This window comes from Ictidomys tridecemlineatus, chromosome 12, assembly GCF_052094955.1.
Source record: "Ictidomys tridecemlineatus isolate mIctTri1 chromosome 12, mIctTri1.hap1, whole genome shotgun sequence".
NCBI lineage: Eukaryota > Metazoa > Chordata > Mammalia > Rodentia > Sciuridae > Ictidomys > Ictidomys tridecemlineatus.
Window position 1 is genome coordinate 88,201,167 of NC_135488.1, and position 143,783 is coordinate 88,344,949.

General features: G+C 45.5%; 3 long non-coding RNA genes across 14 annotated transcripts; 2 read left to right on the plus strand and 1 right to left on the minus strand.

Moving 5' to 3' along the window:
• Positions 1-16,557: 16,557 nt before the first annotated feature.
• Positions 16,558-75,059, plus strand: LOC120884972 (uncharacterized). 7 transcript variants are annotated; one of them, XR_013429028.1, is made up of 6 exons: positions 16,558-16,902; positions 38,421-38,490; positions 41,158-41,273; positions 60,775-61,047; positions 61,675-63,174; positions 66,753-75,059. It is a non-coding gene; the product is annotated as an uncharacterized LOC120884972 (long non-coding RNA). The 7 variants fall into 7 exon arrangements; XR_013429027.1 differs by lacking the exon at positions 38,421-38,490 and having other exon boundaries at positions 16,559-16,902; positions 66,753-66,792; positions 68,122-75,059; XR_013429026.1 differs by lacking the exon at positions 38,421-38,490 and having other exon boundaries at positions 16,569-16,902; positions 61,675-61,959; positions 66,753-66,792; positions 68,122-75,059.
• Positions 75,060-75,616: 557 nt separating this feature from the next.
• Positions 75,617-87,751, plus strand: LOC106144866 (uncharacterized). 6 transcript variants are annotated; one of them, XR_013429032.1, is made up of 4 exons: positions 75,617-76,474; positions 77,289-80,063; positions 80,717-86,114; positions 86,221-87,751. It is a non-coding gene; the product is annotated as an uncharacterized LOC106144866 (long non-coding RNA). The 6 variants fall into 6 exon arrangements; XR_013429035.1 differs by lacking the exon at positions 75,617-76,474 and having other exon boundaries at positions 78,163-80,063; positions 80,717-84,304; positions 86,045-86,114; XR_013429036.1 differs by lacking the exon at positions 75,617-76,474 and having other exon boundaries at positions 78,163-80,063; positions 80,717-84,116; positions 84,237-86,114.
• LOC144369397 (uncharacterized) lies at positions 76,765-80,890 on the minus strand. Its single transcript, XR_013429037.1, has 3 exons — positions 80,756-80,890; positions 79,579-79,685; positions 76,765-78,187 (listed from the first exon to the last, which is right to left on the minus strand). It is a non-coding gene; the product is annotated as an uncharacterized LOC144369397 (long non-coding RNA).
• Positions 87,752-143,783: the final 56,032 nt, after the last annotated feature.

Sequence of the window (143,783 nt, forward strand, 5' to 3'; positions counted from 1 at the left end):
GGACACTTGTCCTGCTTGCTTGCTTTCCTCCTCCCTGCTGACCCTGTGGTCTGAGCTCTCCTCCGCTTGCCCGAGGGGCCTACACATGTGATCCTGGCAGCCTGGGGCATGGCCGGCCTGCTGCGGCCTTGCTTGCTCCCCTGATTATTTCTCCTTAATTGAGCGTAAAGAATGTGAGGAATGTGGAGTAGACCGCAGGAAGAGGGCTGCTGCAGCCCCCTCTGGGATCCAGATTCTGGGAGAACTGCAGATGGCCGGTGGAACCCCACATGGTGTGCGCCCCGACCCCCTACCTCCTCCACACTATGGTGGGCCCACTTCTCTTGCCTTGATCTGCTCTGTTCTCTGCTCTGGGATTTCCTTCTTCCTTCTTTCTGCCCCAAAGAATTTCACGTCTTTGTAAAACTGTCTGTGATCTCCTTCTTCCTGGGAGTCTGCCTTGATTTAAATCTACTGGACATGAATAATCCCTCTAAATCTGTAATTCTAAAAACAATTAATTTTCCTTTGACGGAGGATGGGGAGCAATGTTTCTGGCTGCTCCTCAGCCTTGCTTGGCTGCTGGGACCCCTGGGCTTGGGCTGCGGGAAGGTGAGTCCAGCTCTGAGCTCAGGTGCTTACTTGTCAGGAAGGTGAGACTGTGAGGACCTGAGAGCAGTGATGCATGGGCTCCTCTGCCACCCAGTGACCCTCAAGGTCCAGCCCTCTTGCATACCTGTCCTGGGAGGAGAAGGCACAGGTTGCTGATTAGACCTGGGTTCAGTCATGGTGCTGTCATCTGGTAGCTGGGTGACCTCAGGTAAATTTTTTGCCCTCTCTGAGGCTGTTTCCTCATGTTGCATATACTGGTGGCATTTCTGCATTTGTAGGGCTGTCGAGGTGAAATTAGATGTAAGAGAGTACATGAAGCGTAGAGCAGGTGCTCCAGAAATGTTTGGCTTTTGGGAGAAAACTAGGGTGGGGGAAGGGTGTTAATTTTCCTAAAATAGGTTTTTGTTTCCTGTGGTAAATGCAGTAAGCTGTCCTTAGAAATCCCATAGAAGAGACAGGTTGACACGGAGAGTCCTGGTATTTCCACCCAAAGGCTGGTTGATCCCAGAGATTTCTGCATATGAACAAGTCTGTGGGGCAGGCAGAAGAGAATTGCAGGCTGGGGGCCTTGGCCATCTCATCGCTGTGGCTCCTCAGTGGATGACAGTGACAGCTGTCTTTCTCTAGTCTCCTCTCCTTAGGTCCTTCCAAAGGATGTAGCTGGTTCTGCAATGGGAGGGGTTCAGGCTATATTTAAAGAACTTCCTGCCCAGGGCAGACGTTCTATGTTGAGATAGCTAATCCTCCTGGAATAGCAAAGTGTGGGCTGGCTTCTGTGTTTTCACAAACAGGCTGGGGACAGGCCAAGCTCACCTACGGCTGGGGGCTGGGCAAGGTCATCCTGAATGACTTCTTCCCACTCTAGGCTCTGCCAACCTTCAGTCTCCTCTGCTCCCTGGCAAGACACTCCCTGGGAGAGCTCTGTCGGAAAGTGGCAAGACCAAGAAGGCACTGATTATCTTCCACAACTTCTGGAAAGTTCCTGCTGTTAGCAATTTGCAAACTTCTCCCGAGATGAAAATTGAAAACAAAGTGGGAAGTGAATGTGCCTGATGAGTGACAGTGTAGGCAGCTTTATCATTGGGGGTGTTTATGTGCAGGGGCTCCTGAGCAGGGCCGTGGGCCCCTTCATCTTTGTGGTGCCTGGAATGCTGGGTATTATTAGTGAGGCTTAGGACAGAGGCTGACCGGCCAGGCTGAAACTGACATGTCCCTCCCCATCCCAGAGACAGAGATAGCTGTTGCTGCTCTCCCTTCAGTGGCAGGAGGTGCCCAAGGAGAAAGGTCCTTGTGAAACTGAGGTTACAATCAGGAGTTGGAGGAGAAAATAGAATGAAGTGAGGAGGTTTGGGGTGCGTGATGGTGGAATATGCATTTGTAGGGATCTATTTTCCCAAGGAAAAAGCAGGCTGAGCATTTTTGGTGAAGTTAGACACTAGATCTCTTTCTTCCCCAGAGCTGTGCCCCTCTTGGAGACCAGAAGCAGCTCTGTCTCTTCCTATGGCTCCATCTGGGTGTGCATTCCTGTTCACAGCCATAGCAGCCCTAGCAGCGGCCGGGCCTGAGCCACATCTGGGGCTCTGATGGCCACATCTGCATCCGCCCCTCTCCAAGCTGATTATTTATATTCTTTTATCTGCATCTGTCGAAATCTGGAGGGGGTCTGTGGATGGTGGGTCTTCAGCTCCAGGAGCTGTCAGTTTCTAGGGGAGGGCTGGGAGAACCAGACCCCCAACTCTCTGCAGTCATGGGTTCTTGGCTTCCAAGTTCCAGACAGAGACATCTGGGGGCCCATCTCATCTGAGCCCTCACATCTTCCTCCCCAGGCTCTCTCCCCTTCCTGGTCCTACTCTGTGAATGCCATTTGCCCCTCCTCCTCCAGGAGATAATTATACTTATTGTCATTACTGACTCCAGGTGAGGGCTCCCATGTGACAAGTGGGGACAACGGTGGAAGAACACTGAGGTTAGATGTGAGAGGAAGATGAATGTGGGAGGTGGGAGGAGGAAGAATGAGATGGGACTGGACACAGGTGGCTTCAGGAAGTCACTCTTAGGCTATGTTGGGGGTCTCCAGATGGGTTTGGGAAAGGCTCAGAGTAATATCAATGTGCACCACTGAGGCTGAGGGGTGCAAGGCCAGGGTGTTCAGTGCTTCCAGTGCTAGGAGTTCCAGAGGGGACTTCTGCTGACTTTTAAGCCACAGCATCCTTAGGCCATAGGCTGGGTCTCCCACTTGGCCTCTGACCAGGCTTTTTTGTGGACAGGGATACCTGGCTAGGTCAATTTTTAAAGATTGATGGAGAGTCGTAGGAGTGGGGTGTGCTGAGCATTTCTTAATGTGGTCCTTTTGTTGGACAGATCCCTGGCCATGAAGTCCCTAACACAAAGCCTGACCTAGGAAGAAATAGAGGACTTCAGGGAGTAGGTGACTTTCCTCTTGTCGGGCCCAGACGTGCTAATGTCTATGCATCTTTGCAGGCCAGTGTCCCCCTAGGTGAGATCCTCTAGGATGAAGGATGTAGACCTCCTACTGGCTTCCCTTTACATCCTGGAGAATCATCATGTTTGGGGTAGAGAGAAGAAATAGGAGAAATCCTGACTGGAACACTGTGTGAGTGTATGAACAAGCCCCTCTGTAGATGTTTGTGGGTTAAACCACTGTGTTAAGATTCCTGTTGTGATGGAGGTAGCCCCTCACCATGTTCTAGAAGGTTCTGGGACCTTATCACTTAGAATGCCTTTTTGCATAATCCCTGGGATGGATCAGAATAATATCTGGGCGCAGTTTGGGTTGGCTGATCAGAAAAAATACCCCCAAAGTGGTGGGGTCAGGGCTGAAGTTGTGGGCTTCTCAGTAATTTTGTGGACCTGAGGGTTAATCAGGCTTGGAGTCATTTTCCTGGATCCGATCCTTCCCACCTACACTGTAATTGTGTCCCTCTGCTATATATTTCCAGGCTCCAAGGCCTCAGGGCCAACTCTCACTTGATCATTGAGCAGAGGCCCCATCTGGATCTCATCTGACAGGGCTTGGTTTGGCTTCTAGAGCAGCACAATGTTCCCCATGTAGATAGAAGATGTCCAGCTTAGACCTGACCCTCACTCTGCAGATACTGCAGGTGGGAATGCATGCTTCCATTAGTCCTATCCGAGGCTGGGGACGCCTTACCAGAGTATCCGACCTTCTTTTTGAAAACTTGGTTTACTCATCTCTGAAATGGTGATTATAGTCATGCCTAATTCATGGGTTGGCATGATATAACTCTGACAGAATACCAGAAAAGCCTATTTGGGTGCCTAAAGCCTCATAACTACTCAATACATGTTAACTCTTCTCCTTGTTCTTCTTCCCTCTTCTTCTTCATCTTCTTTGTTATTGTCTCCTTTTCTTCCTCCTCTTCCTCCTTCTGTTGCTGTTAAGGATTGAGCCCAGGGTCTCCCATATATTAGGCACATGCTTTACCACTGAGCTACATCTCCAGCACCCCACCTTTTTCAAAAATTTTTTTTAGTTGTTCATAGACATAATATCTTTATTTTGTTTATTTATTTTTATGTGGTGCTGAGGATCAAATTTGGTGCCTCACACGTGCTCGGTGAGCGCTCTACCACTGAGCTACAACCCCAGTCTCTCTCCAGCCCTTTTTATTGTTTATTTTGAAACTGGGTCTGGCTACATTGCTGAGGCTGGCCTTGAACTTGAAATCCTCCTGCTTTAACCTCCCAAGGCTCTAGGATTACAGGAATGCAATATTGCACCCAGCTAACTCTTCATTTTTGTGAAATTTCTTTCCTCAACGACACCTGTATGTAGATCAGTTTTCCACCTTAGGTTGGTGTAAGAATCTGGAGTTGGTGCAGTAGTAAAGTTCAGCATTTGATGCAGATAAAGGCATGGGGTTGAATTCAGCAATTTTGAAGAGTTAGGGTTGAGACTGGTTTGGGATTCCTGTGAGAGATGAGTGATGGGATTGAGTTCAGGGTTAGAATGACATTTGGGATGGAAGTCACTGGGAGAGAATTTGGCTTAGGAAGAGAGTTGCCCTTCAGAAAGTCCCTTCTCTTAGGAATAGAACAACTACATCTTGGTAAATTCAAGCCTAAACTCAGGAGACACGTTGGGTTGCTCAAGGTCCAACTTCCTGAAGGGAAACCCTTGTCTGTCTGCCTAAGCCTGGAGCTTTTCCCAGGGTAATGCCCTCCATCCCAGCCCCCAACCATCAGGTCTTATTCTGGTGGAGAAAATGGTGTACCCTCGAGCAGGAGAGCAAGGCTTCAGGGAAGGTAGGGACCTCACTGGAGTTGCCTAGAGTGTTTGAATTCTGCTTTTCAGCTAATTCCACTCCTTCCATGACTAACACATCATCCCTCCCACCATTTACACTCCACGTTCTCACTAGACTGGCCTCTGATTCCAGGACTTTTTGTCCCCAGCTCCCTTTGGGAGCAGCAGGAAGAAACCTTGGCCTGGCCAGGGTGTCCCCTTCAGGCCCCCTATCCTCCTTAAGTCTCTATCTCCTGGCAGAGGGTAGGACACAAAAGCCGGATCTCTCCTCCCTCCAGCCTCTCTCCCTCTCTCCCAGTTCCCTCCAGGGCTGGAGGAGGCCAAAGAAAACAAAGTGCTTCCCCAGCTAGCTCACTCTTTCTCCCTTACTTCCTGCTCTGGGAAGATGGTTTACTCCCTCCCCCCCATCCTGGCCTGGACCTGGCCTTGGTGTCGAGTTTCTTTAGAGCTCTCAGACTCAGAGGCCCTGCCTGCAGCTCAAACTAGACCCCTTTTTCATGTCTTTTCTCCCTGAACCTAAGAACCTGTACCTCATCCTCTCTCCCTGCAGTTAACATTTTCTTCTTCAGGTGGTGAAAAACCCAACGAAAGGAAGGTTTTTCTTGGGAATGTGGGAAATGTAGGAGGTAGGATGAAGGAAAGGGTCTCTGTGCAATGCATAAGAAATCCTGTGGACATACGGACCTTTCAGGTCTGGTGACCCAGTAAAAGAAATCTCCTGCTTGCAACAAAGGAGGACTGGCACCCTTGGAGATATGCAACATGGTGGCCCTGGATGATAAGTGGACCTGAAAAACCCTACTATAGCAGCACCAGGGGGCTGAGCATCCCCAAGTCTGTTGGTGGCCAACTCAAAAGACATGTCTGTCTTAGAAACCTTTTAATTTTACATCTCTCTTGGATCCAATTCCGAGTCCAGCTACCTTCCCCAAACTCCCTAAGAAGATTCTCTTGTTTCTGTCCTTGTTTCCTTTGCTCTGAGTAGGGTTTTGTTGAAGATTCTCTGAGCTCCTGAAGAGATTATGGAGGCTCTGAAGGCCTGGATCTCTCCCTATCCCTGCTAAGAAAAGCAAGAGACCAGTCAGTAAAAACAGGAGAGGGAAGGACAATGTGGCTGGGCCCAAGAGAGACCTGCTCATGGAGATTACGGTTATCACTACCTTATCTTATGATCCCTCTCCTGCACCTGCAGGCCATTCCACAGGGACTGTAGAAAGATTGTTGAAGACTGAGGGTGTCACTTCCTTCAGGACTGGCCAGCAGGAGGCCTGGTTTACAGATTTACTACTCTGTGCTAGCTACCTTTGCATTAATGCTAAATTAGATCTCCCTTCTCCACCCCCCCCCCACTTCCATTCTTCTTTCTTTCTTTCCCCATTCTTTTCTGCATTTAACACTTAAGAATCTACTCTGGCCCAATACTTTGCTGTGTACTAAGGATATTATAAGGGATAAGGTAAAGAAACAACCTGAAGTCTGGTCTTGGTGATGGAGGAGACAACCAGAAAATCTAATGCTGTATCCTAGATACCCATAGTAGAAGTTCATCCAGACATGGTGGAGCATAGGAGAGGTGAGTTAGCAAAGCTTCCAAGCTGAAGGGTCCAGAGCAGGTTTTCAGAAAAAGGGAAGACTTGAGCAATGACAACAAGGTGAGAAATATCACATTTTATTGGGAACATCTTGTCCAGTTTTGAATTGAGGATTAACATGAGAACTGCAGAATAGATATTTTCTTTTGGAGAATGCCAGAAGGGCAAAGTGTGTTTCCTTCTATTAGAGCTCATGGAGGTAAGCCTTTTTTTTTCCCTTTGCATGGCTCACTTTCCTCTTTCTCTCTGCACCTTCCCCTCCTTCTCTCTTCCTGGTACTGGGGATCAAACCCAGGCCCACTCTACCACTGAGCCACATCCTCAGCTCTTTTTATTGTATTTTGAGACAGGGTCTTGCTAAGTTGCTGAGGCTGGCCTGGAACTTGCAATCCTCCTGCTCAGCCTCTAGAGTAGCTGGGATGATGTGTGTGCGTCCCTACAGCTGGCTTTGCTTCTTCTTTTTTGAATCTTTACTCTGTTGCCCCCTTCCCAGTGATGTCTTCCCTGGCCACCCAATTTTAAACTGCAACCTATCTCTCCCTCCACAGCTCTACCCTTCATCCTTCAACTTACCTTATTTTTCTCCATAGCACTTATTGCATTTCATATATTTTATTTATTTTTGTTTTTTTACCTTGAGAATGTAATCTCCATGAAGAAAAGTGTATATACATATTTTTGTCCATTTTACGCATTAGTGTATCACTAGTTCCCTAAAAGTTCTTGAAGAGCCTGGCACATAGTGGGGGCACAGTTTATCAGATTATTACTTTGGCCACCTCTAAAATGGGCCAGGAATGGTCCTGAGGAGCTGTAGCCAGTGACACTCCTATGCTACTTTACAGATTAGTGGCATTAGAATCACTTTAGGAATCTTCTTCCTCCCTCTTGTCCTCCTCCTCCTGTCTTCCTCTTTTAATTTTGAGACAGGTTCTCATTATGTTGCCCAGGCTGACCTAGAATGTGATTCTCCTGCTTCATTTTCCCAAGTCGTTAGGGTGCTTATTAAATAGATTCTGGAATCTCTCTCAAAACCCAGTGAATAAAATCCCCACAAGGTGGATGCTGTGTACTAGCAAGGGCACCTGGCGATTCCATGTGCAACAAACTCAGAAGCCACACCTCCACAATCTGGGAAACAGAACCTTCTGTATACAACCAGAAGCTTGGTCCTTGTCTCTAATGCCCATTTAATAAGGAGGACAAGGTTTTCAGAAAAAGGAAACAGAAGGTTCATTGCTTTGCTAGTAAAGGAGAAGCACAGGGGACTCCAGTCCCAGAGGCTGTGGTTCTGCCCATCAGGGAAAACAGAGGGTTTTTAAAGAAGCTCTTCAAAGGCTGCATTCCAGGTGTGCCCTGATGGAGGGTCCTAGGTGTGCTCTGATGGTGTGTTGAAATTTACTTGTTAGTTTGGGAGATGGTTGCTTCCTAGATCTTCTGGTGACATCTCCTTCCTGTGGTATGTTTCTGTTCAAGGACAGATAACTGGGCCTAGGATGGGAAAAGATAATCTTATTTCCCAACCCCTGGGGAGAGGGAGAGGGAGAAGAGGAAAAGAAAAACATGTGCCTTTTAAAATAAGCTGTGAGGGCTGTTTTCAAAAGGTGAAGGGGGCCACGGTTACACTTCCTGGTGAGAGATTGGAGAATGACAGGAAGGAGGGCCAGGAGACTAGTCAGGAAGGTATTGTTATCATCTGGCTCAGAACCAGGCTGGTTTGAACTAGCCTGAGGCATTGATGTGGATGGATTCAGAGGATGTTCAGGAACTCAAAGTTTGGAAAAGGGTTGTATACAGAAGGCAAAAGAGAGAAGGTATTAAGAATGACCACTAGCTCTCTATGCACGGATAGAGGTGCCATTATTCAGATGAGGATATCCTGGAGGAAGATCTAGTTTGGAGCATAGAGTTTTATCTTGGACATTTTTGAATGTAAGGAGCTTTTGGAAATCAAAGTGGAAATGTCAAGTCAATAGTTTTATGCTCAGGCCAGATTTCCAAATCCAGTTATCCAAAAGCACGATGGCCAGAAAAGAAGTAGTTGGCTTTCAGCTAAACAATAAAACTGAGATAAAAGAAGTCTGCAAGGAGCTATCAGCGTGGTTACCTGTTATGTAAAACACTATGCAAACATATATGGTTTCCATTGTGAGAGTAATGGAAGTAATGGAAACTAAAAGAAAGAAAGAAAGAAAGAAAGCTGGAACTATACCACTATAAATTGCGTGTGCTGCTTTTATTGAAAAATCTTGCTGACACAAATATGAAATGATGGGTTGTGACTCACAGGGAAGGTAATGTGATTTGTGCACATGGGCTCTGACCTTGGGTGCCTCGGCCAGAGCTCGAGAGTGGTTCTAATTGAATCAACACCAAACTGGATCAGGATGGGGCGGAGATATAATATCTACGAGGACTGTGGGAAGACACTGCACTTTAAATGGGGGGAAAAACAAACAAACAAACCCATAACAGGCCAACAGAGAAGAGGCGGTTCACACGGAAAAAGAGGTTTATAAAAGCAAAATGGATGGGCCAAACTTCTCCAGCTTGATGCTGAGGAGGGGAATATAGGCTGTGGAATGCAAGAACAGCCTGGTGACCAGACAGTGTTTATTGGTGTGAGGGATAAGGGATATTTCAATGATATTCCTGAGCTAAGCTCACAAACAGCCTTCTGGTGAATTCAACTGATTAATACTAGGGAATACTTTCTAAGCACTTAGAGACCAATGGTAGAGAATATTGTGCTGAGTCCTCTACCACGTATTATCTCATTTATTTGTCACAATAATCAATGATATAGGTTACTATTATTGCCTGGATTTTGCAGATGATAGAACTGGCACAGAGAGGTTAATGAATTTATCCAAGGTCACATAGATAATAAATGAGAGAGCTGGGAATCAAACCCAGGCAGCTGGGCTCTTGGGTTCCCTCTTTTAGACACTTCCTTGTACTTGCATATTCAGTTGGATATTTGGGCTGGGAACTTAAGTACTTTGATCCCTGGTAAGGGAGTGAGGGGTCAATCCCATGTTAATTGTACACGTTAGAATACTCGTTTCCATAACTGTGTCTGTGAATTTTGGTAGTCTGATCTGTTGCTGTTAGACTATTAGAAGATCCAACCCTGTCCTGAAAGACATTGGCTGGACATGGGGATGTGGTCTCCTGGCCTAGTTGCCGCTCCCAGTGGCTAGTTCAGTGCCTAGTACATGAATAGTGCTCAGAATCTTTTTTGTGGGGGAAGCTAATGAAGTGGAGGCATCATTGAGGGACTCTAAAAGCCTCTTGGGAAGAACCCATTAGTAGCCCCAACCAAAAAGATGACATTATTTTTCAATAATTTTTTAGCAAAATTTCAAAGTTAAGAGATTGCTTTTCCCCTCTGTTGATTGCAAACCCAGACTGCCTAAATACATGTTTGTTAACACAACTCCACACTTGTGTTTTTAAACATAGTTATGAAAGAAAAAAAAAATACTGACTCCCAGATGCAAACGGAACCAAAAATGTGTACAAAGTGTAGGTCAAGGTTAGGCCTTTCAATGCAATTTTTTTGTGGGGAAAAGTTTCCAAAAGACTACCCCCACTACGTAAGTTTTCAAATGGAAGAAAAATAGATGTTTTGCAAATTCTAAGTCTTGAATAGCTTGCAAATAGCCTGTAATTTGGAAGCAGTCTTTGGAGGCTATGTTTCTATATTGCCCTCTGGAATGATAACAAACTTATGGGAAGGAGCAGCTTTTCAGCTTCAGAGTCTTTAAAATACCATCTGGTGGCTCAGATGATGTTGAAAGACAGGATAGAATGAATTAAACTCAAATTGGCAGGGCTATCTACTATTTCAATGTTATTGTTTTTTAAACTTTTAAATTTTAAAATAATGATAGAGTCACAAGAAGTTTCAGAAAAATATCCAGGGGCTCATGTGCTGTTCACCCAGTCTTTCCCAATGGTATGATCTTGGATATTATTATCAATAATTAGAGAAAATGAAACAGCAGCCCAGGCCCTTCTGTGGGTGGTAAGCTTGCAAGAAGACTTTTTAATTTACATCAAAAGATCACGTTAGTTTGAACAATGAAGGAACGATGTACTTTTGCCTAATATTCTAATTTGAAGATATTAACACTTGGGAATTATATTTCTTTTCTTTAGAAAATGTAGACACTGGTCCCTAGTCACAGGTAAGGGAACACCACTCCTCTCACCATGGCTTACAAAGACTGTGGAATGGGAACCCTGGCCGGGGGTTCAGCCTCCTCTCACTCCTCATTGTCCTCTCCCTCTCCTCCTTCTCCTCTTTCTGCTCCATCTGCATGTTCCAGACTCACTGGTTTCCTTGAATTCTTTCTCAAATCCTATTCCATCTATTTGGGATACTTTCCTCCATTCTTAGCTTGGCTGGCTCTGGTTAGCCTCCTTATTTCATCTTTCATTTATTTGTTTATTTTTGTATCAGGGATTGAACCCAGGGCGGGCTCAACCACTGAGCCCCAGCCCCAGCCCTTTTTCATATTTTATTTTCATTAAGTTGCTTTAGGGCCTCTCTAAGTTGACGAGGCTGGCTTGAACTCATGATCCTCCTGCCTCAGCCTCTTGAGCCTCTGGGATCACAGGCTTGGGCCACCATGCTGGGCTGCTAGTTTCATCTTAAATGTCATCTGCCAGGACCCTCCTAGCAATGTTCTCTAAAAATTCTTTGCATCATCATCTCTTGTTGTACCTTCGTTGTTTTCTTCATAGAACCTATTGCAATTTGTCAAACTTGTGATCATCCTTGTTGCTTATTTTCTTGTTTGTTGTCTTTCAGCACAACTGGATTGTTGATTCAACGTATCACAAATATTTATCGTGTGGATGGTTGGATAGTGAGATAGTTCAGTGATAAACGAATTGACATAGTCATTTTCTATAACTGATTTGTTTTTTAATCTTCTTGTGGAAGGATTTGAAGTACTTACTGGGATTAAGTGCCTGTATTGAGATCTCATCAACATTATCTTTCACTTAAATATTAATTTGTAAATGCAATCTTCCTCCTCCTTCTGTTATTCTTGTTCATACTTATTATAGACTGAACATGTATGATAGGCTGGGCTCTGGGCTCAGGGGCTTCTCACATATTTCAACTTATTTAATCCACGCAAAACCCTGGGAGGTAGTCATCGTCATCCCCATTTTGTGGATAAGAAAACGGAGCACAGAGAAGTGCAGTGACCTGAACATAGATAATCCAGCTAGTCATGTCCACCATCTTTTCTGCTTCCTTCCATACAGAAAGTTTTTCATAGAAGTATCTCTAGTAAAATTTATGACCATTGTTTTCAGTGCATCTCTCTGGCAATTAAAAATTGTCAGCCTTAGTAGTGAAAAGTAAAAAAAAAAAAAAAAATAGCGGTGACTATTAAAGCTTTAGTGATATTTTGGGGTCAAATGAGACCTCAGGCATTTTCAGTACTTTAATATTAAGGTCTATTCTAATGGCAACAGAGAAATTCATGGAAGGAAACTTACTAATTTACCTAGGTTATGTATGTTGCTTATCCTTGCTTCCTCCTCTACTGACTTCAATATAACACAGGACAATGGTTTTAGCCATTTAAGTCACATTTGGGTCTCCCCCCCACCAAAAAAAAAAGACAGGCATTTACCAGGTGAAAGGGTCTTCCTCCCTGTTCTGTGTGAGGGACATTTTATGCAACCCTCTTTTTGTTCTGCTTTTTCATAAAGGAATTTGCAAATATGAAAGTTCCAACATTTACTTGAAAGTGTAACTGATTTTAAGAGAAGATTCAGTGGGATACTGCTGCAGTCAGAATCTTGGTGTCCGCCACTCAATTCATATGCTGAAGTCCTAACCCCCAAGTGAGAATGGTGGGAGGTGGGCCTTTGGGAGATGATTAGGCCATAGAGGCAGAGCTCCCAGGAATGGGATTCGTCCCCTTGTAAAAGGGACCCCTTTTACCCCATAAGAACACAATGAAGAGGCACATTCTATGAACCAGAAGCCAGATCTGCCAGTGTCTTCATCTAGAACTGTGAGGATTAAATTTCGGTTGTTTATAAACTACCCAGTTTGTGGTATTTTGTTACAGCGGCCCAAGCAGACCAAGACCAATGCCTTAAAACCCAAGTATTTGTTCAAAGTGCTTTTTTTTTTTTTTTTTTTTTCTGGTACTAGGGATGAACCCAGGGGCACTTTACCACTGAGCTAAGTCCCCAGTCCTTTTTTAAAAATTTGAGACAGGGTCTTCCTAAGGCTGGGCTTGAGTTTGTGATCCTCCTGCCTCAGCCTTCCAAGTTGCTGGGATTGCAGGTGTGTGTCACTGGACTGGACTGGACTGGACTTGCAAGTGACTTTCCTCCTGCCTTTTTATTTGTTCTTTTTAGTTATACACAACATTAGGATTCATTTTGACATAATTATAAAAGCATGGAAATATAATTTTCTCTAATTCCATCCCCAGTACTTCCGCTTTCCTCCCTTTCTCCCTCTCCCTGTTCTCTTCCCTCTACTGATCTTTCTGCAGTTGACTTTATTTTATTTTTTTAGTTATCAATGGACCTTTACTATCTATATATCTATATGTGGCACTGAGAATCAAACCCAGTGCCTCACACATGCGAGGCAAGTGTTCTACCACTGAGCTACATACCCAGCTCCTGCTATTGACTTTTTAAGGTCATATTTCTCTAGGTCTTCCAACTAGAGGTAAAAATATCACACTGATTGATTATGATGCCTCAACTTCAGAGAGAAGAAAATCTTCACCTTCCTGGTTTAAAAGTCCAGTCCATCAGTAACAGAGCACAATATTGCTTTTAAAGGGTTTTTAGAGTCTGCCCTTTACCTACTCAAAATTTTTAACACATTAAGAACCTGTAAGTATTGGGAGGCTACAGCAGGAGCCTAGCAAGTTCCAGACCAGCCTCTGTCACATAGTGAAATAAAAAGTTAGCCAGATGATTAGCCAGATGCAGTGGCGAATGCCTGTAATCCCAGCGGCTAGGCAGGTGGAGGCAGGAGGATTTCAAGGTCAAAGCCAGCCTCAGCAATTTAGTGAGGTGCTAAGCAACTCAATGACCCTGTCTCTAATAAAATACAAAATAGGACTGGAGATGTGGCTTAGTGGTTGAGTGCACCCAAGTTCAATATCTGCCCTCCCAACCCGCCCCCCCAAAACTGGAGTTGTAGCTCAGTGGTATAGGGTTTCTGGGTTCAATCCCCATTATCAGAAAATCAACCAGCACCACCACCCTGTGATCAGAAATTACTCAAACACTCAGAATAGGTAATTTACAGCATATTCATACAAAGCAATGTGAACAACATGGAAAAACCTAGATGATGCTCTATCTGTAACATAATGTGAAATAAAAGGCCAGATACAAAAGAGTCCATATCTTTTGATTCGATTTATACAAAGATCTAAAACAGATGAAACTATCAATGGTGTTGATTCACCTTTTGTGGTGAAGTGGGATAGTTATTGGAAGGGAGTAGGCAGAGGGCTTCAGGAACTCTGGGAATGTTCTGTTTTTTAAATTTTTAAAAAAATTGTCGATGAACCTTTATTTTATTCATTTATTTATATGTAGTGCTGAGACTCGAATCCAGTGCCTCACACATGTGAGGCAAGTAAGTGCTCTACCACTGAGCCACAACCCAGCCCACGTTCTGTTTTTTTTTTTTTTAATATTTATTTTCTAGTTTTCAGTGGATACAGCATCTTTATTTTATTTTAACGTGGTGCTGAGGATTGAACCCAGTGCCCGGCGCATGCCAGGCGAGCCGCTACCTCTTGAGTCACAACCCCAGCTCACATTCTGTTTTTTTTTTGATGTTAATTTACATGGGTATGTTTAGTTGTGAAAATTCATCAAGCTGCATATTTAATTTGGACACTTTCAGTATATAAGTTATATTCCCCCCAAAATATTAGAAAGTAAGCCAATAAGTGCGGTGGGTTTATGGGAGAGACGAGGTTGCTGGCAGGCATCCCAGCATCCTTCACTCCAGACATGATGGCAACTTCTGCTCAGTCCTGTCTCAAACTGGGTGGCAGATGGTGGGGAGGAGGGGCAGGTTCCAGGGAGACACTGGATGGTCTCTAATTATACTTATCCCTTTAGAAAAAGGATTTTTCCCCCCAAAAGAGGGACTTTAAATGATAGTCCATGAAAGAACCTCCTTGATGTAATTTACTCTTGGAATCATGCTCACTGACAGATCCCTGCAGCCTGTGTGGATGGATGACCCCCACCCCAGCTCCACACCACACCACCCGCCGGGGCGGGGCAGTGGTGCCCAGAAGGCTTGGCAGATCACAGCTCTGATCCTCACCTGTCCTGAGACCTTGGAAGGGTCCTCTCTGAGCCTCAATCTCTGCCTCACAGGGCAACACTGGGAATAAAATGAGGCCTCCCCAGGGATTCCTGTCCACACCTAGGGCAGGCGTTGGAGGAGTTGTGCGCCACTTGTCTCTAATTTTCATCCTGCAGCGAGATTGATATTTTTATTTTACAAATGAGGAAACCAAATTGTTTGGAGCATGATGACACTGCCTCCGCCTGCCGTGGCCACACTGCTGTGGTTCCAGGAACCTTGGGGGACAGCTGAGTGAGGTCTCTCCTGGATCCCTGATTGTTTCACTTCCCCCAGATCCTCTGGCTGCAGCTTCTGGAAGACAAACTTCTCTTCCACCCTCTTCCTGAAACTACAGTCTCCTTCCTTCCCTCCCTTTGTCGCCTGAGTGCCAGTTGCCAGAGATCTGTCAAACTGTGCCCTTCCCTGGACCAGCCTTGACTTGCCCTCTGGACCAGCAAGGTTCAGCACAGGTGTGTGTGTGTCGGGGGGGAGGTAGGGAAAGGTGGGGTGCTCTGCCCACACCAGGCCTTCAGATCTGTCACTGGCCCAGGGGGACCCAAAAAGACAGTACGGCAATGCTTTGGGGCAGGACTGACTAGGCAATTTGCAGGCTTCAGTGCAAAATAAAAATGCAGGGCTTTTTGTAAAGAACATTAAGAATTTTACGACCATGACAACAGAGTATTAAACCAAGCATGGGTTCTTTTGAGCTTAGGACCTTGGGCTTGCCCTGTTGAATCCCACTTTGTGATTCTGCTAAATGGGCCTGGACCCTGGTCCACACCCCAGGATTCAACTTATTCCATGCTCTGGTCTGTTGAAGGAATATGATTGTCAGTGAAGTTAGGGGCCTGTGTGTGCTCGGGAATTGATCGGAAAGACTGCGGTGGCCTGAGGACTTGTAGCCCTGCTGATCTAAGGCCCTGAGGTCAGGCTAACCTCAGAGGTGAGGCCTCTGTCATGTGGCCTCAGGGTCCAGGGCTAGGGCCCAGCTACTGTGTCAGTTTGTGGCAGGGGGCCTGAGGGCTGGGGTGTTGCGGTGATAACAGGGAGATGAAGTGCCTAGGGAGCAGCTTGAAAGGTTAATGCAGGGCCAAGGGAGTCCTTGGAATCTGTTTTTTGGAGGAAAAGAGGGAGATAATGATCTCCAGGTTAGAATGCTACAGGTCAGAAATTCAGGCAGCTGGGGACAGTGTGTAAGACCTTTAGCCTGAATGGTCAGTGGCTTCCAGGGCTCTGGTAGGCATGTTCTGGTGTTTGCAGAAGGGATTTGGGGCCATGCCATCCCAGGAGTTACCCCAGCTAGTGAAGAGGTATCTACTCTCTCCTCTTCAATAGGGACATCAGCATGCTGCTTGTTCAGGCAAAGCTCGGCTCCAGGCAGGAAAAACACAGGCTTTGGCATTAAGAGGGACCTGGGTCCTAATTCTGTCTCAGACACTTAGTAGCTATGTGACCTCAGACAATGTACTTAGCTTCTCAATCTTGGTTTCCCATTTCTAAAAGGGAACAATCAGGGTACCTACCTCCTAAACTGGATGCAAGGATTAATAAAGCATAGAGCCAGAGTCCCTGCCTTATAGTAACATTCAATAAAATAGCTGATGTGAAGAGGTGGCATGGTTCGCGGGGATGACCATCCTGTTCCAACATGTGGGCGTGAGAGAGAGAATCAGAGTCTGTGATGTAGAAGCTCCTGGCACAGACCCTGGTGCCCAGAGGGCACACAGGTACCCTGTGGTTCCCCCTCCCTCTGGCTGTCCTCTCCATTCTGCACAGCACCTGGGCCTCCCTGGAGCCCCACAGTCTTTCACATTCCCCTGGACTGACAGCTCGGATCGCCTGGCTCTCAGCCCAGCACACAGCCCCAAGCAGAAGGTCTTGAGCTCGAGTGGAGGCTGAGCCGTGCCCTGAGAGAGGCGCTGCGACCTGGGGACTCCGAGCAGACCCAGTGCGAGGGACAGTGGAGCTGGCTTATGCCCACTGACCCTGCCTTTGGGAAGACACCCAGCGTCTCTACCTGCTGCTCGTCCCAGGCCAGTGTAAACAACCAGGTAACTTAGATCCCAAAAGGGGCTCCCAGATTTCCACTCCTTGGCCAACCCTTCAGATCCAAGTGGTCACCCTGTGGCTATACTCTTCCCTCCTTCCTTGACTTCAATCCTAACTTTCCTTTCTTTACTCCTTTTAGTGTTTATTCCCCCCTTCCCACTCTTTAAAAATTTTTTTCTTTTAGTTGTAGACGGACACAATACCTTTATTTTATTTGTTCATTTTTGATGTGGTGCTGAGGATTTACTGAGCCCCCTACCATGCCACCAGATCACAAAACCCCGACTACCCTGCCCCCTCTTTGCCTTCCCCCTTCCTGGCCTGATGTGCCCTGTACCTCCACTCTCCCCACTGCCCCTCCCAGGGCTCCCTCTTTGAGATCTCTAGAGGACAATGCCTTTCTGACTGTCATTCCATTCTGCAGCAGAAGCCCAGCCCAGAGGGAGCCCCGAGCTCTTGCCTCCGACTCTGGGATGCCCCCGCAGCCCTCCTGTTTGCTCTCCTCCGTGGCTGCGGAGGCAGCGGGCTCCTGGGTCCCCCCGTTGTTTATGTAATCCTTCCCTGCAGTAACAAGGTGTTTACTGTTGCACAAACACATTTTGGTTTAACGGCTGACAGTAAAACTGTCTGATAAAGTTTGATTTAGCGAAAGAAAGCAAAATAAATCTGGGGGCACAGAGAGACTCCTAGGGCTTTATAGAAGGGGCAAGAGAGCCAGGGCCAGGAGAGCCTTTCTTTCTGCCCCTCTTCCAAGGACACCCCCAAGAGCGCCTCTTCAGGAAGGACGCTGATGAGTTGGTGGGCTCCTGGGCCTGGCATTTCCTCGCCGTATCCGGCAATCTGGCTGCCTCTTTTGCCCTGGGCCTCCCTCTCCTACAACATCCGGTGCAGTTTGTTCCTCCCTTAAGGAGCCTCCACCGATTGCTTCAGACCCAGATAAAAGGAGCAGTGTGGCATGAAAGATCCCTGAACTAGGAGACCTGTGAGCGAGGTCTGGCTCTGGCATTTACCAGCAGCGTGGACCTAGGTGTGTGGTGTGGCCTTTAGGGTCACCAGTTCCCTGAGCTGGAAGAGGGCGTGAGTGGAGTAAAAGATACAAAACACCTGGTTGTTGTTATTTTTCTTCTTTTTAATATCTTTTTTAAAAAAAAGTTGTGTTTTTTTTTTTTTTTTTAGACATATATGACAGCAGAGTGTATTTTGACCCAGCATACATACATGGAGTATAACTTTCTGATCTGGTGGTTGTACATGATGTGGAGTTATTCCTATTTGTGTATTCATATGTGAATCTAGGAATGTTCATTCTACTGTCTGTCCCATCCCTGGCCACCCCTGGCCCTTCCTCTCTCCAATCTGGAGAACCTTCACTATTCCATCCCTCTGGCCTATTGTGAGTCAACATCCACATATCAGAGAGAACATTTGGCCTTTGGTTTTTTGGGGGATTGGCTTATTTCACTTAGCATGATAGCCTCCAGTTCCATCCAAATGACATAATTTCACTCTTCTTTATGGCTGAGTAATAGTCCATTGTTTATATGTATCACATCTTCTTTGTCCATTTATCTGTTGATTCCATAACTTAGCTATTGTGAATTTAGCTGCTATGAGCGTTGATGTGGCCGCATCACTATAGCATGCTGATTTTAAGTCTTTTGGGTATATACTGAAGAGTCAGATAACTGGGTTAAATGGTGGTTCCTTTTCAAGTTTTCTGAGGAATCTCCATACTGCTTTTCCATATTGGCTGCAGCAATTTGCACTGCCACCAGCAATGTATGAGTGTACCTTTCCCCCCACAGCCTCACCAACATTTATTGTTACTTGTATTCTTGATAATTGCCATTCTGACTGGAGATGAAATCTCATTGTAGTTTTAATTTGCATTTCTCTAAATGCATTTTTCAAAAATATTGAACATTTTCATATATTTGTTGAGCATTTGTATTTATTCTTCTGTGAGGTGTCTGTTCAGTTCCTTTGCTCATTTATTGATTGGGTTATTTGCTTTTTTTTTTATAAACACCTGGTTCTTAATAAAATCCCATGCACACATAAGATAGTCCTTCCTTGCCTCCCCTGAAGCCTCAGTAGGCAGGAAGAGCTTGTGTTCTCTAGTGTAGTCCACTTGCAAAGCAGGGCAGGGTGACTGTGTATTCTCACAGGTAAGTGGTGACTCAAGTCAGTTAAGTAGGTTGATCTTTCCTTTTCTATTCATTCCAGAGAACCGAAAAGCCCCCTCTTCAAAAAATATGAACTCCTAAATCATCAGAGGAAGGCAAATGAAAGAAATAATGAGACATCACTTTACAATGATTGGATGAGATGGTAGGAATTAGAAAGCTGGATCACACCTGTTAACACCAGGTGCTGACAGGGATGTGATAGTATAAAATGCTCATGAACGAGCAAGGTGGCACTTTCCTGTAATCCCAGCAACTTGGGAGGCTGAGGCAGGAGGATTTCAAGTTCAAGGCCAGCCTCAACAACTGAGTGAGACCCTGACTTGAAATAAAAAAATAAAAAGGACTGGGGACTTAGCTCAGTGGTAAAGAGCTCCTGGGTTCAATCCCTAGTACCCAAAACAAAACAAAACAAAACAGAAGTACTGTGTCTTCCCTGTTCCCTAGTTGTGTCAACCAGACAAATGCCCTCACCTGTCTGAGCTTTGATTCCAATCTCTGTCCAAATAGAGATGATGCTGACAGTTCCTCTTTCCCAGATCCATTGTGAAGGCGAGAAGACACCATTGTCTCGAAGACACTCCATTAACTGCGAAGAGCCACATAATGCAACGGAGAAAGTGTAGGGAAAAGGATGTTGTAGGCTCAAACTGCAGTTTTCCCTTGGGCTAGCTGTGGGACTTCAAATATCATGGTGTTTACTAATCTCAGCTTTTAAATTCTGTAAAACGAGGAACAATAATGACAACCTCAGAGTTGTCATGAGTATCAATGACAATGCAGGTTGACTGTAGGTGTTTAAAAGTTGGGAGGTTTGTATCTCCTCTCATTAATTTACCCAGTGAATACTCGTTGATTGCTGCCGTGGTCTGAGTACTCGTGTAGCCCCCAAAATTCATACACTGAAACCCTAACTCTCTAAGGTGACAGTGTTAGGAGGTAGGGCAGTTGGGGAGGTCATAGAGTGGATTCCTCATACCTGGAATTAGTGCCCTTATAAGAGAGTCAGTCCCCCGACAAGCCCTGTCTATCAGCTAGAAAGCGACATTTATGAATAAAAAAGTGGGCCCTCATCAGATACTGACTTTATTGACACCTTGATCTTGGACTTCCCAGCCTTCAGAAGGGTGAGGAATAAATTTCTGTGGTTTATAAACCACCCAGTGTATGAAACTTTGTGATAGCAGCCTGCAAGTCCTAAGATAAATGCTTACATTGTGTCAGACAGGGGAGGAGAAAAGATTGAGGGAACTGTGAATTTCAGGTGGCAAAGAGAAGCCAAATTGGTGTATTAGTTATCTTTGGCTGAATAACAAATGACTCCCACATTTAGCAGTTAAAACAACAAAGGTTTACGGTCTCACCTGTTCCTGTGGGTTTGGGTTGGGAATTCAGGAACAGCATGGGTCTCTCAGAAGGCTGCCATCTAGGTGTTGCTTGGAGCTAGGGACTTGACTTGGGGGCGGGTGAGGGTCCTGCCTCTACGTTTACTCTAGTGGCTATTGGCAGGATTCCATTCCCCTGCAGGCTACTGGCTGCCATGTGGACCTGTCGCAGTTCAGCTCGGCTTGTAGGCTTGTACGGAGGAAGCTCACTTCCTCCAGAGCAAGACATCATGCTCAGGAGGCAGCCAGTCTTGGTAACATAATCTTGGAAGTGATATCTCAACTTCTCTGCCTCATTCTGTTCATTAGAAACAAGTCACTAAATCCAATTCTGGCTCAAGGGGGAGATCACACAGTGGACACCACCGGACGGGGAGCCACCAGGTGATCAGTTGATCGTAATTTTCCATTGTGTCTATTTGCCAAAGACTAGAGATGAGTGAGAAATTACTGGTTGAAGCCCAGAAGAGACCTTTGAACTTTATTTTCTAAGTGCAATCCAACTGCACTTTCTAGAAGGACTAGTGAAGGACTAGGAACTAATTATTTATGAATTTGTCTACGTGGGGCTAGATAACCTGGCTAATGAGGCCCTCTGGCTGTTCATTTTGGGGCTGTTTCAACTTTCAGAAAAAAAATGGCATTTGTTTCCATGTGTGCTAGACCATGTAAAGCAGTGTGCATATGTGCCTGTGTGTGATTGTGTCTGTTTTTATTTTCTAGGGTCTCTGCCTCATGGGTTCTGCTCTTCCCTGGGCCTACAGACCCCTGGGTTCACCTTTCCTCTGCTCCCCCCATGCACTTTGTCAGGAGGTCACGTGTGAGGAAACAAGCCCCACGTGGTTTTAATCATTTTGCTATAAAAGCCGAGCTGCTCGCGGCTTTGATCCACGCTGAGCTGCAGGAGGAAGGGCTGGGGGCCGGGCTGGCCTGTCCATGGAGCTCTCTGCACACAGCTCCCACATCAGACGGCAGCCGTAAAATGGAGCACAGCTCATTAATTCTCCCTCTTAACCAGGGCACCTGACAAGAAGTGACTTTGAAAACCCGGGGAGGACGGATGGGCGGGCGGATGGGCGGCTCTTGGTCTAGGCCAGGAACATCTGTTTCCAGGTCCCTGGCTGTTAAATTGACATCTTTTTATTTGAAAAAATTTCTTTTATTTCTCAACTTCCTGCAATTGGCAAGGTCTCTGGTGCCAGGGAATAGACTCTCGTGGCTTTGTGGGCGATATGATCCGAGTGGTCTCACTGTCCTGCCTGAATTACAAGTGCCACCGTGGGCAGCGTAACCCTCTGTCAATTATTAAACCTGTGTTTGTGCAGAGAACATCAAACCCCATAAAAAAAGCAAAATGACCTTGAAATTAAAACCACTGTGGATGTCCGTGAGCCTCCATGTGAGAAATATTAGTGTTTCAGAGCTAGAAAATTCACTAGAAACCTAGCAATCGAGTTTCCTAACAAGAATGACCCAGACCTCTGCTGCCCGAAGCCTTCATCCTGGATGCTGAAGTATGTATCGATGACCAGAGACCCAGGTTTGATCTTTAACCTTGAACTGGCAAAGGTCACTAGCCAAAGGCTGATTTTGGCCCTTTTCAAGTTGAGAGCCCAGGTTCTTAGGGTAGGAGACTGGAAGTGGTTTGTGGAGGTTTCTATTTATCTCACTTTGTCTTGGGAGCCTCTGGATTATCTTATGTTCCTGGCCATCGGATTCACATGCCTTATCCCTCATCTTTTAGGGTTTGCCATTATCGAGTGGCTCATTGTCAGCAGGACAGAGAGCAGTCAGTCAATCTTTGAGAAACAAGGACATATCTGAGCAAGATATGCAAGATCAGCAAGAAATAACTGAGTCCGGCAATCCTCTGGTGTGCTCAAGCATGTGTGCATTTGCGTGGGACAAGAAGGCGTGAGTCCGAATGTTGGTGTAGGTAGGTGAGTGTGTTGGTGATGTGGTGTGGGCATCTGTTTCTCAAGCATGTGCCTAGGAAGTGAGTGAATGAGTGTAAGAAATATCTTTATCAGAGCCTTCATTCCTTATTGGTAAGTAAAAAGAATAAAATAGTACTACATTGGAGATTGTGTGAGATAGTTCATGTAGAGCAACCTCAAACGACCTTGCACAGGAACACCCCTTGTCACTTCTATCACTCCCACCTCTTCTCTCTCTCCACCCCTCCCCCCTTCTCTTCTTGGTACTGGAGATTGAATCCAGGGGCACTTAACAACTGAGCCACATCCCCAGCCATTTTTTATATTCTATTTAGAGACAGAGTCTCTCTGAGTTGCTTAGGGCCTCGCCAACTTGCTGAGTCTGGCTTCGAACCCACCATCCTCCTACCTCGCCTCCCAAACCGCTGGGACCACCCCTTCTCTTAAATCCTGTCCTTCCATTATACCTTGATGGTTTTCCATTCTCCCCAGCTCTTTTGATCACATGATCCACTTCTAGAAGTCAGTTACCCCAGCCTCTTTGCCAGTGCTGCTCTGTAGCATCTTTCCAGACCAGACAATTCAACCAGAGAGTCCCCAGATGGCTGAAATCAGTGGCATGTGACCCTGCCAATAAGGTTCACTTGATGGCAGAATCAGAGTATAGATATACATTCCTTGATTTTTCAGCCACTTAGGTGGAGAACTAGAGCAGGCGATTGACAGTAGGAAGGGAGCACTTAGATTGACCTCTCCCCTCTTTGGACTTGACTTGGAGTGAGGAAGGATGTCCAGGGGCAGGTTGTCAGCTTACTACCAGCTTGGGGGCATCTAAGAAAGAAAGTCCATGTCCTGGTCACTTTGACTTTCCCATTTCAATTTGAATATATTAAAACGTAACATTCCAGCTGTGCAAATCCCCAGGCCATTGAAATAAAAGGTTTTTAACTTTAACCATTAAAGATTTAACTAGCCAATAAATCTAAGTATGTGGGGAGGTTGTTACCAAACGTTTATTACATTGGTCTTGCTTTTAACTTAACAGCAAACGCCAAATATGGACTTCCATGAGAAAGACATTCCCTTATGGGCAAAACTGATGCCCGACCAAAAGCAAGGAAGAGATTTTGTCTCATTTCTTCTCAAATCTCTTTAGGAGTTGAAATGGCTGTATCAATTTTACAGACCAATTTGCTTGCTGCACAGAAGGCCTGTAACAGTCTCTAGTTGCCATGGTCAGAACAGGACTGATTAAATTCATCCAAAAGCCTACTTTTGGTTCGAACATCTTGGCACCAACTTTTCCAGAACCAGATTTTATAAAACAGCAAAAGAAGGTATGGCTCTGGGTGAAGAAAATCGCAAGATCTTTCTTTTTAATATCTTCTGAATGAGTTGAGAAATCAGTGTTCTGGAACATACAGGTTAATTTGCAATTTTTTTTTTTAACCTTGAAGGCAAGACATCTGCTCAGTAGTGAAATATGGCTTTTAATTTACACAAATGTAAAAGTATCATATTAACAATCATATTCACCATGGACTTAAAAAAATGAATAGAAGCCAGATAAATCTTGGCCATTAAAAAAAAAAAATCACCAAAAAAACTTACATGTTGAGTTATACCAGCCAACATAGGGGCAGAGTCACATTCCAGATGCGCTCTTTTCCTGCCCATTGACAGCTCTCCAACCCACTCCAGCAGTAAAAAAAAGTCCTGAATTGGATTTTTTTTTTTTTTTTCATCTGGCTTAGACCCTTTTTGGCCTGCATGGCCTGCTGGGTGAGTCCTCTGGGTTTCTTTCTTACAGAGCAAACCAGTGAGCCCTATTTGTGGGAATTACACAATAAATCCTGGCTTTTGCTCAGGAAAGCTCCCTCTAGAGCATTTTTTCACATCTAAATAGGAGGTGAATAAAGTTGATAAGCAGTTGTATTTTTTAAGTGAGTTTTTTTAAGCTCAAAGATTTTTAGCTCTCTTACACCTTATCCTCTGCTCCCTAAATTATAAGCCAGAGTAGCATGGAATTGGTGAAGAAGTCACACAGCCAGTTCAAATTGCAAGGGACACTTGCATTTGTCTTTGTAATGACGACTGACCCTCGCCTCTCTGGCTTTGTTCCAGGAAAGGCTGGTTCCCAACTTCTCTCTTTCTGCTCACGATCCTCATCTCCTTCCATTTCCTCCATTCCACCGCAGCTGCCTGGAAGGAAGTACGGATCTCAGGGACAGCAAGTCTTCCCCTGGAGGTCTTTAGCTGTCCAGGCTTGGCAGGGAAGAGCTAAACTTGTTTTTTTAAAAAAAGCTTCTTCAATGGATGGGGAGGTGGAAGTGCTGTAGAAACTGTTTTCAAACCAGAAAGAAATAGAGGGGAAGTTCTGGTTGATTTGTTTGGGATCTCTTTGGGAGGTAAATCCAGAAACTCCAAAGTGTGCTTTAAGCCTCTAAATAGCAGAGATCATCGACACATGTGGGAGGCACCAGGCATCTCCTACCACCCTTTCTCTCGGGGTACTTCCAATTGGAGTTTGCTGTCCCTTCTGCTTTCTCTAATTGTCAAATTCTAGCCAACTAAGCTCAGGAGAGAGAGAGAGAGAGAGAGAGAGAGAAAGCAAGAGAGGGACTTCTCAACTGTTAGTAGAACGTTTGCTTCTGGAATGACATGTCACTTTGGAAGCAAATTTTTTTAAAATTTTTTTATTTTTAAATTTGTTTTACTTAGTTATAAATGACAGAATGCATTTTGACACATTGAATACATGTGGAGCATAGCTTCTCCTTCCTCTGGCTGGACATGATGTAGAGTCATATAGGTAGTATAATCATACATGTTTATAAAGTAATAATGTCCATTTTATTCCAATGTCCTTCCCATCCCCACACCACTCTCCTCCCTTCACTCTCCTCTGCACAACTCAGAGTTCCTTCATTCTTCCCTACCGCCCATCCCATTATGGATTAGTATCCACTTATCAGAGAAATAATTCGGCCTTTGGTTTTTGGGTTTGGCTATTTTGCTTTGCATGATATTCTCCAGCTCCATCCATTTACCTGCAAATGCCATAATTTTGTTCTCCTTTAAGGCTGAGTAATATTCATTGTATATGTGTACCACATTTTCTTTATCCATTCATCTGTCGAAGAGCATCTAGGTTGGTTCCCTAGTTTAGCTATTTTGAATTGAGCTGCTATAACATTGATTGGCTGTGTCACTGCAGTATGCTGATTTTAAGTCCTTTGGGTATAAACCAAGGAGTGGGAGAACTGGGTCAAATGTTGGCTTCATTCCAAGTTTTCTGAAGAATGTTCATACTGCTTTCCAGAGTGCTTGCACCAATTTGCAGTGCCACCAGCAATGTACCTTTTCCCCCACATCCTCGCCAACACTTATTGTTGCTTATAGTCTGGATAATTGTGACATTCTAACTAGAATGAGATGAAATCATAGTAGTTTTGATTTGGATTTTTCTAATTGCTAGAGATGATGAATATTTTTTCATATGTTTGTTGATCGATTGTATTTCTCCTGTTAAATGTCTGTTCAGTTCCTTAGTCCATTTATTGATTGGGTTATTATTATTATTATTATTATTATTATTATTATTATTGGTGTGCATGTTAAGTTTTTTGAGTTCTTTATGTATCCTGGAGATTAGTGCTCTATTTGAGGTGCATGTAGTAAAGATTTTTCTCCCAGTCTGTAGGCTGGCAGATGATGTTGGCTCTGCCTCCCAGGTAGATTCCTCACTCTCTGCTCCTACCAGTACTGCCCCTGCTCACAACCCCAGCGGTGGTGTGGAAACCGGGCCTTCCCATGGCCCTCTCGATTCCTCTGCTGTCACCTTCTCCAGAACCCGACTATACCGTGAAATCCCTCCCTCCTGCACCTGCACAATCTCTCCTCCCTACTAGGCTTTCTGAGGCTGGTCCCCAGCCCAGGGGCTTTCTCCTTCCAGGCTCAACATGGCTCAGCTGCGCCCTTGGACCCCACGGAGGTGACAGACTATCTGCATCACTGGGAGCGTCCCCCTCCTGCCATGACCCAGCCTCAAACACTTTTCCTCCATTCTCCTTTTTCCTTTTCCCTTCTGAAAATAACCATTGAGAAATGTTGAAATGGACTTCGTGAGATTTAAGGGGTTTATTAGCTGTAGAAGCCTTGTTCCCTGTTTGGAGGGAGGGGAAACAGCCGCCTTCTTTTCACATTACGTCAATCCACAGGCGTCTGTAATTTACATTTTTTTTTTTTCAACTCAAATGTTCAGAAATAATGGAAAGGCTGCTTGAAAAAAACAGATGAAATAAAAACTAGGGGAAATGTGTATTATACAAAAACCAGACCTGTGAGCCTGAGCGAGACACACCGATGACCTGGGGAGCTGATGAATGAGGCAACCGAAGGGAGCCCGGGTGAGCCTGGATGGCCGCTTCCTTCACAGGCACCCATGCCCAGGTGCGGCATCTCATTTCCCACTCACGGCCTCACGGATGGTTTTCATTCAGAAAGTTTAGGACCCATTGATGTTTCTGTCCTAAGAGAAAAGACTTCTGAGCCACGAAAGTTGAGCAGATGGGGGAATGTGGAGACCGTGGGTTCCAGCCTTGGTTTCCCTAGGACCTCCCTAGGTCCTATCTTTTCAAGTCCAGACTTGCCTGATTTAGCCCTTTAATTTTTCCTCCTGTCTTTCTCTTTCTTTGCAAAAAAAAATTTAAAAAAATTAAAAATAAAGAATAAATTTAAAAAAGGAAATGAAGGTCAGGTGGTAAGACTATGGTTAGATGTATTAGTTTTGTTTTCTGACAGTCTTCTAATAGAATCACTTCATTGAAATCAATGAATTGGACCTGGTGATGCACACCTGTAATCCCAGATACTTGGGAGGCTGAGGCGGGAGGATCGAAAGTTCAAGGGCAAGTCTCGGCAACACAGTGAGGCCCCATCTCAAAACAAAAACAAAGACAAGTCCATAATGACCTGACTCCTAGTTACAAAATAAATAGCTGTTTACAAAATAACCTTTATTCTATTTCTGCATAAGATTTTTTTCTATGTATTATGTCGCTATGTGCTGTGTTATTTAGCATTCCTTTGGCAAATATTTTTAAGAGCATATCATAAGCTAAGGTTGGCATTGCACTTGTGGATCAAGAAGACCAAAACAGATGTGGTCTATGCTGCCTACTTTGACAGGGACAGTAGATCAGAAAAAGCAGTCAGGGTAAGATGACATGGTCTCTGGTAGCAGAAATGCCAGGTGTTACAGGCACCTGTGGGAGTGGAGGAGCAGCGATGAGGACTAGGAAAGACTCCTGGGGCCAAGGGACTTTTGGTGCCTGGAAGAAGTAGGAAGAGGATCTAGAGGGGATTCCAGGCACCCCGTAGACTGTGCGCTTGGGCCGAGATGTTGAAGGCTATGTGAATGCAAGGTGTGTTACTGTGACTGGCAGAAGCTGGACCTGGAGGGGTGGTTAGGGCCCCAACCATACAGGCTCTTTCTTAGGAGCTTAGACTTAATTCTGCAGGCAGTGGGAGGCCTCTGAAGGGTTTAAGCAGGGGGTTTGCATGCCTGAGTCACTTCCGTACAGTGATGGAGTTGGCTTTAGAAATCGTTTAATCCTGCTCTATCTTTTTTTAGATGATGAAGTTGAGAGCTAGAGAGGTAAATATAACTACTCCTCTTACTACCATTGTTACTAGTTGTATTGGTCTGTGTTGTTAATATAGAGAAATAATCAAAGCTGGATAACTTTATAAAGAAAAGAGGTTTAATTAGCTCAGGGGTCTGGTGACTCAAGAGCCTACATCTGGGGATGCCCTTCTTGCCGGCAAAGCCCTGAGGTGTATCACATGGCAAGAGACAAGGAACAGGTGTGTGTGTCCCTTCTGGTGTCTCTCTTCTTAGAAAGCTGCTAGTATTCAATCATGGGGGATTTATCCTGATGACCTCATCAAATTTCATCCACCTCCCGAAAGGCCCCACCTCCAAACCCCCAGTTGGATTAAGCTTCACTAATTTCCATTTGTAACAGCAGGGTTTAAACCCAGGCTTCCTACGACTGACCTGAGCCAGACAACCAGCTGCTGGATTGCATATACTGTTGCCCAGCCTTTCTTGAAAGGTGTCCACATATCACCTCTTTTTCTGTTGACCCTGTCTCTGCTAATTCTGGGTACTCGATCGCCGTAGCAGACACCTCCATCTATGTCACTTTTATATCCTATTCTTCATCTACATCCTTGGATGTATTTTAGGAAGATGGAAACACCCATGCATTGTCCATATTTTGAAGAGCACAAGAACTCTTACCCCAGAGAGCTGGAGGTGGGGAGGAGTTCTGAGCAGTGGGTTAAACAGTTGGTCCTGTACCTGTTGAGGCCAAGGACACTGGCTCAGGTGGCAAGGCTAGCTGCTTCCAGCCCGTTTGTGACCTGGCCTGTCTCTCTTGAGGTCAGCAGTGCTCAGGGCCACAACCTCCCATGTTGGGCCACTGTAGGGCCAGCTGTCCATCCTGAGACTTGTCACCTTCGTGTTCTGCGGGTGCCTAGCCACTTGTCATTCCTTCCCGGCCCATGACCTCCTGGCCTGGCCACATCTCAGCTAATTTCTGCAATTAGGGAGGGACTTGTTTTTAGAAGCCAAAACAGGAACTTTTCTGAATTAGCTTTTATGGTTCAGAGCCTTTAATTTGAGATTTAAAAAACATCATAGAGCACCAAAACCAAATAAACTGCAGCTAATGAAATTCACAGAAGTTCTCCGAGAGTGCTTCACTGCTGCTCCTGGATGATTTATTGACAGCTGGTTGTAAAAACAATCTTATTAAAGGTCATAATGTTGGGTAGAAAAAAAAAAGCCCTTTAATTTATAGCATAATTAGGCTTCCTCCAATAGCTCTGCTGCCAGGGCTGTCACTTCGGGCTCCGAGGAAGCACTTGGTGTTTTTCATTATATCACTGAGAAGGCGCTCCATGCTCCTACAGGGCCCGCTCACTTGCTCTTTATGGCCCTTTTATTGCCGCTAAAATAGTCAAAACAGGGGGTTGATTAGGGTCCACTGATGCCTACTGATTATGGGAACACCTCTTGGAGGGGGAGGGAGAAAGTGTGAGGGGGGCTCTCGACTTCAGGACGTGCCTCCGACGGGAAGGGACAGGCTGTGAAACGTGCCAGGGAAGTGTGACTAGCTTCCAGTCTCTTCCCCAGACACTTGTGGATTGAAGGCTGACCCCCAGGCCAGCGGGGCTGGGGTGATAAAAGGCGTGTGGAAGGTGCTAATGCCTCAAGGAAGAGGACGATCCCAGGGCAGGATGTGTTTGCCAATCAGAACCTTAAAAATGCTAATGAGTCCCGAGGTGGAGAGCAAGCTCAAAGCCTGGGGGTGGGGGAAACCGCCCAAAAACTAGCAAGTCTGTCCTGAAGCCTTGCTGGAGGGAAGAGGGGACCAAGGATTGGTGGACTGTGGGATGTGTGTGTGTGTGTGTGGGGGGGGGACAGGGGCAGATCCTGCCTTTCCTGGCTGAGTTGGTGTTGGAATGTGGTGTGGGCAGCACGGAAACTCCCATTCCCACAGGCATCTAGTGCTTCTGCTGTGAAGGCACCTGGGAGGGTGGGGGTAGGGTCCTGCAGCGCCAGCAGGGCATCTGGGATGACTGATGATGGCCCCACCTGACCAGATATCGTGGCAGGGAAAGTGGTGGGAGGCTCTGAAGTTATGCTGGTCTTGGGTCTGACCCTGGGCATGGCCTGGAATTTTCTCAGCACAGAAAAACTGTGGCGACTGGGGCGCCCTGGATCTGACCCCACCTCTCCATGGTCACCCTCTGCAGAGTGGCAGCCATTCTGTCACCCTCTCCCTCTCTTCCTCTTTTCTCTCCCTCCCCTCCCCTCCTCCTTTTGGAAGTAAGTGTGCAAAAGGTTTATTGAGGACTAATATTGTGAAAAGAGGAGAAAGGGAAAGATTGGTGGGGACAAGGGGGGCGGGTCAAGACTGCCACGTAGATCTGACATTCTCCTGCCTCTCCTCACAAGGTCACAGGCTTCCTGTACTCACACTTGGGACAACCAGCAAAGATCCATGGGTGCTGTCGGGCTATGTGTCCCTAGGGGATGGATCTAGAGCCGAGCCAAGAACCTTGTCACAGAACCAGGCATTTTTCTGAGGGGTTCCCTTAGGTGTTCCCCACTCCAACTCCAGGGAGAGAGAGAGAGAGAGAGAGAGAGAGAGAGAGAGAGAGAGAGAGAGAGAGAGAGAGAGAGAGAGAAGAACGCTTGCTTCTGGGGCAAAGTCCTAATCATGATATTTAAAATTCATGCAGTCACTGAGCACCTGCTATGTGCCAGGCACAGTACGGGAAGATGGGCTTACAGAAATGAAGTTCTGGGGCTGAGGCAGAGGAAGGGACATTATATAATGAATCATATTGCATCATAATAAATGCCACAGCTAGCTTTCCATAAAGGCTCAAGGAAAGTAACTGCCTAAGTGTGTGTTGTGACCTACATCTGCGTGTGTGACACTGAGGTGTCAGAGGATGCATGAGAGTGTGAGTGCTGTGTGTGTGTGTGGGGGGGGTGAATTCACTCAAGTGTGCAGCCTGTGACTGTCTACATCAGTGTGGTGGGTGCATATGAGTGTGTGGGTGAGAGAATCCCTGTGCGGGACTGTGCAGGTTGTATGTGATGTCATGGTTTGTGTGAGCACATGAGTGTGTGTGCAGTGGGACTGGCCTTTGGGACATTTGCCAAAGGTGTGAGCACCCTGAAGAAAGGATGCATCTGCTGAAGCCCAGGGCCCAACACAGACCTAGTACAAGAGCCCTTCTGCCACCTCCCTCCCTCAGCATGCAGGAAGTAGAATCAGTATCAGACAAAGAAAGGGAGCAGAGTTTCTCCTCCTCCTTCTCCTCCTCCTCTTCCTCCTCCTTCTCCTCCTCCTCCTTCTCCTCCTCCTCCTCCCCTTCTCCTCCTCCTCCTCCTCCTCCTCCTCTTCCTCCTCCTCCTCCTCCTTTTAAAGGGTTCTTCTGCATTTAGAGGGTAGAGAGGGATACATTCTTGAAATTATTAAATGCTGGTAATATCCTGCCCCTTTAAGTGACCCTGACTTAAGTCAAAGGTTGTAGTTTATTTTAATTTGCTTCCCCAAACTTTCAATACTTCCTAAATTTTCTTTCATTTTTTTTTTCCAATCTGAAAAATGAAAGATTATTCAAAAAGGAATATGATAGGGTCACTGGGAGGTGCATAAGATCACAATATGTTATATGTATGTATGAAAATGTCACAAAGAAACCCATTATTTTGCACAACTAATATGTGCTAATGATTATAATAAAAACACCAGATGATATCTTTTAAATATGTACAAATCTTATGACTTAATTTAAAAAAAAAAAGGAATCTGAATTTTTCATACAAACTCAGCCTGTGAGAATGTAAACTCCAGGGATGGGGGGCATCTGGACCCAGACTCTTGCCCCCCCTCCTGCCTGCTGGCCCTCAGTACTCCCCCTTCCCCACCGCCCTTGGGCTTTGTGTCTGGGTCTCTGTTATTTGTCTGTTTTCTTTGATTGACTGCCCCGTTGTGGAGTCACATTTCCAGACTGACCTCCGCCTTCTCCAAGGAACACATCGCTGAGACTCACCTCAGGGCCTCATGCTCTGAGCTAGGCTTGGGAGACCCCCATTTAACCTTCTCACATTCAGTCCGGTGTGTACCCGGTGGGCCCTAAGCAGGGAATTGGAATCAGGCTTTCAGGCTTGGGAGGAGTAGAAGTCCAAGTTACACATGTTGGTCTCTTTAAAAACCTAGCTTCTCCCTTTGGATTCTCTAATCTGTGACACAGCACCCCCTTCATAGAAGCTGGCAATTATTCATCAATTGCAAACTGCAGATAATCCCATTTCCTGATGACTTCCTGCAGACCAGGGAGTGGGGGAGAAGAGCTTCTGAAGAACTTCCATCCCAGCCTGCTATTCATAGAAGAAATTACTGAAATAGTTCTCAGCTCTGGACTTCCAAGGTCTGCTTTCTTCCAAAGAGATTTCTGTGTATTAAGCCTTTTAATAACGGCAGTAGTCTTCTATGAGATTTTAAACCCAAAGGACAATTGTTCAAAGCACATTTCAAACTACTAATTGCAGACAGCTGTGGGTCCAGTCCACCAGATTGTGAGGCAGTTGTGACTCTCTCCCCAAAGATCTTTCCTTTCCATGTTTCCTCTGCCCTAGGGCAAGGCTGGCGTTGGAGTTAAAGTCAGGGTCGAGAGCACAATAGGATTTACTGGAGTTGGGGTTGGGGTTTGGGTTATGTCATTTATTTTATTTAGCATTAGTGTTGGGTAGTGAGGCCTGGGCTTGGATTCAGATTGTTGTGGGTGAGGGTGAGGTAAGATTTGGGTTTAGGTTGGATTAAGGTTCCTTACAGGGTTGGGGGTGGTACACGGTTGTTGCTGGTATTAGCATTAGGCCTGGGTCAGGGGCTTTGCTGGACTCTTGGGAGCTTGTTGCTGGGTAACCTCCACCTGAGGAGGCTATGCCACACCTCGATGCGCTCCCACTGGGCATGAGCCGTGGTCCTGCCACACAGTCTGGAGCTGAATGAGATGAGGGTGACCTGGTTTCCTCTCAAGGATGTTGGAATTCAGATGTCACAAGTGAACTCCATAGCAATCTCCTGGGAAGCCTGGCAATAGGTGGCAGGTGAAGGCAACTGTGGGTCCAGATGTTGATCTGTCCTCCTGCATGGCAGGAAGTTGGGCCAGGACTATGGAACTCCGGTCCTAGGCTAGGAGACAGGGAGTAGAGTCCCCAAACAACAGTGGCCAGAAGCAAACCCTGCCTTCCTTGGTCAGACAGACTATTTGCTCCCATTTCAAGCACTTTGAAGAAAGCCCCCGGTGTAGCAAAACACGGATTCCAGTCCTCGTCCCCACAAGGAGACAGCGAGCAAACTTTCAGTGCCTTTCTAAGCTATTTCTGTGAAAGTGCATTAGCATTAGGCAGATCCAGAAAAAAGGCCCACATGCCCCAAACCCACTGACCAGACACTGCAGACATTGTCCTGGGTCTGAATGCCATCCCCTTTTAGCCTGTGCTCTTGCCAAGCGCACCACACTCTGTATTCTAGTTTTATCAACATGGAGCTCCAACCTGGCGACCTAGTCACTTTGTGGTTGTGGCTCACCAGCCTGGAAGGCCCCACCCTGTATCCAGAGAGGTTTTATCTTCCAAGACTGCAATCCCTGTGACATTGCCCTGCACTCATGGCTATAGATTAAAAGCAGGGACAGTGTACACATTCATATACATATTCACCCTCTAGGCCCTGAATCTTGCACAAGAGCTGGAAGAGAATGGATGCAAAATCAATGTTGGCTGAAAGAAAGAAGAGCAAGGAAAGAGCAGGCCCTCAGGCTGATGGAGCTAGCCCATTTTCTGAAAACTTAGGTCATTTTATGAAGCCACCCTCAGCTTCTCCAGATTGTAGAAGCTTCTGCATTTTTTTATTTGCTCCTTTTCCCTTACCTGTATTAAACTCAGTAAACTTAACAAGTAACCATGACATGGAATTTGCAACACTGTCAATTATAGTATGACCGTGCCGTTGGAAGCTTAAAATACCTCTCACATCACTGACAAATAGAATGCACAGGGAAAGGGGGGATCTTTCCTGTTTCCTCTAGCAGTTGCAGTCTGGATTGTGTGGCTCCAACCTCCATGTTCTGACTGCTCTTTTCTATTGCTTCTTAAAATAGCTCTCACATTTAATTCTTCTATTTTCTTTCAGTTAATGTAATTTAAATCCTCATTTTTTTTTTTTAGTTATAGTTATAGTTATTTTTATGTGGGGCTGAGGATCGAACCCAGTGCCTCACACATGCTATGCAAGCGGAGCGGAGACACAGTCCCAGCCTCAAGGAAGTTTTTGCACTTCCTTTTCTAGTGGGTTCTGAATGGATTTTCTTATGCAAATTCTATTCCTCTTCATCCTTCCTAGACATCACAGTCAGGGAGATCTTTTTGAAAAGGTAAATGTAACTCCCAGGCACCCTTCCCATTGTAGTGGCTTATAGATGCCTACAAATTCTCTGACAGCTTCCCACTGGGGAGAGGGAGTCTAATCCCTTTTGCTTGATCTAAGTTGGTCTGAGTGACTTGCTTAGCCAATGGCATGCAGTGGAAGTCAGTGTCTGGAACTTGCAAACCAAGTTGCACATTACAGTGAGGTTTCTACCCAGGTCTTTGGAATCACTCTAATACAGAACATCTGACTACCTTCATAACATGCTGGGGAAGCCCCTTCAAACACCAGGTCTGAGTTCAGCCTCCCAGCTATCAAAGCACCAGAAATGTGGTCAAAGACAGCCTGGACCTTCCAAACCAGACCATCTGCCAGCTGACACCACTGAGTGACCTTCCTGGATACCATGTGGAAGAAATGAATTGCCTAGCACATCTCCTCCCACATTACCAACCCACACATCTGGGGAGGAGGAGAATAGAATGGTTGCTGTTAAAAGTTGCTGGATATTGGAATGGTTTGCTTATGCAGTGCTAGGTAATCAGAACTTCATTTTCTTTCTTCCTTTCTTCTTCTTTTTAAACAAACATACAAATGATTGATACAGTCATAAAGGATATATCCAGCTTGGATCTCAAGTGCTCAGTGGATAAAGTGGCATTCAGCAATAATGCAAATAAATGTATACTTTAAAGGTTATAAATTGTCATCTCTGCTGTCAAAATAAAGCAAAATACTAAGAGAACGTTAATAGGAGAGTCAAAGTAGAGAAGTAATGTTTGAGCTGAGCCTTAGGGATTTAGTTGGATATAGGGATGGGGGAGGGGTGGGAGAGGGTTCTGGGCTGGGGAAGAGCCAGTGTGAATTTCCCTAAGGTTGGAAGTTGCTCCATGCTTTGAGGCCCCTGTGGCTGAAGTGGAGTGGGGAGGGGAAGTGACTGGGGATGAGGCTGTGCCCCTCGGGGTTTTGTATCTGGCTGTAGAGCTCCACCTCACCTTGCACCCTTCTTCAAAGCTTTCAGCGAGGGGCTGCAGTTGTGGCTCAGTGGTAGAGTGCTTGCCACATGTACAAAGCACTGGGTTCAATTCTCAGCACCACGTAAAAATAAATAAATAAAATAAAGGTATGAAAAATAAGAAAAATTTTAAGTGGTACTGCATTCTAGGAAACAAAATTCTACATTTTAAAGCAATATTCACCAGTTCCTCCAGGTTCTAACTCTAACTTATTGTTCTTGGACATCTCCCCTCCTTCCATCCAGAATCCCCTCAATTTCATGCCCTGGCTAGTGCCCACTGCACCTATGTGTCTCTTCCATCTGGTGGGTTGCCCCCCTCCTAGGTTTACTTGGCTAATTGGTACCTCATTGTATAGACTCCATGCATGTCACATTCATGGCAATCCCAGTCTGGCTGGGGGCTCATCCTCTGGGCTTTTGTAATCCCTTGCTTTCCTCTCTATAGTAGCACAAGTCACCTGGGTTTTGTAATGGTGTCTTGTTTGTTTCATTTCTGAACTCCGAATTCTTAAAGGAAGTAGTAGTGTTTTTTATTCTCTTGGCTTCTTCATTTAGAAGACTTTTTCTTTTCTTTTTGGAACTGGGTATTGAACCCAGGGGTGCTTTTCCATGGAGTTGCATTCCCAGCTCTTTTTGCTTTTTATTTTGAGACAGAGTCTCACGAAGTTGACCAAGGTTGGCCTTGAACTTGTGATCCTTCTACATCAGCCTCGTAAGTAGCTGGGGTTACAGGGGTATGCCATCGTGCCTGATTCCTTTAGAAGCTTTTGATCAAGTTTACTGATTGAAAAGCTGATGATTCCAGTTTGATACTGGATGCAAATTTAGTAAGCATCTTATTGATTTTCTTATCCTCATCATAGATAAAAAGTTTGAACAGAGGAGGGCAAGGGTGAATCCTGAAGCATCTTTGAATCAAATAACCTATAGCATTTCTTTCCTGTTATAAGCAATTTCACCAAGAGCTTGCAAAAATTCGATAAACCACATCCAGTCCCTCTCCTTAATCCAGCAGTATAGAGGGTCTATGAAAGCGGTGAAATGAACTTGGCAGGACAGAGCAAGCTTGGCAACCCCACTCTGCTCCTGGAGTTCTTGGCCGTCCTTTCTAAAAACCCTGAATGGTTTTAAAAGGCATTCCATTGAAGGTCAAGTGCCTCCCATGGTTTTCGCAGATACTTAGTCTCTATTCTTCACTTTTCAAGGTGTGTTTGGGATTTCCAAATCCAAACGGATTCCTTTTGGTTGGAGGGTATGCTCAGGATCTGTCAATCCCTTCTCAGGAGTGGGATAGTTGAGCACAGAGTTACATCCTGCCCTCTAGATGAATTTGGGCTTTCTTTTTTTAAAAAAATTTATTTTTTAGTTTTTAGGTGGACACAATATCTTTATTTTACATTTATGTGGTGCTGAGAATCAAACCCAGTGCCTCACGCATGCTAGGTGTGCACACTACCACTTGAACCACATCCTCAGCCCCGAATTTGGGCTTTCTCCATGAGAAGAGAGAAAAGCATTTTGAAAAGAGCTAGCAATGGTTTATATTTATCATGGGAGTCAGAGAGAATTTGAGGAAAGTATGAACTTTAAAATGGGAACGAGAGACCTGTGTGTTGGTCCTGATGTTTCCACTACCTTGCTGTGTGACCTCAAAGCAATTTCCATTCCACCTCTATCCTCATTTTCACCAGCTGTGAGAAGAGGGCATTAGAAGAGTCTAAGATTTAAAAAAAAAAAAAAGTTCTTTTTTTTTCCCCCAATGGTTTTAACCATTTTAGGGGTCACAAACTTCTCTGAGAACTTGAAAATACTAAGGAAGCTTGTTTTGAAAATTTACACACACACACACATTCAGTTATTCACTCTTTTTTTAATATTTATTTTTTAGGTGTAGATGGACACAACACAATGCCTTTATTTTTATGTGGTGCTGAGAATCGAACCCGGGTCCCACCCATGCTAGGGGGGTGCTCTACCGCTGAGCCACCATCCCAGCCCAAAACTTATTCGCTCTTACTCAAAAGTCTGTCTCAGAATTTTTCCTGAAATTGATAGCCTGTAGTTACCAGGATCTCCCTCTTCAGTTTGAAAAAGTCCTAGCCATTTTTGCTCAGCTATAGAATTCTATCATCTCCCTGGACCTTCACAATACATTAAAGTTACTGGCCCATTTCATCCCCAAGTTCCTGCGAGTGCCTGGTATGTAAAACATAAGCCAAGAGACTTGTGTTGACAGAAGCCTCAGACTCGAGGAAACTCTTCACATAACTTTAGCTTCTAAACTGACTTCTGCATATTTATTATTTTGGGTTTGAAAATTTTGTCTAGAATATGGAAGCAAAATTGGATTTGACATACTCATCTGTCTTCTAGACCCCTGATGTCACTCTTCTGTTCCCAAAATAGCCCCAGGAGTGGATCTACACCTTCCTTCTTCTTATGCTAAATATAATTAAGGGGGCCTTTTGTGTTCTCTTAAGATCTTCCTCTCATTGCAGTCTCTCTTGTGCTCTGGTCTTCCTGGAACTATTCCTATAGCTCCATATCACTTCCCTTTTAGAAACAGGGCCTGTTGTAACACATTCTGGTTGGCTATGGATTTTAGATTTCAGGGAAAGATGTGTTCCTCCTTGCTGGAGATGAACCCAGAGACAATTATCACAAAGCCAAGGAGTTTAAGCTCTGAGTCCCCACTCTTATATCTCCTCCTGAGGACCCGGGGTAGGAATCCCTACTACATCCTCAGGGCGATATGTTTTGGTACACAGTTGAAGAAGTCTTTTAACCATAGTTGCTAAGACGTGTGTCTCTTTCCACTCTGATTTCCTTACCTTCACCTCTCTCCTGTGTTGAGTGGTCTTGGAGAAGAGGAGAGGGTTTGCTGGGCTCCAGGTAAGGGGAAGTCAAGTTCACAATGTCGTATCTGGCTTCTGTGAGATGTGTTTATGAGACTTGCAGTCACTTTCGTATGTAGTTAGGTTATCACTGGCTGTCTGGGCTGCGAGGACTTCTGGGACCTTCTCTGCATTGTCGGGCATGGTGAGGTACGTGGTGAGGTACGTGGTGGGGTACGTGGTGGGAGGGCATTTTGCATTGGGAGTGTGTCTTATTGCAGCTCCATTTACCTACCAGGCATTTGGAGAGTGGAGAAGCCTGGTTTGGAATATGTGGTAGTACTTTGTTTCCTAGTGCTGCTGTGATAAGTGACCACAAACTGGCTGGCTTAAAACAACTCAGATTCTAGAGTCCAGAGTGTGAAACCAAGGTGTAAACGGGGCTGCTCTCACCCGCAAAGGCAGAGGGAAAAAACCCTTCCTTGCCTCCTTAGGCTTCTGATGGCACTGAGCGATCCTTGGCTTGTGGCTGAATAACTCCACTTTTCACCTCTGTCTTCACATTGCCTTCATATTGCCTCTGCATTCATGTCTGCTCTTCTGTTTCTTTTCCTGTTTTTATTTTTTAAAGTTATGCTCTATGTATGTATGCCTTTATTTTATTTATTTATTTTTATGTGGTGCTGAGGATTGAACCTAGTGCCTCACAAGTGCTACCACTGAGCCACAGCACCAGCTCTTTTCTGTTTCTTATAAGAACAATTGTCATTGGATTTAGGGCTCATCTGAATAATCCTGGACTATCTCAATATCCTTAATTTGAATAAATCTGCAAAGACCCTTTTTCCAAATAAGGTTAAATTCAGAGGTTTGGGACTTAGGACATAGACCTATATCATTTGGGAGCCCTCCAGTCAACAACACACTACAGCACCATAAGCTAGTCTAGGAGTCCTTTTTTGGTCAGAAATTTAAAACTATAAGCAAGAATTTGGTTCTTATCAATGCTGAATCAAAATAGAAATTCCTTCCCATGAGGAATATACTCAATTATAACTGCATCATATTTTTCCTTTTGATATTAAATATGATTCAGTCGGAATTCCTCTGTTCATGTGGCACAAATTGACAGTAATGCTATACATAACTTGATGCTTGTCTATAAAGTCATGTGTTTATGGTTCTCAGCTTATCACTGAGTCACATGAATAGTGTTAAATTTCTAGCTCATTGGACATGAAATACTGACATCAGTGAAACTGTGCAAAACTCATAATAAACTACTACAATGAAAACATCAACAAACTGGCTAATGAATACTGCCATGCCAAAGAGTATATAAGATGAACTAAAACTTAACCTTGGAATCTCTAGAGTTTATCCATGGAAGGACCTTAATAGTGACTTCCCCAAACATAATGACAATCCTCAAATTTACATGACATTACCAATTTCAAGTTGTGAAGCTGAAATAAAACAATCTGAACTATTAATAATAAAAAATAAATTCTGAGTTATTTTTCTATAGTCTTATGGAAGATGATAATGCAAAACTTTAACATCAGGGAAATTAATAAAAGAACACACAGCAAAAGAAATGTTCTTCCTGAAAGTCTTCAGGTATGTAGGGCAGTTAATTTAAAAAAAAAAAATGCTGTTTTTCTGGGTTTTGTGATGATTGTGGTATTTATCAACTAAATTTTTTAAAAAATCAATGATTTTTAAAATTCTAAATACATGCATTAGGGTCTTCAGTACCTGAGGGTCCTGCATTTGTGGATTCAACCAACTGTGGATCAAAAATATTTGGGAAAACATTGCATCAGTACTAAACGTGTAGACATTTTTTCCTTGTCATGATTCCCTAAATAATCCAGTATAACAACAATTTACATAGTATGTACATTGTATTAGGTATTATAATTTATCTATAGATGATTAAAATATATAGGAGGTTGTGCATAGGCTATATGCAAATATTTTTTAATATTTATTTTTTAGTTGTAGGTGGACACACAATATCTTTATTTCATTTTCACGTGGTGCTGAGGATCGAACCCAGTGCCTCACATGTTCTAGGCGAGTGCTCTACTGCTGAGCCACATCCCCAGACCTATATGCAAATATTATATCATTTTATTTAAGGGACTTGAGTTCCTCAGAGTTTGGTATCTGTGGGTGTCCTGGAGCCAAACTCTGAAGGATCCTGAGGGAGCCCATATGCCCTTCTGCATCTAATTTTGTATCCACACATTTGCATTTTTTTTTCTGAGCTCCCTTCCCCACCCCACACAGTTCATACCAACACCAGGCCTAAGTCATGAAACCTGGATCACCACTGGCTTGAATCTCTCCTTTGTTTTCTTGATTCTGTTTTTACTGCCTCTCTAAGTATCTTGCTCCATCAACTAGCCCTTTTCTTTCTTGTGTTCTCCATCTTGCCTTCTGCCCTGCTTCCTTTGACCACATCCACATCAGACTGCTCTCAGCCCAAGGACATTTCCATCCTTGGCACTTGTTCCTTTAGTAGCCGTTTTGCGTCCTTCTTCCTGCTTACAAAGTCATGTCCTCTGCTTTCTCACTCCATCCTGCCTCTATCCTATTAAAACAGCCCTTTTCAGGGTCATCTCCTTATTGATGGAAGAATCTGGAACAGTTTTGTCAGGTTGGGTGGTTTGATAGGTGTGTACCAGCTCCCTCCAGTCTCTGTGTGTGGTCCAGGAGCCCTCTGCTCTCCCACACTCCATCGTTTTACAACATCAGATCCTAGTGCAGGGCCTGGCATACAGTAGGGGAGGGCAGGGAAGGGAATAAGCTCCAGTTCCCATGCTGGGCATTTCATACATTTTGTAATTAAGCTTCACTTAATTCTTGCAGCGACTTGGGATATAGACATCATATTGAACCCTCTTTTTAACCATTGGAAAACAGAAGATTGAACCCATTGGGAAATAGACGTTTAAGTAACCTGCTTAAGACTTCCCAATTAAAAGGTAAGAGAGCTGGGCTTGGACTCAAGGCCTTTCTATTTCTCTTTCATATCCATACTTTGTCTGCTAAGCAGGGACGTAGCCATCATTTCTCAAATAGAATTGAACCCAGGGCATCTTCTCACTGAGTTTGCTGATTCCCTAATTTCCTGCCTCTTCTTTTCCCTTACTTCCTGTTGCCTTCCAGGGCTTTTTATCCTTGAATCCATCCTCAGCCCTCTTCTCTTTAACTCTTTCTATCCATGTTGTCTAGTCACACAGCTTCAACTTCACATCCTTCACTTTGGAGGATGATTTCACTTGTCAAATTGCTGGTGGGCATTTCTGGTGCAAGCCACCCCACCCCTTCTTATTTCTGGAACTATCGACTAGCTCAACCCACCTGGTGCTCTGCTAGATTTCAGCCTCAACATAACCCACAGTTTTCTTCTCTTCCTTCTAAACCCTCTTCTGAATCCTCATCTTCCTAGCCAGTCTTATTTTAAACCCGACCAATGCTCTTTTTAGTTCACTCAGTGAACATATTGTCTATTTATTGTGTGTTTCACACTATGCTAGGCACCAGAAATCCACAAAGGGACAAGACTCTCTGTAGCCTTAGGAAGCAAGAGTCCAGTCAGTCTGTTGGTTCCAGTCTACTATGTGCCCTCCTTTGCCTTGTCACTGCTGTGTTCCCAGGGCAGGTCTTGATTGGTCCATTCCTGGACTATGGCCCTAGCTCTTAGCGTGGTTTTATTTTTTATTGCCTATGATCACCATGCAGTTTCCTCTGTCTCTATCCTTTAAAAGAAGCATAGCAAATACTTACATTTCACCCTCCGTGATGAGAAATGCTGAACACATGCATCTCTATTATGCTCCCTTGGGAACCTCTACTTCCTTGATGAGATTGAGACCTTGTTCTGCATCTACTTTTCACTTTTTGGCTGGGTTATTTCTTTTTCCATCTCATGTTGGGTCTGGTGAGCTCATATTTTAAAAGGTGACATTGAAATGTTTATTTACCCCAATTTGAGTATTTTTAAAAGGTACTAATTTGTGTGTGTGTGTGTGTGTGTACTGAATCAGAGTTTTGAGTTTGGGACTCTGGGATCTGCGTATTTTAAAGTTAGTTTAAGTATAAATGCTTTTAAAATACGTTAAAAATTCCTCAAACTTATTTGTAGTGAGTGAAATGCAAGTTATAACCATAGTGAAATGCTGTTTTTCTCATCTATCAAATTAAATGTGGATCAAAAAGTTGTAAAACACATTACGTTTTTGGTAAGCTGTGGGGAAACTGGTACTCCTGTCGACTGTCGGTATTTGTGTAAATAAATGCAACCTCTAAAAAGAGCAACTTAGCAATATCTATCAGGGCAAACAGACAAACAAATACAATAATAAAATAACATGCCCTTCGATCCGTCTGTCACTTCTACTTATAGAAATGCCCCTACTGCTATTTATAAAGTGTGTAAAGGAGTATGTTACACAAGTATTTACTGCAGCATTATTTGTAATAGAAAAAGATGGAAAATCATTTACATACCTAACTACTAGCCATGCAGTGAAATATTAAAAAACCAATAGAAAGCAGACAGTTCTAGATGTTTGAATATGGATTGGCTTTCAAGTTACAATGATTAAGTGTAAAAGGGGTGCTGTAGAGGAATGTGTTCAATTTCTTACGAAAAGTGTAAAAACGGATATGTATATGTATATGTTTGTGTGTGTGTGTGTGTGTGTGTGTGTGTGTGTATTTGTTGAAGAAACAGATTCAGCTGCAGTGCCTGTCACTGAGGACGATGGTTTTGCTATATATTTTTCCTGTACTGTTAATCTTACATACATTTCTTTGAAGCTCCCAGGTGATTCAGATTATCATCACGTATCTCCCATGGGGTCACATGAACCCAAAGAGTTTGGACCCAAGCAGGGATTGCTCAGGGCTCCTTACTGATCCTTGGTAGTCCTGCCCTTCCGGAGAGTTGCTCAGCCCCCTTTCTCCAACTTTCTGCCTTGTCTTGGTCTCTGGCTCTTACACACCATTTGTCCTACAAGATTTCTGCTTTTTTCCTGGGACTCTTACTGCAAGCCACAAGCCAGACACCCCCTCTGAGGGTCTGCATGGGAGGAAGGAGCAGGCCTACGTGCTGCACCAGCCCCTCTGGCCCTCCCTGAGGTTGATCTATGGCTTGTCAGAGGTGTGGGTTCTTGCCACTTGCTGAACAGAAAGCGTCTTTGTTCTTGGGAGTGAAAATAACCCTAAGATAAATGTTGGGGCTGGAAGAGCCCAGGGAGTCTTTGACTCCTGCTACCCAGAGGCTCCTCTCTGGAGCAGAAGGTCTGGGGGGGGTTGAAGAAGGCAGGAATGGGTTTCCCAAGGGAAGATCCTGACCGTGAGTCCTTGGGGCATTGTGAGCTGCGGCCCCTGGAAGGTGACAATGGGTTCTTTTTAAGTGCTACCCAGATTTTTACACCTGCTTAAAAGTTACTCCCGTAGTCAGTAACCTCTATAAACCCACAGAAACTTCCTATCTCCCATGGCTTCCCGATTAGGACATGACCAACCTGTGTGTCACCTCCCTTTATCCCTCCTTACTTGGGGCTGCCCTCTGACCCCCTATAATAACTAGCCTTTAGTCTTCCCACCCCTCCTTCCTCCTTGCCCTATGGAGGAGCCTGCATTTCATTTCTCTGGCTCTTGTTGAGAAAGGGCGGGACCTAGCTCTGCACCTGGCTGCTACCACCCCCATAAAGTTCAGGGTATGACTCTTCCATGGACCACCACCTCCCCCTTCCTCAATCTGGCCCAGGCAGGACTGAATTGGATGGTGCTGGAGCTGCCAGGAGAGGCAACAGGAGTGGGGAGATTGTTTCAGGCTGCTAGCAGTTTCAAAGGAAAGCCATAGACGAGATTTCAGGCTGTTTGTTTTTTCACCTCTTTCTTAAGGTTGGAGGGAAGGTATTTATTTAACACAGGAATGTTGGAGGCAGCCCGAGACCTTCCAAGAACCCCACAGGGAAGGAAACCCACCAAGGTCAAGGGTGAGAATAGCAACAGAATTCTCTCAGATGGTCAGGGCTATCATCCCCTCTCTTCAAATCCCCATCTTGGCTCAGAAAAGAACTTGGAGGCCTCAGAAACCAGAGCTGCAGAAAGGACTTTGGAGAAATCCTCCCAGACCTCAGCCCAGTGCCTCCTGACGAGCAGGGCTCCACTGAGGGAGGGGCCGGGGGTGGGGGTGTCTCAAGGGGAGAGAGAGGGAAATGGAGGGAGCTAACATGACAACAGAGCTTGTGAGGCCTGCAGTACACCATCCGTCCAAAGCTCCCATTTTCTGGATGAGGACACAGAGGCATGGATACATGAGGACATAGAGGACACATGGCCCAGGACCTTGTCTTCAATATGGGGACAAGCAACCCCTCTGCTAGTCACTATGCTCTCTTCTGGCGGACACCTTCTTGGGCCTAGTGGAGTGGCAGGTTGTAGGACAGATGCTGGGACTGACTGACCCTAAGGATAGATAGCACAAGGTGACAGAGGGACCCTCGCAGGCCCCCTCTTTCTTTGCACAGTGGGGGCTGGTGTCTCAGTTTCCTATACCATTGACCCCTAAATGTGAAGGGTGACAACTGTATAATGTAAGATTAGGGATATTTTGTCCCCAATCTCTGCCCTAACATTTTTACCAGCTTTTGCTTCTTTTTGTTTCTACAAGTCTGGGTTGGATGAAGCTTAGGATGAATCATGCTTCTGGGTTTGTGTGAAGGGATGGAAGAGAAAAAGGGGGTAGGAGTGTGAACAACCATTTGTGGACTCTTTGTATGCCAGACCCTGTGGTGGTCGCTGAACCTGTACAATCTTATTTAAGACTCAATAGCTTCTTGGAGTTGATATTATTGTTTTCATCTTCTAGTTGAGGAAACTAAGTCTTAAAGGTTTCATTGACTGGCCCAAGAATCAAGGTGAGAGGCATTGGATTGTGATGGGAAGACATTCTAGAATGATCCTGGATTGAACTTCTCGAGAATGATCCACTATGCTCCCATCACAACTGTATGCCCCACCACCCAGGATAGTCTCCCTGTCCCCGCCCCAAGTCCTCTCACTTTCACTGAGGCTGACATCATACTCACATTTTCCAAAACTTCCCCCAGTTACTCACGGTCTTCTTAGCTCCTGCTGTCATCTGGAAGGACACATTCCAGACTCTGCTCCCACTCTCCGTCATCCCCTCCTGCCTCACCCCTGCACACAGGGCTCTAGCTCTGGTTCTTGGCTGGTCTCATCTTCCAGCTCAGCTTGACATGAGCAATGAAGCCGCAAAATGGGATCTAGCCCGCCTTGTGAGGAGGGATGCGTGTTTTTGAAGTGCTGATCCCTAGATGGGATTGGAAGGTATGCTGTATACGAGAAATGCATGGGAGCTGGAAAGACCTGGGTTCAAATTCTGCCATCCATAAGGGCTATGCAAGAACACAGCCAGTCACGTGGCCTCCCCACCCTCAATGTTATCCCTTGTCTATTTTCCAAAATAGTCCATAGCATTATTTCCAGTCCCATATACTCTCCCAGACCTTCACCTGTCTCAACAAATAGAAATGTTGGGAGGGACACTGCATAAGCACATGGCTTCTGCTCCTCTGTTCTCTCTTTCTCTTTGTCCTTGTTCTTCAATTAGAACCTGTCAACTATACCATGACACAGCCCAGGCCACATAGTCTGGGCATGAATAGATTCTAGCTGAGAGTCTCAGCAAAGATCTCAGATATGACCAACATCAATGACCAGACACGGGAGAGGCTTTAGAAGATTCTGGTCTTTGATCCTCAGGCTGGCCCAGCTAGTGCTGAGTGGAGCAGAGGGGAAGGTCTTTTGCACTCTAATTGCAGATTTGTGAGGAAATCAAATGTTGGGTTTTGGAGTGAATTGTGATAGGATTCTAGGTTTTGGAATAGCATCATTATAATAATATTTGACTTATAAAAATAATACTTGATTTATGATTGTTGTGACTCTTAACCTTGGGGCAGTGCCTTAGGGAGCGCTCTAAGGCATTATATGTCCACACAACACATTGTCATTATCATTGCTGTAAAAACACTTCAATCAATATCCCAAGACATCACTGTGTATGTGTGTCTAAACGTGGCTAGAGTTGGGTTGGATGCTTTACTCATAGTATTTGATTTAACCCTTTCAACTTTCCCATGAATCATATCCACAGAGTGGTTATGGAAAGAGAAGAAAGTAAGTTAGCCATTCCATGCATCCTGGGGATGAGGGCTTGGTAGGAAGGTGACTTTTTTTTGTACCAGGCTTGAACCCAGGGGCCCCTAACCACTGAGCCGTATCCCCAGACCCTTTACAATTTTTTTTTTTTTTTAAATTTTGAGACGGGATCTTGCTAAGTTCCTGAGGCAGATTTGAACTTGTAACTTGAACTTGCTCCTCCTGCCTCAGCCTCCAGAGCCACTAGAATTATAAGCACGCACCAATGTGCCTGGCTAAAAAGGTGATTTTTGTCCTGCAACTATAAAGGCAAGTGGGTGTAGCAGAGGGTCTCTGGAAGGCCAGTGTTTAGTGTGTCTGGGAACAGGCAGCAGCCCTGAGTGCACAGGGGTCTGAGGCAGAGGTGGAAGAGTTGAGGTAGGCGGGGAGTCAGGCGAGAGTCTCCTGGCCAGGCTTAGAGATGAGGCTTTACTTTGCCAGTGCCTAGGAAGATGACCCTAGGATCCAAGGTACAGATGCTTGACATGAGAGTTGCCCTAGTTTTGCAGAAGGAAAGCCCAGGATGTCTAACTGGGGAGCAAAGGACTCAGAGGGGAGGTTGGTGCTTCAAAGAGATACTTTTGCCCATTTACTCCCTCCGGGAATTTCAGTTAAACTAGGTCATCAGAATCCACCACCAGACCCAGAAATGCCACTTCTGATCAACGAACGGCTACTGGAGAATCCCCCCAGGAGGCCAAAGGCCTGAGTCTCCACAACCAGCTTCCTAGCTTGTGCATCTGGCCTGGGGGAAAAGTCACCACAGGAGCCTTGGGCAGGCTCTGTGTGTACAGAGAACAGCTGCTTTGGTTTAAATATTAATAATACAAAATGAAATGTGTGGGGTGCCCAGCACACCAGAGCCCCGCCAGTGTGCGTTGATCTAATGTCCTCTGCACTTGGGTTTGGAAAAATGTGGTCAGTGAATTTAATATACTTTTGGCAAAGGGAAGATGACAGTTAACTTCTTGCCTGAGCCTCACTGGAGTGGATTTTTCTCCCTGGAAAGCAGTGGAGGGAGAGTGGTTTCTCCCAGTCCGACTGCAGGCCTGCTGCCCGAATTCTGTCATAGCCCCTCTGCTCTGCCCACCTGGACATTCGCAAGGGGGGCGGGGTCCCAGGGTCCAGAGAGCATCCCACGGAGGGGGAATCGGAGAAGTAGTTAGACTTGTTCCAGATCCAGCAGTGTCTGGGGGAGGCAGAAACCCTCGTTCCTGCTGGCTGGGGCTTCCCCCCTCCAGGACAGTGGCTCCCCATTTCACGCCCCCTTCAGGGAGCCCCAGCTCCTTGCTTTGCCTCAATGCAGTTCTTGGGGAGAAGGAGGGTAACTGTTGGGCCCGAGGTTGGACAACTGATCCAAGGTCTCCAAGGCCCTGATATTGGCCCCTAAGTGCTTCACCCCCTCAATCTCACCCCATTTTTGAATTCTGGGGAGGTTTTGACTTGGCTGCTATGAGGAACCGCCTTCACCTCCTTTTCCAGCCATGACCGGAGGCTCTGAAGGCCTGTTCCCCTTTTTCCAACCCCCAGGCCCCGCAGTCTGTCTCCCCAAGTGTCACAGTCTCAATGGGCTTCTTGAAAAGTTAATCAATGCTTGGTGACATCACAGCCCCCAAGCTGGGAAGCAAGAGAGCATCAGGGGGGCCAGAGGAGATTGTGGAGGAGTCAGTCTCCGGGTTTGCCAAACAAAGGCGCCCTGTGCTAGCGTGGTCACAGCAGTGCTGCTGCTGCCACCACAGAACTGGAATGAAACCGGCCAGGGTTGCCCCAAAGTCTATCTCTGGTTTTACACAACCCAATAATGTTCCCAGTCTCAGGCGCGAGCAAGTCATCCCACAGGGAGAGCCAGGCAGCCCCTGCTAGTGGCCCGGCTGTGGCCCACTCTGGGGGGCCTCCCTGGCTGAGGGGGGAAAACAGTCACCTTAAAGCCCCTCTGAGAGTCAAGAGTGGACACCAGGCTGCAGAGAAGGACACCCTCCTCCTGCCTGGGGGAGGGTGGGAGGTGGGAGTTCTGGGGCTCCAGCTGTGCCTCCGCTTCAGCTCCCCCCAGGCCTCCCCCCCCCTTGGCCTCCAGCCCTTGGGGAAGCTGAGAGAAAGTCTCGCCTGTTCTGGATGCCGCAGGCAGGATCGGCCACAGTGATCCCCTTCATGTGTCACCGCTGGCTGTAAGTGCTGTGTTTGGTTTGGCAAAACGGCTATTTAAATAGCAGTGAAATGTGTCACTGGAAAAAAATTAGCTCATGTTTCCTTTGCCATTTCTTCATGATTTCCATTAAAAGTGTAACCATGGGTAATAAATTAACAAGATCTGTAAAAGCGACCATAGGAAACCATGGATCCAGAATTCCTATAAACTTCTAACCCATGGAGCTAAAAAGCAAGGCTACTTGGGGGAAGGGGGATCGGATCACCCATACTTCAGCCTTCTTTGTGTCTGATTCCTACCCTTCCTCCCCACCCCCAATGTGAAAGGAAGCCCTCTGCTGCTTTCAGGGGTTGCTGTGGGCATCAGGTTAGGAATTCTTCACACGGAAAACCCAAAGACTTGGAGCATCGCTTGGTGCTTCCTGTTTCATAGAAAAGTGAGGAAAACTTCATCCCCCCAACCTCCCTATCAACATAGAATCCATTTCTCCTAAGGAGTGCCCCACGCACCTGGTCCTAACCTCAGCTCAGCCCTTGAAGTCTGAACTGTCTGTGGAAATCAGGCCCTTTCCCATGGGTACTGGATGTCCGACTCCAGCTCACTTTCACACATAGGAACACTGAGGTCAAAGGAAAACATTTGCCTTGAGTACCAAATCCAGTAATCAGTGGACAGTGGGAAGGCAGGGTGAAGGGGGACCAAGGATCCCCAGCTGCTGCCATTCCTGCTCTCCACCCTCTGCCCCTGCACTGCCCCCCCCCCCCCGCCCCCCTTGCTTGTCCAAGCTGGGTTGGAGCAAAGGAAAGGATCACTGGAGAATGCTGAGAGTCTTTCTGGAGATAGCAGTTGAAAAATCTGCTCCCTGGGAAGGCGGCCCAGAGGAATGTGTTTGGAGACAGATAAGGGCTATGGGGGAGTGTACTGCAGCACCCCACCCAAGCAACAGGGCAGCAGGAGTGGGAGTGTGTTAATGCTGCACCAGGACCGAGGAAGAGGAGAGGACCGGGAAAGTGGGGTCAGTGTTATACTCAGGGCTGGTGGAGCCGGGCAGAGGATTGGAAGACTGTGTTTAGTGCTACATTCAGAAGCTGGGGAAGTTGAGGACAGGATTGGGGAGTGTGTTCAGTGTTCCACACAGGGCTAGGGAACTAGGAGAGACTAGGGGAGTGTGTTCAGTGTCACACAGGGCTGGGGTACTGGGAGTGTGTTTAGTGTTACACCTAAGGAAGGTTGGGGCAGGATTAGAGAATGTGTCCTGGCATCCAGGGCTTGAGGAGTGGAGGAGAGAGATCTGAGGGAGTGTGTTTAGTGTCACACACAGGGTTAGGGGAGTGGGGGAAAGGACTGGGAGATGTGTTGACTGTTGCAGAGAAGGTTGGGAAGTGTTGTGTGTCGCACAGCCTGGGGCAGCGGGGGTGGTGTTTATCCTTACACTCAGGGGCTGGAGAAGTATGTTAGTGGGACACAGTCTAAGTGGACTTGCTGGAAGGGTGAAGGGAAGGAGAGTGGCAACTAATGAATCTTTTTTTGCTTCTGGTCTCTGCAGCTCCTGTCACCTTTACTCCTCATGGTCCCCTATCCCGTTCATGAATATCTCAATCGCCTTTATTAGTCAGATGTGATGCACCCCTTTACCTCCTATTGGATAGAAGTTGGGGCAGGAAAGAGAATTTGGTGCTGTTTTCTGTGCCCCAGTTTGTTTTCTGTCCCTAGAGTCCAATCCCCCTTGTGTATTAGACCCTGGGGCTCAGCAGGAGGTTTGATCAGGCCACTTCTTGTTTGTTTCCTTGGGACAGTCCCTTCTTTAGAAGCAGTGGTGTGGAATGTGGAGGCCTTTGACACCAAGGAATTAAAGAAGGATTTGGCAGCAACTCTGCCTCCACTGATTTGCATGGACATCTCCCCTCCTACCCCCCCCCTCCGCCCGCCACTTGCCCCTAACTCCCAAATCTGTATCTTGTCCACACAGATGCCATCTTCCATGGTCAGTTTCACCAGCACCTCGTTTCCAGGCATGTCTGGCTCCTTTGGCTCGTTCCCCTCTGTGAGACCTCAACAAGGCAATGGTGTGCAGCCCTCCTGAGCCCCCTTTGGAGTCTTGGACCCCAAGGTTAAGCACTCTGCCAAGGGACTTGCTGTCATGAAGGGAGAAACATCTGCTTGTTTTGTTACCTTTCATCCAGATGTTTGGGTGCCACAGAGATCCAGTCGGTGGGTCTTCTGAATGCTGTGGCTGGAAGCTTCCCTCTGCTTGCAGCAAGGAGGCACAAAGGGAGGAACTTTGAAGGAGAAGGAAGTGAGGCTGTGGGTGGTGGATGCCTGGGAATGGGACGGGGTGGCGGGGGAGGCAGAAGGCAAGACAAGGAACTGGGGGAGGATTGCAGTTGTGGCAACAACTGGAACAAGATCCCTCATAAACATTAGATCTGTTTATAAAGCCACCAGTGTAGGCAAGCACTTGCCAAATCTTGATTTTGAAGAATTCTCCTTTAGAGTGCTTCACACCATTTCTCAGAGGCCAAGGAAAGGCCTACTGTGTGCTCTGGGGCCCCTCCTGTACCCCAACACATTGTTCTCTGCACCCTCTGGTCCATGGCTGAGAAAGCCAATTAACCACGCCGGGCAGTAAGCATAAATCACCATGCCCCCCCTTTTCCCTTGCTCAGGGCTGGAAAGTATCAGAACTGTGCAAATACTTGGGATGTTTCTCTTTATTAGTGATAAAATATTGGACGTCAGCGTGCGCCGTTTCATGCCCTGCCTCCGACAGTTGGAGCAGTAATTGTGATGAATAGGGGCCAGGGGCAGGGCTGCAGGCGTTTAAGAAGGCTCTGCGGATTGAAAATATTAGGATTGATTAAAGGTCAAATACTTTATAAATTTATCAGTGCTGGATACATTCTCCAGAGGTGGGGACTACCCTTCCAGGCAGCTGGAACAGACTCTATGGTTGAATGCCCTTCCACCTCCTCCCCTCACACCCCAGCCCCATTGGGTCTCACCTATAAATCTGATTACTGTAGTCCCTTAGCAGAGGGACAACTTCTGCTTCCTGGAGTCCCCAGGGGTGTCAAAATCCACAGGTGCTCAAGTCCCTTAATTAAAATGGCATACTATTTGCATATAGCCTACGCATATCTTCTCACATACTTTTAAATAGTCTCTAGATTACGTATAAACTAAATGCTATCATATAGATTATGAAATGCTAATTATAGATTTTAAATGCTACAATAAAATATAGATAATTTATAACATAAAGGCTATGTAATAGTTGCCTACTGTATTGTTTAGGGAGTAAAGACAAGAAAAAATCTGTACATGTTCAGTACAGACACATTTTTTTTCCCAAATATTTTTAATCTATGGTTGGTTGAATCCACGTATGCAGAACCCACAGATACGCTCAGACTGTAAGCGAGCAGACGTTTTCCTATAATTTGTGTGCCCTTTGCTTCTCCTGCCAGAAGATGAGTTCAGCACAGACGTTTGTGGGCAGGAATCTGCCCGGTTTTCACTGGAGAAAGGGAAACTTCCCTGGGATGGGATGAGTAGGGATGAAATCAGTCTAGGCTTTTAGGGCTGCTCTGACATCAGGCAGACTCTCCAAGGGACACATTATCAGGAATTGCAGCCACCCATCCAAGGAGTTCCCAGGACAAAAAGGAGAGTGTCCACGGATTCTGTCCTGCCCAGGCTGAGGAGGGTCTGATCTCCCGCTATTGGATAAAGAGCCTTTGTAACTCTCTGACTTCCAGAAAGCTCAGAGTGAAACTTGACATTCAGTCATAGAAACAAACTTCACCTGCTCTCTCAGGATGAGGTCCGTTTATTAAAGAAATATGTATTGAGGTGGGAGCCATTCTGGGATGCTGGAGATGAAGCAGGGAATAAAACAGATGAAAAAAATCCAGGGAACTTACATTCAAGGGAGGGCAGAGAAAATAAATATAAGAACTTACAAACTATTTAGGCATTAAATGGTAATGAGTGCTAAGGAGAAAATAAAGCAGCAGAAGGAAGGGAGTAGAGAGGACAGTGGGAAGAAGTAGGCATTTTGGAGATGCTCAAGGAGCACATCGTGGGAAACCTGGGGCAGATGAGGGAGTGAGCCTGCAGGTATTGGAAGGGAGGGGGTTTATCTGCAAACTGGCTACTTGCACTAGCACCTGAACATCTTAGTATTGGCTGTCCACATCCTTTTTGGAATTAGGTGTGATATAAATAAAAAGTATATAACAAATGAATAAGGTAGAATAGAACCTGTTCAGAAAAGGAGATTGCCAAAATCATAGATCAATGGCTTTCATTGGAATCACTTGGGATTTTGTTTTGAAGATATAAATTGCTGCCCCCCACTGCCCCCCCATTATCACATCCCCTATTCAAATGCCCCCCATTTGAATAGGGGATGTGATAATCCGCCATTATAGCAAGTTCCCAGGTGCTGCAGCTGCTCTGCTGCTAATCCAGAGACCACATTTTGACAGCTACTGCCCTAAACCAACAGTGCAAGCTGTGGTTATTAAGAGAGGCTTCCTGGAGGAGGTAAACTTGGAGAAAAATTTGAGAATAGGCATAAATAGCACTTTTTTTCATCTCAATCTTTAAAAATAAGGAACAGTAAAAATTAATCAGCCAGTGGATACAGACCAAAGGCCAAATAACATGTTGGTGGAGGAATGGCTCAGTGGGTTGAAGGTAAAGCTGACACTCCTCCCTTCTGCAAGCATCCTGGGCTGGGGCAGAGAAGCAAAGAGCTATGGGAAAGTCAGGTCAGGTGGTGCATGCCTATAATCCCAATGGCTCAGGAGACTGAGGCAGAAGGATCACAAGTTCAAGGCCAGCCTCAGCAATTTAGCAAGACCCTAAACAACTTAGTGAGATCCTGTCTTAAAATAAAAAATAAAAAGGGCTGGGGATGTGGCTCAGTGGCAAAACTCTCTGGGTTCAATACCCTATACAAAAAAGTAAAAAGGTGCTGGGGTTGTGGCTCAGCAGTAGAGCATTTGCTTAGCATGTGTAAAGTCCTGGATTTGATCCTCAGCACCACATAAAAATAAATAAAATAAAGGTATTGTGCCCAACTACAACTGAAAGATAAATATTAAAAAAAAAAAAAGAGCCAGGGGAAAGAGGAAGAACATTTGCACCTGGGTAGGTGTTGGCCAGTTTAAGACTTGAGAACTACAAGGTGGGGATGGGGAATTACAGCCGTGTTCTCCTAGGCTATGTCAAGTCTCCTGGAGTACTGGAGGGTGGGGGACACATGCAATTCTCAAGGTAGATTTTCTCAGAATGTATGCCCCATAACACTCCTGCTAAAGGATGTTCATAGATGTCACCAAAAAAAGGATTCTTCTGTTGAACATCTTTGAGTACACTGGAAAATTTCTTTACTTGAAGAATTTCTCAGTGCTTTTAATATGCAAACGTGCATTGTGAATCTCTTCAAAGGAGGATCTAGTATTTGATGTTTCTTAAACTCTTCCTTTTCTTCTTCTTCTTCTTCTTCTTCTTCTTCTTCTTCTTCTTCTTCTTCTTCTTCTTCTTCTTCTTCTTCTCCTCCTCCTCCTCCTCCTCCTCCTCCTCCTCCTCCTCCTCCTCCTCCTCCTCCTCCTCCTCCTCCTCCTCCTCCTCCTCCTCCTCCTTCTTTTTTCTTTTTCTGTGCTGGGATTGAACCCAGGGGCACTCTATCACTGAGTTACATCCCCATTCCTTCAATTTTATTTTGAGACAGGGTCTCCCAAGTTGCCCAGGTTGGCCTCCAACTTGTAATCTTCCTGAGTCAGCCTCCCAAGAAGCTGAGATTATAGGCATGCACTACTTCACCTGACTTCAAACACTTTTGACCACAGAATCTCCTTTACTTTCTCATGGAGAATCTTATAAGGCTGGTGCATAGTGGAATACTCTTTAAGGACTAGGTGGTTTCCTTCAACCCTCACTCACTGGTAAAATGATGAAATCTGTACTCAGCTAAGAAGCTGGAGGTCAGCTTCAACACACATGCAATCAGTGCTTTGTTCTCTTGAAGACTGCTAGATTGGGTTAGAAGGACCTCCGGATCTGCTCATGTTCAATGCCTATCCTTAGGTATCCATGGGTCTTTGAGGAGAAAGCCTGGTATTCTGGGCTCCTGCACCTTCTGTGTTTGATTTGGGCAGGGCTAGAAGACACTATGGCTCCCACTGGTATCGAGCACACTCCCACTGCACAAAATGTGCAGAAGCTCATGTTGTGCTGGCTGGCAGAATAGGTCCAACAGGGCGCAGGTCCACACTGACTCATTTGTATGGCTCCTGCCTATAAGTGAGGTCTGCAGAGCTGAGAAGGGGAGGGGCCGGGACCAGCTGTGTCTGGAGAACAGCAGCCCTGATATTTATGACTATGATGGTCCTTCTCTAGTGGACCCGTTCTGGAACATAAATAAACTTAATAGATTTCAAATAATTGTGACAACTGAGTTTAAACCCCAGACTGTGGTCCAGGGCAATGGATGTCTCTCTCCCTAGAAAGCACCGTGCCGTCAACCTGACTCCACCGAACTGATGCTCATTCTTGAGTATAGCAGTACCAGTGACTTGGTGGGTCTTTGGTCAAAAAGATGGGAGGGGTGGCCTTGGGAGTTAACCAAAGGAAGGAGTTGCGTTCTTGCAGAATGTTCTGGGCTGAGGTGTGTCACATCTTGTCAAGCCCCCAGCCTGGTGGGGCAGATTTCCCATCCTGTTACTTCTCTCTGGGGAAGAATGAGCCTGTCTACTCCCCATTCCCAGCCATTCCCAGAAGCTGTTGCTGAGACATGTAGAATTATAACTTTGGTTCAAGGCATGAGCATATTTGGCACATTTTCTTTGTGTTAAGACATTATTTCTTGTAGGAAAGAAAGGCACTTATTTCTCATGCAGAGCAAACTGGGATGAGGGGCCATAATGTACAGTTATTAAAAAAAAGCAAGAGAGATAACAGATGAGATTCATTTCTGTTGAGCAGAGACGGGACTTTCCAGGGGAGGGAGAGACCTAAACAAAGGCACAGAGATGAGGAAGTAGCAGGAATGTGCAGGAATGGTGTGGTCAAGGGGCGAGGGATCAGGGAAAATGTGTTGGAACTAGAACTTGGAGAGTTTTTCCTTCTATACTAAGGGATTTGGATTTTTATCAAATAAGCACTGGGAAGTCAGTTTTCATTTTAATTTTTTAAAAGTAAATGCCAGGCACAGTGGCACACACCTGTAATCCCAGAGGCTTCGGAGGCTGAGACAGGAGGATCTCGAGTTCAAAGCCAGCCTCAGCAAAAGCAAGGTGCTAAGCAACTCAGTGAGACCCCGTCTCTGAATAAAATACAAAATAGGGCTGGGGGTGTGGCTCAGTGGCTGAGTGCCTCTGGGTTCAATCCCTGGTACCCCCAAAAATAAATAAATAAAAATAAATAAATAAAAGTAATATATGCACAGAGTGAAGTCTTCAACATATATAACCCCAATCTCCAGTCACCTAGTTCCCTTCCCAGAAGCATCTGCTGTAACCAATTTCTTGTGAATTCTTACAGACTGCCCATGGCTCATGTCTTTGCAAAAATACATGTAACTATATCTCCCCAGTAGGCCTTCAACATAAATATTGACATGATATATACATTGTCCTATACCTTGCTCATACTTAACTATAGACCTCAGATTTTTTTTTTATATACTGAGGATTGAACACAGGGGAGATTTACTACTGATCTACACCATGAGCCCTTTTTATCTTTTATTTCCAGACTGGCCTCCAACTGGAAGCTTTCCTGGGATTACAGATATCTGCCACCATGCCTGGCTACATCTCAGATGATTTTTTTTTTTTTTTTTTTTGGTACTGCTGGGGGATTGAACCCAGGGCTTTGTGCATGCTAGACAAGCACTCTACCAATGTAGCCATATCCCCAGCCCCCATCTCAGAGATTTTTAAGTGAAGCTCATCGTGTTCCATAGTCTGACTTTGCTGATGGACATTCGGCATGTCCAGTCTTTTACTACTTCACATAACGAAATGGTGAATATCTTTGTATTTAAGTCATCTTGTGCACATATCTATAAATGCAGGAACAAAGAAAGGGTTCAAATCAAACTTGCTTGGTTAAAGGGTATCCACATGTTGGATATTGGTAAATCTCACATGGAAGAATTCAATGCAGAGGGTTCTGGGTCAGGCTTATTTTAGGAAGTTTCTTTTGGAGGTGATGGGATGATGGGCAGGAGGGGAAGAGATGAATTTGAGGGGTGTTAAGATTAAACAGGGCAAGATATGATGAGGGCTGGAACAGAGCCCTTGTTGAGGAAGTGAAGGACAAAGTAGAAGAGGCAAGAATAACTGATTCAATGTGTCTATCTCAGAGAGAAATCAAAGACAGAGCTCCAGAGCCCCACAATAGGGATGGGTTAACCATGAGAGAGAATATGTAGCTTCAATCAGATTCTTTAAAAGTGGGAATGTGTCTGCTTAGTTAGAAAAGCAGAAAGCCCAAAAGATAGCAGGAAGTAGGCTGGATACTCAGAAACAAACAAAAAAAGAGGGTCTGGGGATGTAGCTGAGTGGTAGAGCACTTGCCCAGCATTTCAAACCAAAGCAAAAGAATAACGACAAGAAAAACTTAGAGGGTCTTTCTGATGTCCTATAGGTGGGTTGATCAGACCCGGTGTAGTCACAAAGAAAGAGGTTAAGAGCATGTGTTTGGAGTCTTCAAGTTTGGAAATAGTTTTTGAGTTGTGTTAGTTCAGCTTTTCGCTGGAACCAACAGTCATGGAATTTCAGCAGCTTAACACAATAGAAGATGATTTCCAAACTCACCTCACTGTCCAAAGCAGGTTGACAAAAAGGGGGTTCTGCTCAAAGCAGCCACTGCTGAAAGTCATAGATGTTTTTCCATACCCAGGTACTTCTCCTCTTTGAGGTCCTCAGAATCCGCTCCATGCTATTATTGAATAGGAAAAGAGAGGACTGTGGATGAACATGATTTGTGGACCAGAACTGGAAATAACATTTATTACTTCCATCTACTTTCTACTGACTAGAATTGAGTCACTGTTGGATGCAGCAAGGGAAATTGTCTTGCTGTATGCCCCAGAGGAAAAGGGAAACGCCTGATGAACAACTGGAAGAACTCTGCCTCCAAACCCGTGTCTTCCTGGCAAGTTATTTACCAGCTCAGGGTCTCAGTTCTCACATCTGTAAAATGGGTATCATTACCACATTGGTGTAATTTTTGTGAGGATTAGATGAGACCACGTATGTCATCTGCTTAACCTGGCATCTGTGGATGAATACACTATAGTGAACACCTATGCAAGTTCACAGTGTGCACTCTCTGGCTGTGACCCTATGAGAGCAATTATGGTGGCTTTCCCTGTTCTCTGCTGGCTCTAAGTCTATGCAGACAGAGGAAAGCTCTGTTTGTTTATGACTGACCTGGATCATTCCGGCCCCAAAGTAGATTTCTTTTCTTGAAATAAATCATTTGGTTTGGCTAACTCCACAGATAAAATTCATGAGATTATTTCCAAATCTCACTCTGCTGGGTCCATGTAGACACAGCCGCAGCCTCTGCCAGACAGCTCGGCTCACGGCATATGCGGGCGGAGAAGGATTCCTGTTCCTTCTTTCATGTTATTCCCACACTTCAGAAGTCTGGAGGGAAGCTGGATGTTTGCTGTTCTGGGATCATTTGAAGGCGGGCATGCAAAGAGTTCCGAGTCACTTTTAAGTCTGCCCGTAGGAAATCTTTCTTGGCAACCAGACAACTAGAATTAGTTATTAAAGGCATGTCAGATGAATAAAGACACCTCTGTGAGGAAAACCGCAAGAGCAGTTACTTTTTCTAATATGAATGGGAGGCTAATATCAAATCACCTTTAATTTTCCACTCTTTCTTGGCTGTTTCGATGGGAGGTCAAATCTAATAATACAGATACAAGGGAAAACCATTTCTGTTTTCATCTATCACAGTATATATGCTCACTGCAGATGTGTGTCTTAAAGCCAGGGTCTGGAATTTAAATGAGTACCTGCACACGACAAGGCTGTTTCCTCCGGGAACCTTCTACTGGATGCCAAGCCCGTGTTGCCCTCACAGGCTGCGAGCTGCTGATCCATGAAACACAATAAAGCCTGGTCTTGTCGATAAGCCACAGCCCGCAGAGCCCAGGCCACAGCATTTGCTGGAAGGCAAGGATGACCATGCAGACCCAGCCTTCCTGTTCCATAGACCAGGGGAGAAAAGGGATGTGCAGGTGTTGTGAAGGCACCAACCTGCTTTCCAGATTTGAGTCTCTAAAGACCCAGGGAACTCTCTTTTCCATGTATCTTATAGTTATGGTCACTGTGGATAGATTTTCAAACAGAGGGAGCTGGTGAAAACCAGGAAGTGCTGTACAGTGGTTAGGAAGTTCCAGAGTTGGGCAACACTGCCCCAGTGCTGCTGTTTTGTTGTTAATGGGCACTGCGCTGGATTTCTCAGGCCTTAATATTCCTCATCTATAGAGTGGTGATAACACATTCTCACATGGTTCTTGTTGAGGATTAAAGAGCTGATTTTTTTTTCCTCTTAATTTTCAATGCTGGGGATTGAACCCAGGGTCTCACACACGCTAGACTAGTGTTCTACCACTGAGATATATCCCCAACCCTAAATGAGCTAATTCTTATAAGACAGCCTTAGAAGAAATGTTTAGCTTGAGTAAGCTCTTGAATGTTGGCAATCCTTGCTAGTGATATCTATAATAACATAATTGTCCAGTGGAGAAAGAGATTCATGAGAGATGGATTTTATGCGTGGGTGAGTCATACAAGCTATAGAGATTTCATATGGAAGGGGATTTGATTGGTTCAGAGAAACGAATTGGGCTCTGTAAGACACAGCCACTTTGGAAGCTGTCCTGTTGAGTAGATACAACTTGAGTCTTCGTGGTCAAATGGTGAAGTTGCTTCTACACAGGAGTCCTCCTGGATAGACAAATCCATCTTCTGGAAGCAGAGGTGTGCATGGAGGATCAAAAATATAGACAGCATTTGTTTTCCTTGACTCAAGCTGCTAGAACAGAATACCATAGACTTTGTGGCTTAAACAACATTGATTTCTCACAATTCTGGAAGTTGGGAAGTCCAAGACCAAGGTGCTGACAGATTCAGTGTCTGATGAAGGTCCTGGTTTGCCATCTTCTCAATGTATCCTCATATACCTATAGTCTTTTCTTTTTGTAAGAATGCTAATCCCATTAGGGGACTCCATATTTATGACTGTATCTATATCTGATTATCCCTCAACAGCTCTACCTTCTAATATCATCTCATTGGGGGTTAAAATTTCAACCTACGACTTTTGTAGAGAAACCAAGCAAGCAATTCATCGCACCATTTAACTAATCAAACTCACTCCAGCTTCCTGGTATTGAGATCCCTGGGGGAGCAGGGGGCCCTGTGGGACAGGGCCCCTCTCAAGGCTTGGCTTTCTTCTATCATGTATTTTGTTTGTTTAAAAGGTTTTAGTGCCATTTCTTAAACTACTGTTAAGGGCTGAGGGTCATTTTGCAGCATTTGTCTCCAGATCCAGGTGTAAGTCAACCTTGCGGCCTTCATGGCCATGGTCCTCAATTTCAGGTGACCACTTCTTCTTCCTAATAGCTCAGGACAGGGCATGGCTCTCCTTCTTCCTTTCCATCGTCATCAGCATGCATCTTCCTGGGTTCTTTGACCCACACCATGCAGCTGCTCTGGGGTTTTGGGTTCATTGTGACATTGGCCATGCATCATGGTGTCTTGGTTTATAGGTACAAGTTGAGGGATGAGCAAGAAACCTAGAATACTCTCTGGCAACGATTAGCAATCAGGACAAACAGCCATGGAATTCCAAAGAGCTTTTAACTCTTTCTGCCTTTCTAACCTCCATATTTGATAGTTTTAGATGTAATCAGTGTTTCATTAACTGACCGCTCAACAAGGTTGTGGCCTAAATTATGTGCATCATTTTCTTGATCAGGACTTCAGGGTACAAATTAAACAAGAAGTAACTTTTTTTTTTTTTTTTTTTTTTTGCTTGTTTGTATTCCTTTCTGGCTTCAGGACCTATTCTCAGGTGACTGATTTATCTAAGTAGAACCTAAATGAAGACAGAAAAGGAAAACTTCCCTCAGATACTTGGATATGGCCATCCATTTGAATGTTTGCCTTTGGGAATCAAAGCAAGCAGTCAGTCGGACTTTTCTTCCCAACTACTTGTTCTTCTCTAGAAACACAGCCTAAGGCCTTTGATAGAGGAGGAAGCCTGTGTGTGAACAAGTGCTGGTGACACAGAAAGTGCAATAGCAGAAGTGCCTGGGGACTGCTCTGTGCCAGGTGCGTTATTCCATTGACTCCTTGTCACAACCCAAGGGGGCAAGTGATATGATTATTTTTATTACTTATGAGGAAACTGAGGTTAAAAAATAAGAGAGTTTGTCCAAGCACCAGACCATGTACGAATAAGACCTGCGACTCCAGGCTGGTCCGTCGGTCTCCAAAGACTCAACTCTTTTCACTTTGAGAAGGGAAGTGGGAGGAAAGAGAGAAAACACATGGGTCTTAAAAATTTTGGAAAAAAATATGTCATGAAGTCCGAGCCCCGTGCTAAATGCACCCTTAACTTGCACGCACACGTTGAGGTCTGGGAGTTGGCTCTCCTGCCAGCCCCATCCCCTTCTTTCTTTCCTTCTTTTTCTTGCTTGCTGGAGGCTGACCTCCTGTGACTGTCCAGATGCTGGAGTTTGTATCATGTCCATCTGAAACTGGGCTCTTAACAGTGGTGATGGAGAGGCCAGGATCCCACTTGGAGGACTCTGTCTGGATAGAAGAGACCTCAGTCCTGAGCTGGGTCACCTGTGGAAGGATGACCAGGGCCCAGGGGTGCAGCAGGGCAGGAGGGGATGCTTTGCTCCCAGCAGCTTCGGTTCTGAGGCCACACCACTTCTATCCTCTCTTCAACAGCTTGCTCCTGGTGAGTGGCAGTCTGGACTCCCAGCTACAGGTGATTCCCCCTCGATGTTCAAGCAGGGCTCTGCATGAGTCATCCAGATATAGCTATGACAATGTGGATTTCGTGGCGATCACAGGCGAACCCATGGGAGAAAGTCTCCTTCCTCTTCTTCTGGCCCACACCCCTCTTCCCAGGACAGCTCCCTGTCACTCAGGAGGAGCCGGCTGCATCCCTGGTCTTGGGACCCTCTGCAGAACCTCCCGCCTGAGCACTCCTGAGCGAAGAGCCAAGCCAGGGTAAGCCTGTGCATATGAGGCCTCAATTTCAGATTAGATTCACAAATTTAATTTCCTATTCCTTAATTTAATTCTGCATTTTAGTTTTGTTTTTATTATTTACATGGGTTCCCTTTAATGATTCCAAATTGCTGCTGCCCTCTAGCAGTATTTTGTCTTAGGTTAACTTCTTGAAAACCGATCGGTGTTGGAGTTTATTCCGCACTGGGTTTAGTTATTTTCTGAAACGAAACACAATTAAATTAGAATAATGAACATGCTCTTTAGAGGATTAATTCATAATAAGCAGGCCATGTGCTACAGCTCACAGAAGAAAAGGCATGAGGATCGAAAGCTGTTTTTTCTGCCTAAATATGAAAAGTACATTCTGCAGAGCAGAACAAATCAGCTAATGACATCCAGAGCGCGGGCCAGCCCCAGAGCGGCACGGAGCTGGCATCTCGAGTTAGCGCAATCCCCGCCCTCGCTTCTGCCTACCTTCCCTCCCTGAGAAGACTGGCAGCCGGCAATTTCTCTTTCTCCTCAGTACAGCTGACACGGGCACTGTGGGCTTCCTAAATTCAACCTTGCCGAGCTCCGAACTCACAAGCTTCATCCTCAGAGCTCCCTGCAGCCCATCATTCATTCATCCTTCCTTCATCCCAGGAATGATTCCTAGGTCCCGTTAGGTACCAGCATCCAGGGGCACACCCTCGAGATACATCAGTGAAGAAAGCACGAGACCCTGCTCTCCAGGAGACTGCATGCTAGCAGGCAGAGACAGACTGAAACACTAGAATACGTACATGACACAGCACACTGGCAGGGGATGAGCACTAGGGAGCAAGGGCAGTCGGAGGGGTGTATGTGTGTGTGCACGTGTGCGATTTGTAATTAAATATGATGGGGGCAGGGTAGGCTCATGGGGAAGATGTCCATTGAGCACAGACTTGAAGGAGAGAAAGTGAATCACTGTCAAGAGCAAGACAGGGTAAGAGTATCCCAGAAGAAAGGACTCCAGCAAGAGTCCGCATAGGTAGAAAAGGAGGCTGTAGGGGACAAGGGGACCAGGTCAAGCAGGCCTCAGCTTCTGCTCTGAGTGAATGGTAGTCTCGGTGGGATTTTTTTTTTAATATTTATTTTTTAGTTATAGGGGTACACAATATCTTTATTTTATTTTTATGTGGTGCTGAGGATGGAACCCAGTGCCTCACGCATGCCAGGCAAGCGCACTAGGTGAGTACTTTACCTTTGAACCACAACCCCAGCCCTCGGTGGGATTTTAAGGGACCTCTGGCTACTGGCTGAGAATAAACTTTAGGGGAGGAGGAGGGGTAGGGTGGATGGAATCTGGGAAAATTGTCAGGAGGCTAAGAGGTTAGGCTCCAAAACCATAGCCCCATATTCCCTCATACCATGTCCGCTGGACCTCCCAGGCCCAGGGGCTTGGAGCCTCCTTGGTTCCCTGCCTTCCAGAGGAACCAGAGACCATAATTCTCTGTGTGGCCTCAGAGCCCCCTCCACAGCCCCCTCCCACCCCTCCCACTGACCCATGGACCAGAAATCTGGATCTTGCAATGGGAAGGGGCTTGCAGGTAGGGGACAGCTCTGCACTGTCCCTTTGGTTGATTTAGGCCTCTCAGAAGGAGTCATCCTCTCAGCCAGGTACCTGACCAGGTACATGAGAAGGCTCCTGCTGTGCAGCTGCCACAGAGACAGGACAGATCAAAGCAGGAGCGAACCAACATCTGTGGCAACCATGGCAAGGAAGGGGTACAAACCGAATGAATAAGTAAGCAGATGAATGATTGCTGGGTGAGAGGGATGAATGATTAATGAATAAATGAATGATTGATGAAAAAACGAACGTACAGCCTTCGGCCAGCTCCTCCTCTCTGCTTTTTGGTATATTTTATCTTGGGAACCAAGAAATCAAGATCCTCCCATGGCCCTCACCTCCGGAATTTCCCTCTGTACCTCTGTAGTTGGGATCACCCCCATCTGACCCTGGAGGTGGAGGAAGCTTTGGGTTAGAAGCAAGGGTTTGAGTTGCACAGGGTTTGCTGGAGAAGGGAGCAAGAAAAGGGTCCTGGGGCAGCATGTAGGTTCTGAGGGAGGAGAGCTCCCAGGATCTGGGAGAAGAAAAGGGTATAAGGGGAAGAGAGGAAGAGGAAAGATTTGGTTTTTACTTTCTTTCTTTCTTTTTTCTTTTTTTTTTTGTGTGTGTGTGTGTGTGTGAGAATATTGTGAGTTGGACCTGGGAGTTCTTTACAACTGAGCTACATCCCCAGTCCTTTCTGTTTTTTGTTTTGAGACAGGATCTTGCTAAGTTGCTAAGGCTGGCCTTGAACTTGTGATCCTCCTGCCTTAGTCACCCTAGTCTCTGGGATTGTAGGGGTACATCAGGGCACCCAGACTACATTGTACTTTCTTAGTCCTGCACTGGTCATTCAGCAGATGCTAGGCCTCTAGGCCTGATAGGATAGACAGTCCCCCACAAGTCAGCATTTGAATGTGTTATCCCCCCAAAGCAGGAAGATTTTATTGACGGTGATTGCAAGAAACTTCTTTGATGGGGCGGGTTGAGGATGACTTCAGCTCAAGGCCAGGCAACCCCTCCTTTGTGTTATCACCATGCTGACACTGGATGTGTCCTAATTTTCAGCAGCATGTCTTTAAAGTGTGGCCAGATTCTGGTGCCTTTCAGGGGGAGAAGCACCCTACTAGGTGAGGGTTTGAGGAAGCAGTGTCTGGAGGCCCTGAGGTTCAGAGCTATGCTCAATTTTGGAGGAGAATATTGCACTGGGATTCCCATGGAATCTAGGCTGTGGGTTTGAAGTCAAAAGACCATTCAGAAGAGTATGTATGTACCTTCTACTTGAGCAGACAATTGTTATCAAAATGGCTTCTACTTATGGAGAGTTCACTAAGGGCTAGATGTTGGGCTAAGAGCTGTGTATGCTTTATGTCATTTACTTCTCTCATCAAGCCCTAGGATGTAGGTATTTTAACCCTTATTTTATAGATAAAACGGAGGCACAGAAGGTTATGTAACTTGCTGGTGAGTGGTGGAACCAGAATTGAACTCAGGTGGATTGTGGCCACTTGGAGTTGGAATCTAAAGGAACTTCTCCTGGAAGCCTCTTCTAACAACTTCCCTGATCTTTTTCCCCCCCGTATAACATGGTGGTTCTTAACCCTTTGGTGGGGGAGCTGCAGACCTCTTTGAGAGAGTGATAAATGAGCAGAGCCTTTTCCTAGAAAATGCACATTTTGTACCAGTGCGTTCCCTAGGCAGTCTCAGGGGTCCATAGGCCCTCCTGTGTTCTGTTTGAGGCATTCACTTTCTGCAGTAACCGTTTTCCTTTCTCATCACCCAAGGGCACAGGGCAACCCCCAGGGCCTCAGACATCACCCTGATGGGGAATGGAATCAGACAGGGCAGGTTAATCAATGAAAGCAAGGCCTGCTCCTTCCATAATTGCATTCCTGCCTTTTCATCCTAACAGCCAGCACTTAGGATAATTGCATTCCAATAAGGCTCCCAGGTCTGGGGCCTCTGGGGCCAGCCCTGGAACCTGTTGACATGCCATCTGCTTCCAGAGGGGTGGGTTCTGGAGACCAAGGCGGCCTTTTAAAATTCTTCTTTGTTGTCTTTGCTACAAGAGAGACAAAGGACCCTGTCACAGATCTTGTCCAAAATCCTACTACCTTCACCACCCACATCATCCCTGGAGCCAAGCCTCAGTCCTGGGCTGTCTATCTGAAGTCACAACAGCAGCACCTGTTATTCCAAGTGGCTGACCTCTGGAAAGAGTTGGCTTTGGAGCAGGGTAGCTGCTATAGGGCTTGGCAGGGCAGAACCAGCTCAGGGGCAAAGACTCAGAGGCTTGGGAACGGTCTGGGATGGGTATTGTGCTGTCTCCAAACACCATCAGCTCCATTCATTTATCCATAAGATTTATTGGAACCTCCCCCAAAGGGCTCCTACTCTCTGCAAAGAAAACCCACCATGCAAGGAAGTAGGGAATCCCCCACAAGAAACAGGGGTTTTCATGAATCCAGAGAGTCATATTTCCAGAAATATAACTTCCTCTCAAGAAAGCTCATGCGTTCTCCAGGCACAGTGAAGTCTGCACAATTAACAGAAAAAGTGCAGGGTTCACGGTGATTTGAGTTTCACTGTTTCCCAAATAGAGATGGTTCCTCTGCTCACCCCCACCCAAGGAATGAGGTATAAAATGGAGAGGTCTGGTGTTTGTTATATGACTTGCAGATGCCCCCTCCCCCACCACAACCCTGGACAGCTTCTCTTCTCTAAGGAAAAGTTTCCTCCGGGACTCTTTGACCTCTTGGGATTGAGCCCCAAGGGTCCCTCTGCAAACCTGTCTCCCTGCATCCCCAGGGCTGAGGGTTGGTTCACTCATCCCTGTTGAAGTCCTTGCCTGGAGGAAATGGATTGTTTCAGAATGGGATCTTTCTGGCTGCAAGAGGGAGAAGGGATGGAGATCATCCTGCAAAGCATGAAGAATATGGTTGGGTGGTTAATCCCCCCTCCAACAAGATGATCCCTGCGGGTGATCTGTGGTTGAGCAGAAAGAGTATCGATTTTCAGGAAGGCAGCCGGGGCGGCTGAATCCTGGCTCTGTCAATCACGGTTGCTGTTGGCCAAGTCATTTCACTTCCCTGAATCTCAGTTTCCTCCAGTGGGGGAGTCGGGGTTGGGGGTGGGGATAAGATGTACTTTACAAGATTAAAACTGAAGAGAGAACGTGAGTGGCATTTGATGAGTGGTTTCTGTCCTTTTCCTGCAGGAAGACACTGATTTCTAGAGCACTTGGCAGACATCAGAAGGTACTTTTGGTTGTTCTTTGTCAGTGCTCTCCAGTCCTGCACCACCACCCCATCCATTCGTTCGTCCTTTTCCTGACCTCCCCTTCTTCCTACAGCAGATAGCCTAAGCTCCGAAGCTTCCCGCTTTCCTCAGCAGAGTTTGCTCTCACTAACAGGTTTAGTGTCCCTCCTAGTGTTCCTAGCAGTGGACGGACAGCACAGCCTAAGACTTGAGAACACCCAAGGACAGGTCAATTTGTCATCCCTGCCTCCTTTGCTTTAATACCAGAATCCTTCATCCAAGCAACCCTGCTAGTGCTGCTATAGGCCGCGGATGTTGAGATCACAGATTTTTTTTCTGGCCTGGACTGCAAATGGGCATCAGCTTCCTGGGGGTGGTCTAGAGCCAGTGGGGCTGTGTGATATGCACACCCTCCTACTCAAGGAAGGTGTGCTCACTCCCTCACTTTGCTCCCACCACCATTGTCAAGTTCACCCCTGCCATCTCACCTCCATCATTGCCAACTGGCACCTCCAGTTAGGACTTTCTGAGCCTTAGGGAGCTAACAGCCTAAGATACAGCAACCAGGCACTCAAAGAGCACTCCCAAACCCACCATTTCTTGGTATGTTCTGCATGATTAGAGGTTAGGTATTTTAAATGGAATCTTGAAGTTGGCAGGTGGTGGGTGGTTGGGTGGAGGAAGAGGGTGCAAGAGGAGGGAGAGGAGAAGGAAGGGGTCAGAACAGGCGAGAGGAGATTAGGGATTTAATTAAACTGCCTGTTTGGGTAAGGGCTTTAAGGTGCAAAGCCGATTTGCTTGATAATGGCAGTTTATCTGAATTCCATTCTAAGAAGGAAGCTTCTTTTACACTTAATTACTGTGGCTAGTAAGCCTGGTTTCTCCTTAATGCCCTCCCACCCCAGGCTATGCAAGGCTGCTTGCCTCTCAGCTTCAACCAAGCTGATTATCTCTGGGGATGGACCCCTAGTCATCTGTCCTTGAAGGAGGCCTGATCGTGCCACAGGCAATACCCAGGTAGCCCCTGATTTGGGGCTCCATCGCTAGCCAGCCAGGGCAGCAGAGAATGGCCCTATATTTAGGCTACTGATACTAGGCCTGGGTCTTCCATTCCCGAACCCACAAACACCAAACAGGACCAACCTTCACCTGGCCGGTTCCTGCTGCTAAGCAGCAGCCCTGGAGGAGCACTGGTGTGGTGATTAAGGAAGCTTGGGAGGGTCGGACCAGAGGGGACACTCCCTGGATGACTTGTAGTAGCGTGGCCTGAGCATGGAGGGACTGCATCTTTGGTGGTGGTAGCAACTGTTTTTTTTTTTTTTTTCCAGAAGAACATCACTCAGTGACGCATCAGAACAGAGGTCAATGGAAAGGCTGGTGTTGGGGAGGCAGAGCCCCGACAGAGGGGAAGCTGCATGGAGATGGGCCTCAGCATTTGGAGACTCCAGCTTGTAATGGCAGGGCAGGGAAGGGTTAAAGGGTTTGGGAACTCCTGTTTCCAATCACTTGTCAGCTAGCTTTGCTCTCAGCCTTATCAGCAGGGATAGGGCCGTGCAGGGAGAGGCTGAGAGCTTTGGTTTCCAAGCGCTTCCCAGACTTGAAACTCTCAGCCTTCTCATTACCTTCTAAGGGCTCCCCAGCTCAGTCTGGGGGGAGGGTCAGGGTAGGGGCTGGGAACCCAAACACATTTAATGGAGTGGACTGCAAGTTACTAAATTGAGCCCTGGGGTGGTGGTGGGGCTGTAGAATCTCAGCAGGAAACCTTCAGTCAAACTGCCCCTCCTCCTCTCCCCACTCAACAGAAAGCCAGGTTAGTGCAAACCTTGGCTTTGCTCTTATTTAACTCCCCGTTGACTAACACCCTTCAATGACTTTCTCTTTATAATTATTGTTAGAATCAGAGATTTCCATGATGTATTTGTGCAGTTTCTTCGGGAACTCAAGTAAAGGGCCTTGCATTTTGGATGAAATTCATTCACCTTGGTAGCTCTGATCTATGCTAGCCCTTTGAGAGGCGGGAGATTCTCAGTTCTGCTAGCTCCCGTGATTACTAAGCTACCCAGTTTCAGTCATCAGGGAATTTGATAAACCTGTTTTCTATATCTCCATTCAAGTTACTGGTTTAAAAGATGTTGTCTAGAACAGGGGTGAGGGCAGAGCCATTGGTCATGCTGATTGATACAGATTATGTTCTAGAACCTAACAACCTGTGGTTAGTAGCCTTTGGGTGTAGTTACTATACCAACTGCTGAGCCCCCATTTTGTACTTCTCTAATTTGCAATCCACCAATGCATCCAGAAGGCTATCTGGAGGAAAGACAGGCAAGTTTCTGAAATTCAACACACTTGCTTCCCTGAATCTCCCTGATTTGGCATTCTAGCAATTCTGCTAAAGAAGGAAGTCAGAGTCTCACATGAGTGAGATTCTGCAGTAGACAAGAGATAAGTTATGGAAGTCAATGTAAACATCATCACTTATAATTTTGTAAAGAGTTGCCTGCCAGGAAGAAGAGAGGTATGTGTCAGACTTGCCAGGGAGCTGGCTCTGTAAAAGAGAACTGTCCTCACTACATGAGTCGTGAGGACCTACAGAGGATTTGAGTGCATCAAGAGAGAGAACCAGGGCCCTAGTTTGTGGAAGAGGTGGCTGTCTAGTGATTTGGGCGGTCCTGTTACTGCAAGAGTAGATATTGGGCTAGAACTAAGGTTTTCTCTTTGCAAATGAACCACTAGTCCCCAATTCTTCCAGGTCAAGAAGTTCCAGACAGTTCTGACAGCCCAGACGGTTTGATGCCTCTGCTTCTGCCAATGCTGTTCCCTCTGGAATCCCTCTCCCTGCTAGCCCCCTGGTGAACATCTGTCTCTTCTCCATTTTCACTGCAAGTTTTACATCCTCTAACAATTTATCTCTAATTCCTCTTCACTTCCAGATCCAGACTTTCTAGGTAGAGTTCACTACTTCTCCCACTGTGACCTGTTCCGTGTATAGACAACTACATTTGCACTCAAACCACTTTATTATGTAGAGGTTAAGGACACAGGCTTAGAAGTTTGATAGGCTTAGTTTTTAGCTCTGACTGTGCCTCTCTAAATCCCAGTTTCCTTGGGCTGGGGATGTGGCTCAAGCGCTAGCGCGCTTGCCTGGCATGCGTGCGGCCCGGGTTCGATCCTCAGCACCACATACTGACAAAGTTGTTGTGTCCACCGAGAACTAAAAAAAAAAAAATAAATATTAAAAAAAAATTCTCTCTTTCTCTCTCTCTCTCTCCTCTCTCACTCTCTCTTTAAAAAAAAAAAATCCCAGTTTCCTCATCTATAATATTGGGACAATAATAAAAACCCAAGTAGGACTGACAAAAGGATTTAACAGGAAAGGGGCATGCATTCATGATTTATTGCTGCATAGCAAAGTACCCCCCCAGTGCAGTGGGGGTACCAACAATAAACAGTGTCCCCACAGTTTCTGTGAATCAGAAATTTGGGTGTCTAGCTCCAAGTGGTTTGAGTCGGGTGATTCCCACAGTGGTGCAGTCGGTGGGTGGTAGCTAGGGCTAGAATCTTCCAGAGGCCTGACTGAGGCTGGAGGCTCTGTTTCCAAGGTGGCCCAGTCATGTGGCTGTAGGCAGCAGCTTTCAGTTCCTCCCCATGGGACTCGACTTGAGTGTCTTTATTACATGGCAGCGGATTCCCATAGAGTAAATGATCCAAGAGGAAGCAAGGCGGAAGCTGCGATGTCATTTATATCCGAGCCTCGGAAGTCACACACAGTCATTTCCACAAATCCTATTAGTTACACATGTCAGCCCTCGTCAGTGTAGAAGGGACTACACAAGGATAGGAATACCAGGAGGTGAGGATCACTGGGAACCCTCTTAGAGGCTGGCTACCACAAGTTCCTAGGCTAAAGTTTAACAAAAGCGTATTATAAAGGCTCAAGAAGCAGTCTTTGCTATCATTATTAATTCATACATGAGTATTCCTTATTAGAAAATAAACCCCCGTAGGTCAGAAATGATGTCTTGGGGCTGTTTGTATTCTAAGTGCCTGCGGTATATGCAGTATATGCAGGTCCACGCTAAATGTTGAACACAAGAATGGAGCCTTATTAGTCTGGTGGCAGGCTCAGAGTGAATGGGGAAGGAACTCACACAGAGATGTTAAGTATGATTCTGCAACTCAGCCATGTTACTGGAAATACCCACTGTATAAAATCAAATCCTGACAGTTTCTCACTTTTTTTTTTTTCCTTTGGTGGTGCTGGGGATGGAACCCAGGGCCTTGTGCATAGGAGGCAAACACTCTAGCAACTGAACTATATCCCCAGCCCCAGTATTAAGGATGTTGAATACCAAAGCGGCAGGCAGGGCAGGGGTATGTCTTATGATTCTCTTTGGAAAAGTGGCTCCGAGTGGCATTTTGGTAGGGAACAATAGTCCCAACTCTGTGATCAAAAGAGTGGCTCCACTGCTCTTTAATTCCCTGGGCCAAGGTAGACATGGAAGCCTCTTGATATTTTTGTTATATTCAAATCCCTGCATTGATGGCTCTTTTCTAGAAGAATTTCTCCTTCTAGAAGACTCTGATGCGCATTTTCTTAGTGTTCATGCAAAGGTGCACAGAGTTTCATATCAGAGTTCTGCCCAGCTACTGCGGCCCTCTAAGAAGACTGGGGTCTGAGTCTGCAAGGTAACTGATAGCCCGGGCAATATTGAGTTTCTAGCCTTCTAGCTCAGACTGGAACTTTGCTCCCACCCCTCGGGCTTGAAAGTTCACCAATTGTCCTTTTCCCTCAGACAGAGCCCTCCCTGCTTATTGGTGCTGTGCTCCTGTGCCCCACTTCCCAACATGTTGCACTCCCTTGAGGCTGCCCCTTCAGGAGCCACACAAAGAGCCTGGAGGAGGCAGGTGTCCTCGCAGAGATTTCCCATGTAGATCAATTTCCCACTTGCCAGAGGTCTCATTTCTCCCCGGTTCCTTGAAATCCTAAACAAGTGACTTTAATTGTCTTTTATCCTTCCTTAAAGCTAGAGGGACTGGGGTGAGACAGGGAAAAAAATCTCCTGTTGGAGTGGAGGGAGCTTTGTTGCACTGAACATTATTTTGCCTCTGGATAATAAAAAGAAGATTGTGACATGCGAATTATGGATGGGAGCCAGACAATATTTAAATTATATCTAGGTCACCAAGAGGGATTCTGAAAGGAAATTAAAAATGCTTATTGATCAAAACAAAAAAAATTTTCATAATTGAGCCTCTTGCAAACCATATTACATATCTTACATATCGGAGTCCATTGTAATCCAAGGCAACTGGACTCTGGACTGACTTTTTTGAAGGAACCTCTTTTATGGTATCTCCTTCACCTTCCATTAGGATTTAACCAGAAGAGAACATTCTTAATAGAGATAGCATTGAGATATATGGCCAGTGGGAGAGTTGGGAACTTATGCATGCGTTTTTTTTTTTTTTTCTTTTGGTAGTGAGAACTGAACTAAGGGGTGCTCTACCACTGAGCTACATGCCCAGCCCTATTTATTTTTTATTTTGAGACAGGGTCTTGCTAAGTTGCTGAGGCTGGACTTGAACTTGTGGTCCTCCTGCGTTAGCCTCTAAAGTCATTGGGATTACAGATGTGTGCCACCCTGTGGGTGCTGGGCAGCATGAGTTCTTTGAGTGTGAGATCAAGGTGACAGAGCTGGGCAAATGTGACTATTGATTTTCAAATCCCTCTTCCACCTAGCTGTGGAGAGAATTGTGTCATTCCTGTTAGAAAACCCAGCCAAAGTGTTCCCTTGGAGACGGAAACACAAAATAAGTTTTTAAGAAACATTTTTTTTGGGGGGGGGGGAGGTATCAAAAGAATGTTAACAAGATAGTTGGTTAAGTTATACAACAAAGTTAAAAATAAATACTTACAACCAGTTGAAATATTTAAAAAGATGCCAACAGAAAATATGGAGCTCCCAGAAGGGAACCAGGGAACGGGGCAGGAAAGACACAATGAAAGGATGGCATGGGAATCAAATGGAGGAAACGGGACTTTTAACCAATGTTTATTAGAAAAACAACAATCATTGATTAAAACAAACAGATTGTGGTTCTAGGAAAGAGGAAACAGGATGGTCAGCCTAGGAAAGGCTGTGTAATTTGGATAACTGGGTTTTATCCATAGTATCCCTCATTTACTCTGCAGTTAAGATCATTGTTTTCAGTTACTTTCATCAAGTAAATAATAATTTATTGAGCACATGCTGTACACCAAGCTCTGTGTTAAGTGTTGGGGATAAAACACCTATGTATCTTTATAGAGACATAAAATGTGGTCCCAGTTTTACATAAATGCTTAGGCTATGGTCAAAGCAATAAGGCATAATTACAGCTAAAATTCATTGAGTACTGATTATGTATTGAACATTTTCTAAGCACCATAATCCCTTAAGACAGCAGACATATGTTTTGGTCACATTTTTATCTCTGTTGCTTAGGACATAGAGATTCAATAAATATATTTAAAGAATCCTTGTTGAGATGGTGCTTAGCATTTTGCCAGAAGGAGTGGTTGAGAGGTGAGCCATTAAGATGATGATAATTAAGTTAAGCTGTGTATAATTGCTGTGACTGGATGATGCTGGATTGAAACAGGCTGTTTAGTTGTATATAGACCCCTGCTGTCCGGCAATAAGGCGGCTCCTGCTGCCTCTGGCGCCCGCTACTTTTGAGTTCTCCAGGAGTTCCTGTTGAATTCTCGAAGAGCCCGGTGGAGGGTGAGAGAGTGCACATGGATCTGGTGGAGTTTAGGCAATAAAGGAGTTCCTGTTTGAACCTACAAGTGCCTCGTGGCGGCTCGGTTATTTTGTGCCCAGCCAGACTGCGGCAAATCCTTACAACTCTTAAGTGGGTACAATTGCTCACCTTATTTCACAGATGAGGATACTGAGGTCCAAAGAAGTGAAGCTCTTGCTCATCTTCAAAGTTAGGAAGCAATGGGACAATGAACCCAGGAAGTTGTATAAAGTACTGCACAATTCTAACTCTTGATAAGTATTGGAGTAACCAAAATGAAAGGTGGGAAGTTGTGTTTTCTAATAAACTGCTATGGAAGAGAGGAGAGGGAAGAGGAGGCTCACTGAAGGGGATAGCATTTTGATTGGGTCTTAAAATGTGGGTTAGATTTCCATAGATGGGTGCAAGGGACTATGTCTTCACCATGGAGGGACATCATGAGTTGGCACTCAGAATTGGAAAAGTGAAGTGTGTATTTGGAGAGTTTTGCAACTGCAGTTTGCTGGGTTGGATTGGAAACTGTGAGGAGCAGGGCTTCTCACACTGTCAGGTACACAGGGGTACCAGGGGCTCTTGCTAAACTGCCCTTTCTGATTCAGCAGATCCTCTAGGTAGCCCCTGGTGAGGCCAAGGCTGCTGATCTTGGACCACACCATGAGTAGTTGGCTCTAGCAGGCCTTGCTTTCCTGGCTCAGAGGAATGGGTTTTCCTTGGTTAGCCCAGAACTTCATGGATGAATTTCAAGCAGGGAAATAAGACTTCAAAGGCAGTTTGGTAGTAGTAGAGTAAGATGCTCTGCAGCAAACCTGGGCTTTGGTTCCTTAAGCTGCAAACTTGTAACCCTCAAAATTCAGAAACTCAATTGAGTCAGGGTCCAGGCAGGGAAACAGAAACCTCAGAGAAAATGAACAGATAATTTAGCCCTGGACCTCCGAATATCACTTTCTCACCAGACCTGCCTAAAAACTCTTCTTTCCTTTCTCTAGGACTGCCTGGAGCAACATCTGTTCTTATCCTCTAGTGGTTAGAAGAGGAGCTAAAACATGGGCTTGACCTTGCACTCATCTTGTAGGCTCGTCCAGGCTGGGCCCTGTCACCCAGCCTACTCAGAGCTACTCACGGAATGAAAAATGCTGCTAATATCAGTCTGCTAAAAACATCATCAGGAAATTAAATCTGTGGCTTTAAAAAAAATCCCACACTGATTTTTCTGGCACTGGTGTGTCTCCCAACTGGGATCTCTCCTTCTGCCTGGGGGCCTCCTTCCGGCCTCCTCCCTCCTCTCTGGGCTCTCCCCTCTGCAGCCTCCCTGCCTCTCCTCCCTCCTTTCCTTCTTACCCTGCAGGGTCTGCTGGCTTTCTTCTCCCTGGGCTCCTCCCTGTGGCTTTAGGCTTCCCTTCCTGTCTCCGGGCTTCCAGCTTTTCCACAGCTCCACGGAAGCATCTGTCTGTCTCTATTTCACTTCCCATCAGGGAATCCTAAATGCTGAATAGGCCCTTCAGAGTAGGCCCTGAAGGGGACTTGGCTAGGGGAGTGGGGGTGGGGGCGCTGGGGACCTGGCAAGGCCATACAGAAGCCCATTGATAGGCAGCCCCTCAACACACACAACCCAGTCCAGCCTCCATGGCTCCGGGTGGAGAGAGGCATCCCTTGAGGCTGTGGCCAACATCCTGGCCACCATGAATGACCTCAGTGTCTCTGGCTGCCTGGGGGAACTTCGCCCTGTGGCCTCCAAATCCTTCAAGCCCATCGGCCTCACCATCGGTGTGAATAGATTCGTCTTGAAAATAATGGTCGGGACACCTCCATCCATCAGTGGTGCTGATTTCACTAATTGGAAGAATCAGCTCTTTGTGGCCCATGGTGGGATCCGGAGCCAAGACACACGGAACACTTTTCCCCAGTGACCCAGAGACCCTTGGACGAACTCCTGGGTGCCATGAAAATGGATCGTTTTGCAGAAAGAATACCATTGGATGTTTATTTAACATCACTCCTCATCCCCCCCCCCCCCCCCCCCCCCCCCCCCCCCCCCCGCAAAAGGCCTTAGGATCTCGCTCACATCTGGCTGCTTTTCTTCCCTCACTTTTACATACAAAGCCAGGGCAGGGAGGAAAACGTCATCAGGCTGAAAACATTCAACAGCAAAGTGTAAATTAAATGTGTGGAGAGGCTAGGGGAGGAGGAGCCTTGGGTGGGGGTGGGGTGGGCAGAGAAGTAGGGACACTATCTTCACCCCATTGTGTATGGGCAGAGCTAGTCCTGCATCCTACATCTGCCATTAGGATCTCTGTGACCTTGGGTAGATATGGAACACTTGGAGCCTCAGTTTCCTCACTGTTGTGTTGGGAAATACACATTTAGGGGCTGGTGGAGGATTAAAGGGGATGATGTGCATAGAGCGTAGGGCACTGCTGGACTACTGATGGCCACTGTTATTGTTGTTGCTGGATCAAAACCAGATCAGAATCTCAACTGTTCCCATACCTTAGAGACTTACCATTACTGGCCTCATTTAGGGAGACAGATGGGTAAAAATATGTCCAATGGAGGGAGACAGATGGACAAGAAATGATGATCAAGGGATTGGATGGAATGACAACCCAATGGGGCAGTGGGCAGATGGAGCATCTCATGGGGAAAGCGGATTTATGACAACTCGAAGGAGACACAGAGCCTGTGGGTCCTGTGGGAGGGACAGATGGATGAGGGTCCAACAGGCAAGATAGAGAGATGACAGGCCATAGTGGAAGACAGATGGGCAGTAATTTCGTAGTGGGGTGGGAGAACAGGACTGGGCAACCCTGTGATGGGGGAGAACAGAGGACAGCACGTTGATGCTGGAGCTTGGACTTCCTGTTTAGTCTCTATTCCTCAGGCCTGGACATCCCTGAATGCGTAAGAACCCCAGGCGCTCTGTGGTTATGAGAGAGAAAGAGAGAGAGAGAGAGAGAGAGAGAGAGAGAGAGAGAGAGAGAGAGGGGGGGGGGTATCAGGATTCTGATTCGTGGCCTGAGAGACACTAGGCACCAGGATCAGACTGGCCTCTGTTCCTCCCCACTCCCATGGCCCCTCCCTGGGTGGCCCTGCAGATAAAGGCTCAGCCTTGATGAGGAGGAAGAGGAAGAGGAGGAGGAGAAGGAGGAGGAGGGAGAAAACTGTTATTTGAAAGAAAGGGGGAAAAAAACTGGCTAAAAGTTTTATTTATTTAAAATAAAGGTTCAGTTATGCTTGACTGTAAACACACAGCCCATCCCTCCCTCCCTGGCTCTTCTTGTGGCAGAGGGCTAGGACCACACAGCAAGTTGGGGGCCGGAGGCAGAGAGAAGGCCAGTGTGGGCCGGAGGGAGGGGTAGGACTAGGCTGTCCCAGGTGTGGGGAGGGGAGAGTGGCCTGGAACTCACTGACCTGCTGTGCACAGCTGGGCTGGGCTGGTGCTCAACCGCTGGTCCCTGGCTCGCAGCCCTTCAGCACACAAACCCGCAGTAGACCATGCAGCTCCAGCTCCACATGCAGCACACACATGCCCACAGCCCAGAGATGGAACAGGCAGGGGAACAGATGCTCACGGGCATGCAGGCCTGCCTCTCAGCTCTGTCTCTGTTTATCTCTTTGGCAGATAGCACAGTAGGGTCCTAGAGGAGCTGGGCAAAGCTCCAGCTGTGAGTCACCTCTTCTATTTGAAGTAGAAATCTTTACCTGCCTCTTTCAGGTTCCACCTGACTTCCTTCATGTATTTCGGTGACTGAACCATTTGGGTGGCCAGTAAGATCCTGCAAGCTCCCTGGAGAAGGGAGACGGTGTGGATGGAGAAGAAATTGGAGCGTGGATGGAGAAGAAATTGGAGCGTAGATAGTTGGAGGACCCTGCCTTGCAAATCCTTTGTGGAAAAACTTAGCCCCGTGCTGCTGCGTTGGTGGCCCAGCTAGCCAGGGAAGGGCTGTGGTATGCAGGGTCGGGAGGGAATAGGCAGGAAATGATTGTGATAAGAGGCTTCCCTCTGGCCAACTCCCCAGTTTCCAGACTGGGCTTCAGGATAAGGGTCAGGAGCTGGGCCTGGACATCTGGGACCTTCTGAGGAGGTGGCTGCCAGGACAGTCTTTGGGTCTGCAGCAGGAAGGGCTGCAATTGCAAGGGCCCCTGGGACCTGATGGGCAAAGCCTGGGAATAGAAATGGCCTTGGAAGCCCAGCCAGGGCTACCTTCCTTTGGGTTCAGGAATTTCAATCAGACTTCATAAAGCAAAATCAATTTCTTAAAAAAAAAAAATACCCCTCCCCTCAACTTTGTGAATCCACATTGCTGAGAGGGTAGAGCAGGTTACAACTACAGCCTGGCCCCAGGGAATTTTGTGCTCTAGATGGTTCTCAGTCGGAGTAAAAATGGAAAAGGGAGTAATGTACACGAACACCAAGTGGACCCCCTGAGAAAGAAGGGATCAAACCCAAAAGGGTCAGCTGCCGGAGATCAACTGAGTCCTCAGGAATGTGTGTCTTGCGGTCATTTGCAAAGCCTGGTGCTCCTTGGGCTCCCGCTGTCTCCTCTTTGCTCAAGGCCCAGTTGCTCCACCATCTGTGGTTGACTTGGATAGCTCACAAAAGAACTGGAAGTGCTGCAGAGGAAAACCCCATGGGCGGTGAGGTCGTGGGGCCCCTCACTATTGTACCAGCGCCCCTTCTGAAGGATTAGCAGCTTCTATCTGTCCCTAGGGGCTGCACTGTAAATGCCTGTGTAATGCTAATTTGTGGTTGGCAGGAGATTGATTGGGAAGGAGCTGAATAATGGCAAGACGAGGCTGAGCTCCCTCCTACTTCTGGAGTGGTTGGGGTGTGTGTGTGTGTGTGTGTGTGTGTGTGTGTATGTGTGTATGAGTGGGAGTATGTCTTCTAGAAAGAAAGTAGCAATAAGACCCCAGAAAGGGTGATTATAAGAGAAGATGAAGATGAAGTCCTGATGGGAAGATTTTTGAAAGAGGCAAGAGTAGAGAGATGGTGGTGCTGGATGCCAGGATTTTTTGACCCAATGATGATAGAAAAGAAATCAATCGAGTCAGGTGAGTAAACAGGTAGGCAAGGATTTTTTTTTTTTTATGACAGTGGAATGCATTACAAATCTTATTACACATAGAGCACAATTTTTCATATCTCTGGTTGTGGAAGAGACACCGCTCCTGCAAGAAGATGTCGGGCTGGCTCTCTCCATGGAAGAAGGGAGCTTATTTTTACTGGTGGCTTGCAGAGGTGGCAATGCCAGTTGGCACTCCACAAAAGCACTTTGCCCTGTCTGTGCTGAAAATAAGTTACTGCAGCTGTTCAAAAGAACACGCTAAAGGCACCCTGACCTCAGCAAAGCAAAGCCCACACTGGCTGAGGGTGGCACACACCAAGCCTCCTGGCATCTGCCTATTGAGCCAAGGCTTGGAAGTGCATGTGCTCTTTGTCCCCCAGTGGTCCCCGTCTCAGTCTATGGAGTCGGGGATTACAAATTTGGAGGGTTTTTTTCTTTTTCTTTCTTTTTCCTGATAGGAGTAACATGCTACTGTTTTTACCATATTCTATTCATCAGATCCAAGTCCTAAGGTCCAGCCCACACATAAGGGGAAGGGATTCTACTTGGGAGGTAAGAATCATTGAGAGCTGTATCAGAAGCTGCCTATGACATGAAGAAAGATTCCAGCAAAAGTGCCTGGTACATACTAAGTGCTCAAGAAAAAGATATATTTGTTATTTGGACAATGACTTGCCTAGGATGTGTGCTAGGTTTTCCCAACATGGCCTGGGTGGTCTCTGATGTCCCAGCTTCAATTCCATGGGTATTGCTGGTTTTTTTGGGAAGGTGTTTCCCTCTGGCACCCTGAGGTTTGTGACCAGCTCTCTGGGCGCAGGCTTGCAGATAGAGAGGGTCGATGCTCACTCCCACTCCCTCAGTCTTCCTCAAGTCCTCTTCATAAACGTGTGGTCTTGCACCGTGGTCAATGTACAGATATTTTAATTTCCTGCTCACCTGCTCTGTGGAGGATCTGATTTCTTCTTGCTTTTGTTTTTCTCTCCAGCAGTCTGCGGACAGGTACTTCTGTCTGACCATCTGGTAGCCATTCACCTTTATGGCGGCTTGAGAAAGGAATTAATTTCACTTGTTTCTTTAGCAATATCTGTCTCTTTTGACAGCAAGTTACCTTTATCACCTCTTAAAACTCTTACTCTGTTGGTCCTTCTGGTCCCTTGGGGACTCTTTAGATCCCCTAACTTGGTGCAACTGCATCTCCTCTGGCTCAGTGTTCCCTTTCTCTTTGCTCCACCCTTTAAACATCCTACATACTTCGGAGTCTGCCGTTGCCTTCCCCACCCACTGTCTGTGAAGAGTGATGGATTTGGCCCCCGTAGACCAACTGGAGTGTAATCAGAAAACAATCAACTGAAAGAGAAAATGTGACCCCTGCCCTGATCCTGCCCTTCTGAGGACTTCTTGAAGCCTTCAGTTTAATTCTGGTGGGTAATTTGGGGAGGGGCAGGGTATGGGAAGCTAGAGAAAATTCCTGGGTAAGAATGAGGTGCGTGGGAGCCTCTTCGTTCTGCTTTGTATCCCAAGTGTCCCAAAGGCCTACTGTTTCTCTAAGAAATCATGGGTTGGTATGGCAATTAGCAGATGGGACATCAAAGGACTCTGTTGAGGAGCCTGAGCATAGCCCACCATGCCAGGTTGTGTTTTGCTGTGGGGAGTGTTAGAATTCTCTCTGGCCATAGAATCCAAACACTTTGGATGAATGCTATGATATACCTTCTCTGAAAATGGTATTGCATGGAGTGGGTCAGAATGATGGCAAGGACTGTCTTCTAGAATCTTAAAACTCCTTCCCACACCGTCCCTGTGCTAGTCTCTAGTTGATATGGTCACCATTTCTAGGGCAGAGTAGTTTATACATAAGTCTGCCGTGTGGATCCCAGCCTCTTCACTTACTAGCTGTGTGTCTTTAGCTAGCTTCTCAAAGTCTCGGTTTTCTTATCTGTAAAATGGGCGTGTGCTGGTTTTTATTCTCATAAGGTGTCTATGAGAATTACATAAAGTAATAAATATAATACTGTACTTGGCATAGACTACCTGGTTCCTCAAAGTCTATTAGATTTATTATCTCTTCCCCCAGGGCTTTCCAGCAGCTGAAGCCTTAGTTTTGGGAGCTTACCATCTCTGCTGTACATTCTATGGAGACATCCCTTTCTTCGCCCTCCCTCGACTGTTGAGCTGTTAGAGTTTGCAGCCAAGGACACTGCACATCAGTCTCTCTCCTGGACACTCTGTCCCTGGGACTTTGGCTCCTCTCCCTTCAACTCTGTCCCAGGCTCCTCTGCAAAGTGTGAGTCAGTCTCCAAGTCCTGTCAGCTGATCTCTGTGGTGTGTCTGCTTGGGGCTTCGGGACACTCGGCTGGGAGGTCTTGCTCCTTATCATGGGTGACCCTGCTGTGAACCTTTCTGAGGCAGTGGGGAGAAGTGTAAAACATTCAGACAAGTTGTTATTTGTCATCCCTCTCGCCCACCCCTAAAATATTAACGGAATTTCACTCACTCTCTGAAACACAGAATTCGGTCAAAACCCTTTTTGTCTGTAGACACAGAGTGAACGTTTAATTTGGCTCTGGAGCTGTGCTGGAAAACGGCTCCAGAGGCCAGATGGGGTGTCTGTGGTGGGTCGGCTCTCCCTGGGCGAGGAGGTGTGACACAGGAGACGGGGAGGAGTCGGTGTGGCCTGAGGCTCTGTGGTGATCCTAGGCTGTGTCCACAGCTGCCCCAGGCTGGGAGAATCCTCAGCTCCTGCAGGACACCCTGGCAAAGCAGTGCCCACAAAACAGCTGGTTGTCTTTCTCATGTGGAAACTGGCTCAGTGGTTTCTGTGGTAATAGGACTCCTCCATTCTGTCTCCATTGAGAAGCTTTCTGGCTGGGGTGTCAAAGCCTGGGATAGGGAACCTTTTCAGAGAGGTTGAGTTATCTCCATCCTTTATCCAGAGGGAACTGGGCTTTGTAAACCCAAATCACTTGTAAGATATCAAGAGTGAAGCTGTAAGCTGGGGTGTTAGGGTGTTAGGGAGGTTGGCTGAGCTAGGAAAGAAGGAATGCTGAGTCAGTCGATGCAGGCAGATTTTGATGAGTGTTGTGAATTACCGGTTTGGCACGGGGACATGGATTGGCTTTGTACCAAATCATCGGTGTGTGTCTGGGGGGTGGTTGGGAGAAAGGCTGGCACCAGCGGAGACCCCGACAGGCAGGCTTAGGTAGACTGACAGTGTCTGTGAGCTTCTTCGAAGACCCTGGAGGGCTTGTGGAGAATCCAAAGTCTTCCTCAGGAGGTAGAATTGATTAGCCACCCCCTAAAGGAGGAGGAAGGTCATTCTTCTGTCTCAATTACTAATGCCCTGTCCACCGGGAGGGATAAAGCATATTTCTCAGATAAGAAAACAGAAGTGAGGAATCTAGAGGGTAGGAAAATTGGAGTGAAGATATTTTTCCTTTCTGATTATTCTAGAAAGACAGAAATGACTAGATGGTGGATGATAGTTGCCCTTTTGTATGGAGACTCAATGTAGAAGGAAGAGAAAGAGTGGCAAGTTCTGCAAGCTGATTATATTTGGAGCTGAAACTTATATTTGGAAGCTGACAATTGACCATTATCTTGCCTTTACCTGGGTTATTTCCCTACTTATTTATGAATTTATAACATAAGGGAGAACAGTTACTAGATCTCCGCAATTATTAATGGAATGATACTAGAAGATACTAGAAGAGCCTGCTGACTTCTTCATGATTTAAGCTGGTGGGTTTGATTCCTGATTTTCATAATCTGTACCTGGAGGTTTGTATGGGAGAGAATCATTGGGGTAGGCAAGAAACATGGTACCCATAAACCGGGAGGGCACCCCAGAGAATATGGCAGAACTTCCTTCTGACAGCTGGGGACAGCTTTCTGTGGGTGAGTGGGGATATAATCCCTTTTATCCTGGCTTTGGTTTGCTTGACTACCTCTTTAGCAGTGCTTTTCATGGCTGCAACAGGTGTCAGACTGCAGACAGGGGCTGAGAGCTGGCCAAGATCCTTTGTCATTTGTGACCTGTATGGCTGGACTATTCTCAATAGACGTCCATTGCCATGGGGATGGGAGATAAGATATTGTGTTCATTTCTGACAAAAGTCTAGGAACCAGTTGGGAAGAGCAGACTCTTATGGATCTCTGTTCCCTCCTGCAAAAAGAAGCAGCTATCATGGAAGATGCTGGGGGAAGGGGTAGATACCAGGAGGGATGAAGATGTCCAAGAGGTTCCTTGCTGCCTTGGAAAATGGTCCCATACAATTGCAAATCACATGCAGTCCAAAGAGAAGAAACAGCTGGATTCTTTTCATCGCCTAGCTTGCCTATTATCCCCAGCTAATACACCACACTGAGAGTGCAGAAACCTGGAAGTGTACCATAGTGGGGTGGAGCACTGAATTTGAGACTGCCCCTGGTTAGTTGTGGCACTGAAGAAGTTGCTTGATTCTTTGGTTCTATTGGTTTGTCTTCTGTTGGTGGGATAGGGAGAGTGGAGTGGACAGGAATTGGGTGGCCTCTCTTGTGTGACTCACTGGCCACAGCCTGACCGTGTCTCTCACACACAGCAGAGATGGGGCTTGCTTTCAGCAGTGGTGCGCTCTGCCCCCCTTCCCCACTCTCCAGCAGGTCATTGTGCTGACTCGACTCACACAAACCCCCATCTGGACGCAGTCCAAACACCAGATGTGCCCCCGATTAGTGTCGGTCTGGGGAATGTTTCCATGACTGAAAGGTCAGTGTCAGCTGGAAGTGCCCAGAGTGGGTGTCTGCCCCCCACTCCATGTCAGCTGCAAGACTGGAACCTTCCATTATCTCACTGGCCAAAGAGCTGAGCTGGGGCAGGATGGGGGCTGCTGGGGATGGGGGTTGCAAATTCAAGAGGGCCTTGTTTTACTCCCTTCCCTCTTTGCTCTCAGGCCGAATGACAAGAGTGTGATTTTCACTTGGAAGAGATTCCAGGGGTGTGCAAAGAGGGAAGCCCTGCTGGTGTGTAACTGAAAACACTTAGTTCCCTTTTAGATTTGCCATGTACTCATGTCTCTTCTGATTTTCTTACAGGGGCCGTCACCTTCACTATAAAAGGAGAAACGGACGATAATATTGGGATGGGCTGGGTTGCCATGTTTTACCCTATTTACAGGTCATTTTAAGTATTGCTTCTACACGTTAGATAAGGCTTTCATGTTTAATTTCATGCATGTAGGGCTGGGCGAGGCTTTCCTCTAGGTAGCAATGAAAATTAAATACAATTGAGTTTGATGTGTACCTTATTGATTCCAGACCCATTTCAGTAGACTGTGACACTTCAGCGACCTGCAAATTCTACACATTAGAGTTCATATTTTATACAAATTCTGTATAAGCGAGATGTGGACTTGCATTTCCACTCGCAGTATCCAACTTCCAGCAAAAGATAGAGGCCCTGTCAGAAGATGAAAGCTACTAATGAAGACACATCACAGGTGGTATTTATGGTCACCCCTTAGGGGAAAAAAGGTTCATGAATAATTTCATGGAAATTACAACAAAAAAACCAAGTCATAATTTCCTCAATTCCACGTTCTCCTTTGGATTCTCTGCAGGCCACATCATGTTCCCTGTGTCACCACAGCTCCATTTCAAAGGGATGAGGCAGGAGTGGGGAGAGGTGGTATGTTAACTGGCTTGGGAACTGCTGGGTAATGAAGAGGGTTCAATGCCTTTGATGGCACCTTGTGGAGCATAGAGTTTCTGTACTTTGTGTGTGACTGTTGGTGACGTTTGCTTTTCTGTGGCTCACGGCTCTTCTGATAGTCATGTCATTAGAGAAGACCGCTTGAGCAAGGGAAACAGTTGGTGATCAGATCAAGACAGGAAGGGCAGGTTTGGACCAGTCTGAGTAACTTCGCCATCATCTCTCTTCTGCAACTGGGCTGTGAATTAGAGTCTTCACTTAGCCCAAAATGGGAAAAATGAATTTTTTTACAAGTGAGCATGGCCTTTTGAGGCAGGGGGTGGGGGGAAAGTGTCTTTGCCAGCTGGGGCAGGGAATAGAGGTGAGTCAGAAAGGCTTGGGGGAAATGGTATCCCCACTGAGGGTCTCAAGGCCACTTGTAAAACGACTCCTAGGTGTTAGTCTGCAGCTAAGGTTCCCAGCCTTGGCTGCACTTTGGAATCTCCTGGGGAGACATCCAGATCCCGTCTCACACCAATTCAGAATCTCTGGAGGGGTGGGGTGCTGGGTCCCCAGGCTGAGGTAGATTTAAAGGCTCCCTGAGGTAATTCCAATGGACAGCCAGGCTTGAGACCCAGTGATCTTGGACCTTACTAATCAAAAATGTTGTCTGGGGGCAGTGGCACCAGTATGGCCTGGGACTTTAGGCATGCCCAGCCCCAGACCTACTGAGTCAATCTCAGCATTTTCGCAAGATCCATGGGAGATTCAAAGTATATTAAAGTGTGAGAAGCTATGCTTTTCAAACTTTGCTTCACATTATAATCATTCTGGAGAGCTTTTAAAAACAAAAAATCCCAATGCCCAGGCCACACCTCATACGGATTAAATCAGAATTTCTGAGGGTGGGATGCAAGCATCAGTAGTTTTTTATAGGTTTTTCAGGTGATTCCAATGTGCATGGTTTCTCAGCCATGGCTACATATTAGAATCAACTGGGGACCTTTTAAATATCCTGATACCTGAGCCCTACCCTTAGAAATTCCAATTTAATTGGTCTAGGATAGGCAGCAAAAAAAATTCCTAGGTGATTTGAATGTGCAGCCAGCTAGAGCCTCTGTTCCAGAGTGTTGGTCTAGCTTCATTGAAGGGAAAATTGGCTTAAAAAGACTTCCTACAAGTCAATGGATCAAGAACAGTTGAAGGAAATAAACATACCTGGTATCAGGACTTTGATATCTGATCTCCTTACATATGATTACTACTATACTTTTATATTTTTATATGAATTCAAATATTCATATGCTCTTTTAGTTTTCTAATAAAGTTCCTTTTGAAAAACTTAACCTCAGTACAGCTGACTTAAGGGACAAAAGCAGTGGTATAACACTTAGTTCACTCACAGGAGCTCAGAGCAGCTAAGCAGTGAGGTGGGATGGAGGCAAGGTGAAGATAGAGAGCTTGGGAAGCTGGACTGAGGTGAGAAAAACAGGAAGGGAGAAGAAGGTGAGCTGATTGCAACTTCTTGTCCCTTTACCCTTTATTACTCTCACCATTTCCAATTTAATTGTGGAGTCAAGTAGTTCTAAAGTAGGGTTGTTGGATTTAGCAAATAGAATCACAAAGTGCCCATTTAAACTTGGATTTTAGATAAACAATGAATAATTTTTTAGTATAAGCATGGACTATGAAATATTTGGGACATATTTAAAAAAAATTTTTTTTTTTTGGTTGTAGATGGACGCAGTACCTTTATTTTATTTTTATGTGGTGTTGAGGATTGAACCCAGTGCCTTCCACATGTAAGGTGAGCACTCTATCATTGAGCTATAATCCCAGCCCTTGGGACATATTTATATTAGAAAATCTGAAATTCTATTTTAACTGTTTGTCTTATGTTTTATCTTCTATAGGCAATTCTAAATTCTCATTGTTGGAAATATCTTCCCTCTGCATGGGGCTTTCTCCAGGCTTTGAGTTGGCTCTTGCCAACTGAAGTGAGGTCCATGTGAGTTTGTTGGAACAAACTCAAGAGATCCATCATCCTCAGTTGGTTAGAGCTGGTGCTGATAACACCAAGGTCGCGGGTTCGTTCCCCGTACGGGCCACCAATTGCCGCAACCCGGCTGGGCGCAGAATCACGAGCCACTCAAGCAGGAACAAAACTTTATTTTTGAAAAATGCCGCCAATACCCCATACACGACCGGCCAGCCAGCCGGTCTACCCACGCGGTTGCGTCTCTCGGAACCAGGCCGCCAGACCTCCCCCGGAAAACTCTCCTACTATCCTTCCCCAACCAATGGGAACTTTCCAGGAGTTCTGTTCTGTAGCAGGCCAAGGTGAACAGCAGGAGTCCAATTTCCATATGAATGTAAATCTTCTCAATGGCTATGCCATGCATCATAATACTTTGCTGTGGCTCCTAGCAGGCTTCCACACACAGAGGCTCCTCCAGCCTCCAGTGTGTGTGTGTGTGTGTGTGTGTGTGTGTGTGTGTGTGTGTGTGACTCTGCCTATGGACTATGTCCTTGAACTTCACTTCTTCCAGGTTCTCTTGCAGTCCTCTGTGTTGAGGTATTTCCAGGGAGCTCCTCAGAAGTACCCTCTTCTCTGGCTGTTGCTTGCCTGGTGCAGGCTGTGTGTACCCAAGAGAAAGGGAGCTTGATGGTCTAAGGGGTGACAGTGTTGAGCAGATGGTGACTCAGAAATATATAGCAAGGGAGGGGGAAAGGCAAGCTCAGCTCACCAATTGCAGCCATAGCGTCTCCCTGAAGCGGCTGTTCCATGTCTGAGATCACATGTCTGGCTTTCAGCAGAGGCTGCTCCATTGAAACATGGTCAGAGTCAAAAGCACAGTTTCCTATTCCATTCTGCTCAGAAGAGCTTATCCTGGCTGGCTCAGAGTCGGGAGGAGGCTTGCAGGAGGAGTAAAGGGAGGCTGAGAGTCGGAAGAGACAGCTGCCAGCCAGAGAAGCACAGATATAGCTGGAGAGATGTCCAAGATGAGATCTATCTATCTATCAATCTATCAGGGGTACCTTGCTGGTTACATGGCTAGGGATATGCAGCTAGTTGCAGGGAGAAGGAAGGGTAGCTGGGATTATCTTTCCAGCCTGCCTTTAAAAAGACCCAAGCTGGTGCTGGCTTGTTCCCTGGGTAGGATCTTTAAGCCAATGAGCCTCACAAGAAGTCCAGGAGGGTGAGCAAGGTTGGAGCATTGGCTGACCAGGTTCCAAGGCCATGATTCCTTTTCTCTGCTGCTGTGGAGGTTGAGTGTCCCTGTACATGGCTCCTCCAGTATCAGACTCTGCAGGCACTGATGAGGCTTGGAGAGCAGCACCTTCTTGGAAGAATCTTGTATGGACTACCTCTTGTTGGAAATTCCCTTTTCCCTCTGACATCACCATCTTTCTAGAGTAATAAATCACTGCAGTTTAAAAGAAGGTTGCAGACTTGGCTTTGTGGTTTTTTCTGGGGTTCTGGGCTTGGGAAAGCCAGGCTCTTCTGTCTCCTTTTCCGTGTCCTGTCCTCTCTTGTCCCATTCCTGATGGGCTGCAGTGGGGAATGTCTTTCCAGAACCTCTACCCCAGGTACCCTAAAAGCGAAACGGGGGAAGATTTTCAAAAGAAACATCAATACCTCATGGCTAAATAAAATGATGAATGGGCTTTTGCCTCCCTGACATCTTAGTTGAGGGCAAGAGCAGCCAGAGGCTCTGGAAAAGTTTGGAAGAAAAACCAGGCAAAGGGAAGGGACAACTTCAGAACAAGAAAACCTCCTAAGCTCTCCCTTGCAGGGATTTGAGTCCAACAGCCTCATTCAGATTGTGCTGAGGCAGGGCCAGCTCAGGAACTAGACAGACTGGTCAGTAGAGCAGGCCTGGCCTGTCTGGCTCTCTGGGGTTTGACCAGTGTCTGGCCATGAGCTCTAAGTCTGTACTTTAGGACCAGGCTGCTCTTTCCTGAAGGAAGGGTTGGTCTGGCCTTCCAGGCCTGCAGCCCACTCTGGAATCCGATCTAGGAACAGCCTCTTGGGGAAGTGACATGGATTGTGTGTAACTGTCACATAGGCAATGTATCAGGTCCTGGCAACTGTGGAATGTGGACTTTGGTGGCCTCTGGGGCCAGGGTCACTGTAACCCAGCTCCAGGAAAGAACTGTTTACTTCATGGAATTCCCCTGGGCTGGCACACAGAGCCTGGTTGGGAGATGGCCTGATGTGGACCTCGCTGCCCAGATCCTGGCTGCCTCTTTTCTGTCCATCCCTGACCAGGCCCGGGCCTGACCTGACAGCCCTGAGTCTCTGCCTGGTAGAGCTGGCTGTGTGTCTAGTGCCTGGGAGAAACTCCCTGGCAAATCTGTCTGGGGTGGTGATGTGCATTCTTTTTTTTTTTTTTTTTGCCGTGGAACTGGGGATCTGAACACCTGGCCAGTGTTGGTGGAGGGGACCGGGGCAAGCTCAGGAGTGAGGTGTGGCTGGGATGACTGGAAAAGAAGGTAGCCAGCTCCCGGAAAGGCCCCACTCTTCATCCTTTCCTGGCCTCTCTATTCCTTACTGGCATTTCTCATGTTCTGGGATAAGGTCTAAATTGGGCACTTGGATGAGACATTCCCTGGGAGCTGCCAACCTTCTGGGCCCAGGGTGGTCACAGGACTGGCTGGCTCCACATGTCCTCCTCTGGGTTTGGCACTTGCCCTAATCCCCATGGTGTCTGATGCCAGTACCTGCTGCCTGCTGAGGTCCTCTTTTACTGTGCCTGTTCCCAGCATGATTTTGGAGCTGCCAAGGTGAGTGTGTGTGTGTGTGTGTGTGTGTGTGTGTGTGTGTGTCTACACATCCTCCTTGGATATTTAACTAAATATTGTTGGCCCCAAGTGAGGCACAAATTCCACAGTCCTTTCCAGCCTTGGACTTGTGATTGGAGAAAGTGCCTGAGTACAATTTGTTAGACGTGTATGATTCTCCCCACCCTTAAGGCCCTGGAGCATGTGTCTTCTCCCTTGGGAAGTCTTTCATTGGGACCTCAGGCCTGTGTCTCCCACCTTGTCTGGGCAGAATGTGCCTTGTGCAGCTAGCTCTGAGCTCTTCTGCTTTTGTGCCATTTTTTGAAAGATTCATCTTGTTACCTCACAGAGGACAAGAACCCATGTTTAAGAATCGACCAGACACTGGTTCAAAGCCTGATTCTTGCTTACAAGCTGATAGTTAATTCTCTTGAGACTTCCCTCTCAGGGTCCTGGTGAGGATTCATGAGCTCACCCACAGGAAGCCCAAGGCACGGGGCAAGCACTTCATGCATCTCAATTCCTGTTCTCTGCTTGTCTCTTCTCACCAGAGCTGGAACAGGGCCGGGCTTGTGGTCAGCACCCAGAAAAGTAGTGGTGACTGATTAATGATTATGGAGCCTGCAATTATTGGGAAGAAGTCCCTAAACAGGGAAATAGCTCTAAGCAAACCCATTAATTAGGGGCCTGTTTGCAGTTCTTTTGTGAGGGCTTGTCATGTGTTAGCTCAAGGAGGTCTTTGTAGCCCCAGCCCCCACCTCCCCCCCTCCCAGAGGTCATTCTGGGACAATAATGACCAGGGAGAGGCTCAGGCCTGAGGTGTGCAATTCCCACCTACTTGTGACCTTCACGCCCATCCTCCCTCCCACCCCCAGGACTGGTCCAATAAACAAGTTAACAGGTGACAAACACAGCCCTAATAAAGAAGGCCACTGGCTTTAGGATAGCAGTCAGCCTGAGCTAATGGACTTTTACCAGGGAGGAGGCTCCGACTGCTGACCTGGAGTGACCTCTCAGGCCAGGGGAGGCCCAGGCTAGCTCCCAACTACCTCTCTCTCTCTCTCTCTCTCTCTCTTTTCTTTCTTCAACCTTCTGAGTACATTTAAATAAAGGAGGAGGAGGAAGAATACCAAAATAAAATAAAACATTAACAAATCATGTTATAATCTATGTGTTTATATTTATCAGGTTAACAAACTTAAACCCTAAATGTCATAGGATTTGGTATTTCATGAAATTATAATTATATGAATGGTGTTCTGCAAGCAGGTGCTAGAGAAACTACTGGGATATCATTTGAAGTGGCATGGTCGATGTCCATTTCTCGTGGGTTAGCCCTCATCCCACTCCATGGGAATGGTTCCATGGGGCAGTTCCATGGGGGCAGTTCCGAGCTCTAGCTCTGGCCTCTGCTGGTTGCTGAGATCCTCTTAGGGACACCTAGAGATGACCTCATGCACAAGAGGTGGGTCTGGCTTCCTTCTAAGGCTTATGGCTTATGGCTCTTGTCAGGAGGGCGTCCATGCTGGCCTCTGGCTGTAGCATCTGAGGGTTGTGGATGCTGAGTAAATTCTTTAAGATACTTGGTGTAGGCATAGCCAACACACTTTCATTCACTTATCTGATGACTTCTGTTTTCCCAGTTAGTTGGGATTCAATTTCTCTCTTTTTCATCCTTAGCACATAAGTGCTTCAAATACATGCTGACATAAACGGTGTTTAATCTTCTCCAGCACCCTGAGCCAGGCTCCTTCTTCTGGAGCTGTCCTTCCCCCATTTCAGAGCATCACACATTGTGCTGTGATTACATTGGTTCTCTTGCCTTGGTCCACAACAGGTCATGAGCATCGAGGAGCATCTTTGTGTGACTGGCACAAAGAAAACTGCCCCAAATCTATAACTGAAGAGTGGCTCAGAGACTGAGTTCGCCCTGTCCAGGCTGCCGGAGACAGGCTCCCTCCCAACCCCAGTGTGCTTGGAAGCTACATTTCTTGATGAGTGTTTTCCTGTTTTACGAATCTCTGTCGCTAGAAGCCGATGTTCTTTTTTTCCGGGTATCAGGGCACATCTGGTTGTTGGTACATGTTGCTTAGTTAGAAAGTCTTAAAACAGCATGAAATTGTTAGCACGTTGCTCGGGCCTGCCAAGCTGTTCTTGAAACTCAGGCTTTGGTGGATTTAGTTTTCTGTTTGTTTTCTGTTTTCATGCAGTTTAGAAAATTGGTCTGTGACAACCTTGGGGGAAATAAGCCTGCCTTGAGCTCCGCCAAGAAGAGGCAAGCCTGCGGATGAGGGCTGAGGGAGGAGGGAGAAAGAGCTCAGATTGGAGGGGCTCTGGATTCCTTGCTTGCATAGCCTTTCCTTGTGTTTTTGATTGACACTCAGGCTAATTTGATGTGTGTGGAGAAGGATTGCCCAGAGGAGGCGGGGTGGGCTGGGGAGAGGGTGGTCTCTGTATGGGTCCTTACGGGGAGACCAGCAGGGACCACTGAGTTCCAGAGGAGGCAGACATTCTTTCTCCAAATAAATGCATGGTGGTGGGGGATGTGAAGGAAGACACCTCCTCCTCATACATTTGATTCCTCTGCTATCTTTGAGTGCGGGCAGTGCCAGAAATCAACTTTCCCCACATGGCCCCAATATGCCATCTCCCCTCCCTGTTCTCGGTAGCTCTTGTCTCTTGGCAGATTTCCTTTCTGGAAATAATCTCATATGGGGAAAGTCTGGGCTGATCTGTTTCACTTTGGGTGGTAGTTGCTTTCCTTGCTGGGTATGTGGGGCTGGCCAACGCTGCTTGTGGGCAGTGGAACTGGGCATGGAGAAGGACTGGTTGGAAAGTTCTCCGTTACCTCCAGACGGGACTCAGTTTGACTCCTGGCAGTACAGACAGCACTCAGACGTTACTTTCTGGTTAAAATGTCAACAGCAGCATCCTTCCTCCCCCTCTCTGGAAGCACGAGGGCTTATCTTTGGTGCTCTCTGTTCCATCTCTGATGGCTGTTTAAAAATCTTTCCTTTCATGCTTTTCCACAAAGGGATGATGTACATTTTCGCCTTAAATCTGTCCTCCGATGATGGTTGTCAGCTGTGCTCTGTTCTGCATCTTTAGGAGCAATTCTGAAGTTTCCACTCTGGCCCTTAGTGTCCCAAATGGGATCTCACAGCTCATCCTTGAGGACTCCTAGGCTGGGCCTTCTGCCTCCTTAACACCCCTCTGCCACCACAGGGGTTGGGATAACTGCACCCCTAAACATCGAAACTCTTGAAAGGAAGGCTTTTTTATTTGGTGTCTACACCGTGCCCCACATTGAACTTGTGACTTAGATTCAATGACTTGACAGTATAGGCCACTAAGTGACCTCCTCACAAGGAGACATCCAAATGCCTGTTTGTCTACTATCAAAGACCCTCCTCAGTCCTCCACAGCAGGGGTCCATGAGCTCAGGAAGATCAAAGATGGGAGGGCTTTGATTCTGAATTTTGGCCACCCCACCCCCAATCTAGTACTTCTCTCACTTTCTTGGTTTTTTAGGCCCCATTCCAAGCCCACCAGAGTGCCAGGTCAGGATCTAAATCAAGGCAGAACTCCCTGTGCCACCACCTTTAGCTTTAGTTAAATACATGAAATGGGTCTTTTATTTTCAATGTGGGAAATGAAGAGAATTAAAAAGGAATTAAAAAAAAAGCATTGAAAGAGTTTATAAATTTCAATTTTGAACGTTTGGCAAGGCTTAAAGGCATGAAATGGTGTCATATTCTAATCCAGCCAAATCTCAGGGATCCTTGCCAACGTGACTCCATGTCCATTCTTAGGAAATCGTCTTTTCTTTCTCCCATCTCTGCCTCTTCCTCTCCTGGAAGGGTTTGGGGCAAGCCCCTCTCACATAACCTACAATGGGGTTCTGGGGGAATCCATGGATATGCTTCTGGAGCCTGTGAATTTTCAGAAATTGAATGAAAAATCTATTGAATTTTCATATGTACTCTCTGCTGGGGAGTGGATTTAATAAGATTCACAGAGATGTCGGTGACTTCAAACAGTCCAAGAAGCACTGGAGGGGAACAGGGAACTTCCAAGTGAGAATTTTATTTTAAAGCCAAGTGCTAGGACAAGTTTCAGTTTGTCTAAATGAGCTTGTTTGCTTTTTCCTCCAAAATTATTAATTTTTTAATGTGTGACACCATTAAAATATTTCCATTTTAATTTTACCAAAAATTTTTTTTTTCCCACTACTGGGGCTTGAACCCAGGGCTGCTCTACTACTGAGGTACATTCCCCAACCCTTTTTATTTTGAGACAGGATCTCCCTAAATTGCCCAGGCTAGCCTTGAGCTTGGGATCTTCCTGCCCCATCCTCTCAATTAGCTCGATCACAGGCATGCACTACTGTGCTTAATACTGAAATGATTCCACCTGAATCAATTCAACGTAGTGTAAATGATTCAGGAAAAGTTGATTAGTTTATCAGTTTTTTCCCCCTTCTTCCCACAACAGAAGATCTTAGCAAGTGTTTCAGCCGTGGGAAGTTTCTACAGTAGCTATGATGCGTAGTGACAGAGGGAAGAGAAACAAAGGCTGAGGGACATTTTGACTGAGAGTGTTCAGATGTCTCTGTGGGGCAAAAATGTCCCTGGGGTCAAAACATCCTGCTTCAGTGTCTCTACCAGGAGAAAGTCTCAGGGTAGGAGAAAGGAAGCCCCTGACAGAGCAGAGCAGAGTTGTTATCATCTGTGGCCTGTTGTGGCTCACTGGGCAGGACAGAGTTAATAGGAAAGCGCAGACATCAGCGACTTAGAAAGACCCCTGTGAGCAGTCCTGTTCTTCTCATCACCACCGGGTGACTCATCATGAAGTCATCCTGTCTGTCAGATCTTGTGGCTTCCCTCCATCACTGAGTGACTTAGAACACTAGCTTTCACTTCGGGGCAGATGGCTCCTGGCTGGGATGGAAGGGACCCTTGGAGCCATGGCCTAGCTTTAGAAACATCTGTGTTACTTAAACCTCCTGGGCCCCATGTATTTATCTGAATAACTATTAGGAGGGTGGTGGGGGCCTGGGGGAGATGGGCGGTGTGCTGGAAAGTACATAGGATTTGGAATCAATCAGCCAGGTTCAAATCCAACCCCAGCTATGCCACCTTTGCTAAAAGACACATTTAAACTCTGGGGGAGCAGGAGGGGTGGTGTGCTTGGGCTCTTGAGTTAGGGACATTTCCTCTCTCTGTTTTCCATCCCTTCCAAAGATTACTCTATTTTCTCATGTAGCACTTATGGCAAGACAGACCTCCTAGAAAGGGGCCAGGGACCACCAATCCAGGTGTTAAGCCTAGTTGCTCTGGGTTCATGCTTGGTCTAACCCATGAGGGTTGGGCTGAAGGCTTCAATGGAATTCAGTTTTTTAAGCTCAGCATTGGTGGTTTTAGAGAAGCATCCTTTAAAAGATCAGCGATGTTTGATTACTCGCTAATTACCTGCACATCTTGCTAATGCAGATGTGATGGCTTGAGCTATATAGCAGTCGCCTAAGCACAGGAGGCTACGGGACCTCCTTTAGCCATGGCAGAGTTATAAGCTAGATCCAGAGGATGGAGGAAATGCCAGATAGCCTTAAATCATCAGTTTCTAGCTCTCTTTGAATTCAGAAAGAAAGAAACTTCTGTCTTGTTCAAGTCACTGTTATACTGGGTTTTCCTGTCACATCAGATCTCACCCTAACTAACCCAGGGGTCACACATTTGGATTCTGGAGTCAGATAATCTGGATGGAAGCTCCACATCTTTCATTTTATAGACCTTAATTTGGGCAAATCTGATAATCTCTGTAAGCCTTCAGTTTTCCTGATTGGGAAGTGGAGGTCACTATTGTACTTACATATTTGTAATATCTATTAACATGATATAACGGATATGAAGTACATGGTGCATGTTCAGTACTCAATAAATATTTGTTGCTATGTTGTTGTTATTATCACCATCCTCCTCCTCTTGCAGCATCTGTCACCTTGGAGGACCACCTAGGGGCAGCTATGGCGGACTAGGAGTCATATGTTCTGGAGCACAGATCATCTGTCTCTCAATATCTCTCCAAAAGAGAATTAGCTCATAAATTTAGGGAAGTCACTCACCTTCCCTTTACAAATCTAAAAAGGAGCTAATAATACCTCGAAGGCTTATTGGGAAGATTAAGTGAGAAAGGACCTGCAAGCAGCCAATAGGATGCACAGAGTGTAATTCCACAAACACTGGTTCCATTTCTTTGTCCTATTGGTAGGTGCTTTCACACCTTGGAGATGAATGTGGCTGTCTCCCTAGCCTTACCTTATCCATTTTCTTCTAGCCTGGGTAAATTGCAAGTTGACGCAGGCAGCTTGGTGGCTGCAGTTAGACAACCCTTGGTAGAGGGCCAGGGGCCTTACCTGGGCAGAGTGGTGCAATCCAACTAGGAAGATCAGGCCTGCAGGCCAGATAGCAGTGGTGGCAGGATGTCACCCAGCGTCAAGGCTATAGGGCAGAGGTTTTGAGGAGTGGAAGGAAAACAGGCATAGTTTAACAGCAGTGTTGGGGACCTTAGCAAGAGTGGGTAGGCAAGCAAGGACTCTCTTCTCCTCTCCTCAAGAGAAACTATTTTCTTTGTGCCAGATCTAACTTTAGAATTTATCAGGGGAGAGGCAACAGCTAAAGAGTAGTAGAACTATAACATGCCCATCTTTCTTCCTCCCTCCCTCCCTCCCTCCCTTCTTTCCTTCCTTCCTTCCTTCCTTCCTTCCTTCCTTCCTTCCTTCCTTCCTTCCTTCCTTCCTTCCTTCCTTCCTTCCTTCCTTCCTTCTTCTTTCTTTCCTTCCTTCTTTCCTCCCTCCATTTCTTCCTTTTCTTTTCTTTTCTCTCCTCCCTCTCCTCCCCTTCCATACTGGGGATTGAACCCAGAGGCTCTCTACCACTGGGTATATCCCCAGTCTTTCTCTCTCTTTTTGTTTTTTGTTTTTTTTTCTGGACACAGGGTCTCTGTAGGTTGCTCAGGCTGACTTAGAACTTGCCATCTTCCTGCCTCAGCCTCCTGAGTCTGGGCTTACAGGCATGGGCCACTACAATCAGCTTATAATGTCATTGTAAAGAGCTGTTTTAGGCCTTTAACCAAATGAGATGATTTATGTTAAGTGTGTGGCACATAGTGTAGTAGTAGCCTTTCTTCCATCCATCCTCCATCCACACCAGCTGGTCCTCACCTTGTGAGTGTACTGTTCTTGGGAACCATCTTCAGGGACCTGGGCCAGGGCCTTCAAATAGCCCTGTGGGACTGGATGGTTTCATGCCAGGTGAGCACAAGCTGTTGTAGGAAGTTGTGAGACACCAAGGCGTGGTGAGGACGGCACCTGGGAGTGCTACACCAGTAGCCTAAGCTTCTTTCCTCTGTGCATCATCTGGATGCCTCCCATCATCCTTTCAGCACAGCGTGGGCGATGGACGGAAAAGAGGCCTTTTCTCTACTCCCTCCTCCATCATCTCTTGAGCAAAAACAAAGTCCTTTTGGATTGGCATCCACTTCTTTTAAAAGTTTTTAATTGAATAAGAAATTTAAATTACATAAAGGTATAGAATAAACAGCAGTATTTCACTGCTAGGTGAATAAATGTTAAACTCTGGACATTTGGCCCAGATTTTGTTTTTCATTAAAAGAAAAAGCCACTACTGATAATGCTGAAATCTTCTATGAATCACTTTCCAATGTCACATGGAGGCAATCTCACAATTTCCATGTGTTTTTTTATACTTATTCCATGAACATGTATCCTATTGAGATTGTGTTATTTCTTCCTCTGCTTTTAGAAGTTATTCATAGTATTTCTGCTCTTTTGGAAGTTTTTTTTTTCTTTCTTTTTTTAAACATCTGTATTCCTAAACAACTTCCCCTGAAGATATACACATTCTCCTAAAGATGCAGGATTCAGAATGCTTTAACTTTGCCCCATTTTTTTCTTGCTACCATGGTCTAGGATTTCCTTGAACCAGTTTTACCTCCCTGATTTGTCATCATTAGAATCTAGATTTACCAAAGTGTGTGTGTGTGTTTGTGTATATGGGTCTATATCTGTACCTCTCTCTCTCTTTCTCTCTCTCTCTCTCTCTCTGTGTGTGTGTGTGTGTGTGTGTGTAGGTACATACATATGTGTATATATATATATAAACACAATTGCTTCTTGCATTCCTATTTCTCTCTTTGTTTTTCTGCAGGAATCTTTTAGTAATTATTTCAATGAAAAGCTGTGTTTTGTTAACTTCTAATCTTCTGAAAATATCTTCATCCCTAGTCTTAGATGTGGGCCAGCTGACTTTCTCCCTAGAGTGACTTCTTTCTTCCCAGCACTTCTAAGATATTATTCTCTCATTTTTTTTTTTTTGTTTGGCAGCTATTGCTACCAGTAAGAACACTGATATCAATCCGATAGACAGTTCTTTGAAGATAATCTCTTTCTCCTCTCCGGTATCTCTAAAAATATAATCATTTTCTTTGAGATTTTGTGGTTTCACAATCTGTGTTTAAGTATGTATTTGTTTTACTTTTTTATGGACTTTTTCAATCCAAGGCTCACAAGTTTTTCTCAGATCTGGATAATCCTTAACCATCTTTCCTCCAAATATTCCCTTTCACCCCTACTCTTGCTGGCCTCTCTTTCTGCACACCTATTGATATTGGTATTGATTTTGTTATTATCAATATGGATCAACACCTATTGATTCAGGACCATTGAAACATATCCTCCAAGTTTCTCAGTTTCTTTTTCATATTTTAAAAATGTCCCTATTAACCAGGTATTGTATTCTGGATGATTTCCTAAGATGTTTTTCAAGTTGTCAGTTTTTTTTTTTTTTTAAGCCAAACTGTTGAGGATTTAGGGAAAAAAAATTTATTTTGGATGATTATGTTTTTCTTTTTAGAATTTTATTTTAGTTCTTTTGCGAGCCAAATCTTCTAGCATTCTATGCTTGCTGTCCAGGCAACACGCTTCTAGTTTTAAGGCAGGAAAGGTTTACCCAAATTCCTTTTCAGATTTTCCATTACTGGTGACTCCTTGGGAGTGAATTCCCCCATTTGCAACTCTTGCTGACGTGGCTGGTATCATCTCCCCATGTGCTCGGTGACTTTCGTCTCATCCTCAGCAGGAATCATCTCATGTAGAGTCCTGGGCATTTTCTAGGACATGGGGACAGCCTGCTGGGCTTGTTTCTGAACTTGGAATTTTCTTTTCTAAACCAGTTTCTCTTCAAGCTATTGGCTGAGTCCTTGGATTCTCAGGAAGGAGTATAAGAATTTGGGTTTTATACTAACATTTGTAGAACAAGTGCTCCACTTTCTTTCATGAACTCTTTCTTCTTGTTGGCTACCTGTACCTTGAGGTAGAGCTTCTCTGCTATCGTCTTGAGCATGGGGAGAGTTTTTTTCTGATGGAATCGTCCTTTATGAATGATTGCTGCCCAGTTTCAGCTCCCAGTGGTGAACAGAAACTGTGGCTTTGACTTTTGTCTCTGTAGACTTATACTAGTCAGCTTTCTGTCTCTGTGACAAAATATTAAAGAAAATCAACTTAAGGGAGGAAAAGATTTATTTTGACTCCTGGTTTCAGAAGGTTTCAGTCCATGGTTGATTGGCTGCATGGCTTTGGGCCTGAGGTGAGGGAAAACATCATGGTGGTGGAAGAGCATGGCTAAGGAAAGCTTCTCAGCCCGTGTCAGCCAGGAAGGAGAGAGAGAGAAAGTGAAGGAGGAAGAGGAGGAGGAAGAGGAAAAAAAGGAGGAAGAAGAAAGAAGAGGAGGAGGAACCTTTGCCAGAGACAAGATATAGTCCCCAAGAGCATGCCTCCAAGGACCCATTTCTTCAACTAGGTCCCACTTCCTACAGTTTCTACCACTTCTGTGTAGTTCACTTAGCTATGTATCCATATAATGGATTAGCCCATTGATGGGGTCAGAGTGCTCATGATCAAATTACTTTGCAAAAAGCTCCACTTCTGAACATTGCTGCACTGTGGACAAAGCCTTCAGCACACAAGCCTTGTGGGGACATTGCAGATCCAAACCATACTAGTGCTATTAAGGCTGCCCTAAAGCAGTGCTTCTCAAATTTCAGTATGAGCATAATTCACCTGGGGAACATGTTAAAATAAAGTTTGTGATTCAGTAGTTCTGGGTGTGGCCTGAGATTCTGCATTTTTTTTTTTTTTTTTTTGTACCATGGATTGATTCAACTCAGGGGCATTTAACCACTGAAAAACATCCCCAGCGTTTAAAAAAAAATTTTTTTTTTTTTTAAATTTTAGATAAGTTCTCACTAAGTTGCTTAGGGTTTCACTAAGTTGCTGAGGCTGGCTTTGAACTTGCAATCATCCTGCCTCAACCTCCTGAGCTGCTGGGATTACAGGTGTGGGCCACCATACTGGGCCAAGATTCTGCATTTCTAACAAAGTCTCAGGAGCCCCACTCACCCATCCACCCAGTGATGCTGATGCAGGTCCTGTGTGTGGAGCAGCCAGGGGTTCTACTTCCCACTCTCTGTTCAATACTTTGATTTTTGTTTGTTTCTGTGGTGCTGTGGATTGAACCCAGGGCCTTGTGCATGCAAGGCAAGCACTCTACCAACTGAGCTATATCCCCAACCCAATACTTTGTTTTTGACAGCTGAAAATTTCCCTCTCTTGAGGATCCCTAGAACCTTACACTCTGAATCCCATCTCTTCTCAGTTCCATCGAAACCCCATTTACCCATTTTTTGAATTAGGACAAAGAATGTGTGAATTATAGAAAAGCCCAAAATAACAGAGGCTTAAACAAAGAGTCACAGAGAAGGGTTCATTCAGAGTTAGGAAGGCTAGGGTCTGTGTTTCTTACATTTCACTGCTTTGTCATTCTTGGTGTGTCACCTCATGGTTTAAAACGAGTACAAGAGCTCCAATATCACATTCATGTTCTGATCAGTAGAAAGTACCCTGGAGGTTGCAAATGTTCCACTCCCATCTCACTGGCTGAACTTAGTCACATGTTGGCTTCTGGTTGCAAGAGTCTGGGAAATGTAGCATTTATTCTGGGTGGCCGGATGGATGCCTGCTAAAACCTGGGGCTTCTATTGCTAAGGAAGAAGGGAAATGATACACAGCCGCATGCTGTAATCAGAATGCGGTTTTCTAGAATGTTAAGGCATTCATGTTAGCCTTGGATCTAGAAGATGGTAGCGTGGTACAAACCAGCAACCAAGGAACACACACACACACACACACACACACACACACACACATTCCAAGAGGATATTATGCCCTCTGATTAGTCTAATCCTTGCACAGAAGGAAAGCAGATTCTTGACTATCTAGTGATGTGCATAAATGCCAGCATTTCCCCCTAAAGTCTTGAGAGAAATTTGCCAGAAATAGTCAGGCAAGATAAAAGAAAAGAGAGGAATGAAGAGACCCTAGGTAGCAAGAGCAGTGGAAAATGAGTCAGCGGCAGACCTTGTGTGAGTTGAGAGCAAAGCCAGGCTGTGAAGATGGAGAGACCCAGCAGTCTCACAGGTCAGGCAGGAGCTGCTAAAGATGCAGACATTCTCCTGGGTGTGTGCACCCGGGCAGGGCAGACCTAGATGTGAGAGGAGTGAGGTGGGAACCACAGAGAGACATGCTGTGACTGGACTGTGTCAGTCCAGTCACATTCTAGGACCTCTGAGTCCCAGAGCAGGTTAAAGAGAAGCTGGTCAGTATAAGGCAGAGGTCTAAGGGTGGGCAAAGAAGGTCATTTTCACAAATAGACACCTACATCAACTTTTATGCTTAGTACCCAACACAAAAATGGACTATTATGAACATCCCCAGACCACAGTAAATGTTATACTTGGTAACATTATATAATGCACATTAACTGCTCAGAGAAATTTTGTAGTAAATAACAAAACAACAACTGGTGTTGCCATGTATAGATATGTGTGTACACACACATACACACACACACATACACATCTTTACCTATGAAATACTTTTTTTCACAGAAGACCTATTAACTGCCTTTGGCCCTGGTGTTTCTCAGAGCACGCTCTGGGAAAGCCATGCCACAGATGGATAAACCAATTGCCTGGAAGAAGGATTACTATTTTTAGCATTAAATTCAGACAGAAGTAGCCCTGACAGCACTAAATAAAGAGAACACTATGTGATGTAGTGACAATGTCTTCAATGACCTTAGGCCAAATATAATGATGCAGTTTGTGGGACTGTTTCTTGTAATGACATTTTAAAAAATGCTGATGGCATCACACCAAAAACAGTTTAGCAAAAGCAATCCTGCTGGGGCCGGTGTGATGCACTCCAGGTATCTGTGTTTTAGCTGCTCTGGCGGCATCCAGGGATTGGTGTTAGAAAATCTGGAAGAGTGGGTGAACTGCTTATCCTTCAAGCAATCTTCTCTGAATAGTGTTATTTCTCAGCGGGGCTCTTATATAAATATTTAGTAGTAGGACATTCAAACTGTACTCCCTAGATGGCTTGAAGGCGGTGTTCTATGTTATCCTTTGAGGACCTATTCATGGACCTTCACTGACTAGCTAGCTAGCAGGAGCCCTCCATCACTGTCCACCAGCAACACCAGGACTCTCTTCTAAAGTTGCCTTGAGTCTGTTCCAGTGTGTCAATGAATATGCAAACCAGCCCCTCCCCCCCCACCCAAGTCAACTTCATTCAACATGGCTGAGGTAATGCCCGTGGCTAAGAATGTTTAAGATTGGTATAGCCAGACCCTTGCTTTGGCCAAATAAAATCTTGGCAACACCCCTGAGAATGCCTGGCTTTGAGCAATGCTACTGTCAGGACCCCATCCAAGACAAACTCTATGTTAGTGCCAAGGTAACTGAATGAAGTCACTTGTACTGGGTCATTATTCATAAGTCAGTTAAAATGTGGAATGCCTATCAGAGATAATATATTGAGTTTTAGGACAGTTGACTTGTGGGCTTGCTTTCTGGAAATAATTGGCTAGCATGGCAAATTTATTTTCAGGTCACATCTAATTTGCGATAATAAAATGTCATCTCTCTATAAAAGAATGTCTGTCATTTTGCTCTGCATGGGGAGTTGGGATTGACATCCAGGATGCCTGAAAGATCATTAGGAAACAAGCTAGAAAACAGCTAGGGAGAAAAAAAATTGAGAACACATCTTTAAAATACTTGTCTGGATGCTTTTGACAGTCGAAAGCCAAATCCCACTGATGTGGACCATCTTTTGGAGCTGCTTCTAGACTGGTATCAACAGCCCACGTTCTAAGGAGAAGCCAAGGTCAGGGTCCATGTCGGGTCATTTGATATGCTCCTGGGGTCAAGTGTTATGGTAGAATGGGATGGAGTAGCTGTATGTAAAGCCTGAATGCTCCCTGACATGTAAGAATTTGATATTTTGCTGAAACAGAAATTTTATTTGCTGACGGTGCAAAGCTGGAGTGGAGAAGGAAACCCCTTACCAATGGCCTCAAGTGTTTGTCTTTCATCATGGAAATGAGAAGAATCCTCTCTCTCTCTCTCTCTCTCTCTCTCTCTGTGTGTGTGTGTGTGTGTGTGTGTGTGTGTGTGTGAGAGAGAGAGAGAGAGAGAGAGAGAGAGATCCATCTTCTCCCAAAGCCAATCCCTGGTGCTAGTGAAAGAACTGAAGAAGTTTAAGAAAAGGGACATTTTATGTACTACACAGACACAGACACACACACACACACACACACACACACAGTATTTTAGTATGTGATAAATATGGTATTGCCAATAAAAGGGGAAAAGGATAGATTACTCAATAAATGAGATTGGGTTTATTGAAAATTTAGGAAACAAGTTGGCTCCCCCTTTTTCTTTCTGTAAAAATTCATTCCAGATGGAATAAAGAGTCAAATTTAAAAAGCAACTTCAAAATATTTGAAGAAAATACAGCTGAGTATTTTATTAATCTTGGAAGTAGCAAAGAAAGCCACAAAGAAAACATTTGTTATATTTGACTACATAAAAATAAAAAACTTCTGTACAAAACAAAAGGCAACAATGAACAAAACCCCAAGACAAATGAGAGCCTGGGAGAGGATTGGTAACATACAGTAACAGACACAGGATTGATAACTACAAAATAGAGTTTCTAGAAGCTAACATCTAGGCAACAAATAACCAAATGGAAAAAATATGGCCAGATGAGAAACAACAAATAATTAGATGGAAAAATACACAGAAAACAGAACCAGATCATTGGTAGTAGAAATAGATAATTTGATTGGTAACCAGGGAACTAAAAGTTAATGAGATTTTTTATAGTATCAGATCGATAAAAGTTTGGGAAGGTTTAAAATATCCTATGAGGTGGGGAATAATCTTGGTGGTGCATAAACTGACTCTGTTATTCAGTCCCCAATAAAAACATATCCCTAGAGTATTAAAAATTGGACAAGACAGTGAGATACAATAGTTGTGAAATTACAAGATTAAATCATCACTGGCAGAATGTTTAAAGGAGAAAGGATTCTTGACATGCCTTATCCACCTTGAGAATATGGAATGGGCGAGCGAAAGGAGAGGGAGACTAGATCAGGAAGGAGATTTCTCTGGTGAGAGCTGTTGCACTGCTGTGACTCCCTCCCATGGTGTGTGTGTGTGTGTGTGTGTGTGTGTGTGTGTGTGTGTGTGTGTGTGTGTGTATGCATGGTGTGGGAGGGGGAGGTAAAAGACACATGTGGCAGATAGAGAGGCCAGCCTGCCCTCCCTTGCCTCCACAGGCTTCTAGCCTGAAGCAAACTGGAGCAGGAGCAGGGTGGAGGACAGGCTGTTAAATCAAATTAGAAAGTTTAATTATCGCACAGAAATGGCATTCAAGGCACCACATTGGGACTGTTGTTTGTCACTTCAAGTGACTTAGTGTGTCAACCACACAAGGCAGAAGTGAAAAGTTTTGGACCTGCCAGAGCTTTTAGTCAGCAGTAGAGTAGCCACGTGGAACCGGTTTAAAGGGATAATGGAAGACAACAAAACAAAACAATCCCCCAACAAACAAAAAAGCCCACAAAAAGACAAAAAACTATGCTTAGACTACATCAGAAGTCATGCGTGATCAATATACTGGTTACATATAATTGCTCATTAAGCAAGAGGCAACATGGAGAGTCCCTGGGAAGGGAGGGGGTGTATGGTGCAGGGCTTCACAGTAGATGACTGTGGCTTTTCCTGTAAATGTGATCCTGGAGCAAGCCAGGAGTCTGTCCAGGCCTGGCTGAATTTTGTGAATTTGGAGATTCACCAAGACCCCCTGGTGTGCCCCTTGCAGATGCCAAGGGTTTACTATGGTATATTTTGGAAGGTTTTCCACTTTAAAATATCTAGTTAAAATGATGCCTTGGCACCTTAAGGATTAGTCTCCATTTGTCCAGAAAATGAAGCTGTCTTGTTGGAATTTACAGTATAGTGTTTTGAGGTTTTGCTAACCCATCATAGTCCCTGGGGATACATGCATGCTTCTGAGGGTATGGAGAAGGCTTGTAGAAGACCTGCTGACCCTGCTTCTCAGCAGAACTTCTCTTCCTCTTTCAAAATTCAGCTCAATTTTATTTTGTGATGCTTCTCCCCTTCCCAAGGCCAGGCTGATTACCTCTTCCTAGATGAACTAACACCCGCTAAAGTATTTGTATTGTATAATTATATATATATATATATATATATATATATATATATATATATAGTTTGCTTATCTGCCTCTCCTGGAAGATCTCCAGCTTTCTGAAGTTAAGAAATATTGTATTTCATCATTTAAAAAAATCTTTACTTTATTTTTATGTGCTGCTGAGGATCGAACTCAGTGCTTCACATGTGCGAGGCAAGCACTCTGCCACTGAGCCTGAGCCTGAGCCCCAGCCCCTGTATTTCATCATTTTTAACACACATTTTTATATTTCTGAAATTAGGATTGCTTTTGATGTCAAGCCATCACATAATTAGCAATATATTTTCTCAGTATTACATACTTTTTATTTTAGATGTACATATAATATGTCTCTGTTATGGTTTGGATGTGAGTGTCCCCCAAAAGCTCACATGTAAGACAATGCAAGAAGATTTAGAGGAGTATAACCTTAACCTAATTAGTGAATTAATCCCTGATGGAATTAACTGAGTGGTAACTGAAGGCAGATGGGATGTGGCTGGAGGAAGTTGTTAACTGGGAGGCGTGGCTATGAGGAATATTTATTGTATCTAGAGAGCAGAGTCTCTCTCTTTCTCTCTCTCTCTCTCTCTTCCTCTCTCCCTCTCTCCCTCTCTTCCTCTCCCTCTCCCTCTTTCTCTCCCCCTCCCTCTCTCCCTCTCTCCCCCTCCCCCTTCCCCCTCTCCCTCCCTCTCTCCCTCTCCCTCTCTCCCCCTCCCCCTTCCCCTCTCCCTCCCTCTCCCCCTCTCCCTCTCTCCCCTCCCCCTTCCCCTCTCCCTCCCTCTCCTCCTCTCCCTCTCTCCCCCTCCCTCTTCCCCTCTCCCTCCCTCTCCCCCTCTCCCTCTCTCCCTCTCCCTCTCCCTCTCTCCCTCTCTCCCTCTCCCTCTCCCTCTCCCTGTCTCCCTCTCTCCCTCTCTCTCTCCCTCTCTCCCCCTCTCTCTCCCTCTCTCCCTCTCTCTCCCCCTCTGCCTCTCTCTCCCCTTCTCCCCCTCCTCCCTTCCTCTCCCCCTCCCCCTCCCCCTCTCCCCTAACCCCTATTCCTCTATCCCCTCCCTCCCTCCCCCTCTCTTCATCTCCCTCTCCCTCCCCCTCCCCCTCTCCCCTACCCCCTATTCCCCTATCCCCTCCCTCCCTCCCCCTCTCTTCGTCTCCCCCCCTCTCCCTCTCCCTCCCTCTCCCTCCCCCTCTCCCTCTCTCCCTCTCCCTCTCTATCCCTCTCCCCCTCTATCCCTCTCCCTCTCCCCCCTCCCTCTTCCCCTCCTCCTCCCTCCCTCCTTCTCTCTCTTTCTCTCCTTTCAGATCATCATGTGAACTGCTTACCTCTGCCATTCTTTTCTGCCATGATGTTCTGCCTCACCTGGAGCCCTGAGGAATGGAGTTGGCCTTCTATGGACTAAGACCTCTGAAACACTGAGCCCTTAAATAAACTTTTCCTCCTCTACAGTTTTCTGGTTGGGTCTTTAAGTCCTAGCATCGAAAAAAATCTCACTAAAACAGTCTCACAATTGATAGTGACTTAGAATTAGTAAAATGCAACATATTTAATTCACCCATTGTATTCCTATTCACCTGTACATGACCAGGTATGCAGCAGGTACTCAACAATGAAATGAACAGATTTTATGGAAGTGTGTTTTACCAGTAGGCATGACTTAGACATCTAACTCTGGAAAAGGAGAGCAAGGCAATAGGTAGTAGTCTTTTGGAACTGTAAGCAAATTCCTGAATGGTGGGGGGGAATGTATTAGTGGGGGTGGCCTCAGCTGCTGTAACAACTAGATCCCTAAACTGCATTAACGGCATTAATGGTTCAAACTCAAGTTCATTCCTTGCCAATGTTAGCTGCCCAGAGCAGGTGCCCTTCTTTGATGGTGGCTGTCCTCAGTGTGATGTTTCTGGGATATAGGCTCCTACACTGAGTCCATCATCCCCTAGGACCACAATCCAGGCCGAGGGTATAGAGAGTGTGGAGAAGGCAGGCCCGTTTTGAAGTCTTGTTTGGTGATGACTTGTATTGCTTCTACTCATGTTCCACTGGTGCTAGGAAGTATAATCCTTGACTGGATATCCATTTTCCAGTTACAACCCTAAATGATGGAGAAGGGAGCATATATTTGATGAGCTCCTGGCTCGCTTCATATTAGGGAGCCACTGGGCTCTTGCACAGGTCAGGTAGAGTTGTCTGCTTCTTATTGCAAGTTCAATTTTAGCTTCAGTTGACTTCAGTGGTAAATGAGGCAAAACTCCAACTCTGACCAGTTTTAGTAAAATGGAAATATTCTGGTTAGGTAGAGCTGAGCCTAGGAATGCAACTCATGTCAGTCCTCTTGCTCTCTCCTGTCTGTTTTTCCTGTGCTGCTCTTGATTCACAAGCAGTGACTCTCCAAAGAAAAAGATGACTTACTGGGTCCTTTCAGCCCAGGATCTCAGAAGGAAAGGGTTAGCTCTTTCTCACAGAACCTCATTAATCTCCCCACAAAGTGCTCTGCATGTCTCTAACCAGGTCATGTGACCACTCTGGGGCTGATGGTTGTGTCTGAGGATGAGGGGAGTGCTCTGAAGGGAGAGCTGGGCAGCCCACAGTGTAGATGAACGAATTCCCTGGAATGAATGGAGGAGGAGCGCTTCTTATCAGGAAAGAATGAAGAACAGACAAGGGTGAAAGTTGTCCCATGTTTGCAGCCACCTCTGCAGCTTTCTCTCCAGTCTCTCTCCATCCTGTGTCCTGTTCCGCAGTCACCTGAACTTGATGTCATTCCCCAAATATCCCAGATCCCTTCACAGTTCCATGCTGGTCCATCTTTCTGGAATGGTCTTTCCTTACCTTTTCCTTGTTTACCCACCAATTCCAGCTCGTCATTATCTCCTTTGGGAAGCTTTCCTCAACCCGGATTCCCACCACCCAACGGGATTTACATTCAAATTGACTGAGCCATGAGGCCATAGCAGAGGCTCAAATAAAAGCGGGCTCTGTGGTTCTGCCACATTAGCAGCATGGTGTCTGAGGGCGCATCTGGGCTGGCCTTGGAGGTGTAAAGTGCCATCTGTCCAAAACAAAACGCGAGTGCTGGGGAACTCCTCATCCCCATCCAGCAGGGACTGCATGGGGGGAGAGGGCTGCGAGGAGTTGGCTGCCCACAAAGCTCCAATTAGCCCCCAAATTATCTCCTGCGTCACGTGTGCAAGGATTTCTAACCAAAATTTGCTGGAAAATGGATTCTCAATGCTTCTGTCTATTTACCTAATACTTAACCCAAGGATAACAACACACATACAAATTTAAAATAAAACACATGTTGGTTTTTTTTTAAATAAAAATTTGAAACAGATGGTCTCTTTTAAGACAAATATTTATTCCCCTGACATTTTTTTTTTCACTTACATGTTTATATTTTTAAATATAGGCTTTATGCAGAGACCTTAGCGATGTCACGATAATAAAATCCATGTTGTTCATAATTGTCTATTTCCTAGAAATGCGGGGCTGGGAGCAACCTCAAGAAGCTATCCCTGGCATCCCCTCCTCCAGGCAGGCCGACATGCGACCAGCTGAGAACAACTGGTGTTTATTCTGTTTATCTTGGAGCCTTTTGAGGAAAGAGGCTGTAAACTCTTTCTTACTGACTCATGGACTCTCCACTGAGTTGCGGATCCCTGGGCTGGGTGAAGAGTTCCTGGATGGGGCAGAGTTCAGGGCAAAGCTACCCAGTGTCTCCCTTGTTACCTTCTTATTACTCCTTGGCCAGTGTTTGCCATGCAGCCACACTGGCTTTGTTACTGTGTCCTGTTGTGACCCATTTCCATCCTTTATACCAACCTCCTATAGGCTTAGCTCTCATCTTGGTGGGGGCCATCCATTTTTCTTCCCCTAAGGTAGGTGAGTATTCAAAGGAAGAATCCACAGGAGTAGAAGGTGTTAGGCAGGAAAAGATGGATACTCGTCATTGACAAGAAGGAGCTGATCTTTGTGAGAAGGTAAAGTGACCTTTTCTGTATTCTTGTATCAGTTAGCTTTTGCTGTGCAACAAATCACCCTTAAAATGTACTGACTCAAAATAACAAAATATTATTTTGTTCTATTTTTACTGTGGGTAGGGTGGGCAGACTGCCCAGTCTGGACTGGCTTGGCTGGGGTTGAATGGTCTAAAAAGCTCACATTCCTGTCTGGTGTTTGGTCCTATGTCAGCTGGAGTGACAGAGGACACGCAGCCACGTGTTTCTCAGCGTGTAGCAGGCTAGCATGGGTTTGTTCTCAGGATGGCAGTTGCAAGGTTCTCGAGAGTCCCAAAAGGGAGCAAGTCCTAATGTGTAAGTACTTTTCAAATCTCTGTGTTATGGTGGTCATTGTCCCATCAGCCAAAGCCAGTCACAGGGCTAGCACAGAGTCCGAGTAGAAGGGATAACAGGAGGCCATCTTTGTAATCTTCTTGAAGACAGAAGGGAGATGTCCCCCTCTTGGTTCCTATGAAATCCATGTGGCCTGATAAGTTTCTCAGAGGAAGAAAAGCTGACATTTCCTCATTCCAGCTGAGGATAAGATTCAGTGACATTCTTCTGTGCTACTCTTCCATGCAACATCCTTGAGGACAAAGACTTGTATATCTCCAACTCTCTGCATAGTGCTGAGCAATTAGCAGATGTTCAAATAGTTTCAAATGAAAGAATGAATGAAAGAATGAATGAATGAATGAAAGAAAGAATGAATGAATGAATGAAAAATTGTCTTCTTAAAAAAACGGAGTCATGCTAACTTGAGTTCACCTTAACTCTCTTTATTTGCTTAATAACTAAATACATATGAAATAACTAACCTTAAGCCATCCTACGTAGGGAGTAGTTTGAAAACATAGGTCAAATCAAGTCCCTGTTTTGCTTAATTGTCTTCAAAGGCTCTTTCTGTTAGTCTTATAATAAAAAAAAATCCAGGCTCCTTATTGTGACTTACAAACTCAACATGATCTGCTCTCTGCGATTCCTGTTCCATCTCCCTGTTTCTCTTGGCCCCTCTGACTTACTACATAATGGTCTTCTGTCTATTCTCAGAACACATATGTATGTCACATTAAAGCTTCCCTGCTCTCACGTGGAACTTTTCTACTCGGAATGCCACCCTTTCTGGCTCTGTTCTTCACAAGGCTGGCTTCTTCTTTTCATGCAGACTTCAGTTTAAATGTCGTTGTCAACCCTGAAAGAGACCAGTCAAGCCTGATCATCTACACTAAGGTAGCAACTCAGGGATTCTTTACCTTCACATCATTTCCATCTTCTACAAAGCTCTTGACTCTCCCTATTGTTGTCCCTGCTTATTTATTTATTTTTGTTCACAGTCTGCCCACATCTCCTACTAGAATTTTATTAGTTCTAGGACAGTACCTCATCTGCCCTGTTTACTATTATCCATCCAGCATCTAGAACATTCCTTGGCACACATGTATGTGCTCAAGAAACATTGGAGGTAATAGAAAACGGTTGCCTACTCTTTTCTGTCTTAATTTATTCTTTCTCCTTGATTTCATGGGTAAACAAAGAAGCTCCTCCACTAAATTACTTCGGGGCAATCGAATCGGATTCTTTCTCTATAATATTTCCCCAAACATAAGCACTTGCTACCTGATATAGAAACACATGAAAGACCTGCTAGAGGGTCTCCATTTGCATGGGTTGCTTGAAAAAAAAAAAAACCCAAAAACTTTAGGCATGGAAAGTTCAGATCACACAGCAACTCTTCTGTGATTTCCTTTTTTGGCCACAACATTTATAATGTGACTTTTTTCCCTTAAAAATATTTTAAAAGTTAAAAAAACAGTCAAATCAAATGATACCCAAGGACTTATAATGAAAAGCAATGATTTCGTGTCCTTCCTGCCCTGCTCCCCCGTCTCCCATTCTGCTGCTGAGAGACATTGCTTTTATCTGTTTCTGTTTTTCACTTCTAAATAATACGCTTATGCCATTCCATTCCTCTTTGATTTATCCACTTCAGGCACGATCTTCTGCCTTCTGGTTCTGATAGATGAGGATCCAGCTCTTGATAGCTCTCTTTCATGTTGCAGACTTTCCTCAGTGTCTGGTGAGCCTTGGTTGTCTGTTGGTGGGTGAGAATGAGGAACTGGAGCTCTGGTTTATGGCTGGCCACTGGGAAGCTTTGGTTAGGGTGAATGGGTACTGGGTACTGGGGTTGAAACACCAGGGTGTGGGGACCTTCCTTACTCTGGCCACTACCAATGACCCTTGCTGCTCCTCTTCTCCCTGACAGTGACGGTTCTCTATTTCCATTCTCCCCTCCTTCTCCTCGTTTTCTCTCCCCTCTTCTCTTTTCCTTCTCTGTTGCTCAGGGCCTGGTTGCAGAGGCTGGAACTGCTTCTGCCAGCGGAGGTCAGGGAAATGGGTCAAGTGCCTCTGACCAATCTATGTACAGAATTTGAATGACTCCCCCACTTCTCATTTCCACCACCCACCTTGTCTGCTGACACTGAGTTGAACCCTCTCCCAGGTATGACCAGGTGGGGGCTGCTACAGCCCCTTCTAGAAGGTTCTAGGTGGTCAGGACTCCTATTCTGCCACCTAGTTTTCTTTGTTGACTCATTCTCTTCCATTGGTTTTAAGTTTTCTGGAAATGGACTGACATTTTGCCTCTGCTGAAGGACTCCTCCCATTTTTTTTTCTTATTAAGGAGTTTATATTTTCAAAAATTATAAATTTGATGGTTTCTCATGAAGGAGAGAAAGTGAAGGCTCATCTGCCATGGGACAATCTTGACTCTTCTTTCACTTAAAATCATTCTATGCTGCTCAATTTGTATTTTCATCATTTTTCTTAAAAAGATATTTATTCTGTAGATGTTTGCTCTGATAAAGTCATGATACCCTCAGTCCACCTACAATAGGATCTATTTTTTTCTCCATTTGTTCCCATGCTGCTGCTGTCATGTAGGCCCAGCCCAAGCAGTTGGTCCTAAGGTCTCCTCCTTCCTTTGCAGATTCTTGCTTATTTTCACATGCTGATTTGCCCACTTGATGCCATCAGCAAGTTCTCTGAGAACCTTTGATCAGGGCAGCAAACTGGGTTTCTTTCATCAAGTCAGAGGCTCCCTGATGGTGGGGTCCACCTCCCTGTCAAACCAGGGACCCCTAAGGCTGTGAATGAGGACTGCTTATAAAAGGGACTGACTCCTTCAACAGATTGGAGGCAGCCTACCTACTCCTCCATCTCTCGGTGGACCAGGAGGATTTTATAGACATATGGAACATCTGTACACATTTGCAAGTACAAATAAGGGGGTGAAGCTGGGGTTGGAGATGAGATAGTCCAGGAACACAAGCCCGAGGATAAATAACTGTGGTGTCCAGGCTGACTGGGTCTTAGCTGGCTGTCATTCTCTCTGTTTTGTTAATTTGTTCTAATTAGTTATACATAATAGCAGAATGCATTTCGATTCATTGTGCACAAATGGAGCACAACATTTCATTTCTCGGATGTATGTGATGTAGAGTCGAACTACATGTGCAGTCATACATGTACCTAGGGTAATGATGTTCATCTCATTCCACCACCTTTCCTACCCCATGACCCCTCCTTTTCCTTCCCTCCCCTTTGCCCAATCAAAGTTCCTCCATTCTCTCCATGCCCCCCTTCCCCCATTATGGGTCAGCAACCACTTATCAGAGAGAAGATTTGGCTTTTGGTTTTTTGGGGATTGACTTACTTCACTTGGCATGATATTCTCCAACTCCAACCATTTACCTGCAAGTGCCATAATTTTATTCTCTTTTAATGTGGAGTAATATTTCATTGTGTGTATGTACCACAGTTTCTTTATCCATTCATCTGTTGAAGGGCATCTAGGTTGGTTCCAGTTTAGCTATTGTGAATTGAGTGCTATGAACATTGATGTTTGTGGCTGTTTCACTATAGTATGCTGATTTTAAGTCCTTTGGGTATAGAACGAGGAGTGGGATACCTGGGTCAAATGGTGATTCCTTTTCTAAGGAATCTCCATACAACTTTCCATAGTGGTTGTACCCATTTGCAGTGTTACCAGCAATGTATGAGTGTACCTTTTTCTCCACTTCCTTGCCAATACTTGCTTGTATTTTTGATAATTGCCATTCTGACTAGAATGGGATGAAATCTTAGAGTAGTTTTGATTTGCATTTTTCTAATTACTAGAGAAGTTGAACTTTTTTTTATATATTTGTGGATTGATTATATATCTTCTTCTGAGAAGTGCCTGTTGAGTTCTTTAGCCTATTTATTGATTGGGTTATTTATTTTTTGGTGTTAAGTTTTTTATATATCCTGGAGATTAGTGCTGTCTCTGATGTACATGTAGTAAAGATATTCTCCCACTCTGTGGGCACTCTCTTTACATTATTGATTGTTTCCTTTGCTGAGAAGAAGCTTTGTAGTTTGAATCTATCCCATTTATTAATTCTTGATTTTATTTCTTATGCTTTAGGAGTCCGGTTAAGGAAGTCAGGACCTAATCTGACATGATGAAGATTTGGGCCTACTTCTTCTTCTATTAGGTGCAGGGTCTCTGGTCTATTTCCTAGGTCCTTGATCCACTTTGTGTTGAGCTTTGTGCAAGGTGAGAGATAGTGATTTGATTTCATTTTGCTGCATATGAATTTCCAGTTTTCCCAGCACCATTTCTTGAAGAGGCTATCTTTTTGCCAATGTATGTGTTCAGCACCTTTGTCTAGTATGAGATAACTATATTAATGTGGGTTGGTCTCTGTGTCTTCTATTCTGTACCATTGGTCTACATGTCTATTTTGTTGCCAATATCATGCCGTTTTCATTACCATAGCTCTGTATATAGTTTAAGGTCTGGTATAGTGATGGCTCCTGCTTCACTCTCCTTGCTAAGGATTGCTTTGGCTATTCTGGGTCTCTTATTTTTCCAAATGAATTTCATGATTACTTATTCTATTTCTACAAGGAATATTATTGGGATTTTAATTGGAATTGCATTAAATCTGTATAATGCTTTTAGTAGTATGGCCATTTTGACAAAATTAATTCTTCCTATCCAAGAACATAGGAGATCTTTCCATTTTCTTAGGTCTTATTATTTCTTTAGCTGCCTGTCACTCTTAACCTCAGAGGTACTCTCTCTTGAACTCTACTAAGGCTTTCCTGACTTGAGGAGACTGGCTGTCACCTTTCTCCAACAGCTCTGGCTTTCCTTCAAGAGGGCCTCTACAGTTGGGTGATGGTGCCTGCCTGTAGTCCCAGCATTTTGGGAAGCTGAGGCAAGAGGATTGTGAGTTCAAAGCCAGCCTCAGCACCTTAGTGAAACCCCAAGCAACTTAGCGAGAACCTGCTTCAAAATAAAATATAAAAAGAGGTGAGGAGGTGGCTCAGTGGTTAAACACCCTTGGGTTTGATCCCCAGTACCTAGAAAAAAAAAAAGAGGGCTTCTATAAGTTAGGTGTGGCGGCACATACCTGTAATCCCAGTGGCTTGGGAGGCTGAGGCAAGAGGATCTCAAGTTCAAAGTCAGCCTCAGAAATTTAATAAGGCCATGAGCAACTGAGACCCTATCTCAAAAACAAACAAACAAACAAACAGAAAAAACGGACTAGGATGTGACTTAATGGTTAAATCCCATGGGCTTACTCTCTGGTATTAAAAAAAAAAAAAAAAAAAAAGAAGGCCTCTATAGGTGAATGAACGAACCAGAAACCTTCTCTGATCACACAAAAGAAATCTGTTGCCCTTAGAACAATAATAATAACTAGAGGACCAGAAAAACGGAAGTGCTAGTCTTATTGGGCTCAAGAAAGGCCCATATATTTGAGTCATTTTTTCCCCATCCCTTCAGTGCATTACCAAAGTCCAACTTGAATGAAATCCAACTGCACTGGAAGCTGTAAGTAGAAACTCAGGTATGGGTATGTGACATTATGAGTAATTACATGGCTATGGGTAAGGAAAGGATGGAATCAGGATTGACCAATAATTCAAAATGGGGAAAACTCAAATTAGCAAATTAATTAAGGTAGTTATATCACAAATATATTATAGGATGACATGAAACCATTATCATTTCTTTTTGTAAAATACTTTTATGAGAGACCTATAAAACTTTCTGTGTAGTATAATTAAAAATATCTGATAAGCAGATGCTCCTCTACTTGCATTGGGGCTATGACTTGATAAACCCATCATAAGTCGAAAATGCATTTAGTTCATCTGCTTACTGAGCCTTGCAGCTTAGCAACACAGCACATGGCACAGGAGGGTTGTCTCCCTTCATGATGCTTCTTTAACTGGGAGCTATGTCTTGCTGTTGCTGCCCAGTCCTGTGAGAGGATGGTACTGCATATCTCCAGCCTGGAAAAAAGATTAAAATTCAAAATTTTAAGTACAGTTTCTACTAAATAATATTATTCTTGCACCATCACAAAAGTAAAAAATATAGTAAGTTGAATTATTACAAATCAGGGATCATTTTTCTCTATTCTATAAGTTCATTTTTTTTTGGGGGGGGGAGGGAATAAGCACCCTCATTTGATAAGATAAACAGTTCTTTTTTTATATTTTATTTTTAAAAAAATCTTTATTTTTTGGTACCGGGGATTGAACTCAAGGGCACTCGACCACTGAGCCACATCCCCAGATCTTTTCATATTTTATTTAGAGACAGGGCATCACTGAGTTGCTTAGCACCTCACTGTTGCTGAGGCTGGCTTTGAACTTGTGATCCTCCTGCTTCAGCCTCCTGAGCTGCTGGGATTACAGATGTGAGCCACCGCGCCCGGCTCAGTCCTTTTTTTTTTTTTTTTTTTAATATTTTTTAAGTTGTAGATGGACACAATACCTTTATTTTATTTGTTTATTATTATTATTATTTTTTTAATGTGGTGTTGGGGATTGAACCCAGTGCCTCATGCATGCTAGGCAAGTGTTCTACCACCGAGCCACAACTCCAGCCCCAGAGAAGCAGTCTTTATATTCTGGATTTTCTGTTTTCATCATTAAGTGAGCATTATTATTTTTCAATGATTTCTTTTCCCCCAGAAAATAGCATATAGTTGGGCTGGAGTTGTAGCTTAGTGGAAGAGTGCTTGCCTAGCATGTGTGAGGCACTGGGTTCAATTCTTAGCCCCACACATAATTAATAAAATAAAGGTCCATCAATAACCAAAAAATATTTTTTTAAAAAAAGAAAATAGCATGTAGTATATAGAGAGTATTTACCAGAGCTTGCACACTCTGATTCTTACAGAATTCAGAAAGGCAATGAAAAAGAGTAAAGTGGACTGGATGTAAGAAAAATCAACTGCCAGAAATGTAATCAAGCTTTCTTTCATTTCTACTTGACCGTGGCTTAAGCACATATAACATAAACACGTAAGATATTGGAGATTACATATTAAGTTTGAAACTGAAAAACCTAACATTTGAAAAAAAATAGAAATATGTAATTATTAAATTTTTTCTTTCATACCTCGTTACTTCTTTGCTTTAGAACCAGAAATGTGACACTTTTTCTTTGGCCTCAACATGTCAATGTTGAGTCTTGCATTTCATATTGCGAAGTGCTGTATAGAATTCAACCTTGAATCTTTTAACTGAAAGCAATAGTTTTATTTAGTTTCATAATGGAAAACAGCTGTTCATGGCTGAACATGGATAGAATCTTTGTACGATGGTTTTTATATTTAGGGTAACCACTCCTGAGATATTTGTAGAATTCTGGCATTCTAACATTGCAAATTTTAGTTTTTAGGACTAAATTGTAGTCCAGACATTCCATTTATGGCACAAGGTTAATTGAGAAAGACAAATTTAAAAAGTTCCGTGTATGTCCAATATTAATTGAGAAAGGTGAATTTTCATAAAATTATGATCTTTTTTTGGAAATCTGTCTTTAACTCTACAATTTGTGGAAAACAGTTGAAGTAACCTCTTTCATTTCTGAAGATTGATTTCAGCATAGGAAAGTGGGCCAGATTATTCTTCACTGAATGAGTTTCCCTAGGATAAAATTCCACTAAGAATGAACAAACTGAAGAGCCCACTCGAATACTTGTGAAGATTTTTATAGAGAAGCAACCCAAAAGTGTTGGATGGCTTGTGATATTTATTGAAAAGGTTAATCTGTGATCCAATATTTGCTGGTTGGGTGAGTATTTTTGTTGGCTGATATGAACATGTTACTAATTTTTCCACTGTTCTCCCCATCCCACAAACAAGAGACCCCCAACATTACTATCTTTCATTTATTAGATCAGATGAATGTCACCACTATTGCTTATCTAATTCATCAAATAAAGCATTGAACTCTATTCTTTGAGCCATTGGGAGTGTCTCCAGAGGCCCATAATATGTTCTATTTTAAATTTTTAGCACTTCTTGGCGAATTATTTAGTTTCCATGATTGTGTGAAATCTGCCACCTTGGATTTAAGTTTCATAACAAGGTCAATGTTAATGCTGAGCATCTCAGGAGCTCTGTTTCATACCCAAGCTTACTAATCTTGACCTGTCTGTTTTAAATTTTTCAAGACTTCTCAACACACAAAGCTAAGTCATTTCCTGAAATTGTGCCTCTGATGGACACCATGCCCCAAAGTTCTCCAATCGCATTGAAGTCTCTTTGGAACCATAAATAAATATAACTGACTGGGTGGTATTATTTAAACGGGGCTCTCTATAAGCTTCACTAGGAAATGCCACAAATGATTTAACTTTTTCACACAACCTGTCCTGTAAGTTCTCAGCCATGTCGTCATCTCGTTGAGCAACACCGTTTCTGTTTAGTCTTCCATTTGAAAATACTTGTTTTCGTTCAAGGCAGGAATTTCTGTCCTTAGTACATATTCTTTTATAAACTCACCATTCATAAGAGGTTGTAATGCCTGACTGATATTTTCACCTTCTCCATAACTTCATTTCACAATTGCATCACTTGTTTTACTTGCATTGAAAAAGAAAACATATTGAAACATCAGTCCTTTTTTTTTTTTTAGGTCATTAAGTTTCCATATACCAGTCATGGCCTCTTTGGTTAGACTATTTTGATAGATATACATTTCATTTGCATGTCAAACTTGGAAGATTGTTTTTAACTGATACACATAAGAAGAGATATTTTCCAAATTTCTTTACAAACATGCAGACACAACAGCCCTCTTCGTTGCTTCTTGGTTTTTTTTTTCTCTCTCTCTGTGTGTGTGTGTGTGTGTGTATATATATATATATATATACACACACACACATATATATAGTTTATAACTTCAAATGCATGCACATACATACACATAAGTTTACTTGATTCTTAAATCTATTAAAGATAAACATAGTTCAGGATGATGATTGATAAGTACTGACCCTCAGACTCAGTGATGGGTAGAGAATAGGGTTTTGTAGGGTGTATAGCAATATGGAAAATTGCTCAGTTCTAGTGAACTTCTTTCCTGGTGAAATGTGATTCCATTCCAGAAATTCTAAATTTCTAAAACCTTTTTATAATGTATATATAAAAAATGTTTTATTTCAAGGATATGGCTTGATGAATTTTCATAAATAGAACATGGTGGAATAGCCTACAGCTAGGTCAAGGAACAATATCAGGATTCACAGGGCCCCCTCACACTCCCTTCCAGCTGAGATGTTCTACTTTTTAAGATAAGAGCATGTGAATTCCTATGTGAACTGTCCAATTCGTCTTAAATTTTGTCAAGTAATTCAAAACACTGAAAACCAAACCACTGTGGGTCAAACCCATCCCAGGTCAGAATGGGCCCCGAGGACTCCAGTTGAAACTTTGGGTGTCCGTGCTTTTCTCAGTGTCTGGCAGCTCACACCGCGCTTCCCCCTCTGGAGGGGTGGGCTCAGCTTTGTGCTCCATGATCCCAACCATGGCTGACTGGTGTCTTTCTCTGGGATTTAGGAAACAGGAAGGACACTGGAATACTCTTCAGCCAGTGATAGTGCTGCTGTGACCCCAGGGCTGGAGCAGACCCTGTTCTATCTCATCAGTGACAGCAAGAAAGCTGGTGTCTGCAGAGAAAAATGGAGCAGATGTGCAGAGGAGGACAGATCTAACACACAGTGAGAGGGACTGAGTGGGCCAGAGAAGCTACCTTGGCTCCCCAAGAGTTTTGCAATTTCCAGTCCTTGGTCCCAGCCCCTCCTGAGACTAATATACTCTAGGTGCCGTGGAGCTAAAGTAGGCTGTTAATACTTCTCAAAGAATTCAGGAGAAGCAATCAGGTGTGTTAATCATTGGTGAGAGCCAATGACTGGCCCTCAAGTGGGCCGGGGTCTCTCTGTGAAAGGAGTCTGTCCACACAGAGCTAACCCCTCAGCCTGTGAGCTGGAATAAGGGGTAAGCAGAAGATGGAAGTTCGCTCAGGTGAGCTCATAGCAGGGTTCTTATTTAAGGAATGATAGAGATTGAATGATTATTCTCAATTCTTCACTGTCTCCCTGTAATAGAATTACATGTTGGTGCCTTTTGCCATATAGCTTTGCACATATCCTACTAGAATAGGTGAAACAAATATTCTCATCTCTTCAATGGTGGACATGGTCAGTTGACTTGCGTTGGCCAATGGAATACAGATGAACTTGACAATGAGGTGAGGTGAGATCTTCAGAGTCCTGGAAAGTTTCCACTAGCTACCAACCTCCCATTTTTTGATGGTACTAGAGTTTGAAGCTCTACCACTGAGCTACATCCTCAATCCTTTTTATTTATTTTTTAAAAATTTGAGACAATGTTCTCTCAGTTGCCCAGGCGGGCCTCAAATTTGCTGTCCTCCTGCCTCAGCCTCTCGTGTTGCTGGGATTACTGGTATGTGCCACTGCACCAAGCTCCACTAGTGTTTTCTTGTATCCTTCCATCCGTAATGAGAAGATTCTGTCCCAGGAAGTTGCTGGTCCCGGAAATATATGAAACTGATCTGTACTTAACCCAGTGCTTGATTCAGAGCCTCTCAACCCAACCCACAGATTGTAAATGGGAAAAATAAAGTTTTTTTTTTTATTATTTTTTAAATAAGCCACTAAGATTATGGGGTTGTTTATTACTTGGTAATGGCTGACCAATACAGAGAAGAACTGAAACCTAGGAAAAATGTACAATAGAAGCCAAGGAGCCTGGTAGTACCCAAATGGGCCTAGCCTGGAGAAGGGGAGGGGAGAGTCAGACTCAGAGGCAACATGAGTAGTCCTGTGGATTCTTAGAGGTCATCCCAGAGGGCACCAGACCCATGTATGATTGGAAGAGGGAAATGAGAGTGATCTGGGGGAAATACTTGTCACCTCATTGATCATCTGGCTTGAAGGGAAAATCAGGAGGAACACAGGAGCCAAGCAGCTGTAACTAAGCTGGTGACATTATTCTAAGCCATTGTGTCTGCTTGGGCTTCATACACTCCCCCCCAGGTTGGTCAGCACTGACCCAGAAACTGGGCACAATGGTGGATCTTGTTTGTGAGGGTCCTGGGAAGGCACGAGCCAGGAAAACAAGTTGGAGAATATACAACCTCAGCTCCCAAATGCTTCCAGGTATCTCTGTACACGGGTGTGCGTGTGACGGTTTATCTCTTATAATAAATCTGTTGGTTGCTGTCTTCCTTCTTGCTGTGTTCATTTACAGCTCAACCCAGGGTGGGTTTGGGGCTGGGAGACCGATACCCTTTGTGACCCTTTCACTCAGTTTCTGCAAACCTGCAGCCTTGAACGAAGCTTTAGAAACCACAGACCCCATAAAACAGCTAGCAGAGCAGGGCATAATGTGGTGGTCAGTGGCTTGTGTTGCCACAGTGGGAGATGCTGGGCAGGAGCACAGACAGAGGGTGTTTCTGATTTTCTATCTTGAAATTCCTTCCCCCAGGGGCTTCCAAGCTCAGGAAGCTCTTGTCATCTCCTAATTGAGGCAGATGAGGATGCGCGTTCTGTTGGGAGGCATTTCCACTTAATCAAGGCCAGCCATATCCACGCTCTAGGATTAGGCAGAGAGCTGCAGGCCTGCACAGTTGCTCAGGCAGCCTGTTTTCTGTCTTCGCTACCTTGTTATCTGGCCCTTCTCTGAATTCCTGTAGCTTTTCCAGGACTTAAACAATGAGATTAACAGCTATCATTGTTTGAATGCCTACCATATGCTAGGCTCTCATGTGAATCTTTTACAAATATTATTGATAACAACAACAGCAAAGATAACTAATATTTATTAAGCATTTACTATGTGCCAGGCACCATGCCAAACTCGGTTCATGTATTAACTCATTGAGATTCCTGACAATGAGGCAACGTGGGCCTCATTATTTTTACATACAAGTAATAAATGGGGGAGTTAGGATTTGGATGTAGATTGGTCTGAGTCCAGGGCCTCTGCTGTGATGTGCTCTTGCCTTGCTCTCTAGTCAGGCCAGGGCACTGTTACCTGAGATAGGCTGGGGCAGACACAAAGGGCTAGGACATGAAATTAGAGCAGGAGGGTGAACAAAATGTGATGATTCTCCCCAAGATGTTCAGTAAGCAGATGGGAGCCCTGGCCCATGCCTGTAACCCCAGCAGCTTGGGAGACTGAAGAGGGAGGATTGTGAGTTCAAAGCCAGCCTCAGCAAAGGTGAAGCACTAAGCAACTCAGTGAGACCCTGTCTCTAAATAAAATGCAAAATAGAGCTGGGGATGTGGCTCAGTGGAAAAGTGTCCCTGAGTTCAGTCTCTGGTAACTAACTAAATAAATGAAGAAATTCAGTAAGTAGTTAATAATAGGAACAGGATAGGATCCAACAGGAAGCACAGGGAGGCTTTGAAAGATGAGATGAGCAGAGAAATGGAAGGTCCCTGAAGTCCTCAGATGTCCTGACAGGCAATGGGGCTGTGCAGGGTGCAGGAAGCCCGACAGCAGGGAGCAGACCCTGGGTATTGGACAGGGGTTCAAGGGCAGAACAGCAGATCCTGGAGCAAAGAGAGCTGGCTGGGGCACAATTCCCATTTCTGGCTCTGCCCTTTCCAACTTACCTCCTGAGTTTCAGTTTCTTTATCTATGAAATAGGAATGATGATATTCCCTTCTTCAAAGGGTAGAAATGATAACCAAGACAAAAATGAAGCACCCTCTGTGATTCCCAGTGCTGAGGAAACGTTTGACGGGCAGATTGCTGTACTTTCAAGACACTGTCTCAGGCACAGGGTCAAGGTCATTACCACAGGAAGCCAAATAAAGAGTCCAAGGAGCAGCGTCCTAAAATTCCTTCTGAGGTCAGTATTTGTTAGAAACTGAAGGTGATTAGTGACATCAGTCTCATACAGAAGGGTGGCTAAAGCAAGGGGGACAAGCAGGTTCTGCTATTTTTATGGATGAGTTTTAGCATTCTGACTTTGTACAGCTGAAAGTCTCATTCAGGGCTTTGACTTCCAGTCTGATGCCTTTTCAATGACATGGTGCTGCTGGCAAATAAGCACTTGACAGAATATGTATCACCATGTCAATGGCACACGCACTATAGTGATTTTAAAACATTTTTGCAAATTCTTTGACCTTCCTCTCATTAAAGGGTAGCATTGATTACTCTCCTCTTGAACATGGACCAGCCTTGTTCCTCATGTAGAGAATGCGGTAAAGTGGTCTTCTAAGATGGTTAGAAAGGGTGAGACAGCTGCTGCCCACCTCCCTCTCTCAGGATGCTTGCCCTTGGAACGAATCACCATGTTAGGAGGGAGCTCAGGCTATGAGAGGAGCCACATGAAGTTTTGAACTAACAGCCCCAGCTAAGGTCCCAACTGACAGGGTCACTTGCCAGACGAATGAATGAGAGAGACCAGATGATTTGGTCCCAGCAGTCAAACTGCTCCAGCTGACACCAACTGGCATAGGGATGAGCTGTCCCCAGCAAGCCCTGCCTAAACTGATGTTTCTGAGAAAAATAAATGCTGTTGTTTTAAGCTCTTAAGTTGTGGGGTGGTTTGTTATGCAGCAAGAAACAAATAGAACATGGCCGGCTGAGCACAAAACAGAAGCAGCCGGCATAGTTTTAAGAGCTTGTGTTCTGTAATCAGACGCTCACTTCTCAAATTTTGGCTCTATTGGCAAGTGCCATGGCTCTTGAGACTGTTTTGTCCTCTGGAAGATGGTGATAATAGCCATATTAAACTGACGGGTGTTGCATTAATTTGCTTGAGAGTCAGCAAAATAGCACAGGCTGGGTAGCTTAAACAATAGAAATTCATTCATTCTGGAGACTGAAATGTTATGTCACACGACTAAACTGATCAGGCTCACTCCAAATGAATTTGGGGACTAAATAAAGATACAGACACGGAAAGTACCTTTTCTTTGGGTTCAGTGATGGCTCCTCAGCTGCAGCTCCCGCAAGGGGGCAAGGCAGGCTCAAGAAAGAGAAGAAGGAGCACGTGCTGAACCCTTTTATTGGGGAGAAGCCATTTCAATGAGGCAAGGGGTCAGGTTTCAGGGAGTTGAGTCTAGCTTCCTGATGTCTTGCTGTCAGCAGGTTGACTGACATCTAGGAAGGCCATGCCCATCTCATGTGCTGGCTGGGGATCATAGGCAGAACAAGGGAAAAGAAGCTTACGTTGCCCGCCCAAACAGAGAGGCCACATTGGTGTTGGTTCAGTCCACCCTGTGCGCTCAGTGCTCACAGCTCACACACACACACAGCCCACCGATGGCTGGCCACACCTCCACATTCTCATTGTTCAAGGTTAAGGGGCCTGCGGTTCCTCTGCAGCAGCTCCCAACACTGGAAGTCCAAGATCAAGATGCCAAGTCCCAAATGGAGATGTCAAGTCAAGATCAGTGTTTTTTTTTCCCTTCCCAGGACTCTTTCCTTGGCTTGCAGATGGCCTTCTTCTTGCTGTGGGTCTCTCCTCTCCGTATGTGCGTCTGTTTCCATATTTCCTCTTCTTATAAGGATACCAGCCATGCTGGATCAGGACCTCATTCTAACCTTATCATATTTTAAAAGATCTTCAAATACAATCACATTTCAAGAGTATTGAGAGTTTAGGACTTTAATGTGAATTTTGGAAGGAACATAATATAGACTGTAATTGCTATTATATGAGGATTAAATAAGGTAAAAAATATAAATAATAGGTCAGTGGTAGACCCAAGGTAAGTGTTTAACAAATAAACACTTATTTTATATATGTAATAGGACACCTGTATGGTTATACCTGGCACATAGAAAAAAGAGTCAACACTATCCTGTAGGTCCTAGTGGGAATCCTGTCTTCGTCTCATTTGGATGATAAGAGAAGGCCAGTACTCTACGAAGCATGGTATGTCTCTCTATTATCCAGCCTGGCCCTCAGCCTTTGGGATCCCTGGTCTCCCAGGCTTGAGGAGTGCCCTGCCAGGGGCCCTCAGCAATTCAAGCAGATTGTCTCCCAGAGACATCTGCTTGAATTGTGGGGCCCCTGGCAGGGCACTCCTCAAGCCTGGGAGAAGGGATCCCAGGTGAGGGCAGGCCATAGTGGTGTGGAAGCCAGAAGCTGCTGTCTGACGTGGCCTGGGAGTTCCAGAACTGACCCTTGGAGTGGTTCCTGCTGGAGGCAATTTGGAAAAGGTATTTGAGAGAGAAAAGTCCGGATTCAGAAAACCTTTCTGCCAAGTCCTTTGTTTTCCTAATGTTGCCGCAGTGTCTGGAGCTGAATTTTTAAAATGGCATTTTCCTGGAAAGGAATTTTTGGTCTTTTTTGGAAATGTCTCATGTAAAACAAGATCACCAGTGAGCTGTGGGTTCTGACCTGCTGGGGGCAAGCCTGGGAAACGGCAGGTTGGGGAGGGACTCTTGGGGGTGAGAAAAGGAACAAAAACAGAGTTGGATGGAGAGCAAGACGTGACAAAGGGGCCAACGTTCCCAAGTTAGAAACAGACTCAGGCTCAGATTCATTCCAAGGAGGTCAGGCATCATGGTGGGGAGGAGGGAGGGAAGGGGTCCTGGCATGACTCTGTGGGAATGTCCCAAGAGCCCTTGGCGTAGCGCTCACAGTCTCCATCCATCCCAGAAATGGACCTGCTCCTGGGTCTACCATTTCCTTCCGTCCCTGGTCTTGTATGTGGGAGGGCGGAACCATACAGCAGGGGCCACGTCTCCACCATCAGATTGAATTTTCTTTCTCAAGAGAGGAGTTATGCACAACCTCCAAGAAGGTTGAGTTGTGTCTTCCAATCCAACTGGAGGGTCCTCAAGGGCAGAGACCTTGTCCCTCCTCTATCTAAGGATCCCTAGAGCTGGAGACTTTCCAACCCTTTCTCCCCTGTTTTGCTGAAAACAGAGAAAGGCCTGGTTTATAGGTCTGTCTGACCCAGTGACCGGCTCCCCTCTGCTCCCACTCTTGCCTCTCCTCCCTTGTAAACATCACAGGCAAGACGTGCTGACCAAAAGCCCTGCTACAGGCTGCTTTGTCACCACCTCCCTCCAGGCCTGGGGCCAGGGCAGTGGCTGTGGCCAAGTGGAATTGCTGTGGCAGGAAGGATCTTGGAAGTTCTCTGTGGAGTTGGCTTCTATCCTCTGGGCTTCGCTATTACTCTTCTGTCCTTTTCTCCAGCTCTGTCCTGGCCTCTCTTTCCCAGCCTCTGATCTCCTGGGTCTGCGGTGACTCTGGGACTCCAAATGGGGTAAGAGCCAAAAGCAGGAGACTGGGCATCTGAATCCAAGCCACTTGAGAAATGATTTTATCCATGTTCTTGTCTGTCGTGTGCCGGGCTGTGCTTAGGGCATGGGGTCCATGGTGTTGAACAGGACAGACGTGGGGCTAACTGTCTGATATGCTGATCCTTGGACAATGGTCTCATTAAGTGGTTGTATAAAATCCACTTTGAGTTTTCATGCTTTTGGAACTTTCCCTCCCTCCTAAGGAAACCTGTATAAATTTTGGAAAGCTTTGAAAATCAAAGAAGTTCCTCTGTTGATTGAATCAACATTGTTCCCCTCTGTCGCTTCCATTCATGATCACAACCTGCTTTCAGACCTACCCAGGACAAGTTCTTTCTCTTTCTCCTGAAAATCTCTATGATGACAGATGTTGTAGTTTGGATGCGAAATGTCTCCCCCAAAACTTATGTGTTAAAAGCACTGTTCCCCCCAAAAGCAAGGTTCAGAGGTGACACTTTTAGGTAATGATTGAATTGCTTTCTATTATGTTGGCTAGTTTATCATTTTCTTTCACTGTTTTAAAAGTTACATGCATTTGTAATTTCTTTTAATCCTTTCATTTTTAAACATGCCGGGAATGTTACCAGTTTTGAACTGTTTTGATTCTTAACACTTCTGACACCAAATGGGTGGGTTTCCCCTACACTAATAGCCATTTCCAACTCTCTGGACATGAACTGGTGTTCCAGGCTTAAGGGCTCAGTCTCAGAAGATGGCCCTCACTGCCGATCCAGTCACAGTCCTGGGTGCCTAATGGACCCACACTTCAGTCTTACTTGGTTGCAAAGTTGGGGTTCCCAACACCCCAATAATTTGCTGAAATAACTCACAGAACACAGGAAGTCGTGTGATTTACTATGACTTTTTTTTTTTTATGGGAAGGAAACACAAGTGGTCAGATGAAGAGTTACATAGGGTGGCATCTGGTAGGGTTCCAAGCCAGGAGCTTCTGTCCCTGTGAGGTTGCTGTGTGCCACCGTCTCTGCACGTGGATGTGCTTGGCAACCCTGAAACTCTCTGGACCCCTTTGTTTATGGATTTTACGGAGGTCCCATTATATAAGGAGGTTTAAGTCATTGGCTGTGGGTAACAGAAATCAACCCTTGGCCCCTCTCCCTGGAGGCTGGGGGTGTGTGAAGCTGAAAGCACCAACTCTCTAACCACACTTTGGTCTTTCAGGAGACCTGACATCCTAAAGCTATCCAGAGGCCCCCAGCCACGGGTCATCTTGTTAACATACATGACATTCACCACTGGCAGATTCTAAGGGTTTTAGGAGCTGTGTGCCAGGAACCAAGGACAAAGATCAAACATTTTTTTTTATTATATCATACTGTGCAATTTAGGATTACACTTGGCTGAACATAATAGAAAACAACAGATTAAACATCTAAGGGGTTATTTTGGAGCAAGACAGCTAGAGTTAAGTAGTCAAAGACAGCTAGAGTTAAGTAGTCAAAGACAGCTAGAGTTAAGTAGTACATCAAGTTCAGGTTTATTTTAGCCTCCTTTTCTTTCATACTTAGTGTGTGACTTTGTCCTCTGTTCACCGTCACAAGGTGCCCCTGCTCCTCCAAGCATTTTGTCCTTATTCCGGGTAGGAAGATGAGAAAAGGGAGATGGGTAAGGGACAAAGCATTCTTCCCAGAAGCCCACGAGTAGGCTTTTGTTTGTCTCTTACTGGCTGGAACCACAGCATATTGCTATCTCTGTGGGAAGGGAGCTTGGGAAGGAAGTAATTTTACCTGAGCACATTGCTCACCTGTGAAAAATCAAGGTTCTATTATAAGAAAGGAGAGAAAGTACATATTATGTTAGCCACTGCAAGTATTTATAATTCATGCATAGTGCTGCAAGAATTTTACAATTATTCAGCCTCTTAGAATGCTCTTATTTTCACCACTCCCTTAAGTTTCATGTTTCTTTCTAGATTCATCTATTTCTTTACTGTCCATTGATTCTTCCATTCCATTTCTTCCTCTCAGCTCAGTTTCCTCCTGTGAGTGATGTCTTCTCTTGTCTTTTTCTGAAGATGTGATGTGTTTTGGAAAGCCCCTACTCTGGAGTGACAGTTGAGCTTGGCTTGGTATTTTACAGTGACAGTAGGGTTCCTTCAGCCCAAGAAATTACCCTTTTGGCCACCATTGTAATGCCAAGTCTCCTGTTTGTTTATGTTTTTCCTTTGGTGATCTCTTTTTTTTTTTCTTCCTGGTGATTTTTCTCAGTGAATGATGTTTTATAGTTTCTAAAATGATGTAATTTTCTAGATGTAATTTTCTACTTGTCTTGCTCATGTAGTGCTGTGAAGATATTTTTAAAGATACAATGAACATTTAAATTAATAGAGTTTACTTCAGTAGGTCACTGTTCATGATGCGGGTGGGCCTCGTCCAGTCAGTTGAAGGCCTCGGTAGAGAAAGATGGAATTTTGCCTCCAGACTGACTTTGGACTTGAGTGGTAACCTCAGCTCTTCCCTGGGCCCCCAGCTTACTGGTCTGTCCTAAAGATTTTGAACTTGCCAGACCTCACGATGATTACATGAGCTAATTTTTAAAAGTCTCTCCTTCTTTTCCCACACACATTCTGTTGATTATATTTCCCTGGAGTTCCCTCACCAATACACCAGGTTAAACAATGGAAATTTGTAGAACACACTTGTGTTTGGTACTGATTTGGGGTTTTGGGTTTCTCAGGGGTGATTTTGTTTTCATCTGCAACTCTGGAAAGAGACAAGTATCACTGGGGCTTCCCTGGGTCCACAAGTGAAGTTCATAAATTGTTTTATAATTTGAAGCAACTGTCTGTCCTCCCAGCGTCTCCAGATTCTCTTTAGGGTCCCCACACTCCATCTTTAGCTCTTACGTGGACACCAACACTCCAGCCACTAGCCATATCTATTTGGTAAATATCTTCTTGGACCATTAAAGCTTCAACCCAAGGTTCCCACTCTAACTAGAAGTTCCTTCTTTTTATTTCTTGCATACAAAGGTTCTATTTTTATAAGCTCAACTATATCTGTAAAATTTTATATATACACACACACACACACATATATATATCTCTAATGTATGCATGCATATATATGTATAGATCTCTATATATTAACCAGTATTTTTATGGGTTTGCAGAGGGAGTCGAAGTTCATGTTAGCTCAGACTGCCTTGTTTCTGGAAACTTAGAACAGAATAGCCCTTCATGTTGGTTGAAGACATGTCTTAAGTGTTTATTCCTTCCTAAGCCTTCTCATTGACCTTCACACAATAAGGTGCCTCATCCATTCTACTTCTCTTCTGCCAGTTTGTTCATGTCCTTCTTACAGAGCAGGACTCCAGCCAGAGCTGAGTTCTCTGCTATGGCTACACTAGGGTCAGAGGCCATTGTCAATTCATGGTCTGGATCTTTATCTCTTGCAGAGATTTGAGGTCCTAGGAACTCTTTGAGCTAAAACATCACTATATTGCTAAAGACTGTGCTTCCCTAAACCTCTAGGGCCTGGGGAGGGGGAAAGAGCTGTTAAGAGAGGCTTGGACATTATGAAGTCAAACAACAACAAGTGCTGGCGAGGATGTGGGGAAAGGGGTACTCTTGTACATTGCTGGTGGGACTGCAAATTGGTGCGGCCAATTTGGAAAGCAGTATGGAGATTCCTGGGAAAGCTGGGAATGGAACCACCATTTGACCCAGCTATTGGGACTATTCCCTGAAGACCTTAAAAGAGCATACTACAGGGATACTGCCACATCAATGATCATAGCAGCACAATTCACAATAGCTAGACTGTGGAACCAACCCAGATGCCCTTCAATAGATGAATGGATAAAAAAATGTGGCATTTATACACATTTATACACTAAAAAATGACAAAATCATGGAATTTGCAGGGAAATGGATGACATTAGAGCAGATTATGCTAAGTGAAGCTAGCCAAGCCCTAAAAAACAAATGCCAAATGTCTTCTTTGATATAATGAGAGCAACTAAGAACAGAGCAGGGAGGAAGAGCAAGAGGAAAAAATTAACATTAAACAGAGACATGAGGTGGGAGGGAAAGGGAGAGAAAAGGGAAATTGCATGGAAATGGAAGGAGACCCTCATTGTTATACAAAATTATATATAAGAGGTTGTGAGGGGAAAGAAAAAAAACAAGGGAGAGAATTAAATTACAGCAGATGGGATAGAGAGAGAAGATGGGAGGGGAGGGGAGCGGGGATCGTAGAGGATAGGAAAGGTAGCAGAATACAACAGTTACTAATATGGCAGTATGTAAAAATGTGGATGTGTAACCGACGTGATTCTGCAATCTGTATACGGGGTAAAAATGGGAGTTTATAACCCACTTGAATCTAAAGTATGAAATATGAGATGTCAAGAGCTTTGTAATGTTTTGAACAACCAGTAAAAAAAAAGAGAGGCTTGGAGGGTGTCAAAGCAGGGCAGTGGAGGGCCCTGAGTTGTGGCCTTACTTGAGCATGTTGCAGTGACATTCAGCAGCCCTTTCTCAGGATCAGTGACTTAGGGCAAAAAGCTGCAGGAGTCTACCCCAGTGTTTTCTTAATTATTTAGGCTATTATTTGCTTTTGATCTACTCCCCGCCAGCATCCCCACCCCAGCTTAGAATTTTCTTTGGTTTAGGCTGTTCCGTAAGCACCTCAATTCCATGAGAAAACTTGCCAGTTTTCTGTTTGGTATTCTGCTGTGATAAGCTGGGATTTTATAACTTCAGGTCTTTTGTAGAAACGTGGGAGCAGGGACCTGTAGTCTCATGGAGATAGTTGCTAAGTGATCCTTTGTGTAGCGTAGATCAGGAGTCATACAAGTTATCACCTCCAAAAGGGAGGGGAAGGGAGAGATCAGGTAGAAAAATACCTGCCATGTGACCTTTTCCAAATCCTTAATCTCTCTGAGCCTTGATTTCTCTATCTGTGGAGGGGAAGTGCCTGACTTTGATGCACACCCCTGCCACAAAAAGATCTGAGCTTTAATTCTTCTGAAAGTTGGTACTGTGGGGTCATGCTCTTGGGATTAGACTACATCTCTTTCTTACTTTGTAGCTTTAGGTCTCAGAGTGGCTTTTCAAAATTCTTGAAGTAATAATAATCTCAGGACTTTTATATGGTGATCATGACGGGCCCAGCACTGTTCAAAGCACCTTCTAAGACTGTCTCACTTAATCTTCACCATACCCCCCATGAGCTGGTTATGATCTTCATGCTGGGGCTAGGAAAACAAAGACAGAGAGAAGTTAAGTACCTGCCCAGGATCACCAGGGCTAGAGTCAAATGTGGGCTGTTCTGACTCTAGAGGCAGCAGGACTGTTAGCCCCTAGACTCAAGCACTCAGAGGCAGGGAGCTTGGGGGTTCAGAAAAGCCAGGGAGATACTTTCAAAGCCTTTGAAAAGAGAAAAAAAAACAGAGGGAAGAGGGCACACAATGGGGATATGACTCAGTCTTGGTGGGAAGATTTCCCAGAAAATATGTACTAAGCTGAGATCGGGGATGAGAAGCCTTAACTAGAGAAAAAAAGATGAAAGGAACTTGGCAAGCAGAGGGATCTGGAGATCCCGAGGAAACAGTGAGAACCAGAGGGTGTCTGTGCACTTGGAGTTCAGAAGGTGACAGGGAGTGGGGTCTAGTAAGGCTGGGGAGGTGGTCAGCGTCCTGCTTCTGAAGGCTCTTTGTGTCTCTGTCTCAGGGTCTCTCAGCCTTAGCATTATTGACATTTGGGGCTGAAGAAGTCTTTGTTGTGTGTCTGTCCTGTGCATGGTAGGGTGTTTAGCAGCAACCCTGGCTTCCACACCCTAGCTACAAAAGTACCCATGTTCTGAGCTGTGACAACCAAAAATGTCACCAGACATGATTAGCACATGTCCCCTGGGGAGCAAAATTGCCCCTGATTGTGTAGCCCTGAGCAAGATATGTCACTGTCTTGGCATCTCTTCTTCTTATCCAGATGGACACTGAGTTATGGCGTCACTTTCTAGATGTGAGTATTGGCTTAGGGCTCCTCTGACCAGGTCACGACCAGGCCTGACAAAGCAGGTACAGCTTCCCCGATCCCTTCCTTGGCCATGGCCATGCTCAGGTGGAGCTATCACCCTCATCAGAGTGCACAACAGTGGAGTTAATGCACTAAGTGGAAGAAGATCAGAGAAGTGCACCAGGGTCAGAGCAGATGCAGAGGTGTTCCTCCCTCCCAGCTGCTCCAATGTTTCAATACAACATGAGAATTTCCCAGCTTGCCCCGTCCTATTCCCAAAAACACGGGCGTCAGTGCACAGTGCTCCACAAAGCATTCAGTTTTACAGAGTAAATGACCTTAAATCAGGAAGAACAGAAACAAGATTCTTGGCATTAATGGGAATAATAAGCTGACTCCTCTGAAGGTCTTAAATACTGCTCCTTTACTTATGGGAATCTGGACTTTTCAAACTCAATATCAAGCTTTTCTGGATTTTTTTGTCAAGTGTTTTCTGCTGCTGCCAAATGGCCCAGGAAATATGAAAAAGAGTTGTATTACCCAGCAACATTTCTCTATCACCTGTAAAATGAGGTTCTAGATGCTCTGCCTGTTCTTTTTATCATATGGTGGGAAGATTTTGTCAATGCTCTAATCTGGTCTATTGAGGAATCTTGGAAAAGTGACTTGATCTGGGCCCTTTGTCTTCTTGTTTGTGGTAGAAATTCTGAGTTCCTTTGCCCTCAACCTGTACGACGTTCAAAGGAGGACACCATTTGACTAAAAAATCATATCATAGTTCCAGAAAGCTCATCCACAAAGCAAACTGTGCAATAGCTTTTTTTCACATTTAGTGGCCTGTTCCCCTAATTTCCTGTACCTCTGACCTGCTATTGCCCATGAACCCTTGTAGAAAGCTGGGATCCTGGGCTGGGAGCCACCCCTCGGAAAGAACCCTGATCAGAAATGCCACCTTGTCTCCTAGCTGTGAGCTCATTGAGGGCTGCCTGTGGCTCTGAGAGCCAGAGCTCTTTGTCCAGGTCATAATTAGCCTCTCAGTGTCCCACTCTCCTGTTAAATGACTATCTGTTTCATATCAGAAAAGGCTACAGAGGGACCAACCAAAATTTAGTTTGAACTTAAGAAAAAAAAAAAACCCAGAGGTATCATCCACAATTGCAAAAATAGTATTTATTGAGGAGCTTCTAGTAAGTCAGCCCTATGCTTTATCTACTTTAATTATTACATGTCCTCTATGAGGTAAATACTATTGTTGTATTTGTTTCACAAAAAAAAAAAAAAAAAAGAAAATTGGGCTTAGGGAAATTTAAGAGCGTTCTGAAGGTCATGCAACTTCTAAATGGTAGAGCTGGGGAAACCTACCTCCTACCCTCTACATTTGTTGTCTATTGATACTTTTAAAGACTATGGAGAAATTTAGAGGGGGTTTTTGGTGTTCCCAGAGAAATATATCTTTGGGACACACAGAAATATTGAAAAGACCACATCGTAAGTATTTCTGAGAGAGTTGATCTAATGCACGTCTTTTGAGCTATGCTGGGATGGGCACATTCTAAACTCTCTATTTAAAACATACTGTTATCCAGCCAGGCACAGGGGCCCACACCTGTTATCCCAGTGACTTGGAAGGCTGAGGCGAGTTTGAGACCAACCTGGACAATTTAGCAAGACCCTATCTGAAAATAAAATACAAAGGCCTGGGGTGCAGCTCAGTGATAGAGCACTGTGTCAAGCCCTGGGATCCATCCTTGGGAACTTCCCCCTAATTTTTCTGAAAATAAAGCTTCATAGCTGTAAATATCAGTTTCATTCATCAAGTTTTTCCTTGTCTTTGTAAATACTATTTATAAAGACCATATGGATCCTTCCCCTTTGGCACTATGGTAAACGAAGGTGGTGTCTTCTGGGCTTCAGTTTGCTTATTTTTCAATGAGGAATTTGGGCAGCTTGATTGCTAGTCTCTCTTGCTTTAAGGCTTGGTTGTCACACACGTGTGCACACGTGAAGCCCAGTTAAAGGCCTGGTGTCCCAGTCGTGAAGCATCCGTCATGTTCCGCTGGCTCCCATTATGTGGAATTTGGTTTCCAGGTGGTTAATTAGGATACTTGAGATTTGCAACCCCAGTCATCCAAACAGCTGGCCTCCTTGCATAGTTCCCACCCCTCACTCCCCTGGAGCTCTAACCAGTGACCACGGTGGTAAACCAAATTAGCTTGCCTGCTCTAGGGGGTGCTCCTCTCTCCCTGGGAGAGCATTTGAACAAGATTTCCACTCTACCGACTGAAGAAGGAGTCACATCCATCCCTGCCTTCCTGACCACGGCTCATATGGGCCACAGGAAGATCTGCTCCTAGAGCTACCGTTCTAAGGCATGAATTTCTGTAGGACAAACTTGCTATGGTGAAGGTGGAGAATACCAGAATGAAGGGAAGCTGGAAGGATGACTCATCTGGGTAAGTCCCAGGGGCCTCAGGAGATGTCCTGCCTCCTCTGAGGTCTGTTGGAACTGATCTCACATGCAGTGAAAGAAGGATTCAGGGGAGGAAGGGTGGATCTAGGTGGGTGCGTTCACATAGGTGAGAGAAGTGGGTAGTGGGAAGTTAGGTTAGTTATTGTCCCAGTAATACTGAGGCTTAGAAACAAAAGGGAGAGGAAAAATTAGAATGATTTAATATTGACAAAAGTCAAAATTATGGCATCCTGGTGGGAGGTAAAGCTTGATAGACTTATAAAGATGGGAAAGTGTTATTGTGTGGTATAGAGCAGGGGTCGGTTAGCAAGGTTCATCCCATGGGCCAGAAATGTTTCTGTATCATAACTTACTGTGATACCTGCTCATTCATTTATGTATTTCCCATGGCTGCTTTTGTGCTTCCATGGCAGTGTTGAGTTGCAGCAGAGACCCTGTGGCATCCAAAACCTAGGATATTTACTATCTGGTCCTTTAGAAGTTTGCTGGCCCCTGAGGTAAGAGGAAAGAATTCATTGTTCCAAGTCCTGGATCTACACTTGCTTATCTAATCTGCCTCCCCGAGGCTTCATTTCTCATCTGTGAAATGGGACTCAATTACCTCTGCCAACTAACCATCAAACTCATGGAGGACTTACGATACTGAATACCTTAACGGATATCAAAATGTAAAGAGTTAAACAAAGACTACCTATTATTAGGGCTCTTTCATAAGCATATGGTAAAAGGGAGAAGACAATGAAAGTTGTTTTTTCTCAATAGAGGTCAAGAGGAAATAAATAATAGACGATTGCTAAAAAGTACATTGATTTGTGTCAGCTAACGTATACTTTTGAGACAAGCTAAGCTGAATTATTAAAATTAAAGGGAAAATAATAACGGTCATAGCTGCCTTGAGAGAGATTGGAGACTGTCAAGTGTGAGGTCCAATGGTGTGTTGGGGCAGCCAGAGGGGACTCAGGTACTGGCCGAGCCATCGGGAGTGACAGGGAGCTGAGGGAAGGAGTGGGGAGACAAATCCAGGAAGCGTTGCATGGGATATGTTTATACAGTTATTCATTGTTTATCTGAAATGCAATCTAGCTGGGCATCCTGTATTTTCCTTTGCTCAATCTGGCAACCCTCCTCTAACCCAGAATGGATTTGTCAGGGTGGCCAGTAACAGGGCTGTGCCCCGCCGATCACAACAGTGTGTCCAGATTCTAGGTCCAGAAACTGAATCTTACGCAGAAACAAATTAGGATAGAAGGCAGAAGGAGGGGATCATCCGATGGCAGGGTTCTAGGAAGATCTTCAGAGCCACCTTGTTCTGTCCTTTCAGGGCCCATGGATCCATTTTTCTTTGAATCCTGCAGACTCTGCTTTTCACTTCTAATCTGTCCCTTTCTGTTCCTTAAACTAATCCAAGTTAGTTTCGGATACTTCTCTTCTCGTCAGAGTCCTCACTCATGTATATCCATACACCTCAAACCATATTGGATAAACTGCTGTGAGGACCAGCGCTAAGTGGACAGAGTAAAGGGCAGGCCAAGTAGTGAAGGCCTTTTTGAAAGAGTCTCCAGACCTAGGCAGAAAGGAGGGGGCGAGGGCACGCTGGGCCTGGAATCTGGTGCTTTTTACATCTGCTACAACAGAAAGTAACAGGAGCCACTAAAGAAAGGCTCTTGAGTGAGAGAAGGACTTGATGACAATGACATTGCGTTTACAAGTTATTTCTAAAGCTAGCTTTTAAGGGCTCTGGTAGGGAAGCTGGATGGGGGGTGGGTGTTGCTTTCACAGACTAGGAGAAGCTGACACAGTGAGTTCATGGGCATAATCGGTGCAGAGGAGATTGCTGGACTTGGTGCCTTTCTGGTCACAGGGAGAGTCCAAGTGAGAGAGCTCCAACTGGGTCATGAACAGCAGTAACTCAGCCCAGGGAGGGGGTGCTGCCAACACATGGGCCTCCCAGGGCCCACAGCTGCAGGGCAAGACCATGAGGGGTGCAGCAGGAAAGGAACAACCCATTATTCTGGCTGGCGCTGTGTCTCCCCCGCGGGGGAGGGATGTGGTGAGAGTGGAGACTGCAGCAGAAAGTGACAGGGATGATTAAAGGGATGGAAAATCAGGCCCATGAAGAAAGGTTAAAGGGATTGCAGCTATTTAGCCTGGAGAAGAGGGGTGGCATGTAATAGCTCCCTTCATGCCCATGCAGGGTTGTTAATAGACACGCGCTAGGCAGCTGCCCTGCATATCCGCATATCCGGGGAAGACAGCACCCCCCAACTGGCTGGGCACCTCGCAGGGCGGGAGAGGCAGGCTCCGGAGGCAGGCAGAGGCATAATTATAAAGGCTCTTTTGTGGTCTCTGAAGGCCCCTCTCCCCTCCTCTTTGTTTTCTGCATCTGTCATTATGCCCTGCAAACCACAGGCAGGCCTCTTGACAGTCCCAATATCTGCTTTCCTGCACACTTGGAAGGTAATGTGGCTATAAAATTGACAAGTTAGATAAATGCCAGTACAAAGGGTGACTGTGTCTGGCTGCTCCGAGCCTTCTGACTGGTCTCAAACCCGGCCCGGATAAATCGTCCCCGCTCTACACTTCCCCTCAGCCTCGGGCCTCCTCTGTCCCATCTGGGCTCCTGATTGACTCCCCAGGAGTTCACATTTGCTCTCCTCCCTGTCTCATTTGTCACTCTGGCAACTTGTGACGTTTTCAAAGTTTCTCCCCAGGTCAAATATGTTTCATTTCACTTTTCTTTTCCTTCTTGCCAGGGCCATCTCTGGCTCTCTTGGCCAGGCTGCCTGCCACGACACGTACTCAGGCCAAAAAGCCACAGTCGATCCTGGAGAAGGCCCAGAGGGCCTGGCCTGGACCTCCTCAGATCCTTGCTGGGGTCACTGAGGGCCTCCTTGTGTGGTGGCTGAATTTGCTGATCTTCAGCTGCCGGAGGAGGCAGATTATGAGCCACACAGCCAGACACTTCAGCAGTGGAGATGGGAAGAGGAGAGAAAGGATCAGAGCTAAAATATGTTTGGTTTCAGTCCTGTGGTTAATGAAGGGCGGATGTCAGTGAGCTTCACCTGGTGCTGGCATAGTCCTCTGGGTAGGTGAGCAGAACCCAGAGGCCAAATCCCCAGCAAGAAGTCCTGTCGGGAAGCAGGAGCTCAGCCCTCCCCATCTGGCATTATTACCATGTCAGAGATCACATTGGCCACTGACAGACCCGGGAAGACCTAGGTATCCATGTGTAGGGGACCCGGGGCCAGGCAGAGGCTGCTCAACCCAGGATTCAGGGACAAGCTGAGCAAGAGCCTAAACAAGAGCCATGCACTGTCCCCTTTCCCCTGTGGCTAGGGGGCTGTCCAGAGGGCAGGTCTGGCTTGTGTTCACCCTGTGACTCTGCAGTGCACAGCACACGGATGGACACCCAGCAGTAGATGAGCCCTGGGGCAGCTGGGACGATGGCCTCAGGAGCAGCGGAAATGCTTGATGTTCTCCAGCCGTTACTGCCCCCTCCTTTCAAGGTGTTTGTGAACACTGAACAGCACAGCCACACAAGTCCTTGCCTCGCATCCTCTTTCTGGAGAGGACACACATGCGCCCTAGCTACCACTCTAATAATTGACTCTTGACATGACTTATTCGAAGGAATTGATGGAGCAAAGGAAGGGACCGTGGAAAGGCGGGAACTCTGAGATCTGGACATTTCTCATTTTATGCAACTCTGCGTTCTCAGCTCTTGCTCTCTGCGCCCCTGACCATGACCAGCCTGGGACAGAACAGCTGGCCTGGACCTGGATTTTACCTTTGTTGGTTGCTGCCTTTCTTGGTGGCTTATCTTCCTCTCCTCCTCCTCCTCCTATTCTTCCTCCTCCTCCTGTGCAAGAGAACACAGGAGCCCTTGGATCTGCAAAGAGGCGGGCCCATCTCTCTGCTCCATTCCACTGGAAAACTCAGAACAATTCCTATTATTTTCGGTTCCCAGACCTTGAATGTGTCAGGCTTCAGGTTCACTTCCTACATCTCTCCCCGTCGCCCGGATCTGCAAGTAATTTAACCTTGTTTTCATAGAGCGCAAAGACGTTCAGCTTGTTTACACTGGAGACAAATTTTCCTCAATTGACGCAATCCTATTGATTAAATAATGACTTTCTTCCTCATTTAAAGGTAATTTCAGTTGGTTTCATGACATGGAGGAAGAAGCTGAAAGCCTCTTCTGTCTTGTGGATGAAGGGCAGACTCCGAGGGCCGCCTCTCAGAACTCTGAGCAGTGCTTTCTCACTTTTCTCACCTGTTCTAGAACCTCCGCAGGCAGGCGGCTGAGGGAGGCAGTGCCTGGACTCTGAGGATGTTGGCTGAACATGGTCAGATCATGATTGGGGGAATTAAAGGGTGGCACTGGCTCTGGAATGAATGTCAAGGCTAGGGCCGAGTAGACGCTGCCTCGTTTTAAAAATGCACTTGATTTGCTTTCAAGATTATTAATATCTATTTAAAATGGATCTGTACATGCACAGATTTTTCAAGGTCACGTCACATGATAGATAGGATGTGTCATTTGAGCCAAGGACTTAAAATCAAAGGGACAGGAAGTGGTGTGTCAGGAAGAACTGCAGAGAACAGCACATGTGGAAGAGGCTCCGAGGTGGGGGACGCACAGAGTTGGGAGCTCTGGGGAAGCCCCTACTGTTGTCTGGCCTCGTTCCCCCTTGTTGGTAAAACAGGGACAACTGGATCAGATAATTTCTTAGGCACTCTCTCCCTTTCAGTGTTCTCTGTTACAATGAAATCTGGAAATTAAAAAAAAAAAATTGTTTCATTCCAAATCCTTCTACTGTGTATTCTGATAAGGAAAGAGCAGAGGATGACGTTTAGGAGGAGGAGCCTTCTCTTCCATCGCCTGTTAGTAAGGTATCTGCAGTGCTGTTGGAAACTAGGTACCACTGTGTTCTAGGTCGGAAGGTTTATTATGCAATGATTTTTAAAAAACTTCCTAGGGACTGGGGGTATTGCTTAGTGGTAGAACACTTGACTAGTATGTGTGGGCTCTGGGTTCGATCCCCAAAGTTTTAAGTACTCAGTGCTTGCTGAGCACCTAATACATGCTGGGTCCCAAACCAGGAGCTCCCACATATATGATTTTCTTTTTTTGATTCCTACAATGGGCTTCCGAGAGGGGACTGTGCTCCCATTTGCCAGATGAAGAAACTGGGGCTCCAAAGGGCTTCATGTTGAGAGCAGCGAAATCAGTCCAGTCTTCTCTCTGCTTTCATCACAGATCCCTACGTTGGGCTGGGCAGTGGCATGGGCTGCAGTTCTTGCTCTGCCCTTCTCTAGCTGTGTGGCTTGAACAAACTACCTGACCTCTCTGAGTTTCAGTTTCTTTACCTGTGACCGGTTGACTTACCTTTGTCAGTTGTCATGAAATGCAAAATAGTATCATATGAAGGTGCCTAAAAACAGTGCCCAGCACGGTACAGGTCTGTGTCCACCGCTTTCCCCCTTATCAACAAGATGCTTTGGTTTCGTGAAGTTGACTGACTCATCGGTCTTACTGGGTTGGGATCCTCAGGGCCCAGTGGAGAGCAGGGCATGGAGCAGACACTCAATAGATATTTGTTCAATGAACAGATACGCAGTGCTTGTATCTACAGATGCCAACCATCTGGATACTTCAGAGTGATGGATTATTGACTTTTCATCTGAATGCTGGATGTCATCCTGGAATATAAACAGCCAGAGTCATCAGAAATGACAGGAACACAGTCACATCTCACTGATGCAGATTCATTGGGGGGAAACATGTAAATCAGTGAGAATCTGCAGGTGATTTATTCTTTTTATATAACTCTGGCTATGTCCCTGAGGTTATTTATTTACCCTCCCCTACCATCCATCTACCCGTCCATCTGTTCAATCATTCACTGGTAGCCTAGAGGTGCTCTCGGGGGTTCCTTTAACAAAAGATTATCTGCATCAGAGCCATTATTTGTAGATAAATAGAGCTTCTGAACTGCTTATAGGAGCTCGCAAACCATTTGTTCTCAAGTATGTTAGACCTTCTTCCAGGACCCTGAGGATGTCCTTCCTGTGCACCCTGAGGAAGGATCCTGTGCTAATTTACAGCAATGTTCTTATCTGCAAGGGAGTGGGAGACCCAGGGCCTTGGTCCACTGCCTCTGAATGTATGACCAGGACGAGCTGGCACAGGAGCCTGGACCCTGAGTTGGGGAATGTGGGAACAATCTACTGGACCTATAGGAATAATCATCCTAGGGTAAGGATGGACCACTGTTTGTGAACTCAAAAGATTAGTGGAAAGTGTGCCTTTTTATCCTTTTAAGAATGATCTGGGAGGGGCTGGGATTGTGCCTCAGTGGTAGAGTGCTCACACAGTACATGCAAAGCCCTGGGTTAGATCCTCAGCACCACATAAAAATAAATAAATAAAATAAAGATTAAAAAAAAGAATAATCTGAGGTTGGCTGGGCACCGTGGCACATTCCTATAATCCCAGCTACTCTGGAGGCCGAGGCAAGAGGATCCCAAGTTCAAAGCCAGCCTCAGCAAAAGCGAGGTGCTAAGCAACTCAGTGAGATCCTGTCTTTTAAATAAAATACAAAATAGGGCTGGGCATGTGGCTCAGTGGTGGAGCGCCTATACATTCAATCCCTGGTACCCCACTCCTCAAAAGAAAAAAGACTGATCTGGGGATACTGAGATGTACATGATTGTTTATCCCTACACTAAAATGACTGCAGGGTCTATGTCTTTAGGTCCCCTGTTTGTATGGTGTTTGCCACCCTGCGTTTTACAGCCCCCCGTCACTTTTCCAGCCCCCAGTATGCTTGTCATGAGCAGTTCAAGCTTTCCTGATGATATGCCGTCTGCTTCTATGGGCAAAAACCAAACCAACCAAACAAATAAACAAAAAAACAACTCAAAAAAGGTAAGTGAAACAAGAATTTTAAAAATCGGAATGAGTCTGAGGGACCCTTTGGTGAGCTCCTGGCATGAACTTTGGAATCTGGACTTCGTGAGGTCTACACTGGCTGTTTGGGACCAGTGTTCCCTGTTCTTGGTGAGAGGCTGGAGCAGAATTCAGGATATGAGAGGTGACCGTGCATGCACATGCCTTATCATGACATCCTAATGACAGCCATCTGGGGAAGGGATGCACTTTATTTCTCCAGGTGAGAAAAACCGAGGAAGAAACGAAAGGTCAGCCATGGTTCTCCTCAGGCTTGGCCCTCGGGGTCATGTCAATGAACTGGTGTGTTGGCGTGTTTATCTGCAAGCAGAATGCACTGGCTTATTCACAGTCTTGAAGTTTATTTATTTATTTATTTGCAGAGGCACTTGAACACTGGACTACTTCGGCCCTTTTTACTTTTTATTTGAAGACAGGGTCTTGCTAAGTTGCCCAGGCTGTCCTTGAACATGTGATTCTTCTGCCTCAACCTCCCGAGTCGCTGGGTGGACAGGTATGTACCCCTGCGCCAGGTTTGGACTGATTTCTGTGTTTTGTCCAGAGCTGCTGCTTTCTTTCTGGAAAATGCTGGTGTCAGAAAAGGAGCACTCCATTAGACCTCAGCAGTCAGGAGCTGCAGACTTGGACCTCGCTCGGTGAGGTTCTTCAACTCTTGGAACTCTGACTGTGAAACGCAGGGCTTCTGTTAAACCTGACGTCTGCTAGGATCCTGCTAACTACACCTTCTGTTCCTTTGACTGTCTGTGAGCTCCAAAGGGCCGACCATCTTCAGGACTGGCCTGGTGGCAGGGCAGGTGATGGTCTTTGCACAGTTTCAGCACCACGGTCACTAGACTGGCTTTTGAGAGTGACCTTCCACGCCCTTCTTTGGCATGTGCCTGGGGTCTGGGAAGACCTGCAGTGGATGGGACCTGACCTCAGCTCTTCTGGTCTGTGTGTCAGTCACTCCCCTTCGATGCCCCTCTGCCTTTGCCATTACCCACCTTCGATCCTCCGCATTGGAGTCACTGGGCAGGCCTGTCCCATTCCGGAGCCAGTTCTGGCCAAGGCAGGAAATGGATGTGGAGCCTCAGCCGGAGACTGGAGGGAGGAGGGGCTGGAGTTAGGTCTCATGGTTTCAATCAGCAGCGAATCGTGCCTCGGTGAAACCTCAGAGGCCATGGTGGCAACACCACTCAAAGCTGATATTAAGTTGTGTTCCTCAGATGTGGGATCCAGAGACTCAGGCACGACTCACAGGCTCCTGGGTGCCTTCCCCCTGTTCTCCAGTCTCTTTTGCTTAGCTTCAAATGACGACTGGGTGTGTCAGATGCACCCTGGCTTCCAGAATTTCCTATTTGCCCCCCTCCCCCAAGGGTGGCTGCAGCAGTTCCTAAATCCATCATCTGACTACAGACTTGTCTGGTATCCCAGACCCTGTTCCCCTTCCTTAAGCCTCCATTCAAGATTGGGGGCCTCTGGGACTCTGCAGTCTTCCCCTGGACTGCTGGGTGGGGTGGAGTCCTGCTGAAGGTGGGCAGCTCAGGGCTTTACCCCATGCCGGGTTTTTCACGGAGGTGGGAGGGGCTGGACCTTCCACAGTCACCTGCAGAAACTATGACTGAGGTTGCCTTGCACAGCTCAGCACCCTCATGGGAGTGGCTGCCCAAACACACAGTTTGAACATTCTTGCTTCACGCCCCTCGAAAAGCAAGAGCAGACCAATACATGTCTTTGGAAAGAATCTCTGAGTTGGTGGTAGATCCCATTCCATCATATGAGCAGGACTCAGGAAGCACAGGTCTCTCTAAAATCCTCTCAGGAGACATGGATTGATCTGAACTGTAACTAATACCTGCTAAGTCCTAGTCTTGGAGACAGCGATATGGGAGAAGTTATAGTGATAGGGGTTTTGTTGTCTGAGCAGCAGAACTGAAAATGGAGAAGCCAAGGCGGGTAGAGAATTTGTCAGGGTGTCTGTGCATGGGCGAGAAGGCACTGATCCTAGACAACAGGTGCTGAGCCTCAGACATGGGGAGACCAGGGTTTGCTGAGAAGGGCCCGAGGAACACACAAACACCCCAGTCTCAGATTGGAGGCCTTTAAGAGCAAGTCCAAGCCACTGCTGGCTCTAGGGTGTCCCTCTGTGAACCCTGGCACTCAGGCTTATCTTTTCAGGTTGCTGTTTGACCAGGAGAGCCAGGGACAGCAGATCCCTCCTGAATACACTGGGAGCCAGAGCTTTGGGGTATGGGAAAAGAACTCTGCTGCCATCCTCTGCCTTAGCCAGCACCGTGTGCAACCTGCAGCAGAGAAGTCTTCCTGTCCCCACCTCTATGGTGCCGGGTCTCATATGTTGGGAGCAGAATTTGGGGGACAAGTTGGGAGAGCGTCTTCACTCCCCACCCAGTGCCTCCATCATTCCTGTGGCTGCCGTGTGTTGCCACTGTCAGGAAAAGGTTCACGGGGTGAGAATCTCTAAAACTCTTTGGTACTATCAGCAGAGAACAAAGAAAGGATATCTCAAAGTCTTAAGGAAGAGTCTGGGGTTCAGGAAGTGGTGGGAACCGCACCCTCTTCGCCAGCAACTCACAAGACTGCTGATGGCGCAGCAGCGCCCCCTGGTGGCACCCACGTCTGTGATTTCCTGCACCACCCTGCTTCCGTGGCTTTCCCAGTTCTCTTCTCCCCTGAACTGCCACTCCCATTGCCCAGAATTTTTTCATTATACCCCTGTTCTCTATCTATCCCTCCCCCATTTTTTTTCCTGGCAGAACTCAGATTTTGTCTTTTGGAACATCACTGGCAAAACATCCTGTAAGGAAAAAAGAGACTGATAAAGTACCGATAAGGTGTTAACAGCCACTAGAGCACAACCATCAGCACTGTGCAGGGTTCAACTGGCCAGAGCAATGTATTCCTTTCAAAGTACAATTTGTCCCTCAGATTTCCTCTATT